The 144,179-nt window shown below is 39.7% G+C and overlaps 2 protein-coding genes and 2 long non-coding RNA genes across 6 annotated transcripts in view; 2 read left to right on the top strand and 2 right to left on the bottom strand.

Annotated features, from left to right (window-relative positions):
* The window catches only part of RO60 (Ro60, Y RNA binding protein), a 26,851-nt gene extending 5,467 nt beyond the window's left edge, over nt 1–21,384 (bottom strand). The window contains exons 1-9 of the mRNA XM_032466784.1: nt 21,229–21,384; nt 11,536–12,135; nt 7,709–7,929; nt 7,103–7,249; nt 6,716–6,853; nt 3,581–3,697; nt 2,770–2,883; nt 2,341–2,487; nt 1–909 (exon numbers count right to left, since the gene is read on the bottom strand). The exon at nt 1–909 is cut by the window's left edge and continues 5,467 nt beyond it. Of these exons, the coding sequence (XP_032322675.1) occupies nt 757–909; nt 2,341–2,487; nt 2,770–2,883; nt 3,581–3,697; nt 6,716–6,853; nt 7,103–7,249; nt 7,709–7,929; nt 11,536–12,115 (1,617 nt within the window). The 5' untranslated portion in view covers nt 12,116–12,135; nt 21,229–21,384 and the 3' untranslated portion in view covers nt 1–756. The remainder of the gene's footprint in view (nt 910–2,340; nt 2,488–2,769; nt 2,884–3,580; nt 3,698–6,715; nt 6,854–7,102; nt 7,250–7,708; nt 7,930–11,535; nt 12,136–21,228) is intronic.
* A 26-nt stretch (nt 21,385–21,410) lies between these two features.
* On the top strand, nt 21,411–46,940 carry UCHL5 (ubiquitin C-terminal hydrolase L5). 2 transcript variants are annotated; one of them, XM_006186115.3, is made up of 11 exons: nt 21,411–21,843; nt 29,057–29,120; nt 30,480–30,585; nt 35,048–35,173; nt 35,256–35,317; nt 35,397–35,527; nt 37,072–37,135; nt 39,028–39,130; nt 40,064–40,174; nt 41,139–41,237; nt 46,074–46,940. In XM_006186115.3, exons 1-11 carry the CDS (start codon nt 21,768–21,770, stop codon nt 46,116–46,118), a joined length of 987 nt encoding a protein of 328 aa, XP_006186177.3. In that variant the 5' UTR covers nt 21,411–21,767; the 3' UTR covers nt 46,119–46,940. The 2 variants fall into 2 exon arrangements, with proteins under 2 accessions (XP_006186177.3, XP_006186176.3); XM_006186114.3 differs by having other exon boundaries at nt 40,061–40,174.
* Nucleotides 46,941–82,645: 35,705 nt separating this feature from the next.
* LOC116659335 lies at nt 82,646–139,757 on the top strand. Of its 2 annotated transcripts, none has more exons than XR_004314682.1 (3): nt 82,646–84,590; nt 133,743–134,305; nt 134,586–139,757. It is a non-coding gene; the product is annotated as an uncharacterized LOC116659335 (long non-coding RNA). The 2 variants fall into 2 exon arrangements; XR_004314681.1 differs by lacking the exon at nt 82,646–84,590 and adding an exon at nt 112,669–112,899.
* On the bottom strand, nt 85,092–88,903 carry LOC116659336. The gene is made up of 2 exons (XR_004314683.1): nt 88,785–88,903; nt 85,092–85,285 (listed from the first exon to the last, which is right to left on the bottom strand). It is a non-coding gene; the product is annotated as an uncharacterized LOC116659336 (long non-coding RNA).
* Nucleotides 139,758–144,179: the final 4,422 nt, after the last annotated feature.

The following is a 144,179-nucleotide window of genomic DNA, read 5'->3' as shown; positions in this document are numbered from 1 at the left end:
ATGACCCTCAGCAATAAACAAACAAAAGCAAACCAAACAGACTCCCTTAGCTGACATACTTTAGAATCTCTTCTCAGGGGTTTCCATTATGTTTCTGGTTAATGGTAACAATTCTACAAGTGTAAGTAAAACAAAATATATTTTTCACTGGCTAAGAAAGCTGCTATTTATGTGATTGTAGAAAACTGTTCAAGGAATTTGTAAAAGTCATTCATAATTTAATCAAGTGTGCGGTTTTTCCACCCCCTTGGTATAAAAGTTTACAGACGGGTTTCATATTCTATCACAGTCACACGGTCCAGTGCATTTCAGTATTTGGACATTACCAAAGCTGTCCTTTCCCGATGAAAACACTTACGAAACCTTTAAGCATTTCTCACACGAGTGACATGATAGGGGACTACCTACATTTTGGGCTCTCACTTCTTTTAAGTACAAACATGATTATTCACCAAAGCAAAACTGTCTTGACTGTTTTACAGTGTCCATCAACAAGAAGTTCTCTGTTGGACAGCGGGGGCTACAGTGGATTCTGAAGCTACTTCCCAAGAGCTAGTTTAGCAGACAGAAAGAACTTTGGGCTCATCTTATTTTTCTTTCTTTTTTTTTTTTTTTTGGTGAGATAAACTTTCCATGATACACATACTATACTGTTAACTGTCTTTCATTGGATTAAGATTAGCTAGGAAGTAGCTTCGGATTTTTATCGTGATCACTGATGGCATGGACCTCTTAAGATTGTGCTGGTGCTTACGGTTAAATCACATCTAATGTGAAATTTCGAATTACATCCAGAGCGCCAGTATCAAAGCCACACATATCCAACATGCCTCTGTCATCTGGGTCTGCAATGGTAAAACCATTTGATGTCATTCCACAAACAATCAATTTAGCTGGAATATCCATTTTCTGTAGGAAAAGATCAAAATACATATGTAAAAAATAGCATATAAGCAAAAGCAAATAACCTCAAAAATTAAGACACTTTAAATTCTATCACAGCTTTTCCTTATAAAGTCAATTTTTTTTCCTCTCCATAAAATATGTCAATCTTTTGGGGCCAGACTATATGATCTTCAGAAGAACAGAAAATTAAATGTGTCAACAACCTGCCTGAAATTCCTCCTTCTCTGGCACAGAACACATTCCTGAGCAGCACAGGGACTCTGAACTTATGAAACCTGTCAGGAGATTCAGACATTTTTACAACGCATCAAACACGGGGGGCAATATATGTGGGTATATTATAAATATAAAGAAATACTTCCCTGGAATTTTCAATTTTTGGTCTATGATTTTGCTATGTATAATATCTATAAATGTCACATGTAATAATTTGCTCTCTACAGCTACGATTTAAGGTTATAATAACAGTTTTTAAGAAAAACCAACAATCACTGGGTGTGCACTATATCAAACACCATAATGAGATTTTTAAGCAATTTATCTAAGTTTATCTAAAAGGTAAGGAGTATTTTTAACCACTATGACACATATTATAGCAGTGATATACTATTATGAAATATATCAGTTAGATAATTCGCTCAGGTCCACAGTTAGTAAAAGAGAAAGACCCAGGACTCAGAGCCCAGGCTCTCTTGACTCTGAATTCCGTTCTCTGACTTGTTCGCAAACTTAAGCATATGGAAGGCTCCCCAGAAGGGCTCGTTAAAACACAGACCCACCCCTGGAGCTCCTGATTCAGCAAGTCTCTCCTGGGGCCAGGCATACCCATTTCTAACAAGGTTCCGGGTGGTGCTTTGGCTGCTAGCAGGGGAACCACACTTTGAGAACCACTGCTCTTCATCAAGTTCTATTGCTACTTCCAGTCACAGTTGCCACAGTTCAAGTGCTCAAGAGCCTTACGGGACTAGTAGATGCCACACTGCATAGTGTGGATATAGAATATTTCTGTCATTTCAGAAAACTCAACTGGAGAGCACAGATTAGAACACAGAAATACTCGTAAAACTTAAAACATAGATTACAGTTTGTGTTAATTTTGCTTTAATCACTCAGAAATGATACTTCAGTTTTTCAAGGAGTACACTGAATCATTAAAAAAGTTGTACTACAGTAAAAAAAATGTTTGATCAATCAAAAAAATGCTGCTTGCAAAGGATAATCTTAAAAATGCACAGAATTGGATCTGGTTGAAAATAAATTCTACATGTGCAGTCAATACTTTCTTGTTTCAAGTACTGCTGAGTCCAGAACTGGTGATAAATTCCTATACAAAGGCACAGAACGACCTTCAGTGTCATTTCTTGAAAAATATAGTGACTATCTGAGAATCAAATCTTATTTGGGGTGAGGAAGAATTTTAGAATTTGTTTTTACCTTCCGATACTCCCTCAGAGCAACAGCAGGATGCACGCTTCCAGCATAGGTCTCGTTATCAGTGAACACGATGAAGACATCAGCAGCTGTTCTCGTCCTCTGAGCCCAAATCATTGGAAGAGAGCAGTCGGTTCCACCTGCTGGGATCTAACTCAGAACAAAAACAGGGAAGAGAATGAAAGAAAATGCCCTAGTTCCCATACTGAGTTGTCCGAAATAATTAAATACTTAAAAATATTATTTTACATGTTATCATTTTGTTCAGAGACAATGCGTACACTTCCCCAAAATTTTTATATATTTTTGATTTTGTGCTCATGAGAAAGTTGAGGTGAAACAATCTGTTCACACAAATTTATTAATATCAGACATGACACCAATATAAAATTATTACACACGTTAAGTAAACTTAACAAAATAGTTTCTTACCCGATTCATAGCCATTAAAACCTGTTGTAGGGTCATATCCATAGTCACTGGACAAGGTACCATTTCATCTGAAAAAGCAACTATAGAACAATCTTTTTCTGTTCGTGTGACAACCTGAAAAATTCAATGGCAGCAATTTTCAGTAGATTTGAGGGAAATAAATACAGTATCTTGAATTCATGAAACTTCATCTTTAAAAGAAAATCATACCCTATGATGCTTACTTCTAAACTTACTGTGTTTTGGACCGCACAGTGACAAAGCAGCACAGCTTGCAAAGTACTTTCACAAATGCTTACGAAGAAACTGGTCTTCACAACAGTTTTGTGAAGCAAATAGAATATACATTATTATTCTCATTTCATTACATAAGGAATAAAGCCACAGAAGAGAAGCAAAGAAGCTCCCCTTATGGTTCATTTACTTGCTATTCAGTGACAGAGTCAGGCTAGAACCAAAGTCTCCTGAATCTTGTTATTGGTTCCTGATCTTTTAACGTCCAGTTTCATTAATAATTTCTCTAAGCATTATCTATTTCCTTAAAAATACTGGTAATATTTAATCTGTTGTTGTAAAATCAGAATATCTATTCTGACTTTTCTTTAGACATGCTTTTTTCAGTAGACCTACAGTATTGCGTACACCTAAGTGTAAAAGTACATGTAAGTATCCCCAAGTTTCTATACAATACTGAACACTTTGCATAAAATAAGTGAAAATGTAATTCTCGAGCATATCTAACTTTACAGTTTTGCCCCATAGTGAACATTTTTAGGCTGGCAAAATTCTAAATTGTCTTAGGCATCCTCACCATGCTCATCGCCGCAGCAACGGTGCTGGCGTTGAGGACACTACCCAAAACTCTTTGGTCCATAGAAGCACTGACATCGACAGCCAGCAAGAAACGCTTTCCAATTGGCTCCACTGTCTAAAGAGAAAACAAAACAAAACAATCATTAAAACCAATCAAAGAAATTATAAGTAGATTAAACTTCTAACAAATCGTATTCACTTACCTTTCATCCAAAAGACTCTCTAAGATAAAAGGCCTGATTTCTGACTTACCGATTGACAAGTATTTACAAATGCTTAGCTTTTACTAGAGGTAAAACAAAGGAAATAAGCTGGCCTATTTAACAATTTAAAGAAGTTACCATCTTTTTTTTTTTTTTCAATCTTTCCTCATGAAGTAAACTGGGAATTTCTAGCAAGAATTTTTTTTGTGGTAAAATATAAGTAACGTAAGATTTACTTTTTAATCATTTTAAAGTGTACAATTCAGTGGCATTAAGTACATCCACAATGTTATGTAACCACCATTACTGTTTATTTCCAGAACTTTTTCATGATCCTAAACAGAAACTCTGTACCATCAACAACTCCTCATTCTCACCTCCCTCTGGCCCCAAGCAAGTTCTATTTTACTTTCTGTACCTATTTAATTTGCCTCTTCTAGACACTCGTATGAGTGGAATCATGTAATACTCGTCTGAGTCTGGCTCATCTGACCCAGCATAATGTTTTCAAGGTTCATCCAAACTGTAGCATGTTTCAAATTCTACTTCTTTGTAAAGCTGAATACTCCACTATACGTAGCTACCATATTTTGTTTATCCGTTCATCTGTTGATGAACACTTGGGTTGATTCCACCTTTTGGCTAATAATGGTTCTATGAACATTTGTGTACAGGTATCTGTTTGTGCTCCTGTTTTCAATCCTCTTGGGTGCAGACATAGGTGGTAGAATTGCTGGCTGTTATGGTAATTCTGTTTTAACTTTTTGAGGAACAATCACACTGTTTTTCCACAGAGGCTACACCATTTTACACTCCCACCAGGGACCGATACCCTAGGGTTTCAACTTCCCCATATCCTTCCAAATGCTAGTTGTTTTTCCTTTTTTGGTAAGAGCCATCCAACCAGGTGTGGAAGCGGCATCTCACAGCGGTTCTGATTTACATTTGCCTGATGATTGATGATGTTGAGCATCTTCCCAAGTGCTTAACTGGCCACTTGTATATTTTCCTTGGAGAAACATCTATTCAAACACTTGGCCCATTTTTGAATCGGGTTGTTTGTATTTTTACTGCTGACTTGTATTATACATGTACATATTCTGGACGTTAAACCTCCGTCAGGTAGAAGAGCTGAGAGTATTTTCTCCTATTCTGCAGGTTATCTTTTCACTCTCTTGATAGTGTTCTTTGATGTACCAAAGATTAAACTTTTGATGAAGTCCAATTTACCTACTTTTTCTTTTGTTGCCTGTGTTTCATATTTAAGAATCTATTGTCCAACCCAGTATCATGAAGCTTTTACGCTATGTCTTCTTCCAAGAGTTTCATGGTTTTAGCTCTTATATATCGGTCACTGATCCACTTTAAGCTAATTTTTGTATGTAGTGTAAAGTAACGGTTCAACTTCATTCTTTTACATGTGGATATCCAGCTTTCCAGCACTATTTGTTAACGACCATCTTTCCCCCAATGAACTGTCTTGACATTCTGATCACAAATCAACTGACCATACATGTGAGAGTTTATTACTAGGCTCTCTATCCTATTCCACTGGTCTGTATGTCTATATTTATGCCAGTACTACACTGTTTTGATTACTGTAGCTTTGTAGTAATTTTTAAAATCCTAAGTTTAGAAGTGTGGGTCTTCCAACTTTGTTCTTTTTCAAGATTGATTTCGCTATTTGGGGGCCGCTTAAAAGTCCATATACATTTTAGGATGCGTTTTCTGTTTCTGTAAAACATTCCAAGGGATTGCACTCAATCCATAAACTGCTTTGGGTAGTATTGTCATCTTAACATTATTAAGTCTTCCAAACTATGAACACTGGATGTCTTCCCATTTATTTCTTCTTGAATTTCTTTTCAGCAATGTTTTGTAGTTTTCAGCATATAAGTCTTATACTCCATAGTTAAATTTATTCCCAAGTCTTTCATTCTTTTTGATGCTATATTGTAAATGGAAATGTTTTCTTAACTTTGCTTTTGGATTGTTCACTAGTAGTGTATAGAAATACTGATTTTTGCTTGTTGAATTTATACCCTGCAACTTTGCTGAATCTACTTGTCAGCACTAATGTTATTTTGTGGATTCTTTAGGGTTTCCTACATGTAAGATCGTGTCATCTGAGAACAGAGATAATTTTTCTTCCTTTACAATCTGGATGCCTTTTATTTCTTTTTCTTTCCTAACTGCTCTGGAATCCAATACATGTGGAATCAAAGTGGAGAAGTGGGCATGTTTGTCTTGATCCTAATCCGGGGAAACAATTTCAAACTTTACCACTGAATATGATGATAGCTGTGGTTTTTTATACATGGCCTTTATCACCTTGAGGAAGTTCACTTCTATTCCTAGTTCTCTAAGTGGTTTTCTTTTAATCAGAACGGGTACTGAATTTTGTCAATTGCTTTTTCTGCATCAGTTGAGACGCCATGTAGCTGTCTTTTAATGTGATGTATTACACTGATTGCTTTTTGTATATTGAATGATCCTTACATGTTGAAGAAAAGTCTCACGTGTATAACCTCTTTAATTTGCTGCTGAATTTTGGTTGCTAGTATTTTGCTGAATAGCCATGACACTTTTAAAACCAAAAATTTTAACTTATGGCTCTGATGCAGAATTTCCATTCCTAAAAAAGTTACTTTTAATCAAGACAAAGGAGATCCACTACTGATTATGGGAAAAACAGAGGTCAGAGCACCAGATAAAGGACTCCATAGGACCGCAAATTTTAAATCTTGTAATTTAAAATTTATCAAAATGATCTTAGGATGATTGGTTGCTGCCCAAAAGTAGAGAGAAATACTTTATTCATAAATTTACAATGTTAATTATATACTCATTTTAACAGAAACTAATGAAAAACAAACAGAAATCAAGTTCTAACTGGGTCTTTTGTTTTAAAACAAAATTCAAACCATTACCTTAAATGTTTTGTAAAAAGCGGCATCCAAAGCTTTCAAAACTTCTTCAACAGGGCGCCACTTTAGTTTGCCTCTGAGACCATGACCTGTTTTATAAGTTTCTAATGCAATTAAAATGTGAAATGGATGTATACGAGCCTAGAAACATAACAAAGACAGAAAGTAAATGCAAAATTCAAGTGAAAAATAGTGATTATGTCTTAGATTTCTGTTATTGTAGCTAATACATACATTTCATTAAAAAAAGAGAAAAATGAGGACATACTAATCTTAGATTTAAGAGTCAAAATGGAATGTGGTGTGGCACCTAAAAAATGCACCAACTGCATTTCCAAAATTTAGGAGCCAACGTTTTCAGTTAGTAGTAGCTAACAAAATTAATCTTACCTTTTTTAACAGTTTTTCATTACACAGTTTTTCACATACTAAAGATACTTCTGAATTTCCTGGTTCAAGCACTGAATTAGCAGTCATCTTTCCTAGATTCCTTAGTAATGCAGAAAGAGGCATTTCTTGTAACAAAGCCTTCCATACCTATTGCAATAACATGGGTAGAAATATAAGGAATTGAGGGGAAATGGATCAGTATAACATAGCTACATCAATTAGTAACATAGTCTTTAAGGCTTTTGGGGGGGTTCAGAGCACTTTCTAAATAAAAATTCGTGTGAATTGGTCAAAGGCTCATCAAATAAAATAATCTGCTCTTTATTGGAGTAACAAGTGAAGTATATTTTATGAAGGAACTGCATAGAAGAATTTTATTTATTTATTTAGGCAAACAAACCAACACATTTTCTGCAGTGAATACTTATTGAATGCCAACTACATTTGGGCATCGGACAGATGTTTTAAATAGGCGTTAATTTTAAGACATATTTAAGTCATTTTTTAAAAAACAGTAATGAATATATAGCTACCCTAAATGTGTCCCTTTACTACCTAAGTCCCTCGCACTGACTTGCCTGCTGTAACACAGGACGGTTCACTCACCTCTCCGGACTTCAGGTGACTTGTGAGCAGATGCTCCCTAACCAGTCTGTGCTCTTCTATCAGATGAATGACCTCCAGCTCATCCTTCGTGCGCTTCACTTTCTCTACAGCCTCCAGATACTGTAATAATTTTTCAGTCTCCACAGAAAGTGCTTTTTCTTTATACAATTCATGGACCTCTTTCCAGCCCTTTGTAATATATTTGGTGACAATAGCAAGTCCTTTAACAAATACAAAATTGAAAAGGCAGGTAGGATTGATTACCAGGTAAAAAACAGAACATGTTACTGAGAACACATTATGTGAAAGGCACAACCAGACAACCAGGAGTTTAAACCGAGATGCTACTGTCCATTATACTACAAACACATTTAAGCAAATGGAGTCGACTAGGTTTGCCTATTCCATCATAACTGTTCCAATATGGGACTTTGGAGAAAAACTCCTGCATCTTACAGAGCTGCTGCTGCTGCCTTTTTTTTTTTTTTTTTTTTTTGAGATACTAGCACTAGAACCTTTGGCAGTGCCTACCTCAGGGCCATGATCTCAGAACAACTCACAGAAGTGCAGATCTACCTCAATTAACCTCATAGTCACTTGTCCCTTTTAGCTAGTAAATAAATATGCATTTATAAATTATAGAGATAAGTGGAAATGGACAAGTAGGTAGGCAATTTGTAATTTTTTAATAGCTGAGAAAGTATCATGGGGTGAGCTTTTTTAAAAGGGATTTTTAAATGTGTTCATTTCTTCTATGATTCCTTTCAACAGGTGTAAGAACTTTGGGTTGTGGGGGGTTGAGGAAATTCGGGTTCTAGCCCACACATTGCTATTAAATGGCTGTGTGATTGCTCTAGACCTTAGTTTCTAATTCTGTGAAAGGGGAGGGGGAAACTGAAGTATCAAATTCCAAGGTCTATGGGGGAAAGGTAGGTAAAAATAAATAAAAGAAACAGGCCATGTGATACAATGGAGAGTTGTTAGGACTGTGGTGAACTAAGGAGTAGGCCCTGACAAATGTTTACTGAAGTATTAGCTTAGTGCTGACAAAAAAAAAAAACAAAAACAAAAAAAACAAAAAACCAATGTATTTTCGAAAGAAGGTACAATATGGATTTTTATGTGATACTGGCAAAGGGTTCATTTTTTCCTAAAATATTGTGCAGGTCAAATACATCTGTAAGGCAGATTGAGCCTATGTTCTATTTCTGAACTCTAAATAATATGATCAAAAGTTAATACTAATACAAAGGAACTTAAGTATTGAGACACTTGCTATATTCCAGATTTTAAGACAAAATCTTACACTGCCTTAAATTATTTAATGTTTCATTGGAGTATGTCTTCTATTTTCTCTTTCCAACCAAAATATAACTTTCATAAAGGATGCCTTATTATCTTACTCAAGTTCTAGAACTGTGCTGGCCACACAATAACAGGTACACAATAAAAATTAACTGAATCGCATTTTGACTTGTTTTATCTGTTTACACACATATTTCAGTTACTTATTCCATAGCTTGGAGATTGTTTCCAAATTCTTTTCACTCTGAGAAACGAGGGATCTTTTATGCCTAACATATTGTTATTATTACAAGGTTTCAAAGTATGGGTTCTGCCCTCAAAAATTTAGTACTAAAGAATCCTATGTGTGGAAGTAAGTTTAGGGAATATCTACTAATTTCTCATTTTATAGACCAAGAATTCAAAACCTAGAATAACTTTTTGCACAAATTCACAAATTAATTTTTCCAGTTAGAACTAGCACTTAGGCCCACGTCACCACACAAAGTCTTACCAGACAAATAAAGCTGGATCCCTACATTCTCCTCAAACTGGATCAAAAGTTTGAGAGCAAAAGTAAGCCATGAATATGTTAGGGAAAAAAACACAGGTAAATATGACTTTAGATTGTTATGACTTTAGATTGGACTTTCTAAACCTAACATAAAACAGAAAACTGTAAGAAAGACACAGATACATTTGATTACATTAAGATTTCAAACTTCATTGTGCTAGAAACTCCCTCCATCAAAAAACTTGAAAGCTAAGGGAAAAAAAATGGGGAGAAAAAGCACGTAATGTATATAATCATAAATTATTAATTCCTATACTTGGTATTTCAAGTTCTGAGAACAGTGCCTGTCTACAGTAGGTACTCAATAAATAGCTGTGAAATCAGTGAGTGGCTATAATCAATATTAAAAACAGCAACTCAACAGACAAAAACACAAAAATACAATATAATCCACAAAAAATATAAATATCAATAAGCACATGAAAAGATGAGCTTTTGCCCAAATATACAAATTCAAATAACAGGATGTAATGTTTCATCTCTCATTGGCAAAGATTAAAAGACACTGTTAAGAGTCAGTGTTCAAATGTGTGCTAAGTGGCCATTTTCATATATTTTTTGTGGATTTAACCACTGTAGAAATCATAGAAACATTTATACTAACCAAGTTTTTTCACTGTAGTATTTTTGTAATTGTATAAAAAACCAGAAGCTACTTAAGTGTCATCAGTAAAGAGACTAGCTAAATAAATTATAATATATTCATATAATGGTATATATGCAATTATTTCTACTGACTTGAATATGCTTTTAACTGAAACAAAGAAGGTATATAAAATTTAAAAAAACATTATATATTAAGAAAAATTAAGATTAATATATAACATTTATATACTGATTTCTTTTGAAGGGCAAGACTCCTACTTTCTGCATTACATTTTTCTGTATTATCCAGCTATTTTAAAACAAGTATGCCATTTCTAATAAAAAAGTTAAAATATTAGTGTGTGTATATATATATATTTGCAATAATTTATTGCTTAAATTTCATTTGAAAAAATCCATTTAAAGTAAAGAAAAAAGGCGATACATTAGGAATTACTGAGGAGATGCTATGTAAGAAGACACCATTACACCAGATATGCGGAAGGGAAGGGGAGGGAACCAACACTGCCCTTTACTCTGTCAGGAACTGTGTTGGTAAGTGTTTTAATATATGTTATCACATTCAGTCACAATAATTTTAAGGGTTATTCCCTTTTTACCTTTTTTAATAGATGAAGGTACTGAAACTAAGAAAGGGTAAGTTACTTGGTATAAGAACACAAAGTAACAAGCAGAATTGAAATTTGAACCCATCTGAGGGACTGTCTTTTTAAGTTTCAGTTCTGGTGCAAAAAAACGCCAAAATTTGGACATGTACATTTTGCAAAAGTTCACACTTAAAATTATTCCTGTGCAAAAGTTTTCATCTCCCTTTAAGAAGGACTAAGTAGTCATTGCAGATCCAACTAACCTCTCAAAAGTCTCTTCCCAGACACAGAAAAACTGCTCCAAGTTCCTACATCTCCTGGCTGGCTGACTGGAGACAGTTAACATCCTGAACTGTTAAGCTCAGCACCATCTCAGGCAGCCTATAGGTTCCATGGAACATACGTCCTGGGAAGGCAGGGAGGGAAATAATAGTAAGCGGCTAGAGCAGGAAGCCTGACCACCGCCACCTACTGGCCAGGAGCTGCTCTGCTCCCTACAGCTAAACACGTCTGTGCAGCTTTCATACTCCATGATCCAGGGCGACATTTTAAGATTTAGAATACTAACCTGTAAATCTGTTATTTAATTCTTGATTATTAATGTCTAGATGTTTAATTCCAGGTGAGCATTAAACATAGGAATTAGTCAATCAATGTGTTTTGAGAATGAAAGACTATTTCTAGAAAGCATTACGCAGCTGTCTTACGGCAAATAAAACTTGGCTATTTATCAGACGTCTGCGTCCTGCTCCCGCCGAGGAAGAGCTTATGCTTACCTTCACTGGAAGGTTTAAGATGCGACAATCTTAACAAATCTTTGTGAGACCAGCCATTTCTTTGTTTATACTTTGTCACTGCCAGGGCCAGGGCCATGCCACCTTTCTCATTGTACCAGTCTGCTATAGACTTCCGGAGCGCACGGCCCCACATGCCACATTTCATGCTTTCCTTGAGATCTTTCTTGAACTGGATAAAAGTGAAGAGGTGTGTAGGAATGCGACAAACTTCAGAAACAGCTCTGAAAGCGGCTTGCTTGGTGCTCCTGTCGGGACACTGGGAACAAATGGCGAGGGCGAAGAGCAGAGGCTCCTGCTTTGCGGTTCTGCCTTCTTGACTGAATGACTTTATTTCCTGGACCACTTCACATCCTCTGCCATCTTCAATCAACCTAATTAAAGCTTCAGCATTCTCAAGGCCCAGCTTCTGTTCTTTGATATAGTAAGTCCCACCTTCAGACCCAAAACATAAGAACCGGTGCAGGCGATTCATGTCGGTGACTTGCCACACATACCCGCCCTCAGAGTTGGCCACCTGCTTCTCGTGCAGCGGCTGCATCTGGCTTAGCGATTCCTCCATTTTTCTGTCTTTTAGGAAACCTATCAAAAAGCAAAATGTTATTGTAGCTAGATAGAAACAATAAAATTATAAAAAGGAAAACTATTTATTAATCTATGCATATTGAAATCTGCCATGAAACCTTTTAATTTAAAAATATTTTTTAAGCTTGGTAAGTGGTGGAATGACAATCAGAAGCAACAAGGAAGGAGTCACATTTCTGAGGTATAGTTTGTTGCTTCAGGGACTGAGCAGGCAGCCTAGCACTGGGTCTGGAGGAGCAGCTGGAGGAGAATAAAAGGGGCAGGGAGGGCAGCAACCTCCGCCAACACAAAGACTGGGAGCTGACACTCCCTTTCCTCCCTGAATAACTGTGTGGATGCTTTTGGTTGTGTATCCAACATCCATTCCTTCCTTCCCCCTTCGCTTGTTTCCTCTCCTTGGTAGGAATATCCTTCAGGGGAGGCTAGGCCTTTCTCTAGCCCCAAGGGATGAAGCTTGGCTGCTCTAAGCCAGTGGTTCTCAAACGCCGTGCACATCAAAATTACTTGAAGTGCTAGTTTAAACACAAAATGATGGGTTCAGGTACCACCCTCAAAGTTTCTTTCTTAATTCAGCATGCCAGGGGTGAGGCCTAAGCACCTGTACTTATCACAAGTTCCCAGGGATGCTCAATCCTCTTGCCACATGGCTGGTATCAGCACTGGGCAAGTATCACAACCCCTGCCAGTGAGATGTGGTAAGCTGGCGGGTAATACTTCTGAAGTTTTCTGCACTCTTAAAAATGGCTTGGGCTCTTAAAAAGGAATGTTCCCTTTCTGCCTTGAGATATTCATTTGCACATGATGCCTGGAGTGGGGTCAGCTATCTTGAGCCATTTGGGGAGCGTTTAAGAAGACACACTAATCTGAAAGGATGGCAGGGCCAAAACAAAAAACAAAAAAACCTGGGTCGTTGATACCATCAAGTTACCTAGAACTGCCCTACTTACAAATTTTCTAATTTCTCGTAAGTGTATCCTTATTGTTTAAGCTATATATAAGCGTTCTGGTACCTGTAGATGAGCGTATCCTAACTGATGAACACCCTGTATCAACAGTGCTCATTTCTAGTTTATGTCATGTGTAACCACCCACATTTTCCTCCTTCCATTATCTCTGAAGCTACTAGAATTAGCTGTCTGACAACAAGATTCCCTTTTCTCTTCCTAGGGGAGTAACCACAAACATCTACCACTTTCCCAGTCCACGGCGAATCTTACGACAGTGGAGTTGCCTGCCCTCAGGTCTCCTGCCTGTACCACTGCCATGCACTGGGCTTCTCCGCATGGCAAACAACAAAACCCAACCAACAAAAAAATCCTCAACCAGCACTGAGTGCAAACTATGTGTAAGACATGATTTCTGTTCCATTAAAAAGACTAAAAAAGTTTTTTTTCCTGCCCTCAGGGAAACTACATTCTATTTGGTGAGGTAGAAACTTACACACAGTACAAAGCAAACTATAATCAAGTGCTTTAGCAGAGAAGTACTTTTAAAAAAATTATTTATGTTTTTTTTTTCTAGCAGAAAAGTACCTTGAATGAACCGAGGAGGACAAAATAATGCTGTCTCAATAATCCAGGAAGACTTGTGCAGAGAAGGCACACTGAAAAACTGGTAAATAAAGTTTGTGGAAGGCACTCCAGGAAGGGGTTTCCGAAATCTTGCTCTATGTATTTACATTTAAGAAAAGGAACTAGGTATACCGCAAAGAAATGTTGACAGGTAAGGTGGTAGCTTCAAAAGAACACCGGTAAAAAAAACCTTTATTTTGAAGCTGATACAAGCTTGAGCATGTTTATATACCACGGGGAAGGCTGAAGAAAGAATCCTGGTGAATATTAACAATTAAAAGCTAAGAAGAAAAGGGCCCTTGAAAGGAGAAAGAGAAGGGGCACACAGACAAAGAAAATCAGGAGTGTGTGGTGTCACTGATGACAGGGAAGAGAATTTCCACGAGTGAATGGCTGGTAATGTCAAATGCGCAACAGTCAAGTAAAATAAGGCCACAGGAACGCTGAGGAAAGGCAGTCGCAGTCGGGCACTGCAAGACACAGCTTGAGCACAGCCAGGTTAGGAGGGAAGCGGTGAGGAAGAGACTTCGCAGGTAGACTACTCCTCTGCAGAAACAGTTACAAAGGGAGGGTAAGAGAGGAAGCAGGCGCTAAAGGGAACATCTTTTTACCTTTTCAGATGAGGATGCCGAGGCTGAGGTTCAGAGTTCAATCTGGAGAGCTGAAGACAGAAAAGGGTTGTAACTCGAGAGGATGAGATCCCTGGAAGAAGCTTTAGCGCATCCAAGTTGAGCACGGCCCACTGACAGCAAGAGAGGTAGCTCCTTCACTAAGGGCAAAGGTTATGGGTAAAGATATGTTCGAGGGAGAAAGAAGAGCAAGGAAATTGAGGGAGTTTCCCCCGTGGGGAAGTCTGGTGAGTAAGGAAGCAATGAAACACTGGGTCTCAGAGAGGGGAACACACAATGGTGCAGAGACAAATGCCTGGGAGAAAGCCTCACATCTTCAATGTGACTGAGGGGGACAGTAATTTGAATTGTGTTGGAAATTACAGTGTCAATGTTCCAAATAAAGCTCCGATACAAAGCAGTTTACCTTAGTGCCGGCCTAGGCCTCAGGTGGTGTCAGAGATGTAATGATCGCACTTTATTAGTCATTAGGGACTGATTTATAGTTACTGGGCACAGCACAGGTGGAAACTCCTGGTGCACAGGATGACACATTTTCTATTTATTCTCACCCCCCTTTTTAATATGACATTTACCTTTGCCTTTCAATCCAAAAAGATTCACAGGCTTCTCAAAGATTGATAACATCAACTGTAATTCCAGTAGAAAGTGTTATGCTATTCTGATCTTCACACTGCATTTGACACTGCTAGCCTCTCCTTTACAAAGATTTTAGAAAAACACACTCTTTCTCTGGTGTTATGTCAACCTGGCTATTAATTACTACTGCTCATTAGTTATATTTGTTAGATAAATAATTTTGAAATGACATTCAACTGTCAGATCATACTAATCACATCAGTTTTCCTGCACCAAGGCCCAAGTGGTGAGATTTCGAGGTCCCCAGTACAAACCCCCAAATCCCTTGCTCTTCAAGTTCTTTCCCTTGTATTATTCTTCGTGAGCATGTCCAGCTAACATCATTGGTTCCTTGGGAGCAGGGACCAGGTCTTATTTGTGTATCCCTCCTCTGCCCTGACAGCACCATTTTAAAGTAATTAGTAACACATACTTGAGAATACCTAAGCAGCATTCAAGTTGATTTCCTGAATCATTTGTCTAAGAATTATGCATGACTGACTTTTCTTTCCTATAACATATTTATTTTGAAAATAAGTCTCAATGCATCCAATTAAAAATATAATTCAAGCCTTTAAGACAAATTCTGTAATCAGAATAAAACAGTAAATGTACTATATGCAGGTAATAGAAATACAATCAAGAAAAATAAAACATGAAAAAGTTATAAAGAAAAAGTAATGAGTACTGAGTAAAACATAATTTAAGAACAGTATTTCCTCTGTAAGGTCTTCTAATATGTTTAATATTAGCTATTCAAGTATCTTTTGTTGATACAAAAGGAGCAAAATTAATTTTTAAATCTAGGAAGGAAGCCTAAAAGAGAAATCTCTAAATGTAATCCTTATAATTCTTATTGTAAGAAATGAAATTACTTATTCATAGCTGTACCAATGGAATCTTCCCTTTGCATATTATATTAATGATAACCCTGACCTCAGACCCTCTCAAGACTTCTGCAGGACAAACTGCCCACCTTTTCATATGCTTCTGTGAATATACTTCCCAGGGTACAACATAAAACCGTAGAACGGATCACATCGTTAACAGCTACAGCACCTCGCTACTTGCTCAGAATCAAATTTTTAAAGTTAAAATATAAAAAACAGAATGGCAGCATGTCCCAAGCTACTCCCTCTGTCACTGAATGTTGATATACAAATTAACTTTAAAACTGGCTAGGTGAGAAGACATGATGGTATAACAAAGAATATCTGGTTTTTGTGGGAAGCACAGACTATTGGGTATAAGACAGGTTACAAGGACACACTGTACAACCCAGGGAATATAGCCAATACTTTGTAGTAACTATAAATGGAGTGTAACCTTTACAAATTATATTAAAAGAAAAAAAAGGAAAAAAAAAGAATATCTGGTTTTGCCCATAGTTCTCAGGCAGAGCTTAAAAAAATCACTCCTGGGTTTATATCTGAGAAAAACAAAACCACTAATTCAAAAAGATACATGCACCCCAATATTCATAGCAGTGTTATTTACAACTGCCAAGATATGGAAGCAACTTAAGTGTCCATCGACAGATGAATAAAGAAGATATGATGTGTTTATGCATGCTCGTGCATGCACACGCACACACGTGTATACACACACACACATAGTGTTAGAGCAGGCAGGTAGCTAGATATGAGCAGAGAAGGGGGAACACAGACCAAACGGCAGGAATTGGGCAGAAAGGAAGGGCACAAGCCAAATGCAGGAAACCACACATCATGTAAGCAGCAGGGGTCCTTGGGCAGAGAAAGAAAAGCAGGAACCTTGGGGCTGATAAGGAATCATGCTTTTTAGGGTGACAAGTGGCTTGGAGAAGAACAAAGAAAGGTGAGAAAAGGCAGGAATTTCTAGTGTCTGAATGTAACCTTCTGCTCATTATGCCCTCATTTCAATAAAATTAGCCTTGCAGATCAGAAGTACCCATCATGCACCAACGCAATGATACTTCCGATCCAGACAAAATAAGGACAAAACTCCCTCCTCCCTTTGGGAAGGTGGAGTTGGGATGATAATCAGGGAATACAACCACAAACCCTTCCCTCCCCAATGAATATTCCGCCCACTCATTTTTACACCCTATGTAGCTAACTTGCCAAAGAAACTAAGGGCAGCCGCTCATCTGAGCCTGCCCGCTCTCCCCCTGAGTGTACTATCCATCCTTTAATAAATCCTCACTTTACCTTTTTTAACCACTACATCTTGTCTGTGAATTCTTTCTGGGATGGGACAAGAACCTGGAACACCGGTTGCATCTATCAGCAACAATAGGAATACCACTCAGCCATAAAAAAGAAAGAAATTTTGTCATATGTAGCTACATGGATGGACTTGGAAGACATTATGCTAAGTAAAGTAAGTCAGAGAAAAACAAATACTGTATGATATCACTTATCTGTGGGATCTAAAAAATTCAACAAGCTAGTGAATAAAACAAAAAAGAAGCAGACTGCAAGGTCAATAGAGGGGTGCTAGAGGGGTGCGGGATTTTAAAAACAGGGTTATTATATGGAATTATGTGTGGGAAACTTTTTAAAATTGTTAAGTACTCTAGAATTTAAATAATCTTTCATTCAATAAAAAAAAGTTAATTAAAAAAACCCTTGAAATTTCCTGATTGACTGAAGTCTTTGTTATGCTAATGATGTGGCTCATTCTGGGCCTTCAGACAGCGTTACCCTAAAGACTGATCATTTGATTAGGTTAGAACTCTGGCCGAGATCAACTTCCCAAAAGGGAAAGAAGGCAGGAGACCGACCTCAACCACACGGCTAATGATTTAATCAACCATGCCTACTTATGAAACCCCATACATGTACAGCCAAGCTCAATGGAGATTCCTGGTTGGTGAACACTAACATGCTGGGATTCTACAACAGAAGAAATCCCTCTGCTGCTTCCAGACTTTGGCCTGTGTGTGTCTTCCACTTGCTGTTCCTGAGTTGTATCCTCTATAATAAAACTAAGTGTAAGGATAGTGCTTTTAGTGAGTTACGAGTCATTCTAGCAAATTATTGACTCTGAAGGGGTTATGGGAATCCCTAAATTTGTAGCTGACTAGGTAGAAGTGTGGGTGGACTAGATCCTACTTGAAGCTGTTATCTGAAGTAAGGGCAGTATTGTTGGTGGTCATGTCCTTTAACTTGTGGGATCTGATGCTAATTTTGGAAGTAAACTGAGTTGAACTGAATTATAGGACACTGAGTTGATGTCAGAGAATTGGTCTCAAAATACAAACACCATAGGCAAAAGTGACAAAAGAAAAAAAGACTAGACTTCATCAAAATTTAAAACTGTGTTTCAAACAATACCACCAAAAAAGTAAAAAGACATCCCACAGAATGGGAGAAAACATTTACAAATCATATATATGATAAAGAACTTGTGACTACAATATACAAAGAACTCATAACTAAATAATAAAATGATAACCCAATTAAAGAATAGACAAAGAATCTAAACAGGCATTTCTTCAAAGAAGATATACAAATGGCAAATAAACACATAAAAGGATGCTGAGTATCACTGGTCATCAGGGAAATGCAAATCAAAACTGCAATGAGATTCCACTTCACACTCACTGGGATGGCTATACTCAACATGAAAGTGTTGGTGAGGATTTGGAGAAATTAGTAGCTTCATGCATTGACACTACAATGTAAAATGATGGATCATATGACAGCTCTATATTTAACCTTTTGAGGAGCTGCCAGAATGCTCTCCACAGTGGTAACGGGTTTCTTTTTGGGGTGATGAAAACTGTTCTTAAATTAGATAGTAGTAATGGCTAACACAACTGTGAATATACTAAAACCCACTGAATTAGATACTTTAAAAACTAAAAATTGGCTGGGTGAAATATCTTTGGGAAGTTATTTAAATAGTCATTTTTTGTATTTGTCTTTAGAAAGCAATCTGAGATACACACAGACATATATATTTATAGGACCTTAATTTCTTCCTGCCTCACCTGCCATCATCTCCCTCCTCAAAGCTTAAGCTCCACTGTGGGTGGTTAAGCAGACAGTCGGGCAGTGAGTGAGGTCAGAGCCTGGTTGTCAGCTAATCCATTCCTAAATAATCAAGTGTTGTAAATCCAGATTAACAACAACAACAAAAGATAGATAATTCTTCTCCCAGTTGGCCTGCCTTATCCAGTGCTGCTCTTAAAGCACACTCCTCCAAAGAAATTTAGTACAGCTAAAGTTGTATTCAACTTCTATAAATTGAACTTTAAGGAAGAAATTAAACAGATCACAATATTATTCAAAGCACGGCCACTCTTTGAAATTAGTTGTGGAATATTTCATACATTGCTCACTTCTCTTTTTCCTTACTTTGAATGCAAAATCAGTGATGGTTAGTAATAGCCCTTCTTTCTGCTTCTTATTCACTGGAACTAGAATATTTATAGTATCTTCACAGCGCTAATAATGTATCACTTCTAAGGATTCCTACATTGAATCCTTACAAGTGATATATTATCAGCACTGTGAAGATATTATATGTCCTACATCTTGGATGTGCACATCTAAATATCATTCCAAAGTCTCTTTATCATTTGTTATTGGAAAAGGCTACCTTTCATCCCAAGAGGCCAGCAAGTTTGCAGCTTACTCCTTTTTAAATGAAGTCAAAGCTGACTGCCTTCTATGAGAGGGCAAGACAGTTTAAAAGAAACAATACTGCAAAAATTAGGGCCACAGATTCAGATAACTGTATCCCTCAGACCGGTCATGGACATGAGTGGACCAAGTCAAGTGCGATGCAATAAAAAGTGGTGAGGAACTGCAGCAAACACGACTGCATGACATCCTGAAGGCACGTTACCTTCAGCTAACCGGCTGCCGTGTACTATGGGCCCCGTATTGCCAGAACTTCTCATTTTTCTCAAGAACCCAGAAATCTGGATTTTTAGGTGAACTCTTAGGATTAAAAGTTAACAACATAATTCAAGAAATTTGACTACCCCTTCTCTTTTCTGATTACTTACAGCTTGTGTCAAGGGCTCAGTTTTTAGTTTTCTCTTTCTACGATAGGCACCATGGTAAGTGGGGTACAGATGTTAGTTCTGACGCATTTATTTAGCACTGAAAACACTTTCAAGTTCACAGCAATGTTACAGATAAAAAAATACCACAAACTGCTGCAAACAGTTCTGAGCTCTTGATGACATTTATTCTAGGTATGGTTCATAAGGAAATATGGCTAGACTCCCATGCCTCACAAAATGTCCCATTAAAATATACTTAACAGAAGCCCCCTAGCTTGAGGACACAGTCTACAGCGCACACAAACTTAAAAAAAGTTTCAAAATTAAAAAAAAAATCTAACACTTGATATAAACTTTGACTTTTACTCCATAATACAACCATGCTTGTTTTAATATAGTTGTGTTCCTTCCCTCAGTAAAAATTATGTTTACTTTGTGGCTTTACATAGTCCTGTAGCACAAGGCTCCCTTTTTTCAGGGCACAGGTCGCCTGTTCGAAAAGTACAGAATCAGAGTTTTATCCACTAAAGCAATTTTTTTTTCTGGAAGCCCAGGGCCCTTCTTGCAACTCAGAACTTTAAGGAGTGATGCGTTAAGTATCTCACTCTTCAAGACTTGAATCCAGCCTTAGCATACTGCAAGAGCCAGAAGAACGGGGCGATTTCGGGATTTAGTGAAGACAGCCATTTTTGGTTTAACTCAGCCTTTAGTCTCAGGACCACTGCAAATGTTTTCGGATTAACATTACATTTTTAAGCCTCCTTTTTCGTCTGAGGCATTGCGTCCGCTTTTACTAGTCTATCAGGCCCAGGGATTCCAGGGCAGATTTCTCTCCTCTCCCTCGTCACTCCCTCCAGGACAAATTCGTCTTCCGTCTTCTCCCGAAGATCCTTCTTCCCCAAGCCCAGATCCCGGCAACGCCTCTCCGCGCAGGAGCCGCGGGAGGAGGAGGAGGAGGAGCGGGAGGAAGAGGAGGAGTAAGCGGCCCCGGCGCCGGCCCGCGGGAAGCTCTCGAGCACGAGCAAGACCAGCGGCCCCGTCTCCGGGAGGCCCGGCGGAGCGAGAAGCCCGTACAGAGATGCCGGTTCCGCCACCAGCCCGGCAGGGCGCGGAGGCGGGCCGGACACGGCGCCGGTTCGGCGAAGCATCCGCTCCGGCCTCGGCCGCGGGGATGCGCGCTGAGGGACAAGGGAGGACCGGCCGATCCCTGCGCGTCCCCGGGGCCGCTCAGACCGCACAAAGGGCCCCAGCCCGCCGCCCGCCGTTTCCTCACCTCTGCCTGGCGGCCGACCCTCCGAACCCGACGCACCACCGGAGAAGCCGTGCGCCGCGCCGCGGAACAACGACGGGCGGCGGCCTGAGGGGCGGCGAATACTCGGCCTCCGCCGCCACCGCCGCCGCCGCAGACACCGCCGCCGCCGCCCCCGGGGCCTCCGGGTTCGGCTTCCGAGAGCGAGCCCCGCCCCTTTCTCCGTGCCCCGCCCCCGTCCCAGGCTGGCGAGGGTCCCGGATGCTCCCTCCTCCGGCGCCCGGATCCCGCCCCTTACCCGTGGCCCAGGCCCCGCCCCTTTCCGAATCCGCTCCGGGTCCTTCTCGGCCCAGGAAGAGTTTCGCCGGCTCTTGGGCGGCTAGAGCGTCCTCCCGCGCTCTGTCGCGCTGCAGGTGACGGCGCCCGGAGGCTGTCGGGAAGTAGGCGGGGTGACGTGGGCTTGACGAGCCAGCGGCGGGTTTGCCGAGCTTAGCGGCAGGCAGCAGCTGGAGTTGGGGGCGGCCGGAGCCGGAGGTGGAGCGGGGCGGTGTGTGGCCGGGGCCATGACGGGCAATGCCGGCGAGTGGTGCCTCATGGAAAGCGACCCCGGGGTCTTCACGGAGCTCATTAAAGGATTCGGTGAGAGCCAAGGGAACCGTCCTGGGCTGGGGGTCACGGGAGGAGGCCCGAGCGGGGCATGGAGTGCTTCCCTGCGGACACCGCCGCCCGGCGTCTGAAGGGAGGCGACTCCCGAACCCGCGGGTCGGGGAGGGGGAAAGGCAGGGCTCCGACCCCTCCTCAGCCGCGGGCAGAAGCGTTTTCGTGGTGATCCTGGGAGCTCACCACGAGGGCAGGGTGGTGTCTGTCCTGTGCACCGCCGTGTCCCCGGGATTCGGCGCTCAAGCACTAGCTTAATTGACCTCAGCCCCTTTCCCACCCTCCGTGCAAAAATCTTTCCCTTTCCAGCGCGGGGCTCCCCTCATCCCGGGCAGGTGTGCCCAGGTGCGTGTCTCAGGCCACCCGTCCTGCAGGAGAAGTCGGGTGTGCCTTCTGGAGGGTGGGGTGTCCAAGGACCAGGCCGCCCAGGAATCCGACTTTCTAGTTAAGAGAAGCAGGACACCTGGAGTGTGTGACCAGCCCGCGGACGGCCGCACACGCTGGCTGCATGGGACGCACGGGCCAGCTCGTTACTTCTGCTCGTTTGTGGCTTCCGGTGAAGTGTGCTTTCTCCAGCTGGTGCTCTAGACTGGAGCCACACGCTTGCCTCAGAATTTCTTTCTGACTCTATTCCTAGTGTCTCGTCCTAAGTAATCAGCATATTTAACTTTTTAGCCTTCCCCGTCCCTCTTGTTCCCAGCCTCTTATTTGGCAGTAAGTTTGTTTACTTTTTTTTAATTGAAGAATAGTCAATTTACAATGTTGTGTCGGTTTCTGGTGTAGAGCACAGTGCCCCAGTCATATACGAATATACATATATTCGTTTTTATATTCTTTTTCAACTTATAACTACAAGATATTGAATATAGTTCCCTGTGCTATACAGTATAAACTTGTTTATGTGGCAGTAAGTTTATTTTTATCTGTTACATTTCCTCAACTATTATTCATTTTAGCTCTTATGTTAAAACTTGTACTGGGAATGAAAATTCAACTTTGACATAGATACTGTCGTACATAGCTGACTATTTGGCATATCATTTATCAGGTATGTATTGTTCATCTACAGTATTTCAGACACACTGGTAGGGTTTGGTAATTTTTGATGGGAATAAAGCATGACTGCTGTTATAAAGAACTGACGAGCAAATTATAATATGGTGTATCTAGTGCTGTATTACTGTACACACAGGTCGTGGAAGAGCACAGGCAGAAGGAGAAGCATAAGCACTAGTTGTGTTATAGCTTAGGGAACAGCTACGGAAATGACTCAAACATAGTGTAACAGACAGAGGAGTATTTGAATTTGAAGCTGAAAAGATAAACTGAGGCCAGATTGTGTGCCATGTTGTGGAATTTGGATTGCCCTGTGGTAGTCACCGGGGATTTAACTGTCAAAGATGTTTCAGTGCTGAAATGACATTTTTATAATCAAAACGAATTGACTACGTGTAGTGTACAGGGTAGGTTGGAATGAAGTGAAAGAAGCTAGAAGTCTCTTAAAATTGTCAGAGTCTGAGATGATTGGCTTGATATAAAATAGTTAGAGAAGTGGACGTAGATTCAATAATTTTTGCTCTGTTTAAATCCACAGGACTGCTGACTGACTGGTTGTAGGGAAAAAAGAGAAAAATGACTCCATAGCGTCTAGCTTGGGTGACTGGTGAAGTAGGAGTACAAGAGAAGAGTATGCTTGATGGACGCAAGAAAATGGGTTCAGCTTTGGACATACACTGAGTTTGAGATGTCTGTAGGTTTAGCCATAAACCTTACCTTCAAAACCTTAACTATTATGACATATTAAAGTTAACCTTAAGAAATGTTGTACCAGGCAAATTTATTTTAAAATTAGTCAATTCCATTAACAACGATTGCTTCAATTTCATGTGTGCAGAAAACTTGGAATTGAAAATGATTTAAATGAAGGCATGCATAAGAAACTCATATGGAACTGCACCTTCTGCACCTGCACCTGAAGGTGAAACAGTAGTTATTCATGGATTGGCTCAATTAGCAGAAGAACTTTGCAAAAAGTTAAGTGATGTAGTTGTATATCATCATCAGATGCTTCAAAGAGAAAATAAATTATTCCAGTCATTTCCTTTTTTTTTTTTTTTCCTTATCCAGTTCATGGATTTAAAGCTTTTGGAAGTTCATTCTTTCAAAAGTGAAACATCTTATTGTGTTATGAATGCTATTGTAAATTTATTTTAAGTTTCTTCATTGGAGGGGAAATTATTTGTGAATTCAGTGAATATCTAAATAAAATTTTTGGTGGAATATAACATGATGGTTAAAAAAAGTTCTTATTAAACTGATGGAGCAGAACTATACATTTAATCGATATGGTACATACTTAATTCATAAATTCAGCAAAACAAACTATGATAAGCCACCAATTAAAAATAGAAGCTGTAAACTGCTCTCAGCTGAGATGGAGTAACAGGGACTGGATTTACGACAACAAATCAGTGACTCCAGCTTTCACTTCAAGAAACTAGAAAAAGAAGAGCAAATTAAAGCAAAGTAAGCAGATAAAGGAAATAATAGAGATTAGAGTTGGAATTAGTGACACAGGAAAGAGAAAAATCGTGGAGAAAGTCAATGAAACCATATGCTAATTTCTCAAAAATCAATAAAATGGATAAAACTCTTTTCAGATCATTAAAAGGAGAGGAGACAAATGACCAATATCAAAAAAGAGAGAGATGACATCACTACAGATTCTACAGATATTAAAGGGATAAGTGAATATTCTACTAAGTGTTTATGCAAATAATTTTGGCAACTTAGATGAAATGTACAAACTCCCTTAAAGGCACAAATTACCAAAGCTCACTCAAGAAATAATAGATAAACAGTATAGCCTTAGGTGTATTAAAGAAATTGAAATTGTAATTCTAAATTTTCCTGCAAAGAAAATTCTAGCCAAATTGGCTTCACTGGTAAATTCTGTCAAATATTTAAGGAACAAGTAATGTTTCTACACAAAATTTTCAAAAAACATTAGCAGAGAAGGAATACCTCCCAACTCATTTTATAAGGGTCAGCATTATCCTAACACCCAAGCCAAAGACATTATAAGAAAGGGAAATTGCAGACTCATCATATCCCTCATCAACAAATATGCAAAAAATTCTAAACAAAACTTTAACAAATCAAGTCCCATAATTATTAAATAGACAATACTTTATGACTGAGAGGCACTTACCCCAGGAATTCAGGGTTGGTTTAACATTTGAGAGTCAGTATAATTTACTGTATTAGCAAACTAAACAAAAACCACATGATTTTCTTAGTAAATTTTCTTTATCAAAAAGCATTTGATAAAATCCAACACGCTAAGAATTATGAAGTGTTAGATTTTACCCTGCTTGCCAGCTGACAAGTGGACCTGCCACTGTTTTATAGATGTTGACAGACAACTTCAGCTTTAGAGGTAAAGGATTGTATTACTCACGGCATGGTAGGCAACAGGAGATTCACATTTGCGTTGGTTCCCTTGTCCTCCAAGGCTCCGGGAGTCGGGGTGAACACGGGTGGATGCTGCATGCACAAGTCTTTTGTCATAGTTGAGGAACTCCAAGCTTAGGAAACTCTGAATCTTACAAAGAGGCTGCTAGCAAACTTGCTCAGCCTTTGGCTATAGGGAGATATTACTACTATAGACAGCAAATAAGTCTTTCCTCTGCCCCAGAGAGAGACACTATCTTTCAAGTCTGTTTACTATTCTGACATCCTTGAAAAGATAATCCTGAACAAATCTGATACTTCCTCTCAGAAGACAAGAAGTGAGAGTAGAAACGCACTGAGAATTGTCTCCCAACAAAATCCATCCTTCCTTTCTATACCAAATATGCCATTTCCTCAGCTACTTTGGTTAGTCTGACCTGACCCTCAGGGCTGGTTCCAAATCTGTTTAATTTGTCTCTTGTAGTGTTTATGTTACGAAGCCAGATGGCTTTCTCATTTTTGTATTGACCTTTCCTCTTGGTTTAAGGCATTAACTCATGTATAACAGGGTGTATTAATGATTGCGAAGACTGCCTGGAGCTGTAGGGAGGAAGGCTGGCAGAGTTCCATCATCCACAGCATTGGGCCTATGGGGTGCTTCCTTTACGTGAAGGTCTGTTTCACTCGCTCCTAATGTGCATGTCACCTTGTTTTGGGGGAGAGAGGCGTGTTACTACCTGGCTTCCACACAAGAAATAAAAGTATAGTTATGAGGGTGCCCATTGGGAGCAAGTGTTGATTATAGTTGTTGGGGCCTACAGAATAGAATCTTCTTATTAGGGGTACAAGTTAATGGTGCCTCCAATTAAGGGCCCCTTGTTTATTTAAAAAAACTGAGTCTACTCCTTAATTTTGGAGAGATTGCCTAAGAGCTGATGATCTGGTTTTTCCTACTTGGTCACATCACCAGCTAAGTGGCGTTTGTCCATGCCATGGAGTAGCAGGGTGGGGTTGGGAGAGATATCTTGGACTATTTTTTGTGGGAAGTACAGAAGCTGAGGCCATGCCTATTGCTTCTGGTAGACTTATTGGTAAGGTTAGGGGAATGACAATCAAATTGTTGTCAAAACTGTTGGAAGATGGCATTTCTAGCAGTCAATCAAACTTAAGTCACTGGTAGCAGTTTGAGAGAGCTTCACCACGGTATTTTTGTGGGGAGGAAAAAGATCCAGGTATTTCTTTAAGAAAATTATTTTTGAAGTTAGTTTTTGAATAGAGCTATTTAATAGAGCCATTAGTATTATAATACAAATCTATTAATTAATATATAGATATTTCACATTTTAATTTTAATATTTCCTTTCATTTTGAAACAGTGTTCTGGTTTGAGTGACAAATTATTTGGTCAGCCTATTTAAACCCTCGTTCAGCTATTCATCAGTTTTTCCTGATCAGCAAGGATTTTGGTCTCCTACCTCTTAACTTGCAGAAATCACTCTGTGTACCTTTCATATACAGATTATACGCACCATGCTATCTTTGAGTTATTTGTGCTTGTTTCTACTAGATTGAAGTTCTTAAGTATTGTTACAGAAGCTTATCATTTTCTGTCCTTCCCAAGGCCTACTACCATGCTTGGCACATATTTTCCATCTGTGGTTTGTTGAATCTGTGGCTACAGAACCTGCTGATACAGAACTCTCAGGTACAGAGGTATCTGTATCTGCCTGAGAACCCGAGCGTATTTGAATACCTGAATATCAGCAGTCTGTTAACTACTAGCCTTATTTTATACACGAGGACAATGAAGCTCCTCTTTGTTCTTGCTCGTGGTAAAAAGTTTGAAGGCAGTGCTGAGGTTAAAACCCAGATCTCATGAATCATTGCTTATTTCTCCTTCCGTTATACTATGCATTACTTGAAATTGAAGGTACAAAAAGATTATTAGATATTGAATGTATATTAGGAGACAGCTGCTAACAGTTGAGTGCTATGTTTTCCTTCCATGAAGAGATGTGTATGTGCCTAACAAAGTTATTTAAAGTGTCACCACTTGAAATTTTACTTGTGCAAAAGATTTGGGGGGGCTTTTTTTAATTCAGTGGCCTTTTATGTTGTTGTTTTTGTTTGATATGTTATAGTGCTTGGCCTTTTTACAGTTGATTTCCAGTAGCACAACCAGTGTTAATTGCATTAGTGTCCTTCCATTGCCCTTGTCGACATGCATATAAATCTAGGTTCACATTTATAAGGTTTTTTCCACCAACCTAATATATGTGAATGTCTGGTGACCTGTTCTGGACATTCAGGTTGTTTCCAGTTCTTCTCTACTACAGACGATGTAATATATTTTTATTACATGTACATATATCTTTAATACCTGAGTGACATTAGTAGACATTTGCTGAATAGAGCAGATTGAGGTACTGAATAGTATTAATACCTAAAGTTACATGGTTGGTCCAAGTGTTTTTTTTTTTTAAAGCACTGGGTTTTGTAGGTAATCTAAAAACTTCCCCAGCTCTCACTTGAAAATAATCTGGAATATTAGAAAGTTCTCAGACTTAGGAACCAGACATGGGTTTTAATTCATTTTTGGCATATATTAGGTGTAGTGAATTTAGGTAAGCCACCTAACATCCTTTAGCCTCTTGCATATAATACTTGCCTTGCAGCAATTAGAGAAAATGCATTTAAAGTACTTCACACATATAAGATACTAGTAAATATGGCTGTTTTTTCCCATTGTGATAATAATACTAGCTGACATTTAGTGAACCCTTGAGTGTGCCAGGCACTGTATAAAAGGTATCTCATGCATAATGAATTATCTTATAAGGTAATAAGTTACCTCATTTATTCCTCACAACAGCTCTAGGAGTATGGGGAACAGAGAGGTTCAGTGGTCCTATAGCTTACGTAAATGAAGCCAAGCTCTTACCCAGACACCATTACTACGATACGAACTACCGGGGCAGGGTTCACAACCTTGGTACTCTTGCCTTCCCACGCAGGGATTAGACACTTGGGCCAGGTAATTAATTTTGACCCTTTGTTGTTGGCTATCCTGTGCAATGTAGGGTGTTTAATATCTCTGTCCTCTACTTTTGAGATGCTACCCACCCCCCAAGTGACCATAGAGACAGTAAAAATGTCTTCAGACGTTTCAAAATGTTCACTGAGGGACAAAAAAGTCATCCTGGTTGAAAACCACTGTCCTAGAAGAAGAGCATGTTTGGGGGGGTTCTGATGTAGTTTAAATTTTATTTAATTTAATTTAAAATGTGTAAAATTAGAATTTAGGAAAAGGATCAGAACTATATATGTGATTTGAACGTCACTGTTAAGTGGTAGTTATTTATTACCACTTAAAAAGTGTAGAGTGAGAAAGAAAGAGGACCAAGGGCAGGGTGGAAGAAACTTATGAGCTGAGTTGAAAAGAGTGGATGAAAAAGAGCCAGAAGTGGAGAGGCTGAGAAGGAACTGTCATGGGGCGGTATTTCCGTGAAAATAAATCTTGTAACCGTTTAGAATTATAGAAGTAATATATTCCCATTGTAAATAATTAGGAAATAGTACAGGTCGGAGTAAGATTTGACTGTGAGCCTTATCAGTTTTACCATTTTAATTTGTCATGTCTTATTGCCCCCAAATGTGCATTTCTTTCAGTTAGTATTTTCTTTAATGGCAAAGGGAAACAATGAGCTATTTTGTTTTCTGAAGACATAATTTCTTATTTCAGGTTGCCGAGGAGCCCAAGTGGAAGAAATATGGAGTTTAGAGCCTGAGAATTTTGAAAAATTAAAGTAAGTATAATTTTAATTATGTTAAAAATAATATGTCTATACTAAAGCAAACCTCTGTTTATTTTACTTAGGTTACCTTAGGCTGAACACATTATTTGCTTTAAGATTTTTTTCAACTGTATAAGAAAGGTATTATTATTCCCATTTTATAACCAAAAACCTGAGGTTCATGGATAAGTAATTTGCAAAGGATTGAAAACTAAGTCTCTGTAATTCATATCAGCAAAGTACTGATTGGTTGATTTTTTTTTCTCCTCATTCATTGTAGATCAATAGTGTTAAAACATGGAACACATTTTAACAAAAACACATGAGTAATAGGTCAGTCTATAACACTATATTTAATAGATAATGTATATTAATAGTAATTCAGAACTTTCTAATACATTATTACATTGCTTCTCAGGGAGATTACTGTTCAGATTCCAAGTGCTGATGCCAGGAAGCACCTTCCTCTTACCCCATCCTTGTAACTAGAATCGCTTCTCTGACCCTCTGCTTAACCCCGTCGCCTCCATGCCCCCAACCATTGACCTTGTATTGCAAATGGAGGACCAGAGGGGTTTTCCTCGGTGGAAGTGTCTTAATTAAAGTCCTGGAATTGGGATGTTTTTAATAGTAAGGAGATAGTTTGCCCTTCCCCTATTTTCTTCTTCCCCACAAAAAGACCAGTCATTTTAGATGGAATAAGAGATAAATTCTGGCTGAATGATCAGGGAAGGTTAATTAAAGATGCATCATTTGACCTGTCTTTAAGGGAAAGGAAAGATTTTTGTTGCATGGAAGGCAGTGGTGAAACGTAGACTGGAGAGAATCCAAAGGTGCTGGTTTAATGGTTCATGGGCAACAACGGTTGCTTTAGGAAGGTGGAGGACTTCATTGTGTTTGAGGTGGAGCATCTGTTCTTATTGTAGTTGGACAGTTGCTCATGAATCTGATAGTTATGTGAGGTGACTTCCTATATTTTGTAGTATTTGTTGTCAGTTATTTATCTGTAAACATCCTATGTGAACTTTTTTATGTATATTGGAATTCAGTCTAGGGATAACAGCTGCTTGTAGTTTTGCTATGTTCTTTCTATTTTTAAGTTAAGTGATACAAGGTAGAATTGAATAATCCACAGATTTGAGAATAAACTGCTCATTATAATTCCATTTTAATTGATGTAATGTAAAGTTTTGTTAGCCTTGTCTTGGGCAACATTCTAGTGACTATGAGTGGCAATAGAAATCTTTTAAAAAATTTCTCAAATTTACTTCATTCGCATTATATTTGTTAAGTAAATCATTAAAATTTAATGTATTGACAGTGTTATAAGAAGCAAGACTTGGTGTCACTAATTTGTATTTCGTTTTGTAGGCCAGTTCACGGATTAATTTTTCTTTTCAAGTGGCAGCCAGGAGAAGAACCAGCAGGCTCTGTGGTGCAGGACTCCAGACTCGACACGATATTTTTTGCCAAGCAGGTACGGCCCTTTGATACTCTGAAGTCTCAAGAGCAACCCTTTTATAAAAAGGACTCTTTTCCGCCTGTGTGTCTCTGCTGTAGCAGTTCTCAAACTTTTTGGTCTTAGGACGCTGTTACATTCTTAAAAATTATTGAAATCCCCAAATAGCTTCTGTTTATGTGGATTCTATTTATTAATATTTATCATTTAAGCATTAAAACTGAGCATTTAAAATATTTATTAATTGATTTTTAAATAGCAATAAATTCATTCCATGTTCATGATAACATATTCTTTAATGGAACATAAGTATATTTACCAAAGCAGAAGAGCAGTGAAGAGAATGCATTGTTTTACATTTTTATAAATTTCTTTATCTGGCTTAATAGCACACAGCTGGATTCTCCTGTCTGCTTCTTTATTCAGTCTGTTGCAGTGGTTTGGTTTGGTTTTGTCTTTGTTTGAAGTATGTGGAGAAGATTCAGTCTCACACTATATGTGTAGTTGTAAAGGGAGGAGTATGTTAATTTCTTTTTTAGGAAATTGTGGCTATTCTTTGGTGTTTTATCAAAACTCCAGAAATGTTCCTCTCCTAAAGATTAGCTGTAATGTGAAATCTGATATCGTATCAGTGAACTTTGTACTTTCTTATATTAAAGTCCTTTGGTTTATCTTGCTCTTCAAAAGGATCTTTTATGGATGCAGGATCTGGTAATACTGTACATGAGTCATTTTGAAAATTTACCGGTTATGCAGATCTTCTAAATGTTGACACATTTGATTATATACATTATCAACAAGTTCCGTTTGGTAGTAACACTGTTTGTATCATCAGAAAAGTCCTTAAGTATCCTAAAACTTTTAAACTCACAGTGGTGAATTTAACTCTTACAAAATGCTTATTTTCACTTGAAAGTTCATATTTTATCAGGGACAACAAATACTATCAGATATTTTCCTTGAAGTGACAGAGTCATTTCACTCATTTTCAAGAAGATATTTGCCAGATACCCCATCTGAACAACAGTATTTGTCCTCCATATGTCCTTTCAAGTAAAAATGATGTTCCAAGAAAAAAGCATCCAACTTAGCTGACAATTCAGACAGTTGTGCTAATGTCTTTCCTAGAAGTGGCTGGCATATGTGGGTTTGCAGCAGGACTGCTTTATTTGTATTACCTGTTCCATTCAACATAATATTAAAGACTTGTACTCAGAGGTCAAAATTTAATAAAAATAATTTTCACTGCTTTATCAGAGACATTCTTCAGTAAAACTGGGTTTTGTTTTTGTTTTTGTTTTTAACTGCGTGTGTGTCAATGAAATGGTTTAATGCCGCTGCCTCGCTCTGTGCTAAAATACCAGCAGTTTTATCCATTCTTGCTATTTATTGTGCTGCAGTGCAAAGGTGAAAACAGGAAAAAGGGCAAAGCCTGTCTTGGAATTATTATGGAAGCAATTTTGAGTTCACAAACCCCTTCAAAAGTATCTTTGGAATTCCCAGGGGGTACATGGACCCCACTTTAAGAACTGTTCTAGGGTATACAGTGAAAAGTGTAACTGACATGATTAGATGTCTCCATGTATCTGGCCCCTTGTTTGGAAAAGCTGAAAAAGAGAATCATGAAAGAGGTTTGATTAATGTATAAAATCTAAGCTAAGTATGGTTGCAGTTGTTTGAAATTGCATTTCAAAAAGATTGCTTAAGATAACCAGTGTAACCTTTAGAAAGGTAGAAAAAATAAAACTGCTAATTCTCATTACTGCCCTTTGGATCAAGCCTTTACTATTCCACTTATAACTTTTTTTCCTTTTTTCTTATTGTATTAATTCTTTCCACTCCCCCCACAACTTTTTAAAATTGGATGTTTTTGGAGTAATTAGAACTGCAATAAACTTTGTGAAGTAAGGTATAAAGTTAAAGTTCTCCCAAATAGATGTGTATAAAGTGATTTTTATGTGGGTTTCATGAGGACAAGGACCACATCGCTCTTGTTGTTGCATTTTCACAACGTCTTGTACTCAGTGGGTGCTCAGTAAATATTTGAACAAATAAATAGCGGTATACTTTTTAGGGTCTTTTTTGGGGTAATTCTGTACAGTATTCCTCCCTTATCTGTGGTTTCACTTTCCATGGTTTCAGTCAACTGTGGCTGAATATATTAAATGAAAATTCCAGAAATAAACCATTCATAAGTTTTAAATTGTGTGCCGTTCTGAATAGTGTGATGGAATCTCACGCTGTCCTGCTCTGTCCCATGTGGGACATGAATCATCCCTTTGTCCCTTGTGTGTGCTGCTGGCCCCTTATTATAGGAAAAAATGTCTTGTATGTAGGGGTTGGTACTATCCATGTTTGAGGCATCACTGGGGATCTTGAAAAGTATCCACCAAGGATAAGGGGCCTACTATGCTTTATGTAGCATAACTACTTAGTGGCGCTAAACTCACTTTAAAACCTGAAGAGGTATTTTTAAACCCATGCACACCATAGTGACTGTTCACACACACAAAATGAGTTGTAATAAGTCATGGACAGTGTAACTCCTTACTCACTTTGTGGTTATTCAGTAACCACAAGAATTTTTTTCCTTTTTCTCCTTTAAAAAAAAAAACCCACACCTTCATTAAAATATAATTGATATACAAAAAACTGCACATATTTAATGTGTACAGTTTGATGAGTTTGGAAGGAGGTTCTTCCCCCCATTTCTTTAAGAATAATTCCTGAAATGATGGATTACAGATTTGAAATCCTCAAGTTGTAGGAATGTTTGACAGCATCTCTGCTGTAGCCTCAGCGTCTAGCCGAGCACTGGGGCGTATTGCATATTATGTCTTTAATGTGTCATCATTTGGAAAGAATGTGTGAAAGAGTATTAACTTTAAATTCTGCTAACTTCACTCCTACCAACCCATCCTCGGATAAGTTTAGCCCAAAACAAGGGAGCACTAAGTCTTGTTTTTAGTTTATGATCTTTTTGAAGTCTCCTTTATTAAAGATATATGATTCAGATCAGAATACATATTAAAAGAAATCAGCAGTGATGTTAATTGGATTCTGGCTCTCCTGTTACTTTTCCCTACTTGTCAATCATAAGATAGTTTTGAGTACACAGTACTCAATAAGGAACTATAGGAGTGTGTGGTATCATTATGTTTGAGAATTGAAAGTAAGAGAGTGAAAAGGCAGTCTTATCAAGGAATTTCTCAAACATCCTACAGTCAAAATGTAGAAACTAGTGGATATTCACAAGACCTCAAAAGCCTCTGGCAACAGAAAAGTAGAGGGGTGTAAGAATTAATGAGGGAAAATAATGGAAAATTTTTCTTTTGAAATCAGACAAGATATAAATAATTTACCAAATTATAAAACAATAAGCAAATTAGCATTTTTGGAAAGAATTTAAGTAGAAAATGGTATTTAATTACAATATAATAACAATATATAGCAATAGGACTTAGCTGTATTTTTAAAAAGCATTTATCAAATTTAATTCAGCTCTGCAGTTAACCTTGCTGGTGTTCACGCTGATCACATGAGGCTCTTTCCGGCTCTGTAAGCTCAAAGCTGTGCAGGTGCTGTAGGGAGTCTGGCACAAGTGCTTGTCCCTAAGCAGGTGACCACCTTGTTGGAGAGACCACATACGTGTACAGAGTCTGCTTCACGTGGCGGCCAGGTGCACGAAACCCTAGAACCAGATCACCTGCCTCTTGCTTAGCTCTGTGCCCTTTGGGCAAGTACTTAACCTCTTTGTGCCTCAGCTTCCACAAATGTAAAATGAAGATCATGATACTGCTCCTTCTTCATAGGTTGTTGAGAGGATTAAGAGAATTAATACATGCGAAGTGCCTAGAAAAGTGCCTGGCACCTAGTAAGCGCTATCTAAATGTTTTCTCCTGTGACTAGAATGTAAGGTCCTCATAATTTGTTAAATAAACAGTTAAGAGCTAGATGACGGCACTATAAAGATGGAGTTGAAAAATATGTGGATGGTGTATATACTTTCTAGGAATTCAAATGAGCATAGAAACTAATATGAGTTGTTGGATAATTTCTCTAAAAGCCACATAAGTGAGTTGGAGCGTGGGCTGGATCCTGACATAGGGGCTGAATGTTTATAGATAGAAATGAGCGTAGGGGGAGGTGGAGAGGAGGGAAGGACAAGTTCTTCTGGCTTAGGCAGATATGTTTTAGACCAGGAAAAATCAGTTTTATTACTGTAACTGGATTGGTTTTCACTGATGCTATGACTTCCTTTAATTTATTTAATTTCTTGGAATCTTCAGCTCCAGAACTGAAGCAAATTCCTGAAAATAGATTAGAATGGAAATTAATCATGTTTGTTATGTTTATGTTAAGACTATATGAAATAAAATCTGAAACTATTAATTTTCTTCTTATTTTGGGGTCACTGTCACGAGTTAAAAGCTCTGTTCTTTTAACAAATTGATAATATTTTTGCTTTTTTATTTTTTAGGTAATTAATAATGCTTGTGCTACTCAAGCCATAGTAAGTGTGTTACTGAACTGTACACATCAGGATGTCCACTTAGGAGAGACATTATCAGAGTTTAAAGAATTTTCACAAAGTTTTGATGCAGCTGTAAGTACAGTCTTATTCCTAAAATGCCCTATTTGTGGTGGTTCTTATTTTAATAAAAGGCTACTTTTAAAACTTATTTCAGATGAAAGGTTTGGCACTGAGTAATTCAGACGTGATCCGCCAAGTACACAACAGTTTTGCCAGGTAAAGGCACTTTACGTTAAATAAATCCTGTTTCTTTGTTTGCTTGCTTGTCTCTCACTGTGTTTTTTCTTCACCGTAGACAGCAAATGTTTGAATTTGATGCAAAGACGTCAGCAAAAGAAGAAGATGCTTTTCACTTTGTCAGTTATGTTCCTGTTAATGGAAGACTGTATGAATTAGATGGATTAAGAGAAGGACCGATTGATTTAGGTAACTGGTTCCTAATCCTGGTTATTTCACCTTTGACAAAAAGAGAAAGAGATTGAGTGTCCATCTTCGTTTTAGCCACATTGCTGCTTAAGTTTTGAAAGGGAGGCTGACTGTGAGGTCTGATATTAGGAAGGCCTTAAGCTCCTCAGTACTTATGGTAAAAGGTCGAAGGGGCACGGTGACTACTATAATTCAGTTGGGACCTTTAATTTTTTCCTAACAGAAAAGCTTTTTTTAACCCATAGATTATATAATTTGTTTTTAATTTTTCAGTTAACTTTTTAAAACTATCTCTTTTAGTGAACTTAAGTTATTGTCATTTTTAACCTTTTGATAAGAAATACCCTCCCTATCATCATCTTCATTAAAATATTTTCTCTTGGAGTTAGATCATTCAGAATCACTGTAATTCAGTGTTTAACAATCTATAAAAATATTTTTCTTCAGTTTGTATTTAAATAATGTCCTCTTGTCCTTTGTGCCAAAGAGTAGATTTGTCCTGATCCCACCCCATCTCTAACCTTGAGATAAATGATAAATTATCAAGGTTGAGGGTACAGTTGGTGGTTCTGATATAGTAATGAATTAATAGGCCCACAGAAGAATTTTTATTTTCTTAATAAAATAAGAATTCTTATTTTTACGTCATTAAGTTTTTTTTCTTTTTTTAATTAGGTTTGTTTTTAAGTCCAGCAAAACCTATTCTAGTGGAATCTAATGTTATCTGCTGTTCATAAAAGCTTTATACATTTAGATTTGAAAAATTAACATAGTTTCATTTTGTTTGTACTTACTGACCATGCCTTTATCTAAACCAGTTTATCTAATGCAGATTTATATGTTACCTCTACATTTAATAATAGTTATTTTTCCATGTCTCTTACAGAAAATTAATAGAATGTTCTTTTAATTCTGTAGAGGTTGATTTTCTCTAGTTTGATGGTAGACCTAATCTCTGCATTTTTTTTTTCTTGTCTTCTATCTAGTCAACCATTCTCTATTCATTAGATCCATCACATATAAAGGAAATAAAATACAAAACAGAATAGCCAGTTTTGCTGTACAGTTGGTGGCTATGCTAAAATTTATGGTAAAAAGATTAAAACAACTGGGTAAAATTAGTTTTGTGTTATGTGTGGATTTCAATTTTTTTTTTTTATGGTAAGAATGGTGGGGAGTCAGAAAAGGATTGAATCCTTATTTTGCCACTAACATGTGAGCTAGTTTTTCTTACCCCTCAGTTTCATCTGTAAAATGAAGGTAGTTATCCTTAGCTCAGAGTTGTGTGAATGGGATAATTCCCCAATTCATTACTTTCTCAAACATCTGTTTAACACCACTAAGTGACACAATAATGTGACAATGCAAATTGTGATGATGGTCTTTCCTCTTACCATTACTGAACTTAATGTTGTTATGCTAAACGATTTTTTACTGGCCTGGATTTGCCAGGATATTAATAAAAAGGTATTTTGGCCCAAACTTTTGAACTAATATTAATGTTGATCTTATTTGACATAAATGCTTTTTAAATTTCTTTCTAGGTGCATGCAATCAGGATGACTGGATCAGCGCAGTGAGGCCAGTCATAGAAAAAAGGATACAAAAGTAAATGCTCAGCTAATCTCGTTGGCATAACTGATGTTCTGTTTCTTTGCTGAGACTTTCAGTTTTTAAAATTTGTTTCTAGTGTGTTCGTGATTGCTCACTGATTCATTTTTATGATGGCTGTTTTAAAATCTGTCAGTTAATTCTAATATCTGTCATCTCCCTGTCTATTGAATGTCTTTCATTCACATTGAGATTTTTATGATTTTTAACATGGCAAGTGATTATTGATTAAATCCTGGGCATTTTCAGCATTATATAATGAGACTGGATCTTACTTAAAACTTCCTCTTTTAGCTGGTTTTTATGGGCACTGCTCTGGCAGGGTAAATCAGGGATGCCACCTCATTGCTGCCAGGTGGGAGTAGAAGTCCAGGTTCCCCACTCTGCCTCCACTGACACCTGAGGTGGGAAGGGGTTCCTTGTTACTGCTGGGTTGGGGGTGGAAGTTCTGGTCCGCGGCAGGGCTTCCCCGGTACTGCCCTGGCCGGCAGGGGTAGGAGTGCCTATTGTGCTCTCTGCATGGCTCTACTGACACTGAAGTAGGGGAGTCTTCTTTTCTGCTGGCCTGTAGTGACTTCCCACTTCCATCGGTGTCTTGTAGTTTCCAGAGCACAGGTCTTTCACCAGCTTGGTTAACTTTATTCCTAGGTAGTTTATTCTTTTTGATGCAATTGTAAATGGAATTATTTTCTTGATTTCTCTTACTGATAGTTCATAATTAATGTATAGAAATGCGGCATATTTCTGTATCTTAATTTTGTATGCTGCAATTTTAGTGAATACATTTATTAGTTCTAGTGTTTTGACAGAGCTTTTAGGGTTTTTTATATTTAATATCATGTCATCTGCAAATAGTAAGCTTTACTTCTCTTCCAAATTGGATGCCTTTTATTTCTTTTTATTGTATGATTGCTATGGCTGTGACTTCTAATACTGTGTTGAATAGAAGTAGTGAGAATGGGCATCCTTGTCATGTTCCTGACCTTAGAGGAAAAGCTTTTAGCTTTTCACCACTAAGTATGTTAGCTGTGAGTTTGTCATGAATGGCCCTTACTATGTTGAAATATCTTTCTTCTATACCAAGTTTGTTGAGAATTTTTATCATGAGTGGATGTTGTATTTTGTCAAATACTTTTTCTGCCTCTACTAAGATGCTCATGTGATTTCTGTCCTTTGTTTTGTTGATGCAGTTATCACGTTGATTGATTTGTGCATATTGAACCATCTTTGCATCCCTGGAATAAATACCACTTGATCATGGTGTATGATCCTTCTAATGTACTGTTGAATTCAGTTAGCTAATATTTTATTGAGGACTTTTGCATTGATTTTTTTCATCAGGGATATTGTCCTGTAATTTTCCTTCGTGTATTTATCTGGTTTTTGTATCAGGGTAATGCTGGCTTTGTAGAATAAGTTTGGAAGTATTCCCTCCTCTTCAATATTTTGATATAGTTTGAGAAATATAGGTATTAACTCTTCTTTAAATGTTTGGTAGAATTCCTCTGTGAAGTCATCTGGACCTGGACTTCGGTTTGTTTGGATTTTTTAACTTACTGATTTAATTATATTACTACTAATCAGTTTGTTCAGATTTTCTGTTTCTTCCTGATTCAGTCTTGGAAGATTGTTTCTAGGAATTTATCTATTTCTTCTAGGTTGCCCAATTTGTTGCTGAATAATTTTTTATAGTATTCTTTTAACAATGGTCTTTCTGTGATACTGGTTGTAACTTCTCTTTAGGAAAGCTTTTTTTAAAATACCAGTTTTTATTACTAGCTAATTGGTAGATTTGTGTTTACTCCAGAGAATAGGGGGTGATCACAATAGATTATCTTAATTGTAATAGTGTTATAATTCTTTATTATATTTTAAACTTTCTTTTTTAGGTATAGTGAAGGTGAAATTCGATTTAACTTAATGGCCATTGTATCTGACAGAAAAATGATATATGAACAGAAGATAGCAGAGTTACAGAGACAACTTGCTGAGGTTTGTGGCTGTGTTTTTGTGTTCAAAGCCCTAGCTTAGTTATTCTCTCAGGGGAACTATTTTCTTTTCTTCTTTACTTTTTTCCTTCTCCCTTTCTTTTTTTTCCCCCCTAAAATATAGATTTAATCAAGCATCCTGAGTGGTAGGTAAGAGAATACACTCTGGAGTCAGACTGCTTAGGTTCAGCTCCTGCCTTTGCCACTCAGAGGAGGCATGAATTTGAGTCTATTTCTTTGTGCCTCAGTTTCTTCATGTAAATGAGGATAATAGTATTTACTTTATAAGATTGTTGTGGAGATTAACTGAGATTTTATTTCTATATCTATATCTATATATTGATATATCTATATATTGAGATATCTATATATATATACCACTTTAAAAAAGTGACTAACAAATAGTATGTGCTCAATAGATGTTAGCAGTTAATTATTTACTGTAATTTCATTATATAATTAAGCAAGTTAGAATATATTTCTCACAGAATTAATTGGGCACATTTGGATTCACATGTAATCTCCATTATTCTTTATGATTGATTATCTTCCTAGGAAATAGGGTTGGAGAAGAGAATTAGTAATAGATAAAGACTTTTTTTTTTTTTTAACATTTCTTTGGTCACATTTTCTTGCGTATATTTAAGCAGGTTTATTTGATAGCTGAACAGGAGATGATATAGATAGCATTTCAGGATGGTACAGTAGAGACTTTTTAGGTGACAATTCATGTGAACACAGAAGTTTGGAAGGCAGTCCTTAGAACTCTTATACTTCAATGTTGCAGTTATTAAAATAGTATTCTGTCACCAGTATTAATAAAATTTGAAATTTTGAAATTTGAAAATTGATTGTACTATGTTTACCATTTTAAAATATTTTAGCCTTAAGCCTCAATCATTAGGGTGCGCTATTTCTTTTTCTTTCCCCTAAGGAGGAACCCATGGATACAGATCAGGGTGGTAATATGTTAAGTGCTATTCAGTCAGAGGTTGCCAAAAATCAGATGCTTATTGAAGAAGAAGTACAGAAATTAAAAAGATATAAGGTATGCGTTTTTTATTTGTTCCTTTAATGTTTTAATACAGAGTGGTGTATTTTGACATGAAGGTACGTACATTCAGTACTTGATTGTTTTTTCCTGATCATGTACACATTTTCAGAATAGTGAGTTGATTCCCTGGCACTCTACAAAGATAACTAGCAAGGTTTCTTTCCATTTTTTTCCAAGTATTATTACGAACTGATTTTTAACACATTTGATGCTTCAGTTCACTGCATTTATTATTGATGCTCATATTATCCCATCTTTGGCCATTTAGTTCATTAATTGAGCAAACCTGTAAGATGTCACAGCTAATTCAAAGGAAAAGTCAAAGAAGCTCAAATTTATATGACTTCTAGGAATGTTGAAATGAATTTACAAAAGATAGAGACTACTTTTTTTATGGGAAGGGAAGTAAGTTGAACCTCTAGCAGACAGAGTGTTTAACAGCTTAATAGCAGTGAAAGGCAACAGGCACGTAACTTGGGAGAGTGGAGAGTGTGCTTTGGACAATGCACAGTTTTCCACTGAAGTACAGATTCTTCCCTACAGTCTATTCGCTTTTGGTCAAAAATAATTCAAAGAAAGATTGTTCTTTAATCACATAATAAAGCTAGTCTCATTAGGCATAGCCTAATTATTTGCATACATATAGTGGCAGGACTTAATTTATCATGTGGGCCTTCTTAAGTTTGCCTTCTTTCATAAATTAAGTTTTCATCAATTACCAGATTAGAGTTTTAAAAGACTCTTACTTGGTAAGCCAAGAGTAGGAAGCCAACCCCAAGGAGCTCTGCCCACATGTTTTATTGTATTAGTCTTTATTAGTGGGAATCTCAGTATCTAATATTTTTTCTTAGGAGAATGGAGGACTTTCTTCCATTTCTGTTTTGAGTTGGATGCAAAATTAAAATATCAGAAACAGTGAAAATGTAAAGTTAACGTGGTTTGATTGTTTTACTTTCAGATTGAAAATATCAGAAGGAAGCATAATTATCTGCCTTTCATTATGGAATTGTTAAAGACTTTAGCAGAACACCAGCAGTTAATACCACTAGTAGAAAAGGTAAGTATTTTACTGGTGAATACTTAATGAATTAGATTCACATTCTCCAAAAAAATATTATTTGGCTTGAGTAGAGATAACATTTATTGACACTTTTTAAATTTTTTATTTTTATTGTTTTGCTTTCACTAGTTGTTTTACATTCTAGATGAGCATTAGTTCAACGTCACACTGTGAAATAAAAATAAGGGATTGCGCTGCTGCTTCAGCCTTGCAGAGTCCTTAGTGCCAAGAATTCAGGTTGTGCTATGTTAGAATGAAATTTAAAACATTTTTTTTTCTTTAACTGGAAATAAATTATTAATGTTAATTATTGAAAAAATAGATTTTTATTAATTTAGCAGAAATTTGAATTATCATAGAATTTAGAACTAGACTGGACATTTGAAGGGGGAAAAACATAGCCTGGCCTAAAAAATGTTTTTTATTCCTAAGCTAATATTCTTCCCACTGAGGGAAAACTAACAGGTTGGTGAAAAATTGTGGTTACTAAGATTTTTTTTATATATATAATATAAGGCACTTTAATAAAAATTTTGGATAAATGAAGTGCAATTAAATTGTTTTTAAGTATATTTTATAAAGCAGTGTTTCTGAAAATGACCATCACTGGATACTCTTTAAAATATACATTACCTGGCCCCTCCCCAGATATTCTGGTATAGGGGTGGGAGTCTTTGATAAGTTCCCCCCAAGTGATTCTAATGCAGCTGGTCTTGTTTACCACATTTTGAGAAGACACTCCTAGGCAAATAAAATTTTGGACCATTAACTTTAAGACCAGAATACATGGTAGATGTATTTTTCTTGCTAATTTTAAACTTCATGAGGCAAAGATACATTTTAATCCAGCTATTTGATATCATAAATTCTAAATGATACAAAATGTGAGTTGAGGTTTTTGTGTACACTTTATTATCTAGATCCTGAACATGTGCTTCAACTTTAGCATTAAATGTAAAAATTATTGCAAGAAGACTGTTAAATCTTCTCTTTCCCATATAGGTTTTTCTATTCATTGTGTCTCAAGGTGTTAGGGTCATAAAAGTCCAAGAAGGGAAACTGATTTTTAAAGCTTTAGATTAACAATTAAGAGTCCTGTGATCATCAAAATTGCCTGGTTAATAGAGTACCTGGATACTGTGTTCTTTGTATGAAGCACTATGAAATATTTCTCTATGGAAAATACAAACCAAGTAAAAGATAGACTGTTGTGCTCAATTGTGTATGTCAGATTTTAAGTATAGATAAATATTATTAGGGACTGTAAATGTTATTAATGTTATTAATAATTAGGGACTGTATAATTAATTATTAGGGACTGTAAATGTTATTCTCTAAATGTTATTAGAGAAATTTTAAATTCATATATTCTGCCTTAAAATTGGTCTGCGAATAAACTTTTTTGTGCAAATTAAGAGAAGGACCATTCTTATTTGATTTTAATGACAGTTTATTTCTGTAACTTTTTAAATGCATAGTTAGAGTATGGCAGCTTTTCAGTTTTTGCATTAGAGCCGTAATTCCTTAGTTCATATTGTTTTGGACACAAGGTGGCAGTGTACGAATGCCTGGTGTCAGTGGAATACCAACTCAGTCTGTTCCTGTGTTTGCATTTATTTGTTCTATTGAAAGGGTAGTTACTGACTTTCTTGTTCTTTGATTAATAATATTGCACAAGCAATATTGAGGTACATTTATTTCTTTTGTGTGTGCAATATCTGTTATGTGCCTAGATTTTGAAGGGAATTCAGATTCCTTATTTGATAAAAATTTTTGAAATGTTTTTATTATTTATTCAACATTTATCTAGCTGAAACTATTTTTCAGACAGCCTGTTAAAGTCAATGGATGTACAGATAATTAAGACATTTTCTCTCTTAAGCAACTTAGTTGGGGAAAGGAATAAGTAATTAGAGTGCTATGCTGAATAGTATTATTCTGTTAAGTGTCAGAATAAAGTCATGCTAAAGATTCTGAGGGAGCACAGGGTAGCTCCTAAATAGGTTTATATCACTTAAAATTCCCATTCCACAATTTTTTAAATTTGTGGTTAGAAATAAATGCTTAATTTTTACCAATAAATCAGCCTCCTTAGCACACATTTTTGTTCCTCTTACTTAAAAGAAAAAAAATCATATATCATATTGAAATATCACTTTGTGCTGATAAATGCAAATGTTAAAAATTAAAAAACAGAATAGATTAAGGTTAGATTTTATATTATATGCAATATAAATACTTTAGTAGTGATAATTACTTAACACGTAATACTTCTAAGCAAAAATGACATGTAGAATTCAGAAATGGATTAGTAAGTTGAATGCTCCTCTCTCCACCGCAATGCCAAGGGAAAGCAGAATTGGAGAACAAAGTGTGAAATGGGTAGAAGGAACCAAACAGGAGAGACGTGGCTACTCTAGGCAGTGTTGCTAAGTGCTAAGCCCGTTCAGGATCAGATTTCTGAGTAACGGAGGCTGTTACTTACTGCCTGTGATGGCATGAAAGTATCTGAGCTGTGGAAATCTTTTCACTTTACAGAATAATAAAGAAGGAATGAAGACTGTGATTCTCTTAAGGGCATATGACTTTAATGAATTAGGTTAAGATCTTACCTTAAGTTTTCTTGTTGTATGAGGCTTCTACACTTATCTGATGCACTCATTTAATGTACATTACATAAAATCTGCTTAGGAGGTAACCTAAAAATATAGCTATAGAACATACTATGCCGTATACTAAATCTGTGCCTTAAAATACAAAATAAAATCAGCTAGATTATTTCATTTGTGGAACTTTTACTTATTCAGATACCCTTGTAAGTCTTTTAAATATTCTATCTCAACTTTTATATGTAATTTTGAATCACTGTCTTTTTCAAGTTTTTAACAACTACTAATACCTACCATAATGTAAAATCATAGATTTCGTTTCTATGGGGGATTCAGAGCAACTTGACAGTATTGAATTTTGTCCCTGTTTTACTAAGACATAATTCAATTAGTAATAAATAATCTACAGAACTCACTCACTTTTTCTCTTAACAGAAATAAAGTAGAATAATTATTCACAATAATATCTACATTAATACCTATGATTACAGAATTATCTGACTTGAGTCAGCAATTTTTAATATCTCATTGGCATACTAAGTAGAAGGAACATATTTCTGTGTATGTTTTTTCCATGCTATTTAGAAACGTAATACTTTTTATTTTTCAACAAAGGAAGGGCAGAATACAGTCTTTTGGTTTAAATCTCAGATGTTACTTATTATTAGCTGGTGCTTTTAGGAAAGTTACTTGCTTTTTTATAGTATCTGTTTCCTCATCTAAACAGGGAATCGTACTTCACATTCTTGAGGATTAAATGAGATCCTTTTGGTAAAGTACATAATATATGCTCATTTAAGTGGTGATAATTTTTTTAACTTATTTAATTTAGCCTTAATTTTATCTGAATTATGTAGTTTAATAAGTGTATGGATTCTTTGCATTATATGTCTTTGCCTATTTAATTATGTTATAAAATTTGTCATAAATCAGTGAGTTCATTCATTTTAGTCCTAGTAAATATTCTGTATTTTCAGGGTATGTTCAGAGATCATTTAGAAAAGAAGTACAAATTTTTATTTCCAAATTACATCTAAAATTGTATTGTATTTTTATTATTTGGAAATAAAACTTCTTTGCATGAAAAATTATAAATATCAAATTATGCTTGTTAACTAAAAATGTTTATGCAAGCATTTATTATTTTTGTTTATTTTTATATGGTACATATAACATTTAATGTATTCTAAGGCATAGCACTCAATTTTATCATACAGTTGCATAATAGTTCTATTATATAATGCATCATAAAAAAGGTCATAATTGTTCTAATTACTGTTTTTTAATTAAGGAATTTTTTTTCTTAATTGTACAATAGCAAAAGTCTAATTTATTTGTTCCTTTCTGATTCAAGTGCCATAGTGGAAAGAACATTATATTCTAGTCTCCTAAAATCTTGCTTCTCATAGTGTTGCATGAGGACCAAAAGAATTGGCATCACCTGAGAGTTTGTTAGAAAGTTAGAACCTCAGGCATTTAACTGACTCAGTCTGCATTTTAACATGGTCCCCAGGTCACTGATCTGTACATGGAGAAGCACTGCCCTAGGGTGGATATGTGTCTTCTGACCTCTGAGGCTTTATTATGTATTAGCTGTGTGACTTTGGTCAAGTCTGATAACATCTGTAAGCTCTGGCTTCTTCATCTGCTAAAAAGTGAAGTAGAATTACTGTGTTCAAGCTATATACTTATGAGGAGCAAACGAAACAACTCATGAAAACATTTTTCAGGTTGTATAAGTAAGGTTCACAATACTATGGGTATGTAATCCTTTAATAATATGTTAAATTTATTTAAACTACTATGTTCAAGTCATTTATTCAGATATTCAGAAATTCATATAGGATTTTTCTTATAGTCAATTTGTATGAGAAATGAGCACATATGTAAATGTATTATTTTCAAGTAATTATGAATGAGTATAACTTTATGGAATGAGTAATTATGTATTTTTAAATTATTAAAATTATAACAATGTATTTCAATTTCAGATAAGAAAGAACTGCAAACCAGTTTTTTATGGAGGGCAAAGCATAACTGTTTAATTGTCCACAAGTAGTTTGTTGCAAGTCTCAAGTTATAAAAAAGATAATGCTCTAGAAATCTTATAAACAATGCATTTCAAGCCTTCTAGCTTAAGAATGCCGTCTTAGACACATTTTCTTTGAATATGATCTAAAACAGACTTTTTAAGATTTTATAGCCTACTATCTTTCATTTCTAGGCAAAAGAAAAACAGAATGCAAAGAAAGCACAGGAAACCAAATGAAGAAGATGCTTTGGGATGAGTATACATTTCTGCTTCTGCACTTATTTTCATGGAAACCATTAAGTATAAAGAACTTTGAGCAACATTCTAATTGACTCAGTGCACGTTTGGCAATAGTACCAGTCTGTCTTGTCTTTAATGCATGGATCCGTAAACTTCTTCCGTACCTGCATCATGTGCATGTAGTGCATATTAAATAAAAGTGATGTTAAGAGTGCTTGCCCAAATTCCATTATTTGACATTGAATCTGAGAACTCCTATTTGTTCTCTGGATATACAACTATCATAAGGAACCCAGAAAGTACACAAATGATCTTCTCTTCCTGTAATTGTTATAATTAATCTTTCAATCTTTTAGCTCAATTAAATGCTTAAAATTTATAAATGTCAGATCTTGATTAAACTGAATCTCTTGCTCTCATTATTAATGAAAAAAATCAGTATTTCTGTCTTTGATAGCTAAATATTTTGAGGATTTAAAAACCAAATTTTGTTTCCTATGCCAGTTATTTGAAAAAGCTTGATGTTAATGCAGATCATTTGAAAAGAACAGAAGTACAGTTTCTAATGATTTTCATTGCTGTCAGTAGAAAAAGTAATAAACATCCCAATTTTATTTTAGCAAACTTTCTTCAATTGTTTGGGGTTATTTACTTATGTATTGTAGAATTGTTTCAGGAAGGTCTATTATGTGTCAGAACAAAATTTTAGGTTAAGAACAAATTGTAAATTTTAAAAGATTTTTTGTGTTACTCTCAGTTTGGCAACATTTTTTCGAGCTGTTAAGCTGTATGTTTATTAAAAAAAAATTGGAACTTTGACAGTTCAGGCTATCTGCTTTTTTAAAAAAAGGATGGTGGTGGTGGAGGACCCTTCTATGCCAATTTAAGCAAAATCAATCAGTCCAGTAGTTTCCAGGAGCCATCTATAGTTTGCCTGCAATGGAACTTTTTATTGCTTTTGGGAGTTGCTTTGGTTTTTATTTTATAAAATGATATATTCTTGCTCTTATTCTTCTTTTCCAAGTTAAATTTTAAAGAAAATTTTATAAAGCTCTTTATAAAGGGAGTAATCTACTTTTCTCTTTACTAGGTACATTTCTGAAATTGATTCATGACTTTTTAACATTTTATTATGGAGAAGTTTGAATATATATAGGGAGACTATGCATCCTTTAGTTGAAATACATGAATTTCTTAAGGGTTGTTTCTAAGCTTACTACATCGTGGTATTATTAAATAACTTATGTGAGAAAACCCGGTGGGAAATTGAATAGTGAAATTAATGAAATATTTTTCAAATATAATTTCAGTTGAAGGTCATAAAGAAGAACTTGGTAGTTTTTCATTTGTTTGTGGGTAAATACATTTTTGCTTTGATATGAGAGTGGTTATGGAGCATTTTCAAAGCCATGATACAGTTTTTAAAAATGATTTCATAAGGATTGTTTTAAGCTCATCTGGGTCCATTCATTTATTTCAACTTAACTTATATACCCTTTTTTGTAGAATCTTAGATTTTGTAAAGCAATACGAGGGTGTGGTAAGTAGTATCCAGTAATCAAAGACAGGGTGATACTGGCATAAGGATCTACAAATAACTCAAATAGAAGAGTGAGCCTAAAAACAAATCTTTGGTGACTTGATTTTTGAGAAAAAGAGCAAATGTAGTCCAACAAAGAAAGATCTTTTCAACAAGTAGAGCCAGAGCATCTGAATATCCCCATGGGAAAAAAAAATGAACCATGATGCCCCTACCTTACAAAAATGAATTTGAGATAGATCATAGACCTAAATGTAATAGCTAAAATATAAAGCTTTTCAAAGGAAAACAGAGGTGAATATCTGTGTGACTTGGGGGTAGCCAAGTTTCCTTAGACAGAAAGCAATAACCATAAAAGATCTAAAGTTAGTGTTTATGAAAATTAACAACTTGCCATTGAAAAATGCTTTTAACAAAAGTAACTAGTATCAATTGATATTTAAAAATTAGCTTTATAAAAACCACTGAGTTAATAGATATAAAGATATTTTCTTATTAATCTAATTCTAATAAAATTCCTTGATAGGAATTTCCATAGCTTAAGAACGGTTTGTTTAATCTGCTTCTTTGATGATTGCAAATATACTGTAACTCTTCATGATAAGTTCTGCTAGAGAATAAAGAAAAATGACTTATCCTTTTCTGTGTTCGAAGTCCTGAAAGTAGGGGGTAGAGAAAATGGAGGAATAAAGAACAATTCAGGAATATATAAATGTTAGCTATGTTGAAAAATATTTTGAAAAAGAAGTATTTAACAGAAAGTCTCCTTTGTTCATTTCACTTTTGCCCTTTCTTTTCTAAAATCTCATTTAGTGATTGGGTAGGCACAGATACTTCCATTTTGTTTTATGCCTTTTAAAACAGCTAGCCAATTCTAAGGGATATACTTCTGCTGTTATAAACAAAGAAAGCTCGCCAGCAGCTGCAGTGCTGGCTAGTCTCACTTCATATGTTTAGTTCCCAAGATAGCTGCCCTTTTTCTAGCAGAGAGCAGTCAGCTTGCCTGTGTCACTAGAACAGACAAATATTTGTTCTGAGATCATGAACCACGGGGACTGGATCCCCGATTTAGACCAAGATACGTACTTCAGTGTGTGTTACGGTGTTGCATGTAGACTACTACTTTTAGTTATTAATCCTGGCTACTTACAACATTTCAAGATGCATTGAGAAATTACTCTTCTCCTGCAAAAGGATTTTGTTTCTTTTATTTGAGGGGGAAAAATGGCTTTTAAGGTGTTCCCTTTAAAAAAAAAAAGAAAATTGAAAGAAAGAAGCAAAAATAAAATTTAAGTTACCCATAATTCTACCACCAGGGATGACTACATTAACATTTTAGCGTACACAGTGATCCTTTTCCCCATGTTTCTGTGTGCTAGTCTTGCATACCCTCGCCACATTCTGAAATAGATTTGAGTAGTATACATTATTTTTAAAATTGATAATATACAAATTTTTTTGTATCATAACGAGTTACTTGCAGAAAACAAACCACGCTAGCTATTTTAAGAGGAATAGGAATAGGAATTAATACTGGGAATTTTGAAACCACTTAGTTCCTTACAAAGTCATTGGAAAGGTATGGAGCAGTGGACTCAAATTTGGGTCCCCAGAAACAACTTCCAGCAAAACAAACATTACTGGCCCACCAGGGGGACTGCACCGCTGTGGCGGTCAAGGGCTTCACCCCTGAGGGTTCTGATGTTAGAACATGCTGCCCTGGTCGTGCCCTGGGAGTGGGAACCTGCTGCAGCTCTGTTGGCACAGAGAGACTGTACACAGCAAAGCAGAAAAACGCAGCCTCTCCGTGGCTGGGCATGCCACTCGGAAGAGCTAAAGCAACAGGCACATGACTTCTGCCTTCCTTTTCACTCTCAGATCTTACATTAGGTTTTCTACAAAGGGGTCTGGAAATCAGTTTTTAACTCTTCAGTCAACAGAATAGGGAGGCATCCCAGGGATGGAGGAGGAGGTTGGTGTGGGTGCTGAGTCCAAACCTACTTAATCACATACCACCACGTGTTTCTACAGTAAAAACGATTTCTCCTTTTTACATAAGTAATACATGTTTATTTTAGAGAAATGAGAAAATACAGGGAAGAAAAAGGATACATAGAATCAAATCTAATTCCATTATCCAGGGATAGTCAGCATCAGTATTCTGATGTAGATATCTCCAGAGGCTGTGGTTACACTTACACGTGCAGTAGATGTTTTCCTTTCATGAAAATGGGATTATGTTGCATGGTGTGTTGCCCCAAACTTCATTTCATATTAATAATTATGCTTATGAAACATCTTTTTTTAATGGTTGTTCAGAATTCTGTTATATAAATATGCTCTAATGTATTTCACAAGCCCCCTATTGGGGCTTGTAAGGAATACAGCATAGAAATAAAATGGGCATACTGAACAGTTCAGTTTTAAGGGAGGAATTTCAGTTTTTAAGGTAAAGTAAATTCCTAGATCAGTCATGCATGCATGTTCTTTAATTTGTTATTTTCCTTAACACATAGTTACTGGCCTAAATCCAGTGACTGACAGACTAAAGAACCATATTACAGATGCAGTCACGTAACTATACACAGATGTGTATAAGAAAGCTCATCGTAGCATTATTTGTAATAGCAAATAATCGAAGATATCCTAGGAGCACAGCAATAGGGAGGGCGTGAGTTAGTTACAGTGTGTTGGAATACTGTGCAGTCACTGCAAAGAATGAGATGAAAGTGTTAACATGGTGGGATATTTATCATAGTTTTGAGGGAAAAGCAAGTGTAGTAAGAGTCCATTTTCTTTTATATGTATATACAAGAATAAAAAAATATTTAAAAGTATCACACCAAATTCTTAATAGTTATTATTCTAGGAGCTTAGAACTTGAAGGTTGAGGTGGAGAATTTTCTGTTTTAAATGTATAGGTTTCTGAGATGATTGAATTTTTTCCTACCATAATATATTACTTTTGTATTCTAAGCAATAAGTAAATAAACCATATCAGTAAATTAGCTAATTATTCTCCAAACAGAAGTATTGGCAGGAATTTTTTTAAAAATGAGATGCTCCCTAAATGCAGTTAATTATGAACGAAATGTAAGGTGTAGTTTACATACATATAAACATACATACATATATGTATAACATGTGAGTATATTTATTATGCAATCTAAGGCATGCCGAGAAGGCCTGTCTAGCAATAATAATACAGCTGATTATGGAGTATTCCCCACTGGTGGCAATTTCTCTAGCAGTTTAAATATATTATTTTATTTTACTTTCTTCCTCCTAGTAATTTTTTTTCCCTTTGAATCAAAACATTTATAGCCTGGCTACTCAAAGTGTGGCCCACAGACCAGTGGCATCAGCATCACTGGGGAACTTGTAAGAAATGCAGAATCTCCTTGCCCCAAACCAGTGGAATCAGGATCTGCATTTTAACAAGATGCCCAGTTGATCCCTTTGCACATTAAAAGGTAACAAGCACAGCCTCATTTGATATTTTTGTATTTGTAGAAAGATTGTTTTCATAATCAGTGGGCATTGTGCTTTATTTGCTGCACTTAAGAATTGGTTTTAGGGTTTCTATAGTTTCCGTAGGAAATGCAAAAAGTGCAGCTGATTAGAAAATGTATTAGGGATAAAATGCAAAACTATTCCCAGTGTGCCAGGCAGTCTTGAGTATTTTTATCTGTTAACTCATCCTCACAAGACATGAAGTAGATTCTCTTACCCGTTTTTCAGATGAGGACACTAAAGCACAAGTAACTTGCTCAAGTTCACACAGCCAGTAAGGAGTAGACCTAGGATTCAAACTCTAGCTAAGGCTCCTGAATTCAAACTTCTTTCCTTTGCTTCTTTCCTTCTCCCTCCTTCTCTCCCTCTTCCTTTTCCTTCTCTTCCTTTCCCCCTTCCCTTTCCCTCTCTTCCTCTCTTTCCTCCCTCCACCCATCCTCCCAACCATTCCCTCTTCTCTCCTTCCCTGCTTCCTTCCTCCCCACGCCCTCATTCTTAGACGTGAGAGTTGCTTTATGGACAGAATCATACAGTGGTAGCCCTCACATGAGAAACCGATCTCTGGTTTTATTAGAAGCTATGTAGGAGACATTGATGACTTCGCTGGGTTATTAAGGAATGCATACATCAAGTGGTAACCATGAGCGCTAGGATCCAGTGGCTCTCTGTGACCTAGTAGTTACAATGATTTTGATTAGAGACTAACAAGCTATTCAGGTCGGGCCTCCCAGGCTGTGTCTCCTAGGGAGGTTACTAAAGTCCGAGATCTGCCCTTTCAGCTGATGATTTGAGGCAGGAGAGTATACTCATTGTAGGCGATAAGGACGTTGGCTGGTTGAGACAACTTAATAAACCTTGCAGGAGACTAATATACGCCTGAAAGACAATTCATTAATTTACTTTACAATTACAGCTGCCAGGCGGACCAGACATTCCTATTGGCCGATCAATACATTTTCTCTCTGGTAGATAAACTTACTAAGGAAACCAAATTAAGACCAGAAGGTTGGTGGACTATAGAACTGGTCCAAAGGAAATTGTTTTTCAGAGGTACTGGCTGTGATAGCCTGTGACATGTTTTGTCATACGTGACATCTACCGAATCTGCCTGGTTCACTACACACCTCCTTGGTCAAAATGTTAGTGCATCTTTTTCCTACACATTGCTAGGGACACAATGACAAAATTTTAAACTCATTAATTATCACTTTTCTGGTTGATATTTTCCTACTTCCCTGCTCATATTGCAAATGTTTTCAAGTATGTTATACTTCAAGTTTATTTTATTTCCATTTCATTCTAATCTGTCTTCTTAATGATATCTGGAGGGGCTTGTTAATTTAATTTTTTAAAATGTCTCTAAACAAAGGGACTATTTCCTATAGCATATGTAACACCTGCATATGAGGAATCGGTGTTTCTATTCTAATATTGCCAACATAACCTTTCTTAATATCACATTCTTGAAATAGCCTGTATCTAATTTATACATTTGGAATGCCTTGCACACTTATCATGATGTGGAAAGTTTTTGTCTTAGACCATATAGGATTGTTATTGGAGTAACTGTTCTGTTAATACAGTGATCATCATCTTGGGTGATGCAGTTACTTTTTCAGATTTTAGGGCAAAATTTATTTGAATTAACATTTGCAATCAAAAACACTTGGTGTGTCTACTTAAGTAGCCTCTTTAAATCTTCTGTGATTCACTGAGTCACTCTAGCCCTACTGCCATTCTAAGTTTGGTGCATTCTTGCTAACTTTCATGAAACTAGTAAACACAACTTCACAGTTAAAACACTGACCTTTCTGCATACACTTTTATTCTCAGATTGTAACTCCATGGTGCAAAGTGTTGGAGCACAGGCTGTCGGACTTGAGTTTGGGAGACCTAGGATTCTAGTCCTGCTATACTATTAACTTCTGTGTGATCGTGACGTGTATTCTTCTGTATGATAAAATGCACCTTGTCCTTTGTTATAAATTTCAAGTAGCACTTAACAGAGCAACAGATGGCTTTCACATCTGTTTCTATGACTAACCCTTAAGACAAATATTGCTCTATTAAAGCTTCGTTGTATTAAACACACACTGCTGGCCCTCTCTTGCTCTTTCTCCTGTTTGAGTCTCAACATAAGAAATCAGGCCTATGAATATAAGCTATATAACCATATATTCTGACACAGCACCTCTAATTTGACATCTAGTCAGTTGTATATACCATCTTTATCGCTTCTTTCCAAATGTATTCACCGAAAGGAAAACCAACTGCTTTCTGGATATGTCTTTAAATAAATGCAGACAATTCTGGGGCCTTGGGATAGAATTACCATTTAAATTTTTTTGGCTTATGTATTTTAGCATCAGTAAATGTCAGGACAGAAGTGCTATTTTAAGTACCACGTGATGCAGTTATACTAGAAGAGGCACGATCAGAGATAGGCTTGTTTCTGCTTGCTCACTCACTGATTGATTCAGTCTGAGCCAGGCTCACTCCTTTGTTGAGAAGACCTGGGTGAAGAGGCATGGTCTTGCTCTGTAGGCGTGGGCTGGGTTTTAACCTTGTGAGATTGTAAGTCACTGGTGATAACTTCCCCAAAGAGTAGGGACAGCATTATAATAAGTATTACCCTTACATTAGACCAGTCTTAAAATAAGTTGTTTGCCTCACATGCAGTAATAATAAAATATTTATGTTGTTTGAACAAATGTTTATGAGAATTGGCTTCCACTTGAGATACCAACTTACTATTAGATGTTATGGTCACAGTGTAAACATTGCTGCCAACATTCTTCTTTTTTCAGATTCAGTACTAGCCTTTTTTTTTTTTTTGGCAGGGTGAGGATAGGAAACAAGGGAAGAAAAAGAACAGAGGTGTTAGCTGGTTTTCAGTTTAGGTTCAAGAATAATAATAAGTAATAATGGTGACTTTTTTAAGTTCTAGCAGTATTTGTGTCTGAGGAACTTGGAAATTAGGAAAATAAGATTGCATTCTGAAAGTTAAAATTGTAAGATCAACTCATAATGGTATAAAAAGAGACAGTACCTAGAATGGGACAGACTGCTCCCAGGACATTTGTACGTGACTGTAACCCAGGGATCACAAACCTAATGCCTGAGGAGCCAGGCAGGTCATATAAAGGAGTAAAGCTGACCAGGTGTTAACATGCTAAACATGAAGTGATGCTCTTCACTTCCACAAAAAATATGTGCTTTCCTCCACTTTTTTTTGACATATGGACCCCTCTTTGTCCAATTTCCTATTTTCTCTCATCTGTGAGATAGAACAACAAATGTTGTATGTTTCTCTCAAGTTTAAGAGGTGAAAAAAAGAACACATATGAATTAACAGCAACTGACATTTGGCCAGAGTGGCCAGAGACTCTAGCAAACTGGAGAACACACATCTTATCTAAAATGAGCAGCCATCCCTAAGCTGTAGCTGGTTATTGCCAGGTAAAAACGGGGCTGTTCTTGCCAGATATTCCTGTTTTATGAAAGCAGCCAAAAATCAGGATTTATTGAAATTTCTCAATTTATAAATGTTGGCTTCAGTTTCTTTAAAACACCACAGGCCAAACAAAAACAATCTGTTGGGCTGAATTTGACACAAAGTCTCCACTTTACAACCTCTGCTATGACATTATTGAATATATTAATATTTTATGAACATAGCTGAAGTCAGAAGGAGTTAGTTAAAAAGGAACGGTCAAGTATAGATCTGCGGATAGGACAGAGTGATAATATCTACTGAAGAACGTCCAGAGGAAGAATCTTACTCATTAAATGCCTGGGTATTTCTGAACTCAGCACTTACATATTTCCAATGTTAAACCAACCTTGCATTCCTTGGATAAACCTAGCGTGGTCCTGCTAGAGTATGTGTTTTTATGTATTATTAGATTCTGTTTGCTAATATTTTGTTTGGAATTTTTGCCTCATGTTTTTAAGGAATATTGGCCTTGATTTTACCTTTTACATACTTCTTTGCTTGGATTTTGGTAATAAGGTTATGTTGCCACATAATGACTGATAATTCCAAGGCCTGATGTCATAGTGGATCTGTTTTTGATTTTGTGGTTTCTGTTAGTTCTTGCTCAAGTTGTCGTGTGTGTGTGTGTGTGTGTGTGTGTGTGTGTTGCACGTACACGTATGTTCCTTATCTCATGGTTCTTGAAAAGTTATTTGTAGGAATATTTTGATACCTGGTCTGAAGGTTTCCTCCAGAGGAGGTTTTTATTGCTTATACGTAAGACTCAGCAAATTTGGAATAACCTTCATTTGTGTTAAAGACTGGAGGTTTCTTAATGGTGCAAACCTAGGCTATGAGATGGTGCAGGGGCTGATTTAAGAATGGTTCTCCCTGATCGTGGGCTGCAATCCTTTGGAGTCCCAGTGTTTTTTGTGGGGAGGGTTTCTAGTTGAATTCTTATTTTGTGGAAGATGGGGCTTTGATTTCTATTCCTGTTGACCTGAGAGGCTGTGAAAATGAAAGTTAAAAATTCCAGAGTTTGGCAGATATCTACAGAGCAAAAGCATCTTTCACAGGCTCTTTTCTCTCTTGAGTTGTTCTTTTCTCTTTTCTTTGGCCTTATAATTCTGTATTACTTTGGTGGTACTTTGATCATTTCATCCATTGTTTTTTTGTTTAAAGTTGTTGTAAGCAGGAGATTTAGTCCACTACCAGGACAGCATTATTAGACAATGGTGTTCCTTCTCTGTTAACGTCTAGATGTAAAAACTGTCAAGGTTTACTAGTAGGGTTATTTTTTTTAATTGAAATATAATTGACATACATTATATTAGTTTCAAGTGTGCAACATAGTGATTCAACATTTCTGTACATTATGAGATGATCACCGTAAGACTAGTTACCTGTCACCACTTAAAGTTATTGTAAGATTACTGACTATATTACCTATTTTGTATATTACATCCCTGTGACTTACTTGTTTTATAATGAAGTTTGTGCCTCTTAGTCTCCTTCACCTGTTTTTTCCACCCCTCCCCCATCCCCTGTGACAACCACCAATTTGTTCTCTGTCTCCATGAGTTTGTCTCTGTTTTGTTTTGTTTGTGTTTTTTAGATTTCAACTAGTAGTTCCTACTTGTTTTTAAAAATTGTAAATAATTTCAATAAAAAGATAAAACTACATGTAGTTCTTATCTCTGCAACAGTGACATACTTTGTATTTCTGTGTTCTTTGATTACTAGTGGAGTTCATCTTTTGTGTGTTTAATGGCCATTTGTACTTCTTTGCTGGTGAAGTACCTCTTATGTATTTAGCCCATTTTTTCTATTGATGTGTTAATACTTTAAAAATTAATGTTATTAATTTGTGATAGCTTTTTACATATTAAGAAGTGTTGGTTTCTAAGGAAAACTAGAATCTTATTTCTAGAGCTTCTTCACCATCAGGTTACACCATCAATAGGAAGACTATTGATATGGATGGCTTAAAGCTAATGATATTTGTCTTGTTGTAGTGCTGGAGACAGTGTCTTCTGGATCAAGTAATTTATTAAGTATTTATTGACTATACTAAGCGTCAGGTACTTACTGAGGCTCTGGGCCTGTAATGGGAAAAACAACAGACATGACCTTTGTCTTCATGAAGTTTACTCTCTAGTAAAGTGTGAAACATGAACCAGATAGTCACAAATATATAATTATGAACCATTGTAAGTATTATGAAAGTACAGATTTCTGTGAGATCATAATAGATTATAGGAGACCTGACCTATGGGTGGGGGGATGTTTGAGCTGAAATCTGAAGGACAAGTGGGAGTTAAGTGGACAAAAACCTGAGGTTGTGTGGGGAGGGAGGTGTCCTAGGCTGAAGGAAGTACGAAGGCTGTGAGATGGGACAGGATTGAGAGCGTGTTAGAAATGTGCAAGCGTGTCTAGGGTGCGCAGATCAGGTGTATGTGCTGAATCTGGAGAGCTAGCAGTGGGCGACTTGCAGATTTTTGTGAGTTACACCAAGGGGTTTGGTCTTTAAACTAAGATTAATAGAAGCCATGAAAGGGGTCTATGATTGGGGAAAATGTGGTTGTCATGTTGGGTTCTTCCGCACTAGAGGTGACTCTGGTCCACTTATGTCTCCATCTGCATCATTTTGGTGACGCCTCCCAACCATGGTTGAAATATGACTTAGGTGTCTTCTGACTCACGACTTTCAGCTTCCCCATTCTTCCCGCAGTGTCCTCAGGACCTCAGTTATCCCACAACATTGTGCCCCCACACAAGGGTGAGCCATCCTCCATGAAGTCTGAAAGCACACTTCCTATCTGCAACAGGAGCCTGTGATTCTATCCAGGAAGGATGCAGGTTCCTGCACAAGCCACGGGGTGAGTGATAGAGGAAACATTCTACTACACCTGCAGTCTGCCCTCCCGGCTCCTGTTCACCCCTGCCTCACGGCCTTATCGTCTACGTTCAGCTCCCTCCCACCCACATCAGAAGCAGGTAGCAAGACTTTAATTTGGTTAGAATGACGTCGGGAAAAAAGATTCTATGACTTTTAAGGAAAATAACATTGCTTCTTCTGTCACACTGTTCTGTTTTCTTTGTTAGACTCCATTCTCACAGGTTCAGTGTAGATATCTATCTATGTATCTATCTCTATGACTCCCCAGGTCTAGTTTCTCTGCCAAGTTCCGGTCCAACCACCTACTGAACTTCTCCATCTAGATGTTTGTCTGTAATCTCAAAGCCATCATAGCTGAAAATACACTCACTTCTTCTCTTTACCTCTTCCCTTACTGGTTACGAGACACCAAAAATGAAATGTGGTAGTCATCTCTGGGTTCCCTTTACCTTCCTACACACTGTGGCTGTGGCTGTGTTGTGGAGTGAGTTCACCTTGCAGTGACTCACCGCCCCCTCTCAGCATCTCCATGCCACTGCCCTAAAGGTTGGCAGGGCCGCCTTTAAAGCTTCAGGGTTCCCTCCTCCCCCATACCTGACTCAAATTTAAAACTGTACCAAATCTTAATACATGAAGCTTAACTTGCATGGTGAAATTCTTAAAATAATTTACTTGAGTTTATGAATACAAAAATCTGTGTATCTCCACTGAAAGAGAACTTTCAGGGGTTTGTTTTGCTAGCACAGCTTTACTCTTGCCCTAAGTTTATTGTTAGTGAGAAAAGCTCAGCTCCTCTAGCCTTACCCAGACTGATACAAATATTGGGCTTTTTAATTCTGTTACTGCATATATTTCCCTTTGATTGGCTTTATTCTCTTCTTGAAGTTAGTCTTCCCTAGTCGTAACTCTTTTCTTTTCAGGAAAACTGAAATGCTCTCTCTCACCTACCAAATAAATAAACTCCCCAGACTGTTCACATGGTCTGTGGCATCTCAGTGCTTTGGCCAGAGCCCACCTTTTAAACCATTTCTCCATCTACTTCTTGTATCTCACATTCCAGGCTATTTGGACTTCTTATTTCCAAATGCACCCCTTACTACTCTTCTTTTAAGCTTTCCCACTGACTAGAATCCCTTCTTCACTTCCCCCCATATTTCTTACAGAAATTCTAGTTATTTTGCAGAGTTCATTGCAAGTATTTCCTTCTTCATCAGTCCCTTCCCTTCAAGAACCAGCAGGCAGAGAAAGTCGGAGTGGCTAGCACTCTGCTCAGGCCCCACGCGGTGCTTCAGGGCTCTCCTTTGGCAGTGGGTACATTTTACACTGTATTAGAGTTTACACATGACTCTTTTTAAAAAACGTGTAGGCCAGATTCTCAGCTCATTTTGCTTTGCTGTACTGATGGACACACTTAGGATTTTCTTAGATGCAGTGCTGTTTGTGTGAAGACAGCCCCTGGCCGTCCTCTGCGTGGGCAGTCTTCCTAGGGTGTATTTCTAGGTCAGTCATTTGGACTCAGAATGCAGCTTCCTTTTGAAGCAATCTTCTAAACAGAAGTTAGGCTTTCAAAAGCCTACTGGATCCTTAAAATGATGAAGACAGACGAAACTCAGCCAAGGTGCATAATAATGATTCTATAGGGAAATGAATTCAGCTTCATGGGGTTTTCTCAGCCCCCAGCCTTGATACAGGAGGAGTGGAGACACTCCCTGGTCCCATAAACTAGTGCTGGTGCCTGTGCCCTGGGGCAGAGCTCTGAAGAGTGAAGGGACAGGGGGGCCCTGGGGGGCGGAGGAAATCTGAGGTTGTGGTAAGAAAGGCATTTGAAGGGAAGGAGGAGGTAAAGCCACAAGCAGGGCCCCTCCTTTCCTTCCCTCTGCCTCTTATTCTCATTCCATGACCGCCTGTAGCTGCACCCTTAGGTTCATGGCTGTTTATAGCTAACTACGAGAGATCCCAATGAATCACCTTGTCACCCCACCCCTAATTTGAAAAGGGAACTGAAAGTGCACAGGTTCAGCAGCCTTGGGAGCAACCAGCACAAACGTCGTAGCCCAGATCTTCCATTCATCTTTGATCTCTCATCAGACTTCCCGCTTCTGTTGGGAGTAGATAGCATTCCGTTTCCTTGAGTTCAGAAGGCCTGATAACCCTCCCTGACGGTGGGCAAACTGCCAGGTCTTACCAATTACTGGAGTATCCACTAGGCAACCCCAAAAAAAGCATCATAAAATGAGAAAAACATTAAGAAATAATGTGTGAAAATCAGCATGGTGGGACTTCTTTACGTGCTGTATGATATGCTATTCCCTGAGGAATTCAGTAGATTTTCCAAAATTATCTCATTTCTTATCATTTTATTTATTTTTGTTTGTTTATACTTTATTTTTTATTGACGTATAGTTGATTTACAATGTTGTTAGTTTCAGGTGTAGGCAAAGGGATTCAGTTACACGTGTATATATACATTCTTTTTCAGACCCTTTTCCATTATAGGTTATTATAAGATATTGAATATAGTTCCCTGTGCTCTACAGTAGTTCTTGTTGTCTATCTATTTTATATATAGTAGTACACACTATATCTGTTAATGCCAAACTCTCAATTTATCCCTCTCCCCTCCTTTCCCCTTTGGTAACCATTAGTTTGTTTTCCATGTCTGTGAGTCTATTTCTGTTTTGTAGCTAAATTCCTTGGCATCATTTTTAGATTCCATGTATAAATAATATCATGTGACATTTCTTTCAGTATGTACATTTAATTTTTTCCAACAGTATATGAGGTCAGTGTTACACTTTTCATTGTACACATGAGGACAGGAAGCTAAATTTGGTTAAGCGGATTATCCTAAATCATATAGCTAGAAAGTGGCAAAGTTAGAATTTTACCCAGGCCAGTCTAACTCCAAAACTTCTATCATTGTTAGTACTGGTGTAAGATCAATGAATTGTCTGTATGTAAGACATGAGTTCCTGAAATTCCACAAACATATGCATGAGTATTAGGGCAGTGAGTGTAACCAGCAAGGTGTTAACCGTCTATGTCCACTGAAGTGTTTTGTCCCAACAAAGAGGCTTTTAAATTTGACAAAGGAGCCTAATGGTGAAATAAACCTCAGTGATATAAACTAAAAAATAATATATCCAGGCCAGCACCAAGTATTTTGGTTTTCTTACAATTTTTCAAAAAGTGTAAATAAATTTGGAATCCTTGCTACTTTGGGAAAATAATCAGTGATGTTAAGGTGCATCCTTGGAATGGGGGGAAATTTTCTGACTATGGAATCACTACCATGGATTTAAATAAAAGCAGGTTTCCGCTTATTATAAAAGTAATATTTGCCCATTAGAAGAAGTTCAGAAATGAAGAAAATATTAAAAGTGTCTTTCCATTGTCCCAGCTCCTAAAGACTACTGTTAATATTTTGGTTATTCTGTATATTTAAAAATTAAAGGGTTTTTTTTGGAAATTAATTGGATAATTTATAAGATGAGACAACTGAGGATTGAGAAAGCTTACACGCCTTATCTATGAGACTAATAAGTGAAAACAAGTATTCATTTTGATCAAGATGAGGCACTTTTTCTTCCATTACTTCCATCTGAACAACCCCAGTCACTTACTTCATCTGCGGTCCACATGTGCAAATTGTTAACTATCCCTGTGCTTAACTCTTGTAACAGTTTGGTTTACACTACGTGAATTCATAGTTTGAAAATTCTTAGGTAGGTCTCCAATTGTCACATGATTTATAAAAACAGAGGCACATTTCAAACAAGTTTGAAAATTCTTAGGTAGGTCTCCAATTGTCACATGATTTATAAAAACGTTTCTACTCTCTTTGTACGACAAAATGGGTCCCTTTCTTCAGTGACCAGAACAGTTAGGTGTGGCCTAAGGAGGATCAGGTTTTGGGGTGGAGGTAAGCTTATCAAGGGATGGAGTGTTGATGCCTGAATACCAGGGCAACATGGCTTTGTTAGACGTGGATGCTGTGGTAGCACCTTCCACTGATGCCCACGAATCTTCTGGACAAGACAATGGAGCAGAATCTGAGCAAACAGGAGCTTATCTTCCTTGCTTCTCTTTCCCTGTTCCCTTTCTCTTTCTCAATTCACTTAATTTCTTTTCTTTCTTTCTTTCTTTCTTCTTTCTTTTTTTTTTTTTTTTTTTTACTGAAATATCATTGATTTACAACATTACATTAGTTTCAGGTGTACAACATAATGATCTGATATTTGTGTAGACTGCAAAATCATTACCACAGTGAGTCTAGTTAACATCCGTCACCACACATGGTTACACAACTTTTTTCTTGCGATGTGAACTTTTAAGATCTACTCTCTTAGCAACTTAGAAATATGCAATATCGTATTACTCAATTCTCTTTTCTTGAAATGTTCATCCGTTAGAACACAGTTTTCCCAGATTGACGCCAGTGAGGGAAATAACCACTGCAGTGCTCCAAGCTGGAGCATGCTCCCCGCTGGCTGGTGGCCCCTCCCACTGGACACAGTTGTGTAGCTTCTTTTTGCCCATGGACTTAATGTTAGCTGTATCTCCCTGGTCTTGCTTTTGACGGTTTTTTTTTTTTTTTCTTTTTTGGAAACAAAGCTTGGAAAGAGATATTGTTGTTTGCTTTCCATTCTATTTCATAGCTGGCTCTCTTTACTCACAATGGTTGGAGTTCCTCTCCACATGGATAGTAGTTTCTCCAGCTCTACCCAAAGACTTGTGCCATTGTGAGGGTTTTGTTACTAATTATATAGAAAAGCAGAGAGGGATGAATAAGAATAAGAATTTAATATAAATTATGCAACCTTGGGCAAGTTACTTAACCTTGAGTCAAGAGGAGTCAACTTTCTTGTCTGAAACACAGAAGTAATAATAGCACCTGACTCACTGGTTTGTTGTTGTGTACTTCATGAAATGAAGTATATTGTGTAAAGCAATTAGCACTGTGCCTGGACATAGTAAGTGCTCAGTAGAAGGTAGCTATTATTATAATTGCTTTGGGTTAGATTCTGCTTCGGTAGGTCGGGCTGGAGGCTGAGAACTAGTATGTACTGCTTGTGGTTCTGAAACAACCCATTTCTGAGAGACAGTGGTTCTCTATTTAATCAAGTGAAAAAAAAAAGCTCAGTCTCATATAATAGTGATCATACTTTTAATATACAATGATTAAGGAAATGCATAATTGACAGAATTGCTCTGAATTTATTTATGCTTTGAAATAAATTTGTATCTTTTAATTCAGCACAATATATACATTTGAAAATAGCATTAAGTATATGTGACATGTTATATATTTAGTCCAAAGACAATGCCCCTTTGGTATTCCAAATCCATTTAATAGTGAATTGAGAGACTTCCTTCTGGGCCTGGTGATTGCTAGGTCAGAAGTCAGGGCGCTAGACTAGCTCAGTCCCGAAGACTTCTGTGGAACATGGTGGATCCTATGCAAAACAAAACAAAAAACAAAAAGCAAAACACTGCTATGGTGGAATAAGTTTGGGAATTATTGCACATTAATCTTCTTCTTAGAGTTCATAAAGCAAAATAAGTATTAACATTTCTGAGAAGTTATGACATAATGACAGCTATTTAATTTTGTTTACCGTCGACTCTAGGTCCTAGAGTTTCCCAATCTTATTTGACTACAAAATCCTTCCTTCCCAGCACGCCTGTTAGCATTCCTGAAACCACCGTTCTGAGGAATACAAGTTGAGAGATGCTGTCAGCCAAATGAGAACAAGGACTCTGCCTGTTTCTCTCTGTATTTCCAATGCAGAGTACAAGGCCTGGCACATAGTAATTTTAACAGAGAAGTAATTCGGATTTAAAAAAGAAATATTTTACATGTAGAAAAGTATAGAGAAGGATGTGAGAAATACCTATGGATCTGCTCCCACCTTTAATAAGTATTAATGTTGTACAGTATTTGTTTCAAATCCTTTCTTTTTTAAACGAATGGGTTGCTCCAGATACCATCAGAGCCTTCTCATCTTTAACTCCATATCCATCTCCAAGAGTAACCACTGTCCTCCAAGTTGGTCTGTATCCAGTTCAATCCATGCATGCACATTTTAGATTTTTACTACATCCATATGTATTCAAAATAATAGATAATGTTTTGTATGTTTAAAATTTGTACCTGAACTCTTATAACTTAGTTATAAGAAGATGAACAACTCATTCAAAAATTGAGCAGAAGACTGGATTTTTAAACAAAGATTGAGAGATAAGGATGGCAAATTAAGTACATAAAAAGATGCACAACACTGTTAGCAGAGAAACAGATAATAATAGATACTACTGCACACCTACTAGAAAGGCAAAAACTAAAAAGGCTGACCACACCATGTGCTGGCAAAGATGAAGGCCAACTGAAACTCACACATTGTTGATAAGAATTTAAAATTGTATGGTCACCTTGGAAAATTGTTGAGCATAAAGTTAATAGGTATTTACCCAAGAGAAATGAAAACAGATGTCAACACAAAAAGCTGTCCCTGAGTGTTTACAGCAGTTTTATTTATGATGGCCCCACACTGGAAACAACCCAAGTGTTCATTAACTGGTGAACAGATAAACAGGTGGTGCTACATACATTTAATGGACTATTACGCAGCAATAAAAAGAAATGAATTACTGAGATCTCAACAATATAAATGGATCTCAAAGGCATTACTAAGTGAAAGAAGTAGACACAAAAGCCTATACATGATATAATTCTATTTATATAACATTCTGGAGGAAAAAAAAGTTATAGAGAAATAATCAGATTAGTGGTGCCAGGGGCTGGGGTTGGGTGAGGAGATCTACTACACAGAGGCATGAAGAAAACTTTTGGAATGAAGGAAATAATCCATATTTTGATTTTGATGATAGTTCCATGACTACACATTTGTCAAACCTCATTGAACGGCATACATAGAGGATGAATTTACTGTGTATAAACTATATCTCAGTAAACATGACTGAAAAAGAAAAACAAACTAAAAATCCTGCCTGAAACAAATTTTTTTAAAATGTTTGCTGTAGTTTTGTTAACAAGGAAAATTTAGAAATCTGTCTCTAAGGAAGCAAGTATATAAATTGTATATTAAATACTATGCATTATGTATTATCATGTTACTACAATCTAATACCAAATACCAATAAAAAAAGAATGAATTTTATTTACATTATATCAACACAGATGAGATATTGAAATCTTAGAGGGAAGAAATCAAGCTGCAAAAGGGATATACTATATATTCTATATGCATATAATATATGAATGATGCCAGTCAGATGTGTGTGTGTACAATCAGATACATCTCTATCTTTTGCAGCCTGATTTTATTACAAAAGTAAGTAATCATGTGCTAATTTACATGACTTCATTGCAAAGATTGGGATGCACTTTATTACCATTAATAAATATATTGCCCTGTTTTCATACTCAGATGATGTGTGAACTTAGAAAGACAACCCCCAAGGCTTTTCCTTTCTTAAGTAACAAAGGCAAATAACACTTGGGGCCTTCCAAGAATGCTCAAAAGTGAGAACTTCGAAGTGAAATCAGCAATAACAGAAACAATGGTATTAGGGACTATTTTGTTGGTCGATGGCATTGTTTCCCACTCCTTCCCTCAATGTTTGAAAAGGCATTTTTGTTCCAGAATGAAAATAAATAATTTGTTAGACACAGTAGGACCTTTTTGCACCTCGATTCAGGGAAACAAACTGCTCTGAGAAACTCTTCTGGGAACTACACAGTTCTGTTCTAATAAATTTGCAAAATAATTTATTTCTTTAAGTGTGGTAACCTGATGTTTAAAAAAAAAGACCTCGTGAATCTAGGGTGAGTCAGGACACTTTATTTTGACTGAGTGCTTTGTGCAAAAGCAATTTTTTGTTCTAATTAATTTATCTTCTGTTTCTTTTTCTTTCTTTTCTTTTTTTTTTTTTTTTTTTTGGTGGGAATAAAATAAGGTATAGGATGGAGTATGGACTTTGTTCATGAGAACTGTGTTCAAATTCAAATCCTGTTATTTACACACTGGGTGGTGCCAAGCCACTTGCTCTCTGACTAGGTCTCAACGTCCTTAAGCTAGTGATGACGTTGCCCACCTTGTGGAGTTACAGTGAAGATTATAGTCTCTGTTTAAATGAGAAATATAAGCTCTTGACAGATGTTTGTTCCCGCGTCCCCTTTCCCTTCCGAATGGATCTAACGACATGCATTTTGTTGTGTTGTCTCTCTTGGCTATGGGAAGCAATGCTAAATTACCTTTTGTCCATATTTCCATTCATTTCCATACTGAGGACTGTGCTGTCACTAATGGTTAGGTTACTGCCAGTAATGGTTAGATTAGGCAGAAAGTAACAAAACACGAAGAGTAATCGCTTAAAAAGGAAAACGGCTGTAGAGGTAGATGGGCCGGAACAGGTATGGTGGATCCATGGAATCAGGGACTGAGGTTCTTTCTATCTGGTTGTTCAGACGAACATGGCTCCACTTCCCAAGGTCACCTTGGGAGTTCCACCTGGGCTGCTGAAGCTCCACTCATCACAACCACAGTCCCCCACAGAAAGAGGGAAAGAGAGTGAGGATAGGACGACGGTGCTCCCTCCTTTTCAGGGCACTTCCCAGGAACTGCCACACAATTTGTTCACTTGGGTTACTCCAAAATCTGCTTAAAGGCGGGGGTGGGGGGGGATCCTGTCAAAGTACAGTGGCAGGTAGGTAGGACCCTGCTCCACCAAGTAATTCAGGGTACCCCGGCCAGCAAGGTGGCTCTGACACTCTCAACACGAGGGCTACAAAGCTGCGGGTGGCCATTTTTCAGCCAGCGAGAAGAGGAGAGGCATGAGGCCAGGGCAGTCATCTTCAGGAGGCTGCCCTGTCACTCCAATGGTCCACTCTGTTACCCAGATGGTCATACAGGGTAATGTTGTCTGAGGCTGGGTGTCCATGACTACAGCCTCAACTCGGTGAGAAGTTTATGTTACCCAAAGGAAAAAGTGGAGAACGGATACTGGGGTACAGCTGGCAGTCTCCCCTCCACAGGTCAGGGGCCAGAGCTTAGTCATCAGCCCTTCCTAGCTGCGATGGGGGCTGGGAAAATCCCTAAAGAGCACGAGTACTTTTATTCAGAAAAGGAGAATAAATAGGGAGAGGAAACTGGCCATCTTTAGTACATTATGTGATTAAATGGCTGGATTATGAGCATTTTCTTTACAAGTATCTCAAAAAATTAAGGACTGGGTTTTTCAAATGGTGAATCAGTATTATCAGCTATTTATATTAAAGATAAAAATGACTCGTGTGATAAAGTAAAACCCATGTCTTTAAGACATGGCTAGTTTCTCAATGATACCTGAAAATAAGTTGATTTCCATATTAGTTTTGATAGAAACTAAAGCTATTCTTACTGAGTTAGTTGACCTTTGATCTGCCATGTCCTTAATTACTTGTCGTTTCTTATCTTACTTCCCCTTGCTGCTGAATTTGTCATTGGTGACCATTTTCTCCTCGGGAAACATCCTCCTTTTGTTTCTGCTCTTCTACAGCCTCTGAGGTTGCTCTTCAGCAACTGCTCCTTTTAAAAGATGCCCACTCTTTTTAAGTGCCTGTGTTCCCTAAGCCTCTGTCTGGAGACCTCCGCTCAGTATGTTCTCTGCAGAATCTCACTCTCACGGCTCCGGCTGCTGCCTTCAGCAGAATGCCTCCCACATCCACTTCCCCATCTCAGGCTTCGCGCGGAAGCTCTTATACTCATATTAAATACTTAGGGGACCATTCCCAGTCTTTTTAAATGTCTTTTTTTTTAATTAAAAACATTTGGAATAGAATATGCCAGAAAAGTCCACAAATCATAAATGGGCAATGTAATGAACAATTAAAAAGCATACATCTCTAGAAACATATACAGCCAAAAGTAAGAGTTTTACCAGCCCTGCTGAAGGCTCCTTGATACTCCTTACCATCTAGTACCTACCCTTTCCCTCTCCTGAAAGTAACCAGTAGTGTGATCTTTGTGGCGATGCCTTTCTTGCTTCCTACACAGTTTTACAAACTGTGTACACATGTCTCTAAAGAACATAATGCAATTTGCCTGTTTTAACTCTTATGTAAATAGAATAGGACTGTACCCTTTTGAAGCGTGTTATTAAACACATAAATTTAGAATTGTTCATCTTCAGTGTTTTAAGCCTTTATCATAATGAGGAAACCCTCTTTATCTTCAGTTAATGTAGTACTTGCTTTTAATATAATTATTACAACATTATTTTAGTTAGTATTTTAATGAGATGTTTTGGAAGGCTCTTATCAACGACACCCAGCAAAAGTTAAACCTAGGCTCTCAATATTTGACTTCTACTTGGCACATTTAGTACATTGACATTTAATATTATTGCTGATATGTTTGATTTTAAATCTGCCATTTTACTTTGTATTTTCCACTTGTCCCATCTGTTTGTTATTTCGTTGTCTGTCTTTTCTTGCCTTCTTTTGATTTAAGTTGGTTTTTAATTTTTTTTTAATAGTCCTATTTTTTTTCTCCCTCTGTTGGTTTTCGAAGTTATAAACTCCTACCTTTATTTGCTTGGCAGGTGCCTTCTAATCATTCAACGCACAGTTCAAGTCTGTCTTCCAAGGAAGTCTGTCTTGAATCCTGTCCCTTCCCCGCCATGAACTAAGCAGAGCTGATTCTAGCTCCCTTGTCCCACACTGTGCAGAAGCCACACGTACTGCACTTACCACCCTGCAAGCCAACCATTGTGTATTTATCTTTCTCTCTCAGTAGATCGTGACATATTTAATAACAGAAATATCCAATTTATCCTTGTTAGTCTTCTAGCACAGTCCTTTTGGGATCAGGTATCCAGTAAATAAATTTCAGTTGGGATCAGCAACTCAAAGTACTTAGATCAAAACATCAGTCATCTAAAATTATAATATATAATATATATAATGCAAACCTCAGAAGTTTTTAGTATTTGGCCATCGGGCAATAATGAGCTCCATCCTTTTAATGACCTTTTCCCATCAAATTAGACATAGTAATTTATTACAGTGGTATATTTGCCAACTGTCTAAATGAATGGTTCTCAGATTCAAGTGTGCACTAGAATGACTGGGGAGAGTTTATTTAAAAGTTTATGTTCCTGGAATCCATCTCCAATTCCCTTTCTTCCCATATTCACTTACTGCAATTATCCTAATCCTCAGGGTTAGTGCACAGGCAGACTCTCTGTAAATCCCATTTCACAGAGGATTTAATCCCTACCCCTTCCCCCTGACTCTCAGAGTCCCAGCCTGGGTTCTGGAGGTTGGCGTGAACTCTGCCCCAAACTCTCCCTCCTTTCCCACCTAGGTTCCCGGCCTGAGCTGGCAGCTGCGGCTCCTTCTGCTTGTTTCCCACGGGAGATTTGCCAGCTGGGATTTCCAGTTAACATTCTCTCCTCTGGGCCTAACTACATTCTTCCTTCTCTTCAGTCTCCAGAGCTGACTGTGTCTCACATTCTCCCTTGAAGGTCAGTGTGGTGTTGTAAAGAGTAACTCAACTTGGAAAAAGGAAAATGGGTTTCAAGTCTCAGCCCCACTGGTGCTGCCTCTGTGACCCTGGGCAGCCACGTGCATCTCTCTGGCTTTCATTTTACTTCCTCTGTCAAATGTGTTGAAGGAATATTACAAAGTTATATGCGTGAAAAGTATACAGAAGATGCTAGATAAATGTTATTTTATTTTAAATAATATTTGACTTCCTGATTAAAAACATGAGGGTGGAGCCCATGTCTTACTCATATCTGTGACCCCCCCCCCCCAGTTTTGCACAGGGCTTGTAAAAATGAACCGAATGTAATGAACCCAATTGACTATAAGTAATTCAAAATCATCTGGAACCTTGTTTACAAGTCTGAGATTTGTAAACCATAAACTTAATTTCCTGGGTAACTTGAAACATTTTGAAATGGAAGATTAATTACGGCACTTGCATTTATTTTTTTATTTTTTAAAAAATATATTGCACTTTTATTTACTTTTTGTAGGGGGTGATTAGGTTTACTTACTTATTTTTTGGAGGAGATACTGGGGATTGAACCCAGGGCCTTGTGTATGCTAGCATGCAATCTACCACTTGAACTATACCCTCCCCATTGCCTTGGCACCATGCTTGCATTTAGAGAAGTCTTGAAAATAATGTTTTATCTCCAGTTGACATTTTCTTTGTAATATTTAGGGGAAAAACTTCATTTTTCTATTAATTTGATAGTCTTTTTTTTCTGAACTAAGGCTAAATAATCTATCTTGATTTTTACCCCCGTTTATTTGATTAATGTAATATAAACAAGCCTTAAGATATTTAAATCACTGGGGTTGAGCAGAACAAACATCACATCACAGGCCAGGTTCAGATTTCTCCTGACCAAGAGCATGTCCTCAACCTTTGGTTCAGCTTTGCTACCCCCAGGGAGATGCAATTTCTTGATAACATAATTCAGAATCAAACTGAGGATAATTTGTAACAATAAGGCTCACTATTATTTTAATCCATTATTCAGTAAATCTGGAAGAGTCAGTAACTGCTATCATCAGAATTTAATTATTTAACTAACTACTCAAGTACCAATTAACTAGTCTGAGGGTGATCTATACCTCTGATGGAATTATATATCCATAGAATTGTTCTCTAATTATTTAAGGACCGGGCATTTTATCTGGTCTGCCTACAAGACATTCTCCGTCAGGACAGGGATTTTATTGTCTAGTGTCGTTCGATGGAAAGAGCCAAAAAGTGAAACTTACATAACTGCGTGTCTTGACTCAGCCACCCAGAGGCCGTGTGGAATTGGCCAACTGCCGTCATTCTCCTGGGACTCAGATTCCCCACCTGCACAATAAAAGTGTTAACCAGATGATCCCTAAATTCATTTAGTTTTCCTTTTTTTCCTACTTTAAAAAAACAGAGATATAATTGATGTATAACATTGTGCTGGTTTTAAGTGTACTACTTAACGATTTGATATGTGTATATATTGTGGAATGATCACCACAGTAAATTTACTTAACATAGATAACAAATTTTATTTTCTTGTGATGAGAACTTTTAAGATCTACTCTTGTAGCAACTTTCAAGTATAAAATACAGTAATTTAACTACAGTCACCATGCTGTACATTACATCCTCGTGACTATTTATCGTGTAATTTGTCCTTTTGATCACCATCCACCGTTTTGCCATCCCCCACTCCCCATCTCTGGCAATCACCAATCTGTTCTCTGTAAGTTCAGTTTTTTTTAGATTCCACATATAAGTGAAATCATATGGTTTTTGTCTTTCTCTGTCTAATTTATTTCATTTAGTAGAATGTCCTCAAAGTCCATGAATATGGCAATTGGCCAGATTTCCTTCTTTTTTTTATAACTGAGTAAGACTCCAGTGCATGTGTTCCTCATCTTCATCCATTCATTCGTCTGTGGACACTTGGGTTGTTTCCATGTCTTCACTATTGTAAATAATGCTGCAATGAACATGGAGGTGCAAAAATACTTTTGAGATAGTGATTTCATCAGAAGTGTAATTGCTGGATCATATGGTATTTCTATTTTTAATTTTTTGAGGAACCGCCAGACTGTTTTCTGTAGTGGCTGCACCAATCTTCTATAGTGGCTGCACCAACAGTGCAGAAGGGTTTTCTTTCCTCTACATTTTCCCCAACATTTGTTATTTCTTGTCTTTTGAATGTTAGCCATTCTGACAGGTGTGAGGTAACATCTCATTGTAGTTTTGATTTGCATATCCCTGTGGTTAGTGATGTCGAGTAAGTTTTCACATACCTGTTGGTCATCTGTAAGGTCTTCTTAGGAAAAATGTCTCTTCAATTCGTCTGCCCATTTTTAAAATCAGATTGTTTGTTTTTCTTTTTATTGTTGAGTTGTATGAGGTCTTGAATATTTTGGATATTAACCTCTTATCAGATATATCATTTGAAAATATTTTCTCTAATTCAATAGGCAGCTTTTTCATTTTGTTGATAGTTCTTTACTGTGCAGGAGCTTTTTAGTTTGATATAGTTCCAACTGTTTATTTTTGCTGTTGTTGCCTTTGCTTTTGGTGTCAAACCCAAAAAAATCATCTCCAAGACTGTTGTTAAGGAACTTATTGCTGTATGTTTTCTTCCAGGAGTTTTATGGTTCCAGGTCTTGCATTCAAGTCTTTAATCCATTTTGAGTTCATTTTAAGGTATGGTGTGAGATAGTGCTCCAGTTTCATCCTTTTGCATGTGTATGTCCAGTTTTCCCAACACTGTTTAGTGAAGAGACTGTCCTTTCACCACTGTGCGTTCTTGGTTCCTTTGTCATAAACTAATTAACTATTTATATGTAGGTTTATTTCTAGGCTCTCTATTCTGTTCTACTGATCTGTGCGTCCATTTTTATGCCAATACCATACTGTTTTGGTTACTGTAACTTTGTAAATATAGTTTGAAATCAGGGAGGTTGATACCTCCAGCTTCATTCTTCTTTCTCAAGATCTTTGGCCATGTCAGATCTTTTGTGTTTCCATACAAAGTTTTTTTATTGTTCTATATCTGTGAAAAATGCCGTTGAAATTTTGATGGGGATTACATTCAATCTGTAGATTGCTTTGGGTACTATGGATATTTTAATAATACTAATTCTTTCAATCCATGAGCATAGAATATCTTTCCATTTGTTTGTGTCTTCAGTTTCTTTTACGAATGTGTCATGGTACAGTGTACAGGTCTTTCATCTCCTTGGTTAACTTTATTTTTAGGTATTTTATTATTTTAGATGCAGTTGTAAATGGGATTTTTTAAAAATTTCTCTCTATGATAGTTCATTATTAGTATACAGAAATGCAACAGATTTCTGAATATTGATTTTGTATCCTGCAATTTTACTAAATTCTTTTATTCTATTTTTTTTTTTTTTTTGGTGGAGTCATTAGGGTTTTCTGTATATAATATCATGTAGTCTGCAAGTAATGACAGTTTTCTTTCTTCCTTTCCAATTGAGATGTCTTTTTTTCCCCCTTGCTTTAATGCTCTGGCAAGAATTTCAATACCATGCTGAATAAAAATGATGAGATTGGGCATCTTTGTCTTGTTCCTATTCTTAGAGGAAAAGCTTTTGGCTTTTTGCCATTAAGTATGATGTTAGCTCTGGGCTTATCATATATGGCCTTTATTATGTTGAAGTGCAGTCCCTCAATACCCACTTTGCTGAGTTTTTTAAATCATAAATGGAAGTTGAATTTTAATAAATGCCTGCATCTGTTGAGATGACCATATGATTTTTATTCTTCATTTTGCTATAATGGTGTATCACATTTATTGATTTGTGAATGTTGAACCATCCTGGCATCCAGGGAATAAATCCCAGCTGATTATGGTGTGTGATCCTTTTAATGTATTGTTGAATTTGGTTTGCTAATATTTGATTGAGGATTTTTGCATCTATGTTTGCCAGGGATATTGGTCTATAATTTTCTTTTCTTGTGGTGTCCTTGTCTTGTTTTGGTAATGTTGAGCTTATAAAATGAGTTTGGAAGTGTTCCCTCCTAGATTATAGAAAAGTTTGACAAGGATTAATATTAATTCCTCTTCGAATGTTTGGTAGAATTCACCAGTGAAGCTCTCTGGCTCTGAACTTTTGTTTGTTGGGATGTTTTTGATTACTGATTTAATTTCCTTGCTAATAATTGATCTGTTCAGATTTTATATTTCTTCATGGAAAGTTGTATGTTTCTGGGAACTTATCCATTTCTTCCAGTTGTCCAATTTGTTGACATGTAATTGTTCCTGATCTTTTGTATTTCTGTGATATCAATTGTAACATTTATTTGATTTCTGATTTTTTGAGTCCTTTCTCTTTTTTTCTTGGTCAAGTCTAGGTAAAGGTTTGTCAGTTTTGTTTATTTTGTTAAGGAACCATTCTTGGTTTCATTAATCATTTCTATTGCCTTTAGTCTCCATTTCATTTATTTCTGCTCTGCTCTTTGTTATTCTCCTCTTTCTGCTTACCTGAGGCTTACTTTATTATTCTCTTCTTAGTTCCTTGAGGGGTAAATTTAAGTTGTTTACTTGAGATATTTCTTATTTTATAGTGTAGGCATTTATCACCCTGAATTGCCCTCTTAAAACTGCTTTTGCTGCATTTCATAACTTTTGGTATGTTATATTTCCATATTCACTTGTCTCAGGATATTTTTTGATTTATCTTATGATTTCTTCTTTGAGCCATTGGTTGTTCAGGAGTATGTTGTTTAATCTCCACTTTTTTTTAATTAAAATTTTTTTTCTAAGATATTTTACTAACTGAGGATTCAAATAACAGAAATAAAGCCAGGTTTAGAATACACAATTGTTGGGGGACTAACATAGACTTGTATGTAGAACCCCCAAAACCTCAAAAGATCATCTTGCCTAATCCCTTTGTATTACATTAGAAAACAGGTTCAAAGACATTGAGAAACTTCCTCAAAACAACATAAAGAGGTCGAGTTGTTGCTGGGCTTAGAATTTCAGCCTCCTGAGTAAGATGGTCCAGGACACTGTGTGTTACCACCTTTCCTCCTTTAAAAACCTTTCGTAGATCTTCATTACAAATAGGGAAAAGTTCAAGATTTTAAGAAGCATCACATTATGAGGCTTTTATGATCTGCCCTATGTCCCTTGACAGCACTATAGACCCATCAGATCCTCTTGTTATTTACATTCTAGCAATACTGAGCCACTGCTGTCTCCCCATATAATGCCATACTGATCGATGCCTGTTATCTTTGGCATCAACTTTCCTGTTTTCTCTTATTTTCTCTTCCTCAGTGTTCTTCATGGTGTCCTCTTTTTCTTGTGTGTTTTTTTCACACTTTCTCCAGAGTTCTGTCCTGGGCTTCACTATTCCCACTTTTCATGAGCGCTCTATCTCATCCTAAGGGTTCGATTGCCATCTATGTATTCATCTCTTCAAACTCCTGATCCCCAAATGGATGTTGCACAGACATTCCAAGCTCAGTGTGTCAGGCACTACAGTTTGGTCCATTTAACACTCATCCCTGTTTCTTCCATAGTGACTGTAAGGGATGTAAAACTCAGTTTTTGAGCCTCCTTTAAAGTTAAGAGTGGCCATGTTAAAGGTTTTACAGAGTCACATATTTGGGAGGCTCCTGGTGCCACTTTTTCTCCTGACTTTTTTCTCCTGCCTAGAACTCCTGAGGCACAGCAGTCACTTGGGGTCACAGGAAATGAAAGCCAGGCAGTAAGGGTGGAGAACAGGAGGACCAAAGGAGCTGGGTACTGATGGCAGTGTTGAGACCCAGAATCCAGTCTGTACTGTCTGCACCCAGGTTTTTGTTGTGTGACTAAACAAGAATTAGGCACAGCATTGGAGTTTCTTGTACTCGGTTGAATGCTGTCCTAATCGTGACACTCAGCAGCGTATCTTGAACTTAGATCATCTCGTCCCTCTCCTCTTTCCCCTTCCTTCCCACCTCTTCTCATACAGGTGAATGGAACTACCATTAACTCAGGATCCCAAACCAAAATTAGGGAGTAAACTCAATTCTTCCATTTCCCTTATGACCCTGTCCTTCTGAGTAACATGTCTTTAATATCATATGAGTCTATCTACTTCTTTTCATCCCCACCGCCATAGGTTCTGCTGGACATGAAGTTTTGGGGGTCATTATTCAACCCATCACCTAGAGGTGGGAGTCTCATAAGGAGTTCCTAGTCAAAGCCATGTAGAAGAGATTACATACACATTTTTTAATTTTAATTTTAATTTTTATTATTTTTGGAGGGGTAAATAGGTTTGTTTATTTATTTATTTATTTAGTTAGTTAGTTAGTTAGTTAGACATTTTAATGGCGGTACTGGGAATTGAACTCAGGATCTTGTGCATGCTAAGCATGCACTTTGCCACTGAGTTATACCCTCTCCCGAGTATATATTTTTGTAGTGTATCCCTTCTGCAGATGTCTCTCAGAAATTAACAGTGTCAGGAAATGGTGGGTCTAGAACTCAGAAACCCTTTTTTTTCCTTAGTACTCTTATCATAATAAATATGTCTAACTTTGATGGTCACTGCCACCTAATTTGTTTCACGTATCTAGTGTTCCATTAAAATATTTTCAGCTGACCAAAGTGAATGATTACCTAGCAAAATCCCATCCAAACATGAGATTGGAGCAGGCTTATTGAGAGCTCAATAAATGTCAGCGATGTTAAGTATGGAGTCCAGAGAATCAGCCAGATAACAGGAGAGGAGGCCACTGCTTTATCTTCTAAACTCAAAACCCACATTTCTCCTTGTTGCCATGTAGACATTTCATCAACCCAACCCAAACTCTTTTTCTCTCTAGACCATAATCAAAGAACTAGTAAACACTTACAGGGGTGTTCTTTTTAAAGTGGTGATTTAAAAAAAAACAAAACAACAAACAACTCAGGAAATCAGAATTGCTGGTTTTGTGATAGTATTTCTTAAAGGGAGCTGAACAAAGAAGCTGTTGCAACCAGAGTTCTAGCAGGAAGCCTTACTGTGAGCTGCATCCCGGTGTCGTCTGCCGTGCTTTGAAACCATAGAAACAAATCAAAGCTACTGCTGATGTTTGCATTGAGCTGAGATTGCATGCGCGTGACTGTTCACATGGCCAAAAATGGTAAGAGTGTTCACCAGCCCAAAATAGATTCAGGTACGTTTGTCCTGTCTCAGTGCCTTTATGGACACTGACTTATTTTGACATTTATGCAGTCATCGCTCTCGTCTCCTGACATGGTTGAGAAAGTGACTTTAATTGTCTTTTATGGTAATTCGAGTTGGGGTGAGATGGAGGAAGATTGCAGAATGACCATTAGCACTACGGCTGTAAAACAAAACACTCCATAAAGTGGCCGAGGAAATCACTCACACCTCTTTGTTTGAATATAGTTGGTACGTAGAGTTCAGAGCACTTAAAGCGGCGATGGGAAAGCAGTCATCTTTGCTTCATTGGATAGAAGGAAAAAAGCACATTAAATTTCTGCTGGATCCAATACCATCTGAGTAGAAATAAAGAATAGGATTGAATTTCCGGGCATGCAAGACTTATCACGGAGGAACATGGGCTGTTTTCTTTATGTTGAGAATCAGTCTTGAAAACATTAAACCTTTTTGGGATACCTATTTAGGGAAGCTTTTTATATCTGATATTACATGTGAAATGATTCATACAAATGAAATAGAAACAAATAGAATTCTTTTAAAATATATAGAAATTTTATTGTTTTCTTTTTTAAAATAAAGGATAAATATGTTTTAGAAAAAAATGATTAAACTTTAATTTAGTCTTCTGCAAATGGCTCTACATTTGACTACTAGAAATTAGATATCCTTGGATGATTCCCCTCGACTGCTCTGTTAATCGTCACAGACCGGCAGCCCAAGGGCCCAGTCTGACTCTCGTGTGTTTCTTCAAACTCGTTTTGAATGTGAACATATTTCATTGTCCTGTTGCACTGTCCTGCCAGCCTGGCTCTTTGAGTTCCCTTTTTTTTTTTTTTTTTTGCTTGACCTCCCTTGTGTGTTCAGTCCATTTCCTGGGTGATTCTGGGATCCATCTGACGCCACTTTCTCTATCTCAGATAATTATGCTCCTCAATCTTCCAAACCGATGCTGCTTTTCTTTCTAGGTTCTTGAAATCTGTTTTCTCCATTAAACTTATAATTATTTACCCTTGGCTCTTCTGTTCCCAGCATGGCTTCTCACTCTAACAGCAGCGGGTGATCAGCTGCAGAGCAACAGAATGCTGACCAAACTCAAACGGGTTTCTCCCTGCTGTGCTGGAATTGCCAGCTGGAGGAGACTGTGTCCCCTCTCCCTCGACCAGGGCCATCACCTTTATGATTATTGCTGTCCCCGAGGGGGAGGGGCAGACTAGCAACAAAGACACAGAACAGTGCGAAGGGTGTGGCATCAGAATTCTGAATCTCTCCTTCCTGATTTTGCCCCACCCCTCCCCCAAACAGCAGAGATCTGGTTCCATCCCTAACTCAGCAAAATTATTCTGATTGGTTTAATGTGTGTGTGGTTTTGTTTTGTTTTGTTTTTTTAATTTATCTTTTTTTTTTTTTGCAGGAGTAGGTAATTAGGTTTATTCGTTTATTTATTTATTTTTAGAGGAGGTACTGAATTGAACCCAGGACTTTGCGCATGCTAATCACGTGCTTTAGCGTTTGAACTATATCCTCCCCTCGTATTGCGATTGTTTTAAGCCATTCGTGGTAGTTCCGTGGTACGCGTTTCCAGCCACAGAGATATGCGGAGAGGTCGGCTGGGGGCTTCTGGCAAGGTTTCTTCAGTTTTAAGTAGGCAACACTGAAGAAGCAGGGCTTTTTAACCTCTGAACTTGACCCTGTTGGGATGTGATACCTGGAAGCACTGCAGCCCTTTGAGGAAGAAGCCAGCACACCGAGAAGGGCCGAGCCAAGAGCACTGCAGAGAAACCGAGCTGGCACCCTGACAAACGAGAGCTGGAGATGCCCGGCCTGCATTGGTTCGGATGCTGTGAGTCAGCCTTTTTGGTACTCACCGTCCAAGGCATCCTACACAACACAGTCTCCCCAGTTCACCGCATCCTTGTTTAATTGGCAAGATCCTCTGACTAACGACGTAACCTCCAAAATCTATTTGTTCTTTTGTTGTCCTTTGGAATGTAAAGCACTCGCAGACATGGATTCTCCCTCTAGGAAAAATCCCTGTAGACAAATTAACTCAATGCTCTACCGAGAAAGGTACCGAATAGTTACCGATGGTCACCATGATCTTTTTGTTTCTTTTTTTAATTTTTTTTTCCTCTTTTAAAAACAAAAAAGATCTCATAATTTCTTTTTTTTTAATCCTCCACTTGTGCTGTTTGGGGGGTGGGGGGAGGAAATTAGGTTTTTTAATTTATTTAATGGAGGTGTTAGGGATTGAACCTAGAATTTCGTGCATGCTAAGCACGCACTCTACCATTGAGCTAGACCCCCCCCCGTTTTTTTTTAACCACCATTACAATTTGGTTATAATTATTATACTTCGCATCTACAAAATGATTTATAGTTTACAAAGTGCTTTATGTGTCACTTTATTTGTTTCTAGTAACGGCTCAGTGAGATAGAAGAAAAGATGAAGATGCCAAAAAATGGAGCCCAGAAAGGTTACGTGATTTGACCAAGATCACATATCTAGAAAGTGTCAAGGCCAGGACTTAAATCTGGGTCCTCTAACCCTAGAGCAAGTGCTTTTGCCACCAAACCCCAGCTAGATGTTGGAACTAACCGATGGGCTGTGGTGAAGGAAAAGTTTACAGAAGGGAAGTACCGCGGTGGCTCCAGACTGATTTCAAGGGAACTGGATTCTGCTCCCGGCTGTGTCAGTCACTAGCTGTGAAATCTTAGGTGAATCACTTTATCTCCCGCAGCCTCAATTTCAAGGAATTACCTAGATGATCTGTTATGGGTTTCCTGACTCTAACATCCTGTGATGCTGTAACCGAGAACTGCTCATACACACAGGTAAAAATCATGCTTTATATAAGACGTAAAGCTCCCCTAGTGACCACCGATGAGGCACCGACTGTGTGTGCTGCTCATGGTTCTCCCTCAGCCTCCACATTCACGCCTCGTGAGCACCTGCAAAAATGTCAGCAGCTTACAGATGGGTTGAACATCAACTTGAACGAGCTTTATAACCCAAGCCACGGGCTTTTCACTGGCAGAACAGTGTTACCCTAGAGCTGCAAAAATCACTTGTTGATGAGCTAATCTTGTCACCGTGATTCTTGGAACATATTTAAGAGGACATAAAAAGCCAGTCCTGCTGGATCTTTGGGGCACTTGACTGCAGGTTTCCACAATTAATTGTCCCATGACTGACTTGACGATTTTAATGAAGCTAGTGATATTTGCTGCCTCGACAGATTTAGGTTTGCCAATTTAGCACTCCAGGGGCTATTTTCTCCTAAGCAGTATGTCAGCAATTTGAGAATATCGCCATCAGGGAAGCCAGGATGCCTTGGCTGCAGTTTCACGATCCTAACAGTTGTCTTCACGCAAAGAAAACGTAGCATGCCAGGACTTCTGTCTCTCGAGTAGAAACTGGTCTGTTTCAGCAAATTTCAGGAAATATTTGCTGCAAAGTTATAAAGTAGTGCTTCATGAACAAAGATGAGCACTGGCTGACTAAAAAGATCAGGTGTTATGGCCACATCAGGAACGTAGCTAGAGGAGGATGGGGAAATGACTGTGGGAATCCTAGCTGGGTGTGGAATACAGTGGCCTTTGAAAAAAGACACTGGACATTGAGTCCCCAGAGGAATGACTTAGGTTTTTTACAATAATTTTGTTTTTAATTGAAGTGTAGTTGATTTACACTGTTAGCTTCAGGTGTACAGCAAAGCCATTCAATTATACCTATACATACATATATACATATATTTTCAGATTCTTTTCCGTTACAGCTTATTACAAGAAATTGAATATATTCCCTGTGCTATACAGTAGGTCCTTGTTGTTTAGACATGATTTAGTTTTTAATTGGGAAAAAAAAACCCTTTTCTTCTGGTTTTATTGAGATATAATTGATACATAGCATTGTATAAGTTTAAGGCGTACAGCATAATGATCTTTCTGCATGCAACATGAAATGATTACCCCAAGTTTAGTGACCATCCATCATCTTGTATACATACAAAATTAAGGAAAAAGGAAGTGTTTTTCCTGGTAGTGAGAACTCTTAGGATTTACTCTCTTATCAATGTGCATGTATCACATTCAGCAGTGTTAATACCATGTTGTACATTATATCCCTAGTACTTCTTTGTCTTGTAACTGGAAGTTTGTACCTTTTAACCACCTTCATCCAACTCCCCTCCCTACACACACACACACACACACACACACACACACACACACACACACACCCCGCGCCTCTGGTAACTACAAATCTGATCTCTTTTTCTATGAGTTTGTTTGTTTTTGAAGTAAAATTGACTTACAATACTATATTAGTTCCTGCGCCACAGCATAGTGATTCGATATTTCTGTACATTTCAAACGGATCCCCATGGTAAGCCTAGTTACCATCTGTCACAAAGATGTTACATAATCACTGACTCCACTCCCCACACTGTACATTTCATACCCGTGACTCACTTATTTTGCAACTGAAAGTTTGTACCTCAGTCTCCTCTGAGGGATGATTTTGAGTGGAAGGATGGTGATGTAAAACTTTGTGTTAGGTGTCTTTCTAAGTGACAGAAACCTGACTCACACAGTTAAGTAAAATAGGATTTATTGGCTTATCTAAGTGGAAAGTCCAAGGCAGGCAGGCTGGACCCCCTGACTGTGACCAGGGACTCAGATGATATCGCCTTTCAGCTTTGCTCCTTTCTTAGTGTTGGCTTCATTCTGTTCATTGAATCTGGACGCACAGAGGAAAAGGGGGCTACAGGAATCCCCAGGGCTGTATCCTTTTTCTCCCCAGGCATGCATATATAAACCCCAGGGAAGAGTCTTGTCAGCTTTATTCAGGCCAGTCGCTGTGCCCAGGAGACGAGCACTCTCACTGCCCAGTCTGGCCCACCGCTCACATCTGGGCCTAGGGCAACATCGTGACTGACAGACCCTCAGGACCACAAGTCGTAGGGATGCAGAGTAGCCCCAAAGGAAGGAAAGCCAGACAGACAAAACCGTAGGTGTACTTGAAGCTTTTCTTGAGATTTTTTTTAAAGTCTTCACGTTGAACACTAAACATAGAGTTTTGAAACTAAAGACAAAGGCAAGTTATGGACAAGTTTTTTCCAATTATCTAGAAATGCTTTGTCCTAACATTGGAACAAATGAAATAATTAGACCTGAATAAAACTTGAATCAGGTAGCTACTTTTTTCGTTTAATTCATATCTTCCCTACCAACTCATTATTAAAGAGCTATGCATCAATAAATACAAATTACTAAGTGGGAAATGGCCAATAATTTGGAGGAAGACTTGAATAATTGTGAATTAGACAATTCCCCCTTAATGGCAGAATCCATTCTCAGTGATTAATTTCTGTTTCCTCACTTGATCTAAGGTAACTCCTAAGAAAATGGAAATGAAGTGATCAAGATTTAATGATAAGTGTCATTAGATTGGATTCCCTGGAGCAGACCCCGCGATGGATGGTTGCTCACAGAGGGTTTATAAGAAAGGGAGGAAGGTGGAAGGGATTAGGCACAGGGAGAAGCTGACCCACCATGCGACTCTAACTGAAACCCCAGTGCATCCTACAGGAGTTCCGGAGCTGGGGGGCCTTCAAAGTTCTCCCAAATTAAGGCAAAGAGGCCACGTCTTTGTGTGGCTGTGTTGACTAGTCATTGGATGCAGGCTGATGAGGAGGGAGAGGGGGCATCAACTTGGTTAAGGCTGCTTCTTTAGCTGGGGGTCACTCCCATCTGGGAGCCACGAGCAGACAACACTGCCTGGAGTCAGGGGAGTGAGCGCCTCAGCCCTGCGGGAGTCAGCGCCTACGTGGTGATCCCAGCACCCACCCCTGCAGGACGTTTAAGGGCCCGCACAAGGGCCGGGTATATTTTCATTTTGGAGACCAGGTTAGAAGAGCAGAAGTTTCCTCTCTAAATGGACTGAACCGCGTTCCCCCCACAAATGACCTCCAATGCTGTCCCTTAGGGATGCCTGCAGAATGGCTGGTTCACTGAGTTATGACCCTAAAGCTAATTGGGCCCGTTGAAAAACGTCCCCCATTTTAACAAAGTCTCCAACTGGCCTTTGTTTTTGTTTTTTGTTTTTCCTTTTCTTCTTTCCTTTTCTGTTACTGAACTGTAGTCAGTTTACAGTGTTGTGTCAGTTTCTGGTGTGCAGCTCCAGCTGGCTTATTCGTGCCTTATATTCATATTTGAACAAAGAATGAGGGGTCACCACGCATTTGAGGTAATACTCCAGCACCAGTGGAAAAGAAATAAGATGTCCCTGAGGAAATGCGTATGTTACCAGGAAAAGGGAAATAAGAATTACCTCAGTTCTTAGTCACCTGAAAAAAAGATTTTTGACGAGAGACAGAAAGTGATATAACTCAGATTTTTATTAGTGAAGTAAAAAAAAAAGTAAAAGATAGTACCCTCCCGAGAATTGGGAGTTGGGCAATCCAACAGAGGAAAAATGGCGTCGTTCCTTTGTTTTTCCTGTTTTTATATCCTGGTTTCGTGATTGATTGATTGATTGATTGACAGCTCAGGTTCCCTGCGCTCTGGTTGATTGACAGCTGAGGTTCCTTCTGCTCTGGACTGTTCCTTTCCCTTCCCTCTCCCCCTGCCCAGTGCTCATTTCTATCTAAACTACCTAACAGATATAGTGTAAGAAACAAAAGAGAAACACAAAGAAGCACCCTCACAGGAGGGGTTAAGGATGCCATGGGAAAGGAAATTCATAAAACAAAAGAGAGCTTTTGGAAATTAAAAATGTTTATTCAGTTTTAAAAAAAATGCTATATAAGAAATAGGAGATAAAGTTGAGGAATCTCTCAGAAAGTAGAACAAAAGGGCTAAGTGTTGGGTAGAGTTTTCATGCAGAGTAATAAAGATACAAAATTGCTGACATACAAAAAGGCAGAAAGAACTGACTGGAGAGACCCAAAGTTGGTTGGTGGGCAGAACGGAGGTTCTGGAAAAGGTAGAAGAACAGGTAATAATAGAAGAAGCTTGTGGTTCAATTCACATTTGTGTGAATTTGCACAAATAATCGAAACTCTGCAATTCTCTCATCAGCCAAATGAAGACAGTAAGGTCATTACAAAGGCTAAGTTATGCCAAACAAGAAGCCACCTGCCCTGTAGTAAGTGTTCTCTAGATGTTAACAATTAATCTGACCCCAGTCCTTTTCTCTTTGGAAAACCAAGCTCTTGGAATTAAAAAATACTAACAGCAGAATTCAATGTCAAGAAGCCCAGACTGGTATATGGGCCCATACTTGGCTTTCAGACCGTCGCTTAGGCTGTGAGTTAAAAAAAATCTATTTAGACATTCATTTCACTTCTTTGTTCTCTGTATTGTTTCTCCCTCTTCTCCTAAGGCACTGAGGAACTCTGGAATGATGAAGACCTTGATGTGAAACTCCTGAGTTAATCCCATCACACAAACAGATGTGAAATTTCAATGATGGTAGGGTAATCTGTTCTCAAAGTTTAAAACAGTGAGAACCAAGACACAGACAGCAGCCCCATAGTCACGCCTCTCTCCAGGCAGCCAGGCCTGAAGCCATGGAATTCTCTCCGGGGCTTGGGGAACCGCGCGTGGTGTTTCTTTCCCCTGGAGCCTGACTGGGAACACCAGCGGTCCTCAGCGGAAGGGGAACAGAGGCTGCTCCGGAAGCAGGGGAGTTCTTTTCTGCTTCCTTCCTCAGGGACTGTCCACTTTCCCTGCCTTCATTTGGCCTGGCATGATTTTCTGATGAGGACAGGATTTTCTGCGTCTACAAACTGTGTGTAAGCTCCCGGAAGCCTGGCCAAACCAACCACCTGTAAGTGACCTGTACATCTTGGTACTGGTCTCCTCCAGGCCTCAGGCTTTCAAATACTAGAAATGTTAGTTGGGAAGATGTATGAATCAGGGGGCGAGGCTGCAAGTGAAAGAAGGGTCTTCTCAAATCAAAAAGAAATGTTTGCTCACCTATTTGGGAAGTCCGGGAGACAGCTGGCTTTGGGTATAGCTGGGAACCCTGGCTTACGTGATCCTGGAGGTTTCTCGCTCTCAGTCTCTCCTCTCTGTTTATTTCTGTTCATGTTAGCACCTCAGCCTCTTTCTCTTCTCATCTAGAGAGGTTACCTCCACGTGACTTGGGAAGATGGCCAGTTAAACAGCCTTAAATTCAAATCTTCCCACAACCGGTGAAGGCAAAGAAGAAACGCACCTCATCTGCACTAGCACAGCAGTCACGTGGAAGGCTCTGATCGCGGCCCGTGGGGGGCTTGTGCTCATCTCAGAATGAATCACTGTTGCTCGAGGTAGGGGAGACCCTGCTTGGCCTGACAGGGTCCTTTGCTCACACTGTGCCAGCGTCTCGTGATAGCAGGGAGCTCTTTGTCTCAAAGAAGAGGGGTGGGCTATCAGCGCAAGTTGAGCGGATACAACCGCAGTTACCGTGTTTCCCCTTGTGGGGAGGAAAAGCGGAGGTGGGTCTGCTTTGTTTTCCTTACACGCTTGACTTGATAACCATATTCAATCTTAGCTCCTCAAAACGACGGTGGGGACTCTTTCAATGTGTACTGATTTTTAAGTTAGTGCTTGGCAGAGTGTTTGGCAATTGGCAGTCACACACACGTACAATATTATGAGAATGCATTGTGAATAATGCTTCTGGTTGAGTTTTTCATTCATTCATTCTTACCCTCAGTAATCTCTATCTAGTACCTAGTATAGACCATATATAGAAAAAAAAGTCACTCTGCTCTCATCAGATTTATACGGTAATGCAAGAGAAAGACAATCAGAGCTCCACACACTAGCACAGACAATTAGAAATTGTTTTAAATGTTGCTGGGTTGTTTGACAGGAGTGGACCTCTGGGTTATACTGGCATAGCAGAGAGGCGCTCTCCCAAGCTGCATCTGGGTGGAGGCTTCAGTGACGAATAGGAACTAACCAGTTAAGAGTCATAGGGATGATCTTCCAGAGAGAAGCAGCAGCTTGTGTGAAGGGCCTGAATTGGGGGAAGAAAAATACTGAATCAAATCTATTACATCGGCTGGAAGAGAGTGAGAGGCATAAAATTTGAGGCAAAAGATGAAGTGGGAGATCATGCAAGGCCTTACGGCCTGGACGGAGGTTAATGTTTTAATCCTACATACGGTGGGGCGCCCTGAAGGGTTTAAATCCAGGCAATGATACAATTTTATTTTTGTCAACAAAAATCATTATGGTTAGTTCATCCATCTATTTATTTAGGCTGCAGATTATGGAGCTAGGGAGCAAGACTGCCTGGGCTCAACGTCTACTTCTGCCACCTCCTACTTGTGTGACCCAGGACAGGTTTCCTAACCCCTGTGCCTCAGTCTCCTTATCTATAAAATGGGGATAGCAATAGTAGTTACCTCATAGATTTGTCATGTGAATTAAATGAGTTAAACATCTATATAAAGGTCAGAAAGGTACTTGGAGTGTGGTAATTGTTATCTAAGTGCTTGCTGTTATTATTGTTGTTGTTATTAAATATACATTTATAAGCGGCTCCTGTGTGCCAGGCCTTGAGGAGGTATAAAATGGACTTTACAAAGAGTGGGAGTGCTTTCTCATGAGAGCACTGATCGCAAGGTTGTCAGACATATTGGGCGTTATTTTGAGGCGAGTGATCATGATTTACAGGGCTCCCAGCCTGCTTACACATTTACGATTATCTAGGCTACTGTCAAAGGATTTCAGAGTTGGACAGACCTGGGTTTCACCTCTGGCTTTGCCTCTTACTAACCAAGGGTCTCCATTCAGTACGTCTCAGTATGTCCTTGTCTGTCATATGGGACATTAAAAGCACCGATCTCATGCATCATGCTACGTGAAGTAAGTCAGACAGAGGAAGACAAATACTGTACAACAGCACTTATATGTGGAGTCTAAAAAAGACAGTCTAGTGACTATAATAGAAAAGAAGCAGATTCACAGACAGAGAGGACAAACCAGTGGTTACAAGTGAGGAGGGACAATTTAGGGGTAGGGAATGAAAAAGGGGGTTATTATAGATTATATGAAATTATGTATGTGAAACTTTTAAAAAATGTAAAGTACTATAGGATTTAAAGAATTTTTCATTCAAGAAAAAAGCACCTACCTCATAGTGTCATTATAAAGAATAAACAAAATTACATATGTCTGTATTTATGTATGTATCTATGTGAAGTTTTTGGCTGCATGGTAATTACTCTGTAAATGATATTATTCGTCCTAAGTTAAGAAGTGGTGATAGTGATATAAATTTTTCTCTCTCTTTTTTTAAGTTTGTTTTTATATTTTTACTTAAAAATTTTTTTAATTTTATTTTTATTGAAGTGTAGTTGATTTACAATGTTACTCTCAGGTGCAGAGCAAGCAATTCAGTTATACATATATATGCATAGTGGCATATAGTGGGGTTTGTGTTTTTTTTTTCTGATGCAAGCTTCTATGCTTAATTTATGTCTTTCTGGCACAGGCTCTGAGTTATTGAAAAATTGGATTCAATGTTAGCTGCTTAAAATAGACCCCAAAGAGGAAGAATATACACAATTCTTATTGTAGTTATTTTTAGATAAGGGAGTAGAAAAAGCAGAATAAGATTAAGGAGATATTTATATGTTTTACTAAAAATACTTACGGAAATTTTAAATCACTGATGGTGAAAACATGTTTACAAGTTATTCCTATGTTAAAAATAATTGTGGAGAAGAAGAAAATAAAATAGTGACATACCGTCAAAATATTTTCTTACCTGGCCAAAAATGAACATTTCTAAAACTTGCATGTGTGGCTTTAAATGTTATCCCCCTCTTTTGTTATTTATAAGGAAACATACATTTGGTGGATTTTATAAAACACAAATGTTTGTTCCTTAAAAGGCGAAGTCTGATTTGAATATCTCTGTCTGCCACTTTCAAGCCTGTCTTCAAATCTGCCCTTCGAATTTCTTTTCCTCTTGTCTCTAACCAGACATACTCTGCATTTGCTAGAGACAGATGGATTTAATTTTTATTATGATCTAACACAAATGGAAAGTGAAATATGAAAAGGATATTTCCATTTATGAAGCCATAAGTTAACATTAACTCTAGCTTTATGATGTTTAACTTTGAGATATCCTGCCAAAACACAATTGATTGATAGGGTTGAAATTAAAACCACTAATGGGATGCCTCAGTCTATAAATCAGGATTATGGAGCTAAGGTCGTTCTTTTTATTGCTCTTTGTGGGAAGGAAAAGTAGGTAAACAAACTGAAAGGAGTCTGTGGGCCTGGGTGCCCTGCGGGGACACACACAGGAAGACAATGACCCGAGGAGTCTGTAAGCCTGTGGTAGAGGGAAAGCAACCACTCAAGAGACAGACTAGGGGGCAAGTGCCTGCACATAAACTGACTATCGGACGGAGACAAGAACAACACTGACAAAAAGGAGATCATGCAAAGGGAAAGTGAATTACAAGGTGAAACTCCCAGCAATAATCCTGCAATTTCTCTGCAGTCCACAAGCCAGAGCACGATCCTCATTCTTTCCTTGCAAAAACTGTCAACATGATCTACTAAGGGTTTTTTTTCTCAGTATCAAAAAATGGGAGAATAAGGTTTCACTTGGTAAAAATTTTCCCTAGAGCCAGCTCTGTGAAGACATATATCCCATCAAGAAAAGAGATTTATTTGTGTGCACCTTGCATTTCAGGCTCCAAATGATTCTCCTAAAAATACAAACGTGAAAACTAGATCTTTGGCATAAAACTTTTAGAAGAAGGATATACTGTGTCTCTCTTAAAATAAAAGATTTATTCCAATCTGGCAGAGAACAAATGCTTTGTTATTAAATTTAGTTCCTTTTCCACCTCCGTACTTTCTCCTAGACCAGTGGAATTTCCTCTAACTCTCTGATTTCTCTATTGTTTTTTTTTTTTCCTGTGTTTTTGCTCTGCTGATTTTTCCTTTTTCTATTTTCAGTGTCCAGTGAAACTGGACAACTCTAGTCCAGTGGGTCCCTGAACTTAAACTTTCTTTCATGAATGAGAAACTAAAACAACAACAACAACAACAACAACAACAACAACAAAAAAACCTAGGGGCCACCAACATGAGATTATTTTTTGTTTTGCTAATAACAGACATCAAAAAACAATTTAAAAAATTGAATAGATTTAGTTTTATACAAAATTCACTACATCATGCTTATTTCTCTTATTGCTCCTTAGACCAGTGAAAAATTTATTACTGACTGACCCCAATCTGGGGACTCACTTTGGATGTACTGCTCTAATCCACAGGACTGAGTCCAAAGGACCTGAAGCCTCAGGTTAGGAACAGAGTTGGTGCTCTGTCTCCTTGGTTCTATGATGACAAAAAATTAACATTAAAAATCTTTTAAGATTGTATGTAACTGTATGACTGAAACATGACGCTGCACACCAGAAACTGACACACTTTGACTATACTTAATTAAAACAAACCAACCAACTTTTTAAGGTTGTGCTTACCTCTTTGTTGAAGGAAAACGTGGTCTTCAATGACTCTTCATCATGTTAGGATGAAGGCTCCACTTTTGAAGATGACTTGTGTTTTCCTTATCTGGTTCCCGTCTAATGTTACAGCCTCTCTTCCTATCACTTAATAACCCCCTCCCTGGGTGAGTCTCCACACCCATCCATCCAAGATCCAGTCCAACTGGGTTGTCAGATAGTTTGTGCTTTAACATGTGGTTTTCTCTCTGAGAGACTTTGGGTTAAAACCCAATTCAAAGCCAAATCCGGGGGAGAACCTTTCTAGATACCCCCAGGTGGAGCTAGGGACTTCCTCCTCTGTACCCTCATGAATGTATGCTGTGTGTGTGTATATATATACACACACACACACACACACACACACATATATATATATATATACAGAGAGAGATGTATATTATTAATAGAGAGATTGATATATTAACGGGGAGATTGATATATATACACTGTCACAGGGGGTATTATACAAGTGATTTTAGCCACAATAGGGTATGGCAGTGTTTTATTTATATGTTCTCTTCTATAAGAGTTTCTTGAAAATGGGAACTATATCCGATTTTTCTTATGCAAATAATGTACGTTGCAGGAAAAGTTAAAAAACATCAGGCAAAAGTAATCTACTCTAGGTTCTGAAATTATAATCGTTCTTTTAACATAATTAAAATCTTAGGTAGGACCGGTTCGCCCTGGTTGGTGTAGGCAGAAGGAAGCAGCATACAGATTTACTCTCACACTGAATTCTGCTGTTCTGATCACCGTCGACACTCCTCCTCCCACCCTTACCAGCCCTTAGAAGACAAAAGACTACCGGCAAGTGTTTTTGTTTGTTTAAAATAACTCCCCACCCCTGCGTATATCTGTGTATATATTTGAATAGCAAATAAAAAGTATCTGGATGGATACACACACACCCCCAAAGTAAACAATGCGTATAGGTATATATTTTCACTTATTGTGGATATCTTTCCATGCCAATAAATGGGCTTGTATTCTATCACTTTTAATAGCTGCTGTGTTGGACCACATGGCTGTATCTCATTTGGATTTTTTATTCTCTGGCACAGTGCCTGGAATGAATATTTGCTGAATGAAGGACAAAACATCTCAGCACTTTTATCTAAGCCTGATTTGAGATGCTAATGGGCCCAGCAGTGACCTTATATGCAGCCTCCAATGAGAAAACAGGAAGGAAAATGAAAGGGAAGTGGTGGCAATGAGTGACTCATTCTGTTTTTGTGTCTAATTCCCTCTTATCATAAAGAAACAGTGGCTGAAAAAAAAAAAAGCTATGTGGTTTCACAAAACATCGTCATCATTTCCTTACTAAAATGACAACGTGGCAACATATGATTATGGAAATTGATTTGGGTACCCAGATGGTACGCCCTTGACGCAGGATGCAAGTTACCTTCGCCAAAACATTACCTTTCCTGAGGTAGTAAGAATTCTGACATCATGTTGTGGAATAAAGTAATTGAGAAAAAGTAATAAATTGATTCAAAAAGTTCTCTAAATATACGTATTGAGCATGATGTGACTAGTAAGAGGTGTGCAATTAGGAAGGACCTACTCTCTCAGAGCCCAAGATTGGTTAATGAGGTGATGGAGACCCGCCAACTTCATCTTCAAACATTGCCTCGAAAGATTTTTTTAACCTGTGCTTTCACCATGAACTCCCTCCTCCCTCTGCTCCTCCCACCTCGTGCACCTGACAGCCTGGTGGTTTGAGTAGGATGTAGAGGGACTAAGGTCCCAGTCCCAAACCTTAGTCTAATAAAGCAGACCTGTTGCTGCCTAGAGGGACTCCCAGCCTTCGTCTTCTTCAGCCTTTGTGGATTGGCCATAGTTCTGAAGACAGAGAAGGGGCCTTGACTTTACTGTCTCCCGGAACAGGACTTCGGGAATAGCTCTGATCCCTTAACAGCAGTGAGTTGTCTGCCTCGCAGCCAGTCTCCTGTTTTCCTTGCTGGCAAAGCCCTAACTTTGTTTGGCTGTTCACGTATCTGCCCGTGGCTCAAGGGCACTATCCTGATTAGCTTTGGTGATCCTATTTGCTCGTCAGAGATTGATTTGGGGATGGTATGGAATCTAGTTCTAGCTAATGAGGAGTCTTCTGGAGAACTTCTGGGAAGAATGTCTTGATTCTGAAAAGGAAACCCAGGGAATAAACAGCCTCTCTTCTTATTTGGATGCTGTGGTTCCTGGAGTGAGGCCACGAATGGCAGAGACTACCTTGTGACATGAGGGAGATTTAACCCAACATGCTGAGGATGGCAGAACAGAGAAAAGAGGGGGAAAACAGGCTCCCTGATGAATTCGATAAGCCACTGAACTAACATACCCTGGGAGTATCTACCTCTGGGCTTCTTTTTCACCTGAGATATTTGTGGAAGTTGAGGTTGTCCACATGCAGTCAGGAGCATCCTTACTGTGAAACTCTCAGCACTAGGAGGCCCTCCTCCCGAGTCAGTATTGTATTCAATGTCTTCATATACACGATCTCTCTTCTCTTTGCTTTCTCCAATCAAAATTCCACTTAATATAAAACACTGTGGGGGAAAAAACAGTGAAAAAAATATTAAGACTTCTCCACCTGGTCGGATTCTGTGCCTTCCCAACCTCAGACACTTCTTCCACTGCTTCTACCAAATCAAGTCTCAGAGCTCCTGAAACATACATACTCTTTACTATGGATAAACCTTTACCAACACTCTTCTGTCTCTGGAGAATAATGTATTTTCTAGTGAAAATACATCCATTCTTCATCTACTCCAAATGCCTGCAACATGCCACCAATTAAAATAACGTCCTTCATTGATGCATTGCGTTTGATTTGAGTCAGTCTTCCTGCAGTTACCCTTCTCTGCTTTACTCTTTTAAGGATACGGGATCGGTCTCCTCAAGTAAATGTAGAACTCCTTTAAGGCAGAAATGAAATTATTTTTGTTAAATAATTGATGGAATCACATATTTTTCATGTTGTTATTTCTCCTGCAGCTCTGGTACCTTGCCTCTTAGGGAGCAGATGCTCCATATAATTTGCCGGATTGGTCACATGTGAAATGAAAGAGTTGGATGAAATGGTGCTTAAGAGCCTTCCTGACTCTAGGGGACAGTGCTGAAGGCTAAAGTGAAGTGAAACTGTGGTTCTTCGCGACATATGGAAGTTGGGCACTGGGAAGGAAAGGAAGGGAAGCTCTCAGTGTGGGCGGTAGTGAAATACAAATATCTTAAAATTTTTTTAGATTAATGTTTTAAAGCTATACTTCTATTTTGGGTCTCTTTTACTCATGACATTTACTTTCTGATGACTATCCAGGATAGCTCTTTGCAAAGGCAGAAATTCCCCTCGTTTGGGAAGAATGTGCTGAAAACAGAATCTCATAACACGTAGCCAAACATAAATCTCCACAGCCTGCCAATGTTGGGGTTTTATTGTGGAGTTATCCGCCCTTGTTTTCAACTTGTGCACGCTCCTGACGTGTTGGACTTGGAGGGGGATTTGCTTTGCTGGAGGGAAGCACTCCAGTGGGCTATTTTTGCACTTGATTTGACATTTAGACTCGGAAATACTGGATTTCCAAGATAGTTCTCCCTGGATAAGCTTGCAATGCAGATGTAAAAGTACATCCAGTCGAAATTTTCATCATCTGCTCACATGATCTTTCACAGAGGATCTCCCTACTTCAGACTTCTCTTTGCCTAGATTGAGTGATGGGTCCAAAGTAAATACAAGATGGGGGGAAAGTATACGAGGTTCAGGCACTCAAGCTTATCTCTTAGTTATTTACCTCACACCCTCGTCTCTAAGATGTACGAACATGGGAAAGACACACACACACAAAACTCCCAGAGGTTGTGCTTTGTTTTAGCTTAACGACGCATCAAATCTCTGCTTGTTTTTCCACCACCACCTCAGTTAATTCTCCTGGCTCACGTGAGAGATGGCAGCTAGGTACACATTAGCTACTCAGAAGTTTCCACCGAAGAGACGAAACGGAGGTGGGATGTGGAGTAAAGTGGAGGGAGAAAATCCAGGCTGCTGTAGTGGGGGAAAGCAGTGTTTGTAAAATCCAGTGGTTCAGTATCTCTGTGCCTCCACTCATGTCATCCCTTCTCTCTGGAAACGTCCCTCTTCCTCCACCTATCTTTTTTATTTTTTAATCAAGCTTTTAATGAAAGGATCCTAAAATAGCAGTTTCTCATCACTGTACTGAAGACTGCACACCTTTGAATGGAGAGATGGGTGACCTGCTCCAGGATGACACATGGAGGCTGCATCCTGGCAGCTCTGGCTGGAATGTCTCCAAACTCTCGAAGGAAGTGAGTTCCAGGTGATGACTGACGGCAGCGATGGCCAGGACGGGGGGGGGGGGGGGGGGTCACGGTTCCTTCCCCTCTTCTGGGAAGGGCGTATAGGACACTATCCCTCGTCCACTTCCCACCACACAAAACAGCTGTAACCCCGCCCCTCCCCCTGGAGGTAACTTGTGAGCAAAGCAATGCCCAGCCTCCTCCACCTCACTTTTACCCGTTCCTCCAAAATTGGGAGCGTCCAAGTAGTCTTTAAAAGCGCCCTTTCTCTGCAGGCTTTCCTGGTCCCACTGCTGCGTCTCATTAGGTAGAATCTACTATTGTTTCTGAGCGGCTCCTCACTCTGCAGGGCAAGTGTGCGTAGCTCCTCTAAGACCATAGTGCCCCTACATCTTCCTCTTCCTACTGTTTCTGCTCCCTCTCAGGCAAGGACTGACTGCTAGCCTTCTTTATACCCCCAGAATTCAGAGCAGAGCCTGCCTCTTTGTAGGGGTCAGTGTGTGTCAGCTCAATGCACACACCGATGGATGAAGGGTGGTGGGGGGAGAGGTTCAGAGGATCAGTTGGTAACAGTTAAAGGATTGCGAAGCTTTACCTGGTAGATCTGTGCATTGGTGGTTACCGCCCTATAACTAATTCCTTAAAAATCGTCATTCCCATGGGGCGTGGAGCCGGGCAGTGACGAACGTCCCTTCCCTGCTCTGTTTAGGAATCCTGCTATTAGTGTACCACCTGGGTTACCTTCTCTTCCCCCAACTAAATCCCGTGTGATCTCAGAGAAGAAATGAACAATAGCTCATCCTCTGAAAGGGTTGCAAATTTGCATCTAAATTGATTCACTAACCTTCACCAAATACTAGGTATTTATATAATGTTCTGGGCACTATGCTAACCAACAAGACTGCTAAAAGATTCTGTAATTTGCAAAATCTACACAGGCCACTTTAAGTTCCCAAGAAAAATTTCCCGAAAGCAGTTCACTAGTGCACAGCATTTCAGTTTTTTCCCCCTCTAGTTACTGGTCATGAGTCAAGAAGAGTTCAGCAGGAAATCTCTCCTGTGCCCTGGTTGGTATTTGGGTTAACAGGAGGGAGTGTGGGCTTTGGAGGCAGGCTGATCAGAGCTGCAGCCTTTCCCTTCACTTAGAGCTCTATGGTAATTCACTCAATATGTACAAATATCAATTTCTTTACCAACCAAAGTGATAATACCCATTATTTGTAGTTGTAGCAAGAATTAAGTGAGATAATGAACATGTGAATGTGTCTAGAGAATAAGATCGTTCAGAGAATGGTAGGTATCGCCAGTATCATTATTCTTTCATTTAGTTTAGTGTCCTAAGTAATGTCCTTCAGCAACCTTTGTGATAGCTTTACCAGTGAGTATCCATTGGCCACCTAGGGCAGACTATACATTAAGCTCTGCTGGAGAGGTGGGGATTGCTTGAACATATTTTAAAATATCTTGATGGAGAAGCAAACCTGGTAAGAAAACACCACGACTTCCATCATTGGTACAATACTAGGATTTCTTCCCTGCAGTCTTGGGACCACTCCAGACCCAGAGTCCTCCTATGTGACTTCACGAGGACTGGGCAGGTGGTGGTGTGTGCTGGCTTCAAACACAGCACAAAAGGTAGAGTTTTCACAAAAAACCCAAGTTTAAACCCCACCTTTGCCACTTACTAGCTAACTGATCTTGCGAAAGTCGAGCGTCCTGGGGTGGACGGAATAAGCCCCTCCCCCCTTTCCCGATGCAGCTGCCCAGTTACTTTTTCCTTCTGGCAGCTTTCCTGTTTCGTTCTTGCTGGTTCCCTTGTAATCGTAGGCCCGATAGGTAGTGGAGACCAGTCAAAGGCAGAAAACCAGCGCTAAATGAACTCTTCTCTATACTTGTGTGAGCCACGAGCTATGGAAAGACAACAGTAAGAGTTCAACAAAAGGCGATACTCCAGTAGAGCTAAGGAAGTGCTGTTTACTGAAGGACCCTGCTTGCTCTGCGTCATTTTCATTATAAGAAATGCCAATAAAATCCCACATATCAGCACACAAACAATTGTGGGGACACAGGAAACTTCATTATGTATTTATTAACTAAAGGTTTGTGCAAACGATTTCCAACTTTTTGGTGTTAAGACAGCCTCTCCCCCCCCCCCCCCCAATCTGTCACTCCCTCCTTCTTCTCCTTCTTCTCCTGAGGTCTGTAATGGGATAGTTTTACTCTTTGGATTAAATAGAATTTTGTTTTGAAGATTCTGTTCCCCGTTAAGATGATTGGAGATGGTTGCTGTTGTAAAACTGCTCAGGGGAATAGCTGGGCTCACAGGAAAGTCAAGTGCACCGTGGAGCTGGTGATTCTCTTCAACCTGAGTGCGTTTCTTAGGGTTTGGTGTCATGTAAAAATCACTTCAAAGCCTCATCTCTTACTTAAGGGTTTCAGAGCTCTCTTTCCACTCTGCTATCCTATGATGTAGGGGAACCTACTTTGCCCTCTCGGAATAAATAGATTCTCTTTCCAGCTCTGTCTGATGCCCCTTTTCCCCTAGGTCTCTGCATTCCTGCTCTCCCATCTCCTTCCTCGTGGTCTTCAAACTTCTCCCAGTTTAAGGCACTGGGGCCGTAATTTTGTGCGCCTGTGCTGACCAGTCATTGGCTGCAGGCTGATCGGGAAGGCGAGGGGCATCAACTTGGTCAAGGCCACCTCCTCAGCTGGGGGTCATTCCTGGGAAGGGTCCCAGCTGTGGGCCACAAGCAGACTACATGGGAGTCAGTGCCTGCATGGTGATCCCAGGATCCACCCCTGGAGGACGGTTAAGGGCCCCGGACAAGGGTCGGGGATGCTTCTGTTTCCGGGAGCTCACACAAACCGGTCCTGGGGGGGGGGGAGCGTCAGCTCGGCAGTCGTGCTTTCCTGTGGCTCCGGGACCCGCGCTGAGCGACCCTCAGGGAAGCCCAGCGACCCGCTAACATTCCGGCCACGGCCAGGGCACAGGACCTGCGTTTCTAGGGAAACCTCCACACCCTCATCTTTTGTGGCTCCAAATAGGAGACGCTAAAGGACATCCCCACAGTCGCACGGAGCCTGTCGTTCAAGCCAGTAAGAACCGCCGCATACACTGTTCAACCAGCTCTTCTTCCGCCCAGGAGAGCCCCCCCTCTCCCCCGGGCGCCCTCTCCTGGCGTGGGACTCAGCGCGCTCCAGACGCCCGAGTGACGTTCAAGGTAAAGGCAGGGGTGATCCTGGTCTCCCAGGCAGCCTCTCCTGCCTCATATCCCACGTTCCCCCGGCTTGGCTTCACTTCCCCTAATCCTCTGTCATAATCTCCCTACACCCTTCATCCCGCTGCCTCTTTCCCCTCGGTATGAGGTCTCCCCCGCTGCAATGACAAATCATCACAGACTCAGCGGCTCACGAAAACCCCTGTTTGGTATCGCACAGTTTTCAAGAGCCGGGAGTCCAGTCACCCCTCAGCCGAGTCCTTTCCTGGGGTCTCACAACCCTGCCACCCACTGAGATGTCCACCGAGGCTGCCCTCCCATATGAATCCTCTTCCAAACTCACACAGAATTCATCTTTTGCAGCTGCAGAACTCAACTCCTGGCGGTTTGCTTCTTGAAAGCCAGTGGGAGAGCCTCTCTGAGTTCAGGCAAGTTTGGTGGTGAAGCTGTCTCACAGAGCTGTCTACACCCGCTGTCCTCCCCCTCTCTGGAACCCACTTCAATCAGGTATTGCCCCCCACCATGGTCTGGCAACAGCTCTTGCCAAAGTCGTACCTGGCCTCCTTTGGGCCACACCCAGGGGTCCATTCTCCATCCTCGTCTGACTGAAGCATCTTGCGCAGCTGAGCACACACTCCTTGAAACTCTTTACGTGGTTTCCAGGATACCACCCTCTGTTGCTTTTCCTCTTTCATGATATAGTATGATATCCAGTAGTTAAATGGATGAAGGCAAGGTGCAGGAGAGTGTGTACACAATGCTAATATTTGTGGAAAAACTATGAATTGCTTGTACAGGCGTAAGATATGTCTGTGAGGACACATATGCACATGGGTTGCTTCTAAGACAGGAAATTGCAGAGGCTGGGGACAAGATTTAGGTCTTTTTGTGTCTTTTGACTTTTTTTGTTTTTGCTACAAGAAAAGATTATCTATTTAAAATAAATTAGAAGCACACAAACCGACACCATTGGAACTGGTTGGTTGGGTTAGGTCAGAAGTGGTGGCCAGCTTGCAATTGCCAAGTGTCTGGGGCTGTTGCCCTCTTTGCTGGAGTCACCAGGTGGCTCCTGTCTCTGTCCCTGAATGATGGCATTGAGATTTCTGGTGTGAAACACACTTCTGGCAGCAGGGCCAACTAAACAATTTGTTAGTAAAACAATGTCAAAGGGAAACTCTTCACAAATTCCTTTTTTTTGCCCATGGGGGAAAAAACACAATGAGGCAGAGTTGCATGATGTAACAGGTGGTCATGAACTTGACGTAGTCCTCAAATTGTTGTAATAGCAGAGAAATGGGAAGAGGAGGGAAAAAGAATCCACCTTAGAAGGGCAAGGAAGATGGTTAGATTCAGATACAATCAAAAGGAACCTCTAGGGTACACTAATTTTTAATTAAAATATCTTTTTCAAGGAGACAGAATTCATATTGCCAAAAGGTTTATCTCAGAGTTTTACAAAGGCACAATGTTGTTATTATTTGCTGCCTCTAAACTGTGTCAATCTTTTGTTCTTTATTTCCAAGCTAAAACATTCTGTTTTAATTCACAAAGATGGGTACCGAATTGTGTTCTATTGTGGTGGTGGTAAGTGTGTATGTGTGTGTGGGGGGGAAGTGGCAACATGGCTACGGGTCAAAATTCCTTTCAGAACATTACTAAATGTCTAAATGAGTCATGGAAAGTTTTCTCTCATTGGTCCTGTGGGAATCCTCACTTCCCCTTTTCCAGACGGAATCAGACTGTCCATGGTGCCTGTCTATCTATTCCATTTTTTGACTTGAGGAATGTGAGAATAAAGTAGCTATTTCCTTAATTATCTAGAACCCTCTTTGCTGACCCTAAATCCTCAGTTTGTGTTCATTCATTCATTCACTTACACAGGTATCCAGGCAGTGAGGAGTCTGGAGGGTAATGTCAGGTGTTAATGCCTAGAATGCTAGAATACCAGTTTCATAGCCATAGAGGTGTTACAGCAAATTAAACTCTAGGCGATATTAAAACAAGTAAGGAGGAATCAAGACAGCATGGTATCGGTACAAAAACAGACATATAGACCAATGGAACAGAATAGAGAGCCCAGAATGAACCCACAAACTTTTGGTCAACTAATCTTCGACAAAGGAGGCAAGAATATACATTGGAATAAAGACAGTCTCTTCAGCAAATGGTGTTGGGAAAACTGGACAGCAGCATGTAAAGCAATGAAGCTAGAACACTCCCTTACACCATACACAAAAATAAACTCAAAATGGGTCAAACATGAGACAAGATACAGTAAACCTCCTAGAAGAAAATATAGGCGAAACATTATCTGACATACATCTCAAAAATGTTCTCCTAGAACAGTCTTCCCAAGCAATAGAAATAAAAGCAAGAATAAAAAAATGGGACCTAATGAAACTTACAAGCTTCTGCACAGCAAAGGAAACCATAAGTAAAACAAAAAGACAACCTACGGAATGGGAGAAAATTTTTGCAAATGAAACAAAGGCTTGATCTCCAGAATATATAAGCAGCTCATACAACTTAATAAGAAAAAAGCAAACAACCCAATCCAAAAATGGGCAGAAGACCTAAACAAGCAATTCTCCAAGGAAGACATACAAATGATCAATAGGCACATGAAAAAATGCTCAATATCACTAATTATCAGAGAAATGCAAATCAAAACTACAGTGAGGTATCACCTCACACCAGTCATAATGGCCATCATTCAAAAATCCACAAATGACAAATGCTGAAGAGGCTGTGGAGAAAAGGGAGCCCTCCTACACTGCTGGTGGGAATGCAGTTTGGTGCAGCCGCTGTGGAAAACAGTATGGAGATTCCTCAAAAGACTAGGAATAGATTTGTCATATGACCCAGGAATCCTGCTCCTGGGCATATATCCAGAAGGAACCCTACTTCAGGATGACACCTGCACCCCAATGTTCATAGCAGCACTATTTACAATAGCCAAGACATGGAAACAGCCTAAATGTCCATCAACAGATGATTGGATAAAGAACAGGTGGTATATTTATACAATGGAATACTATTCAGCCATAAAAGTGACAACATAATGCCATTTGCAGCAACATGGATGTTCCTGGAGAATGTCATTTTAAGTGAAGTAAGCCAGAAAAAGAAAATTACCATATGAGATCGTCATATGTGGAATCTGAAAAAAAAAACCCAAAACATAAATGCAAAACAGAAACACACTCATAGACATGGAATACAAACTTGTGGTTGCCAATGGGGCAGGGGGTGAGAAGGGACAGACTGGGATTTCAAAATGTAGAACAGATAAACAAGATTATACTGTATAGTACAGGGAAATATATACAAGATCTTGTGGTAGCTCACAGCAAAAAAAAAGTGACAATGAATATATGTATGTTCATGTATAATTGAAAAATTGTGCTCTACACTGGAATTTGACACAACATTGTAAAATGACTATAACTCAATAAAAAATGTAAAAAAAAAACCCCAATAAGCTGGGCAATGCTAGTCCTCTACTGTAATGTAGACTAGGTAACACACAGGGTATACTGTACACTTATGGGTCTCTCTTTTGAGAAAGAGGAATTGGGGTGAGGGAGAACATGATACCTGCCTTCAAACATTGGAAGGATGACAGTGAGGACAGGAGTTGAACCTTGCTGTAAACACCAAGTGGTAAAATTTGGACCAATTGTTGTAGGTGTCGGAATTCAGACTAAGGGTGGCACACAGTCGCAGGAGAATGATTTCTTTCCAAATAATCTGAATCGGGGGGAGGGGGAGGGTATAGCTCAGTGGCAGAGCGCATGCTTAGCACACACAAGGTCCTGAGTTCAGTCCCTAGTACAGCCATCAAATAATAAATAAACCTAACCACTCCCCCCACTGAAACAAACAAGCAAACAAAACAAAACAAAACAAAAAACAAGCCAGATAATCTGAATCCCCAGAGACAGAATTGGAGGCCTCGGAGAGGGGGCACACGTTATTTCTGAAAGTTCCAGCACAGAAGGGGCAGGTTTAATAATCATTAGTGGGATGATTAGAGAAGATGACATTCCATAGTTTTTCTTTTCTATTTATGTTCTAGAATAGTGGCTCTCGACCTTTTCTGAGTCTTGAATTTTTCCTCGAATCTAATAAAAGCTATCACCTCTCTCCTCAGAAACAGAAGCACATAGGATACTGTTTCCTCCTGTGCTAAATATTAAAAAAATAGATTTAAAGAGAACAGCTCTAGGGGAAGAATCCCTCGGTCCCCAAAGATAAACTATTGAAAAACTACTGCTCTGGATGGTTTCTTGTTTCCAGAGGGTTTGAATAATGAAAGATTTCATCAGAAACTAAAGATGCTTTGTAATCATGCTTCAAGAAATACAGCATTTTCCTCCAAATCCATTTAAACAAAGCACATAGGTCTTTGAAATTAATTTGTTTTTAATGGACTTTCTAACAAATAGGTTGGAAACAATAACAGATTAAATAGTTATTAATTGGGAAGGCTTTTAAAAAATAGAATTCTAAATTTAGTTGAATTTCAGTGCTAACTATTTATAGATTGGTTTAGAAGGCACCCCTTCACCTATTTTCTTTTATGGTTCTTATGAGAATCCTATGGTGCAGGCAGAGTATTTATAATCAATCACCTCACTGGACAAAGACCAAACTGAGCTTCGGAGACCTTAATTGGGTGGCCTGAGATGGCCTCTGATGAGGAGTCATTCATAACTGGATTCAATTCCTGGTTCCGACGTGTGACCTTATGGAAATCAACACGGCTTTACCTTAAGTTTCCTCACTTGTAGAGTCGGGGTAATGGTAACACTAACCTGCTTCTAGGGGGGTTGTCAACTGAGGCTTATGGCCTTCATACATATCAGCGAGGTGTAACTGGGACGTGTGTCCCGAGCTGATCTTTGTGAAGGGCTTAGCACAGAGGCTAGCTCAGAGCAAGCAAGGGATTGTTAGAAAGATAGTTAATGATACAATGAAAACAGAAGCTATTCTTTAGGCCTTGTATTCAGCAATGCCTTTCAAGACTTAACTAATAGTTTTAATTTATGAATCTAATTGTCTGTATTACCCAGAAAGATGCCATGGTTAAGAACAGAAAACGTACATTTGATTTGATTATTAAAATTGGTATTTATTATCAGTGTCATGTAACTGTCCGTTTTGGTTATCTAATTCTACATAGCAAAATACCCCCTAAAGTTAGCAGCATTAAACAACCCTGTATTATGCTTCCCATTTCTGTGGGTCAGCGTTTCGGGCAGGACACCTAGGAGGAGGCTCATCTCTGCTCTGCTTACCTTCAACTGCTGCATCTCAAAGACTGAGGGCTGGAACCTCCACTCATCTCTGGTGGGTGATGTTAGGAAAACTCCAACAGCTGGGGCCTGGGGAGTGGGGCTCCTGGGGTATCTCTACGTGGTCTGTGTATGTCGTCTTTCCAGCATGGTGGCTGCAGGTGGCCAGACAAAGACTCTCCTAAGGCACGTGTCCTGAGAGACAGACAGACAGAGAGCCGCGCAGAAGCTGTGTCCCCTTTTCTAACCTGGCCACAGAAGGCACACAGCACTGCTTCTGCTGTGTCACAGTCATTAGAAGCCAGTCACTAGGCCCTTGTGTCTTCAAGGAGAGAATTAGACTTCACCTTTTCATGGAAGGTTTAAAGCCAACATGCTCCCCAGGCTTCCCAATAAACTCTTTCTTAGTTAAGAGCATGGGCAAATTATTGTAAATGTGTTGGGGCGGGTAGCTATACAAAGAGAGAAGACTTTACCTCTGCCCTCAAGGAGACTGCAGTCTAGTTGGGGAAGATAATACTTTCCTAAGAAAAGATTACCAAGAGTATCTTTGGAGTGATAAGTTCCAAATGAGATGCAACCACTATGGAAAACATTATGGAGGTTCCTTAAAAAACTAAAAATAGAGTTACCATAGGATCCAACAATCCCACTTCTGGGCATGTATTTATAAAAGATGAAAACTCAAATTTAAAAAGATATGTGCACCCCAATGTTCACAGCAGCACTACTTACAATAGCCAAGATGTGGAAACAACTTAAATGTCCATCAACAGATGGCTGGATAAAGAAGATGTGGTATATACACAATGGAATATTACACAACCATAAAAAGAATGAAATAATGCCATTTGCAGCAACATTGATGGACCTATAGATGATCACACTAAGTGAAGTAAGTCAAACAGAGAAAGACAAATATCATGTGATATCACTTCTATGTGGAATCTAAAAAATAGTACAAATGAACTTATTTATGAAATAGAAACAGATTCACAGACAGAGAAAACTAACATTGTTACCAAAGGGGAAGTGGGAGAGAGGGATAAATTAGGAGTTTGGGATTAACAGATGCACACTACCATATATAAAACAGACAAACAGCAAGGACCTACTGTATAGCACAGGGAACTACAACCAATATCTTATAATAAGCTATCATGGAAAAGAATCAAAAAAGGAATATATAGATATATAAATGTATAACTGAATCACTTTGCTGTCCATGTGAAATTAACACAACATTGTAAATCAACTATACTTCAAAAAAAAAGTTCCAAATGATAAATTGTGCTAGAAGTGAAGAGGCCTGTGTTCCAGCTCCAGGCCCATTAATATGCCGGGTGACAAGGGCCATGCCATGCAGGGTCCCTGGATTTCCATCTCTTTGTCAGAGCAGCTGGAGGTGGGGTGCAGCCTGTGTGGACAGGGAGATCCCCTGCCACCTCTTTGGCACTCCTTTAAGCAGTAAATCTGTGAAAGAGGATTAACTCCAGTTTACCAATTTCTTAAACTTCTGAAGTGTGTCATATGTCATGGGTGCTCTACCCAGGGCTATAGGGAGTACAGAAGTCAGTTAATTCACATGCACTTCGTGAATGGACACATCTGTCTTATTACCTGTATGTTACGTACGTATACACATATATAGTCTTACAACACGGGCATAGAGATGTTTATGTCTTTGCAATTGATATATGTGATGTAAAACAAATAGGAAAGGAAACACAGGAAGACTGTGTGTATATAATGTTTAACACAGTCACAAGTCTAAGAGATACACATGAAATTTATGTGTCAGTTCAGCCATTCTATGCCAAATAATTGTCCACATGGATTAACCTCTTTGGGTTAACGGACAAGCACTGCCTGTGAGGCCGCAGACTTGGTTATAGTTGCTTCTGTCATCACCTAGGTTGGGCAAGTCACCTGTCCTCACTCACCCTAAATTAGTGCCACATCCATGGAGCAATGGCCTTGAGGTATTTTATGAGGCTCCTTTACAAGGCTCCTTTATACTCATAAAAAAAGCATTGATTTACTGACTTTTATTTTTTTGTTCATACCTATCTGTGACTCCAAACACGTGTTAAAATGCCCTGTATTCTAACACTGACTGTCTATAGTGTACATGCTTGACTACATTAAGAGTGTCCTTTGAGCAAAATTTTCTATGGAATACTCTAACAAGCAAAAAGAGAAAAGCCTTCTTGTGAGCACAACTCTGTGCTGCACTCAGACTTTTATATTACATGCATCTTTCTGCAAGGTAATAGTGCCTTGTCTCCCTGGACATTATTAAAGCGTTTCATGGGTTCCAGTTCTCATTTTATCTATCTCCTGGGCTTCTCCATTCTTGCCCTTTTAAGGTCCTTCTCTGGCCAGTTCCAGCACTTCTGGGCCCCAGCCCAAAGTCTCCGTGATGGGTAAACACTATATTCCCGTATAAGAGGGATGAGACCAAATCTCTGTAGGCAGCACTGCTGGAGAAACCATCTGTTAGGTCCAGGCAATCTGCACTTGAGGAAAATTCCTGAACAATACTAAACTGTAGAACGACCCGTCGCTTACCTCCTGGCAGAGGGGAGTCCGGCCTGCTGAGATGAGGAGGAGGGTGCCGTTCAGTTTATACGCACTGCCTTATTTAGGGCTCAGATAACTGTACGATGAGGAACACGAGCCAAGAGAGAGCTAAGTAAGCTGCCTGAGGTGAAAAGTCTAGTAAGGGGAGGGGCAGGAGTGAGCTCCCCGCTAAGGCCCAGGTCCAAGGGCAGCGGCGCGTGGGCTGGCTCAGCGGTGGTCAGGTACCTGGTGGCCTGTTTGAAGCTGGTCTCATCCAGCATGTGCAATGGGACACGGTGGTTTGTGGGGAGCAAGGCACAAAGAACTACGGAGATAGATCAAAAGAAAACAGCAGAGCTTGGCAGCAAAGTGGAAAAGGCGATGAGGGAAGAAAGAATCCGATTCCTGCCCGTTCGAATCTGCTGCGGGGCAACCTACGAGTTACTGGTTTGACTGAGGAGTCCCACCAGCCCGCCCCAAACTGCTACCCGCAGTGCCCTCTTCAGCCAGCATTTCCTGCTAGATGACAGGTTCTGTCAACAGCATCTCAGGCCCAGTCAGTGCCTTTTCCATCAGTTTTGGTACCAACACAGTCTCCTTTCAGAGGCTCTCCAGGCTGCACCCCGGGCCGTGGGCAGGCCCAGTGCAGCCGCAGGGGCTCCACTCTCAGCAGGGCGAGCCCCGGACTTGCAGTGCAGCGGGCTGCACTTGAAATTCCTAGGAATCTTGAAATTCCTAGGAATGCCGTCATCTTTGATTTGTGCTTGTAAGTCTGATGGGGCAATGCACCCAGGGGCGTGGGGCTTCAGTCCAACGAAGAAAGCCTTCTGCCACCTCCTCTACCGACCGAAGCCCCAGGCCCCACATAAAAGTACAGCCCTCTTGGGGGAGCTGCGGGAGTCACACAGCCCAGGGCCTCCCCGTGGGGCACGGTTGCCGGAGGCCCTGTGGTGGGCCCTTGGCAGCCTGTCACCCCTTCAGAGTCAGACACCAGGTGAGCCCAGCACTGAGGCTGCAGGACCCTCGGGGTCCAGCGAGCCTGGGAAGGAGAGCTTGGGAGCCGTTAGGTCTAAGTGCAGCCTGCACCCCGTTCTGGCCCCTGGGGCCTGTGGGAGGGAGGGTCCCTGTTCTTGAGGAAGAATGACATTAAATAGGAATAAAAAAACTCCATGATAAGTTGAGAGACCATGGATGAAAGGGAGCTTTAGATTTTAGTGCCTTTAAGGGTGATTTTTCCCGCTTTTTGAACAAGGAGCCTCATGTTTTCATTTTGCACTGGACTCTGAAATCTATGCAGCCAGTCAGGTTATTATGTTTTAATCACCCTTTTACCAGCTCTAATCTAATATTCTACCGAGCGCGCCGCACCGCCGGCCCCTGCCCTCCGCACGCCTGCTCCTCGGGCATCGGGAGCGGCAGGACGGTGCTGGTGGACGTGGCGGGACAGCCCGCGTCCCGGGCGGGGAGGACGCTGCTTGCTTTCTGTTGTTCGTCATCACTGCTGTAACAGCTTGTCTGCAGACTTGGGGGTGGCGGATGGGGGGCCCCGCAGTCCAGCTGATCAGGGGCTCAGTCCCAAGGAGCCTTTCTAGGTAACGGGCGTCTCTCCCGGGACCTGGCCTTGAGTCAGTAGTTCCGTGCAGCCTTCATCTGAAGCAGGCAGGCCCCTGTGAACCCACCCTGGCCCCAGGCTGTCCTCTGTGGCCCTGGCTCCGGAGGCCAAGGGCACAGGCAGGCATCATCTCGAGTATCCGGGGGGTCCCGAGGGAGTCCTCTGTGCTGTACTCATGTCCCCCGAGCTCTCCTGGCACTGGGGGCAGCTGGCCATTCTGGTAGCTCAGAGAACATCCAGCTGGGGAACGAAGTACCACTGTCATCATCTCTCGGGTACACAAAACTTAAAAACACATCCCTCTTCTTGAACTTAGACCACAGGTTTGAGACAGATGCCAGTCCAAAAGACGCTGTGAATGGAAGAGGATGGTCTCTCCTTACAAACATGCGTTTCTATCTTCTCCCAGCCCCCAACCCCAAACAGCCCTGTTTTGGGGGCACAAATTTCCCTCTTATATCTCTTGTGGGTAAAGGCTGTCAAACCAGATTATTCTCTCTTGCACCCAAAGGCAGGGCAGGGGACTGCTTGTTGAGAACTGAGCCCTCTTTGGACTTAAATTTAATATCTCTGCTGCCAACAGAACACGAACTCCTCTTTAGTCCCTGCAATCATGGGGTAACCTCCCAGGGCAGGAAAAGATCTTAATAAGCAGACCTCCCAGACCCCTGTCATCCACACGAAGACGTACCATTTTGCCAGCTCAGCAATGAATATAGAGTCAACATCATTAATAAATATTCACTTAGCATCTGTAATGTGCTTATCATTTAGGGAGTGTAGGTCCAGGCCACCCAAGGTGGCTGTGCTCTTGCCCTCTGCACATCCCCTGCTGGACCAGTGCCTGCTTCCCTTGCACCTACTCACCTGCCTGGCCTTCCTACACACGTGCCCCTCAGGTCCCAGCTGGTGCTTGTTCTCATCAAAGGGGCGGTGAGGGGTGTGTCCCTCTGCTGGTTTCCCTGGTAACCAGTGAGCCATCCTGACATCATTTCCCCCTATAACTGCTAACCGCCCCCTGCCTCCGGGGAGCAGAGCCTGCCCTGAGGTCCTCCGCAGGCAGTGGGGAGTCGCTCCGGGACCTCGCTTGACAGGTAAGCTCCCCACCCACTAAACCGCTCTGTCTCAGTCTCTGTCGCTGACTTGGGGCTCTCCTGTGTTGAAGCTGGGTGAGTACAGGCCTTGTAGCCTCCGAAGCGCAGGCCAACAGGGAGATTCTGTACAAGGTCTAGCCCTTAGCCTCTGACTTTCCTCTGAGCTGGGGCTTTTCAAATAAGTTGGAGGGAAGGGACATACACGTAAAGATATGAAGGACAGTGCATGATCGTACCTGCGGGGCGCTGAAAGAACAGTCTAGTTGTGTATACATATGGGAGGGAGGACGGTCTGCTGGCCGGGACTGTTGGGGTGACATAGAGCTCGGAGGACATGGGTAGTGTAGCAGGAAAATGGGGCGCAAGAGGATGGTCATGTTCCAGGCCTCGGGCGAGCCCCTGGGACGCATCCCACTAAGTGAGGGTCTTTGGCTTCAGGCAGGAAGGAACTCAACAGCGAGCCATCGCAGTGCGAAAGCGAGTTTAGAGAGGTACACACTCCTAGACAGAACGCCGTCAGCCTCCGAAGTGAGAGGGACCCCGGGAGCGGGGTGGGTGGTTTTGGGCTGGGTAATTTCATATGCTAACAAGTGGGAGGATTATTCCAACTATTTTGGGGGAGGGGTGGAGATTTCCAGGAATTGGGCTCCACTCACTTTTTGTCCATCTGTGGTCCACCTGGGAACTGTCCTGGCGCCTGTGGGTGTGTCACTTAGCAGCTAACGTATTACAGTGAGCATGTAATGAGGCTCAAGGTCTCCTGGAAGTTGAATCTTCCACTATCTTGGTCCTAACCACTATTTGTCCTGTCCTCAACGGCTGTGCCATTCTTCTAACAGCTGTGTGCCCTGCCCACTTCCCTCCTGTCTCAGTAGGGCCTTGGAGGGGGCGTAGGCTTTAGAGAAGCTGTGAGAAGGAGGAAGTGCCTTTTAGGAGGAATACATAAAGAAATGAGTGGAATTCAGATTGTCCATGGTGTTGGAGGCATAGTCCACAATATGCAGGATCTTTATCCACCTTTCCCATAAGAACTCCTGGTCCTTTCTCAGGGGTACTTCTGCCCTAGGAGCCAGTCCTGCTGTAGGAATCGGCGGAGACACAGCAATCGGAGTTGCTCATTTAAGACTGGTAACATGATGGGGGGCTTTGGCCTTTGGCCTTCCAACACAGGTGCTTCCACGTCTGCAAGACAGAAGGGTGATTTGTCTTCACCATCAGCAGGTAATTAGTGAGCCATGCGCAGCTCTCCTGAGACACAGGGATGCTCAGACACACAGATACAAAGATACACATTAGTTCTCAGATACAGTGCAATCCAGATACAATGCCCGCCAGCCTGCAGAGTCAGGCAGAAGCCCCCATCATGGTAGGGCTGTGTCCCTGCTGATCATCTACAACATGAATCCAGAAATGTGTTGCAGAAATAAAATAATTTCTCCTCAAGCCAAAGTATCTGTCTTAGGACAGGCTCCCCAGAAGCAGAACTTGGGGAGACTGGGGTTTCTGTGATCTGCTGAGGGTCAACTCTGCCAGGAAGCTCTCAGAGACTGAGGGAAGTAGGGAGGGGAGGGATGGAGCTTGGAAGGATGTGACCCATGGCAAAGTCTGGCCCGGCCCCATCCACAGCGTGCAGTAGGGTGGGGGCTGGGCTCTGGAGCCTAGAATCCCACTGCAGAGTGGTCCTTCCTTGAGGTCAGGGGCTATATTTTTGTAGCCCATGTCAGACAGGGGCCACTGGCCCTGGTGGGAGAGAAGAAGAGACTCAACTCCTGGACTTGGCTCTGGTCAGCAGAGGGCTTGGAGAAGGCGGGTCAGTGTGAGCCGTTGGCAGCCACCACTCCCAGCAGCCAGGTTATTGGAGGAGGTTCCCAGGAGAGGAGAGCTGGACAGAGACAGGCCAGCACTCCTCTGTGTCTGCCACAGTATCAGGACAGGGACTTACTATGATGCAGTTCAGTGTCACGCTTCACCCTACCCGCCTCCCTGGACCCAGATTGGATTGGACACAAGAAATCTGGGCCTGTCCCAAAGCATCTGTTGGCAGCAACACAAAGAAGAGGCCACCTCTTGGACTTTTTATTTCTTTTCCTTGCCATAGGCTGATGGCTGGCTTTCCTAGGTAGGACGGGATATCCCAGCAGCGTCATTCTCTGTAAACCAAGCAAGCAATTATGGTCCTTCAGTAAAAAACAGCCCCGGGGGCCAGGGATTGGGAAATGGCGTGTGTAGGTTTCCTCTTTTCCGGTTATACAAAGAAGTAACTTTGGCTTTGAAGTTGCAATATCTGTGATTTACGGCATTTGGAGAATTGATTCATATTGAATCATTTTTATAGTATCAGAACAGCGTACTTCCTCATTAAGTGGAAAAACAAACCAGAGGCGAATCTGTTTCAGTCTCCCAGATTTTCTTGCTGTAATTGAACCATGAAACTTTTAAGTGAAATGGAATGGTACCATTTTAAATTCGTATCAGCTCTGATGAGGAAACTGGTGGCTTTTGCAGAGGCGGTGGTCGTGAAATGGGGAAGGGGTGTGATGGGAATGAATTTTTCCAGATAAAGAAAAAAAAAACCCCAGCCTCATGTTAAAACAATTTTTCAACAAAGCATTTGGCTCAGAATTGACTTGAAATGTCTACGTAATTCATTTTTAGGATTTTATACACACAGATTTACGAATGGGGATCACAGGGTGCAAATAGCTTGTAACCTGTTTTTTTAAATTAGTAATGAATATTTTAAATTATACTATATATATATATTTCTAAAACACATCTTTAAATAGATAGCCTTCCAGTTTTGAATGTGTTGTTATGTGTTTACTTAATCTTTTATTGAAAATTGAATTTATTTCCAGGGCAGTGACATTTTGATTTTGATTATGACAGCGCCAAACACAGTATCATGAACAAATAGGCTGGGTTCACATTGTTTGGTCACAGGATTTCCTTTGTCATTGAATAAAATCTGTAAAAGCATACTTCCATTTCAAAACAACAAATTCACTAGTGGTTATGTTCTTGACGAAAGGCCTCCTGTGATGGAGATCAGTGCTACTTAGAAGTACAATTTTATTTTAAAGTTATCCAAAAAATATGTACTTCCACAAGCAGAATTTTCCATCTCAAGACTTCTGAGGTAAAGGAAATTGGTATAATCCTTATTTCTACAGTAAAATTAAAATAATGCCACAATAAAGTCCTATGTGAAGCAGTTAGTGACTCCTAGGAAATGATTTTTAATTAGGAAAAAAACAACAAACAACAATTAATCGCTAGTTTTTTTTTTTTTTTTTCTAAGTCCTTCATTGCTAAGAAAGTTTGAGAAATACCACTGGGTTTGAAAATCAAAACAAACCACACCATTGTTGAAGCCCCTCAGATGTCCTAGGGCCTGAGACATGCCCCCAGCTCTGGTGCTCCAGTGGGGGAGTCTCGTAAGTTCTTGCTGACAAACTGAGTAGGGAATCACTGCACAATCTTTATGGTCCCTTTTGTTAAGAACAGAAATTCTAAAAACAGAAAGATGTAGAAGTTCACATGGAGTTAGGCCCAGGGCTGGGGGTATTGCATTCTTCTGATTCTGAGCTCTTCAGAACACACGCCCACCTCGCCCCACCTCCCCACCACAGAGTTAATTTAAAACAACATATGAAAGACTCTGATTCCAAACTCAGCTGTACCACTAAGTAGCTGTCTTAGAGTTTCCCTTTGTGTGCGTCAGTTTTTGCATCTATAAAGTAAGGCGTTGAACTAGAGCGGATAGAGATTCACAAACGTTTAGTGCTGAAAGGTACTGTAAGCCTTTAAAACAAAAAGGCACGTGGTTTTGCCAGCAATGTTGGGGTTATTTGGTGATAGCAGAGGAATTGAAATTTGGGACACGCAAACTCTGCTGAACTATGGGCAAGTCCAGAGAACAAAGCAGAGGAGCAAATTTTTCTTTCTTTTCCTTTCTTTCTTTAAATTGAAGTATAGTTGGTTTGCAATGTTGTGTTAGTTTCTGTTAAGCAGCATAGTGATTCAGTTATACATACATATTATTTTTAATTATAGGTTATTACAAGCTATTGAATATAGTTCCCTGTGCTATACAGTAGGATCTTGTTGTTTATGTATTTTGTATATAGTAATTTATATCTGCTAATCCCAAACTCCTAATTTCTTACCCCCTCCTTTTCCCCTTTGGTAACCATAAGTCTGTTTTCTATGCCTGTAAGTCTGTTTTTGCTTTGTAAGTAAGTTCATTTGTGTCATTTTTTAAGATTCCACATACAAGTGATACCATGTAATATTTATTTTTCTCTGACTTAATTCTCTTAGTATGATAACATCTAGGTCTGTCCATGTTGCTTTATTTCATTCTTTTATGGATGAGTGGTATTCCATTGTGTACACACACACACACACACACACACACACGTACACACACAACCACATCTTCTTTATTCAGTCATCTGTCAAGGGACATTTAGGTTGCTTCCATGCCTTGGCTATTATACATAGTGCTGCTATGAACATTGGAGTGCATGTATCATTTTGAATTAGAGTTTTCGTCTTTTCTGGATATATGCCTAGGAGTGGGGTTGCTGGATTGTAAGGTAAATCTATTTTTAGTTTTTTTAAGAAATCTCCATACTGTTCTCCATAGTGGTTGCACCAAATTACATTCCCATCAACAGTGTAGGAGGAGGGTTCCCTTTTCTCTACAGCCTCTTCAGCATTTATCATTTGTGCACTTTTTAATGATGTTCATTCTGACTGGTGTGAGATGATTACTCATTGTGGTTTTCATTTGCATTTCTTTGAAGATTAGCAATATTGAGCATCTTTTCATGTGCCTGTTGGCCGTCTGTATGTCTGGAGAAATGTCTTTTTAGGTTGTCTGCCCATTGTTTGATTAGATTCTTCAGGGTTTTTTTGTTGTTGTTGTTACTGAGTTGGGAGCAATTTTTTCTTATTAGCACAACTACCCTTTTGTTTTCACTTATTTTTTCATACTTTATTTACAGAGGAAAGGAGGAAGTTGGGAGTGGAGTCTTGAATAAAATTCATTGGAAGAGAGAGTTCAGGGTGGTGATGGCTTCTCATTGGCTATATTGCAGTGATTTCTCATTGGCTGGGCTGTTGCCGAGTGAGAAAATCTTTTTTCTTCCTGCTGTTGTAAGCCAAGTCAGCTGGGATGAGTGGGACCTCCCTGAGCCCACCCCATCAGGGCTTCCTGACTCCATCTTAAATGAAATTTTCCTTTATTCATTTTCGTAGTACTTCGTGGAATCAGGACAATCCTTTCTTTTTCCACATAGGAAACAACATGCTAGACTTGTCCAGGGGGGACAGAGAGTAAGGACCACAGCTCACAGTCACACTCAGATCATTTAATACCCAAATCCAGTGAGCTGTCACATGATCACCAATCTCACAGCTGCTTGGCTCTAAAATGTACAAATTTACCATCATCCCAAGGAGAGTTTACATTAACAGGGAACATGATGACTAGGATCCTGTAAATCTGTCGTGTTTTGGGGAATTGCTCAAAATTGGCAGTCAGCTAACCAGCTTTGAGTGCTCTTTGAGCAGAAGGTTGTTTTGCTTTTAATCCTGGGAGAATAAATTTAAACCCTCATCTATCTTTCTTGAGTCCATTTTTGCCTGTTCTCAGACTCAATCCTGTGGCTAAAGGCATGGCCAAAAATAGTAACACAGAAAGACAGATACAAACAAGTGGTAACACGAAGAGGGGGTAAAGCAAATGATGGTGGATCAGCCTGTGCTGTTTATTAGATTCAAATCCTAAAATAGGGATGGGGATAATCTTGTGGACACAGTCTTATTTTGAAATGAAGTACTGTGTATTATTTCACATATCAGCTGGCCTTGGGGTTAATGTGAATTCAGCTCTGCAACCAGTTACTTTGTAGATGACACAGCATATCAAGAGATTTGCCTGCAACTGTGACCCTTGTGAGGATAACAGTGGCTCCTTCTCTGGAGGTAAGGCTCTAAGCGAGTCTTAACTTGCAGACAGTGGTACAGCCTTCCTCAGAGGCCGCCAGGTGGGAGGCAGGGGAGGATTCTCTGATCCCGATCATTTTCTCTGATGTAGATGTTTTCTGGTGGATTAGGTGTTATTAGCAGCTAGAGTCAACAGGACAGCATAGAAAGCAGGGGTGGGGGTGTGAGAAATATGCAGCAAGCAGAGAACCCAAAGTTGCTGGGTCATGCACAAATTCTCTCCAAGTTCGGCCCAAGGCCAGGGGGTGGAGCTTTCTTTTCTGCTTGTTTCTTCACCTCTGACTTAGGCATTTCTACAACTGTTCCTGGACATGTTTATTCAAGGGGCAAGAAAGTATGATCACCCCAGACGCCATGTACTGATTAAATTTGCATGTGAATTTTCCTCCAACCCACTCAAGGATAGGAAGGGTTAGTTGGGCAGATAATCACTCTAGCTGTGAAAAAAATTCCTAGAGGAAATGGACCACCCACCCCTGCCCCTCCGCCGGGTCCTCAGTTCCCTATACCATGATGCTATGTCAACAGCCGGGGGAAGGGATCAGTAAACTTTTTCTGTAAAGAGCTATAAACATTTTCAGTTTTGCAAGCTACAAAATCTCTGTTGAAATTATACAACCCTGCTCTTGTAGGCTGAGCTCTGACACAGACAGTAGGTAAATGAACGAGTGGGTCTTCATTTCAACATTTAGTTTACAAAAAGAGGGGTAGGATGAATTTGCCATTTTCCAACCCCTGCCAGAGTATATGATCTATTTTGTATCTGCTGGACGTGGTTCTGCTTTCCCCTAGTGAGTCAGGTAGAAATCTTGCGATTGTCTTCCATTCCTCTTTCTCCTTGATTTTCTGCATTTAATCACTAATCCATATTATGGATTCTAGCTTCTCACTAGCCTTTCTGTCATCTCCTCCAAGGACTTGATGCTCATCTAACGCAGGTTCAGCCCACCTGTTCTCCATCTCAGCACCCGGTGCACTTCCTCAGTAGCTCAGGTTACAGCCTGAAACTCTCTCATGTGTTTGTTTACTTGCTTATTGTTTGTCTCCCACACTGGGATGTTCTTGAGGGCAGGTTCTTGGTCTCTCTTCTTTACTACCTGGCACAAGACAGGTGCTCAGAAAATACCTGTTAAAAGAGAAAGGACCTTGAAGCAGAAACCCCTGCCTCGAATTTCTCACTTTCTCTACTTCGTCTTTTGCATGGGCTCTAGAGCTGTTACGATCATTGGTCAAGACCCAACGGGAGAAAGGTGGCATGCTTCAAACAGAATAAGTAAAGCGAGGGTGAGTAGAAGGGCTGGGAATACAAGTGTGTGCAGGTGAGAGAGATGAGAAGGACCAGTGGGGCTGTTGACCACCCAGAGTCTGAAGTGGCAGGTCAGGGAGTTCTTACAAAAGCCTGACACCAGAGGGGTCTAGGGAGAGCCCGCTGCCTTGGTCGGCTCCGGCTGCCGTAACAAATCACTGCAGACCGGGTGACTGAAACAAGAGAAACTTATTTTCTCACGTTCTGGAGGCTGGAAAGCCTGAGATCAAGGTGCCAGGTGATCTGGTTTCTGGTATAAAGGCTTTCTTCCTGCTTGCAGGTGGCAGCCTTGCTGTGTTCTCACGTGACAGAGAGAGAGCCAACTCTCTTGTCTCTTCCTTAAGAATGGAAATCCTACCCGCATTGAACCTTAATTTCTTCCTTATTCCAAATACAGTTGCACTGGGAGTCAGGGCTTCCACATATGAATTTGCAGGGGGACACAGTTCAGTCCATAACACCTGCCATGACAGGACCCATGTCCTTTGGTCATGGGAGGCAGCCAGCCAGAGCCAACCTCCAGGATGAAGCAGAGGAGAAAATGCCCTCCCCTCACTCTTGTCCCTTCATCAGACTGGCTCAGATTGTGCCAGAATCCAGCCACAGCCCAGGAAGTGAAGGAGACAACCGATACAATTCATGGTAAAAAGCCTGCTGGGTCTAGGGTGGTAGACAAGACAAGACATTCCTTGGGCCCCTTACTATCCACTTGTGTCTGTGAAAGAAGTTGGTGTCTCCCTCCCATAGGATACACGGAGTCCCATCAGGTGGTGTTAATTCAGTCATACCCGTGTCTGGAACTAAAACATTAGTGATTACTGGGGTTTTCATATAAAGCAGCAGAGGAAAAAAAGGAAAAAAAGATAATCAAGGGACACAAATGGTAGCTGAACCTGTCCCCACACCTGTAACTGGCCATAGCGTCGTTTGGTCATCAGCATTTCCTTCCTCAATCACACATTCTATGGACAGTTCTTTCCTGGTGGGATATCCAAGCTCCAATCGTCTAAGATCCTCCAACAGATAAGCAAATCAATCCCAGAGTCTTATTTTGAGGCTCTATTTCTTGGAGTAATTTTTTTTTGCACTGTAGGTTTCTCCTGCTATCTGAAAAGAGAGCGTTCCCATGAAAACGTTCATAGACTAAAACAGCATAGAGCAAAGAAGCAGCAATTATCGTAGGGCACATTTTGTACCAGATGCACAAAGTGGAGACAAAGCGCAGATGCTCACAGACACAGCTCAGCGCTGTGGCCGCTGGGTGCTGAGATGCTGAGTGTGGTTCTCAGGGAAAGAGCTTGGTGGTGCCACTCTCTCTCGCTCACTGCAAAAAAAAAAAAAAAAAAAAAAAAGCTGAACGCTAATTTTGTCTTTTGCTTTTTTTTTTTTGTAAAAGTGAAAATCCTTTCTGGATTGCTTTCAGTTAGAAAGCAGGCACTAATGTAGGCCTTTCATGAAAGTAAAGTGGGGGAAGGGAAGCTTTTGAAAATCGGGGAGTACCTGTATTAATATATGCAGCAGGAAACAAGGCAACTCAAATAAGAGGGTCCAAGGAGAGCTTAACAAATGGACTGTGCACAAGGGGGTGGGCAGGGTGTGGGGAGGGCCCAAACTGTGGCACTGGAGTTCCCTGTGCTACTGCCTGGAGCCGTTCTTTTATCCTGAGCCTGAAAGGGAGGGATCTTTCCTGTAATCTGGAATGAGGGGGCGTGTAGAGAGCACACCTGCAGAGGAGCCGTTTCCCTGGGTGGAAAAGCCATCAGGAGGGACCCTGAACCTGCTACTGCTGGGGATCCTCGCTGGTCCAAATCACATAGAAGCCAGAGACCAGGGAAGTGGAAAGTGTGTTGATGTGGTCCTTCCAGAGTGGCCTCGGGTCGGCGGTGGGGACGAGGGGCAGAGAACTAGGTAGAGGAAGGGGAGGGTGGGTCTAGAAGGGTGAACAAAAGATCCCGGGTATCATTATACTCTTGAAACACAAGTCAAATGATTCTGAAAACAAAACGTCACCTTCGATGGCTTCCTATTATCCACAAAATAAAACCCAAAGTACTAAACGGACCCCTAAATCCTCCCACAGCCTCTCCCCATCACAGCTTTCCTGCTTTGACTTTTATCTTTTCCCCAGTCCCTGCGATTTGTACCGGGTACTTTGTGTGTTTGTTCTCCTTTGTAACTCACACCGGGAGGCCCTTCTCCCTCGTCTGTTCTGAAGACTCGGTTTGAAATCATATCCTTCAGTGAAGCTGTCAGGCATGCTTTCAGGGTTGTTCTTTCTCATCTCCTCCCGCTGTACTGGTTCCAGATGCGTCATACGTCTCCTTCATGGAGCCCCGGCTGTATTTATGCATTGTGTTAGGGGTGTTCACTGTAGCATTTAATTCTCATAGGAATCCAGCAACAGAGCTGTGTGGATTCCTTATTACAAATAATCTTAGCATCAGAGCCATCTCACTGTAAACCACCTTCCCCACTGATGAGCTCAGCCTAGCTAATGATGGGACAAGCCTGTGGGGTGAGTCTCCTGATGGGATGCCTTGGGAGGTACAGGTCACCTCCTATGAGGGATTCTCGCCAAAATGTTTTGCTTCAATCTAATCATGTCTTTAGGTCTAACAACTAGTTTGCAGAGAATACGGAGAACAGAGGACCGTGGCCAAATGCTACTCGAAGAGACAGTCGGACAAAAGCATGAAATGGTGTTACCGATCTGGGTTCTTGGACTCTTTAATCAATAGACATTGATAAGAGGCCAGGTGAGGAATTCAAGTGAGGCTTCACTGGGATTCGTGCTGCAGCACAGGGAGTGAAAACAAGTAACAGGTTTCCTCGCCCACTCCCTAGGGGAGAAGGACATGCCGGTCCCTTAAATGAGGTGAGAGGAGTAGGGCCAGGTCCATGGGTCTGGCTAGAGGGGTGGTTTAGGTGGTCTGCTGCCCCCTTCGTGGTGCTGTGTGCAGAGTTCACACACAGTTCCCTGCTTTGGCTCCCAGCACCTCAGAAGTGGCAGCTGGCTTTTGGCTTTGGTGTCTTACGGTTCATGATTCGCCCCAACTGTGCAAGGCATGCAGTTATTTTTAGTCCCTGATAGTTTCTTTGTGTTCCGTTACTTGAGGAGATGTTTGTCCCAGTGCAAGCGCAGCAGTAAAGGGTCCCAGGTCCCAGGTCCCAGCCTGTCTCAGTGGGGCCTCCTGTAAGGCAACTGGTCTGATTCCAGCCAACAGTCAATTCTATGGAAAAAAAGGGAGATGGAGGACCATTCTAGACGGAGACATAGCAGATATATATCAACCAGATACAGTGTGTCAACTTTGATGGGATCCTCATTTGCCCAAAGTCATAAAGCACGTGGCAGCGGAGGTGTAACTCGAGCTTCTCTTTGCCTGAGGTTGTAGAGCTGCTGTCCGTGCCCTGCCCAGATGCTCCTGGGACTCACTCTTCCCATCTCTGCTGGCCCTTCTGCGTCAAAGGCTTCTGACTTCAAGCACCTGCGGCTCTCTGCCTGGGGGCTTGTTCTGGGGGTGCTGTGGCTGGGGCGGTCCAGAAAGGGCTGTGGAGTTAATGGTCCTGGGAGTAGCCCTCAGCGAATAAAGGAGAAAATGTGGAGAATAACTATCTCAGCTTGCTCTTTTGGGTGAAGAACTTTGAGGAGTGGTCTCCACCATTTCTCAGGGGTCCCCAGTGGAATTTATTCCCACTTACAGAATTAATCTTCTCATTAACTTCCCCTCATGGACTTCCTTCCCGCCCCGTCCCACTTCACCCCTGCACTGGTGGCGCTTACTATAATCACTTTCCAAATAAACCACTAACACTCAACATCCTTTCCTCAAGGGCTGCCTCTGGGGGAACCCAGCTCAAAACAGGTACCAAGCCTCCCGCTCTTCCCCTCAGACAGCAGTGCTGTCTTCACCCACCCCGGCCTGTGATACGGTTGGTAGGAGGCTGCATGGCTTGGTTCATGGAATGGGACTGGGTTTTGCCACATAAACCCAGGGCTCCCCCCAGCTTCTCCACTAGCATATTGCCTGACCTGAGGCAACTGCATCTCTTTGAGCCTCCACATTCTCATTGGCAACATAGGTTAATAGTAGAGAAGTTCCTCTATTTACATGCCTTCAACTTATGACCTTTCATAGGTGCAGTGATCTTGTTCCACTTGGTGACTTTTCTGGCACTAGGTTTATTTACAAGCACTTAAGAAAGTTTAGGTAATAATCAAAGTAACTCACCATAAGATGCTAGTGATGCTTGAATAAAGCCATTTGTACTTTTGCATAAGTGGACTTAGAACAGCCTCCAGGAACGTGACGTGCTGGCAAGTCTAGGAGTTTCTGAGCCTGTCGGGGAGAATGTGAGGATGACATATTGGTGTGATGGACACAGCCTTGTGCCCAACAAAAGAGGTGCCCAGCACATAAGAGCCTTTGTGGTTACATGTCTTTCTCTAACATGGTGGAAGCAGTGTTTCCTTCATCTCAGATATTTCTTTACAGGAGTTAAAAATGAAGAAGACAAATTTTACACTCTGCAACTCTCTTTTCAAAATATATTTGCAGTATTCACGATACATCACACAGACCCCTAACCTGCAGCACCCCATGCTGGAAGCCCACTTATCAAATGTAATCTCATTCATTTTCATAGCTTCCTGGTGGCAGATTTTCTCCCTTCACTTCTCAGTCTCATTATCACATCATTGGGATTGTTTTAGCCAGTCAAGTTCTTTCATACCATCACTGACGAGAGTATTCAGATTCAGATTCAGCCTGTGGAGCTCATCTTTTAACAATCAGTGTGGTCTTCTCTGTCTCCTTAACTCACTGGTGTAACTTGAGAAGTTTGAAAATGTTCTATTCTGTTTATATGACTGATTTCATCTAGTTTTCAACTCTAGTAAGTGTCATGGATGTAACAATGAATAATATATTCACAACTACGAATTAGTTTTCTCTTGATAGCAATTTAATAATGTTCCTTAGTGGCTCTGCTGTCTCTTTAGCATTTCTTGTTCTTTTTAGAAGTATTTTGTTTTGTTTGTTTATTATTGTAGTATTTAATTATTTTATTTTGGCCGGGGGTGGGGTGGGGTGGGGGAAGGTAATGAAGTTTATTTATTTTTAGAGGAGATACTGGGGATTGAACCTAGGACCTTATACGTGCTAAGCATGCACTCTACCACTTGAGCTGTACCCTCCCCCCTCATTTCTTGTCCTTTTCTTCAACAAATACAGATTGTTAAGTCACTCTTCTTATTCTTAAATTGTCTCCTTTTACTATTTCTCTCCTTTCATAATGTTAATTATCAGTGTAAACATAACAGTCTGTTACTCTGTGGATTTACATCTAGACCAGGGCTGTCCAATAACATTTCTATGGTGATGGAGGTGTTCTATATCTGGGCCGTCCAGTAAGACAGCCACCAGTCACATATGGCTGGTAAGCGCTGAAAATGTAGCTAATGTGAGTGAGGAACTGAAATTTTCATTTGATTTACATTTATTTATTTATTTAAATATAGTCAGCTTACACAGTTGTGCCAATTTCTGGTGTATAGCATCATGTTTCAGTCATACATATACATACATATATTCGTTTTCATATTCTAAATGTAAATAATCACACATGACTATCCCTTTGGACAGACTAGATCTAGATTTTGTTTTAGCTTATGCAACAGAACTGTTTTCTACCTTTGTCTATATTTTATTTGTGTCTTCAGAAATCTATATAATCTAGCCTAGACAGTTGTGACCAAAAATGTTACTGGTGTCTGCAAAAAAAAAACCTCTCTCTCTCAACTTCAGTATTGGGGGAAAAAAAAGTAAGATTCATGGGAAATTGACCCTCAACCTAACAGACCCTCAACAAACACACACACACTTTTATAAAAATTCAGTCTAGGAACTTATAGTCAGAACAGTGTACTAGACTTTGTAGTGATCAAAGCTTTGCTGTCATTGTTTAGTGTTTGTAGGGCTATAGTTTTCTCAGAGAAAGAGAGAAAGGAGAATAAAAAAAAAAAAAAGAAAGAAAAACTGTCTTTCTTCAAAGCCAGAAATCATTGTATATTTTTCCCACTTCCACGTGTACTTTAGTGGTAAAGAATTCATAATTTCCTTTAAAGAATTGACATTCGTAATTAGAAATGCTTTGCAATTAGTGGATATAAATAGATGAATTAGTTTAATAAACATGCTACAGCTCATTATTTTTCCTCTTACAGCTCCAAGACTCAATACAACAACAAAAAATAAGGAAGTTGATTATTTTTATGAGATGCTGAAATTAAGAGAGTCATACATTATTGATTTGCATACATTTGCAAAATGTACATGATGTGCCCCTGGTGGAGTCCTGTGAAACGTGACCTCTGCACATTGCTACACTGCGCAAAACTTCTAAATAAAACATTAGTATCTCTAATATGTTTGCCAAAATAATGAGTCACAGTAGGCTGCTGTCAGTAAGTTAGCAGCTGGTGACGTGTGTTCTTCTTTCTGCTTTCCTTTAAACGTTAGAGCAAGTGGTTGGAGTCTTTATCACCAAAACCAAACTACTGGGAGCACTTTGATCCCCAAGACAGTCCATGCCTCACACGCTGTCTCCAAAGGGCTGCGGTGGCACTTGCTACTGACTCAGTTACAATTTGTCAGAATCATGAATAAAACAGATATCCTCCCCCACTTCTCTCTTTCCACCTTTTTAATAACGTCATTTCCTTTGTATGGCATGTCAGGGTGGAGCAGGTGGGTGGATTCCTTGAAAAGTTGGCAGCTGTAATACATAAAGAATATTCAAATGTTGAGGCAAGTTGCTACCCCTGCAACCCGGGCAATTTTTCATTTCTACAATGTGGATATTCAGACTTACAGACCATGTGAACCCTTACGGAAACATATGAAGGCATTTTAAGATAGTTTTTTTAAATTGTAGAATAGTACATATTCATTGGAGAACATTTTTTAACGACAAAAACGTATAAAGAACAAAATAAAACAATACATTATTCTACAACCTAGAGATTACCACTAACAATTTTTAAATAAAAAATACATATACCATTTTGTATTTTTTTTTTATTATTTCATCTTATACTGAGTCACTTATCCTAAGTCACAAATGAAGCTTTATTTATTTGAAGCTGTGAAACACCACAAATACACAAGTTTCATGTGCCCTTGCTAGTCTTCAATCCTCAGACTGAGAAAAACGGATGCATTACAAAGCAAACTTGGGGAAGCAACGTCTTTGGCAGTTTTCAGGACTGTGTGATTTCTCCACACCTGACCTGACCATCTAGCTTGTTGAACCAAGACAGACTTTCTGTTTTCAAGTTAACATCAGGTGGAGAAACATCTTCAAATTTTACTTTAAATTTCCTAAGCATTTCACCAAGCAGTGTGGGCGGGTTTTGTCAACAGTGGCTCCGTTAGAGAAGCTGGAGCTATTTTGTGGAAGTTTTCTAAACAGATGAAAGAACTTTTCTTTTGTGAGCTATTAGCGAGATGAGGAAATCAGAAGATTAGTAAAAAGGCCATAGATAAGTTATGGGGACTCAGGGCTGAAATAAGACATTGGGGGTATTTATTTTAAAGCCAGCAGGGGCAGAGGAATAGAGTAACTTTACCCAATTTCTTTGCCTCTTACTATTAGCAAAGAAGCAGAAGTGATGTTCCGAGAAAGAGAAACCCCTTTGGTTATGCCTTGGTGGCATAAACATAGATGTCACTGAAGAGACACTTGGCCCAGTGTCGCTTGGGGTCTATGGCTACGCAGTTGTCTGGGAGCCCGCCCTTGCAGCACCTGCTGGGGAATGCCCTTGGAACCAGTGGTGCAGCTGTTCACTTCCACAACCTGCTGTGTTCCTAGGAGGCTGTGGCCAGACGGGGAAGGAAGAGTGCCATTCGGGTAAAAGAAACATCAGAACACGGGGAACGGCTAGAGCACGCCAGAGAGATCAGGAGGGCCAGGCTGGCTGGACCGGGTCGTGGCACACCTGACTTCTTCAGTTTGGGCCTGCAAGCACGACTGTGGGGAAACAGCGTGAAATGAAACATTCATCACCTGTTGAAAGTCTGTCAGTTACGTTCCCACTACATGGCAGAGACTTTCCATTTTCTGGGGATGTAGCTGGTGAATGACAGGGAGGATGTCCTTGCTCTCTTAATTTAATATAATCAACCTCCTATTTTTTTTTGTGGGTGTGTGGCATATTAAATCTGGAAGCTGTAAGTGGGAAAATATGAATGTTGAAGGTTCACAGAGCGTACTCTAGCAGAGGAGAAAGATGGGAAACATACTAGAAAATGAAGGAGAACAACCTTGGGGCATGCTAAGGACCAGACAGAAAAGTTAAAACAGGGACGTAAGTAACAGGACTCACTGGGTGGCTGTCTTATACCAGGTGGTCACGGAAGGCCTTTCTAAGGAGCTGGCATTTAAACTGAGACCCAGATGACTGGAAGGACAGAGCCATGCAAAAGTGATGGGAGGGCATGAGGTAATAAAGGCAGGAGCAGCACCTCATGACAAGAGTGCAGCTTTTTAAGTGAAAAAGAGGTTTTAAAATCATCAATGTAATTATATTAAAAGTGCCTTCAATTAACAACATGCTGTTATATTTTTTTTCTTAAACTAACTGCTTTGAGAGAGTTCTTAGAGTGACTTCTTGGGGACAGGGTCTATATAGAGGTTGGGAGATCAGAAAAAGGCTGGAGGGCTGTAGTTTCTACCGGTTTGACCAGGAGAAGGGGATGCTGTTAAACAAAGGAAGATAAAAACAAGGTCCTAGTGTATAGCACAGGGAACTATATTCAGTATCTTGTGATAACCTATAATGGAAAAGAATCAGAAAATATATATATAAAAATACAATAAAATTTTATAAATAGTTTCATCAAGATAAGGGTGAGTCAAGGCCCCCACAATAAGAATTTTCAAAATAACGATTCCTAAATCAGTTGAAAATTTACAACATTCTCACACCTACATAATTCTTGTACCTAAATAATACATGGTGTGGTTTATGCCATAAAACTGTTCCTTTGATTTTCAAGAGAATTTTTTTTTAATTGAAGTATAGTTGATTTACAATGTTGTGTTAGTTTCTGGTGGACGGCATAGTGATTCAGTCACACATGTAAGTATTCATATTCTTTTTCATAATCTTTCTCTTTATAGGTTATTACAAGCTATTGAATATAGTTCCCTGTGCTATAAAGTATAAACTTGGTGTATATTGGTTTTTGTGCGGAATCCTCCTGTGCTTTGAAGCTAGAGACAGGCTTCAGTAGGTGTTCTGTGCGATTCAGGGGGTCTGTAGATGTGATTCTTGGTGTGTTCATGGGAGGGGGCGAGCTTGAGTCCCTCTACTCCACCATCTTGGCGTCTCCCAAGTCAGACCCACTCGCTATTCACAGCAAAACCCTCTTCCACATCCTGGGTCGCAGAGACCAAGAGTTTGCCTGCACGGGTAGTAGTCCATAGTGACCGAGTTCCCAGCCCCGTGAATCAGCAAACCTGGGAGCAGAATTTTCTCGGCTTCAGAATGATATCTATCGGCCTGAGGGCTACCTGTGACTAATATTCTTCTTGTTAGCAGATATTCATGACTATTATATTTTAGCTTTGGGAAAAGTTTTCTTCTTATTGTCCCATTGACTCCTCCTTCCTTAGATGCCTCTAATTTTTCAAATTCCAAATCACCTAGGCTTATCAAGCAGAACTGTCTTTGGCCAAGATATAATTATTGAAAATTTACTATACTCTATGAGCTATACAAAGAAGCAAAAAGTTTCCGCCTTCAATGAGCTTACAGTCTAGTTTGTGAGATGAAGCGTTGGTCCCCCGTTCACAGGATGCCCAATCCTTCAGCTGTCCCCTCTTCCGGAACATCAAACCCAGGGAGACAGTCCCTCTCTTGGCCAACACTTTTATCACTGAAAAGGATCCTCAGTTTCGTAACTAGTTACATGTCAGTTTCCATGACTAGCGTGTGAGGTCCTTGAAACCAGGTCTTTTGTTTTAATTCATCTAATTCCTGATATACGGTAGGTGCTCAAAAAAATGTTGCGTTTTAGATGGAGGAATTAAAGCCTGAATTATATGCAAAAACAATTCTCAAAAATATGAAAATGTATCAGAACTTCTTGACTTGTTACATATCCTCAAGCAAATCAGAAGTCATAAGCATTCTTTTAATTCTTAGCACTCAGTTTCATAGCCCTTATTCCAGATTCCTTTTATCAGTGTTTCTATCAGGCCCAATCGGTCTTTCATTTATGTAGGTTTTCAAGTGGTTGTTGATAAACCAGCCCTTTTTGAAGCTGTTTGTTCTGCTCTTATATTGAAATTGAGTACTTTTTGTTCACAGGATGTTGAGGATACCACGAGGAGGTTTTGCTAAAGTAAAGTTTATACAGTTAATGGACCCTTTACTTCTGCTCAAGATTATAAAGTAGTTTGTGTTCTTTTTCAGACTGATAACAACTTGTTTTAAAAATCTAATTTTAGATCAGCTGTGTTTCAAAATGCTACAGAAAATAATGTTAAGTGGCCAAATAGTTTTGTTTGGGACATGTTTTTGTTTTATAATGGATTCTTCTGGACCTAGCAGAGCTATGGCAGATTTCCACTTATTAGACATAATACTACCAACTTTTTAACCCCTGGAAAAGAGAATGAACGGAACGCCTGATTAATGGTTGGTGTAGTGATCCTTTGGCCACGCTTTCTGACCGATTTACACTGGTGTCTTGTTAGACTCGGCCGAACAAAGCCTCGCTTGCTGTGGGTGTTCAGTAAAAACAGTTATGTGGTCAGGAACTTGCATTCTCAAAGAAAATACAGTACAATCTGAATGAATGAAATTTCTAATTTAATGTCTTCTAGATTTCTCTGCCCAAATCATCATTTCTTTTGACTCCTTGGATCACATTTATTCTCTTTTGGAAAAATGGTTTATCTGTGTTTGTGTGTCAGACTCAAATTTTCCCTTTTCGTATTCAGCATCCTTTGCTGGTTTATCCTTGTCCACATAATTCTTCTCTGTTTCTCATTTTCCAGTGTTTTCATTTCCCATAAACCCTCTTCCCTGTCTTCACAGAGATTCAACTTAGGGAGATAATTCAGAAGATGCTCTGTTCTGCTCTGTTCTACTCTGTTCTCCTAGGAATGGTCCACAGGGATGTTTTCAAAAATAGATCATGTTTCTTGAGAGAAATTTACATTTAGAATTTTTTGTTCTTGCCTTCTTTGGCCAGTCTAGACACGGCCCCTTTAAGTAGATCTTTAATTAACAATTGCAGCTCAAGCTGAAGAGGAGCAGAACACTGGAGGTTGCTGTTTTGTACATTAATAAACGTGAATGTTTGAGTATTGAGAAGTCAGTTCTGAATAACTGGGCACACTTGGGTTTTTTTTTATGAGTAGTCATCTGCCATATACATTTAGGTGCTGGAGGTAGAAAAGCAGAATGAAACAGTCCCTGTGCTCGAGGACTAACAGTCCGATGGAAAAGGCAGACAAGGGAATCAGCGTCCACTGTATGGTGCAGTGTTCCTCCAGCGGTGCCCCAGTTCAGCTTGTGCGACATGTCCCAACAGAGTTTTCCCCAAAGATGATGCCTGAACTGAGCCTTGAAAGACAAGTAGCATTAGTAAAGACTTGCATATGAAAAGAGCATTCCAGACCAGGGAACAGCATGAGTGAGAATAGGGAACTTTAAAACATGGTGACGTGTCCATGAATTCTATGGCTCTCAATATTATTGAGTGACAAGAGTGAAATGGAGTGATAACAAGTGATGTTGAAGAAAGAGGCAAGAGCCAGGTCAGGGACACGTTGGGATCACAGTGAGGATGCTTGGGGTGAGTGCGATGCCAGTTTTAGGATTGTGGTAAATGGTGCTATTTGTTACTAAACAGGAGACCTTGCTTCTTCTCTTTCTCTGCCTGGTGAGGACACAGTAAGAAGACAGCTCCTGGCAAGCCAGAAAAAGGACTCTCATGGGAACTGAGTGGCTGATACCTAAATCTTGGACATCCCAGCCTCCTGATCTGTGAGAATTAAATGTCTGTGGTTGAAGCCACCCAATTTATGGTGTTTTATTATAGCAGCCTGAGCAGACTGGACAGTTCCTCTTTTCTTTCAATGACAGCATATTCCCAGGCAGGCAGGCTAGGTGTTAGGAAACTGTCTTCCCCAACTCCTGTTTCTGCCCCACAATCCATTTCTTAATTCTGTTGGTTCTCTTTTCTGGTATTCCAGCATTGTTCTGTTCCATGGTTCCTTGTCATTTGTTGTCTGGACTATTTCAATAATCTCTTAAATGGTTTAATTTTTGTCTGTAAGCTTTGGAAGGGCTTACAGAAGAGGAATTTAAGGCACAGTGAAGCATCCTTTTTCAACAGTCTTTGGTGGCTCTCCATTGCCTGAAAAGCAACGCTCCAACTCAGCACAGAATTTAGAGTGTGCGCCCCTGCCCTGATATGGTATGGCATCACCCACCAGTATAATCTCCTAAAACACCCAGCCATGTGCCTTTAGTTGCAGCCACATGGCTTCACTAAACAGGTTTTTAAGCTTCTGGGCCCTCTTGTCACTTTACTCAGCTGGGAAATTTCTTGCTTCTCCATCTTGTAATGAAATCCTACTCAGTCTTCAAGACCCTTTTAAAGTGCTGCCTCCTCCTAGCCACCTCCAAGATTTCTCTCACTAAATGCTCAAGCCTCAAACACTCCCCAAGTCCTCTGTTTCTACCTTTTTCATATTGCTTAATTTTTAACATAATTGTCACCTGCTTCAGACAGGTTTGTGAGGACAGGGATCTAGTTATAACCATGCTTTGTACATTGAAGGTGCTGAATAAATTTTATTGGAATTAATACTTTGGGAGAAATAGTCAACAGAGAACTACAAGCAAGCCTGACACTGAGGCAAATGGAGGGCATTGAAATAAAAAGTGAGTGTATTGAAAAAAAATGTTTGTCTTCGTCTGTTGCCCAAGCCAACCGTCCTTGGAATAGGATTGCTGGTTTCTTACTCTAGTATATGTTCACATCACAAAAACCTTGTGTGATTTACACTAGACTAGTCATTCTCATCCTTCAGATGTGTGCTATAAATCAGAAACATAGAATTTTCTTTCTTTCTTTTTTAAAATTGAGGTATAGTTGATTCACAATGTGCTAATCTTGGATGTACAGCAAATATATAGGTATACTTTTCATATTCTTTTCCGTTATAGTTTATTACAAGATATTGAATAGAGTTCCCTGTGTTCTACAGTAGGACCTTGTTGTTTATCTATTTTATATACAGTAGTTTGATTCTGCTAATCCCAAATGCCTAAGTTAGCCTTTTTCCCTTTGGTAACCATAAGTTGATTTTCTATGTCTGTGAAGATAGAGTTTTCTATTTATCTTGCAAATATCTGTTGTTTTCATGTCATTTTGCAGTTCTTGGTTTAATATATCTGTTGTATAAAAAGAATTTGTTTGGTCTTTGTCTTCAGTTCCTGGCATGAAGCTTCTAAAAGCCTTGGAATTTCCTAAATGGTGACAGAGGGGTTTTTGTTAGTCACAAGCCCCCCGGATCACACCTGAGTTTATGCTGAGGAGGTGACTCCTGGTCACTCCCTAGATGGCTTCAGGATGGGGTGGTCACCAGAATGACCAGCCACATGATAGGAGAGGTGGACTTTGAGCCAGCCTCGCCTCCAGGGAGGGCTAAGGGCCTGGAGATTGAGTTCAGTCACGTGGCCAGTGCTTTAACTAACCATGCTTATATCCTGAAAACTCTGGACCCCAAGTTTAGTGGAGCTTCCAGGTTGGTGAACACATTGTTAGGCCAGGATGGTGATGCAGCTCAATCCAATGGGGACACGACACCTTCAGAAGCCCCCTAGACCTCGTCCTATGAGTCTCTTCATTTGGCTGGTCCTGGTCTATATGTAATAAAATGATAACAGTAAGCATTGCATTTTCCTGAGTTCTGTGAGCTATTCTAGTCAACTATCAGACCTGAGGGGGTCATGGAAACCCTCAAATTTGTAGCCAGTCAGGAGTACATACAAGTGGCCTGGGGACCCCAAAAGTGTGGCTGACATCTGAAGTGGGGTCAGGCTTGTGGAGGATGAGATCCTTAACTCGTGGGGTGGTTAGTCCCAGAAGTGAACTGCAATATAGCGGTTGCGATGGAAACAAAATAATGTCACGGAATGAAAACCATGTTGGTAAGAGCAACAGCTCAGTCATTGGCAGAACTCCGAGATCACGCAGTCCTGCTTAAACTAAGCGTATCTAGGAACCATCTAGATGTTCTCATGAGGACATGTGACTTCTCTCTTCCCCATTTCTCTTCAGATATTACTGTTTGTCATTTGTCATTAATGTTGGCCTTTTATCTCCTCGCAGAAGTTGGGTGGCATCTGTTTTTACACTGCCTCTTGGACGGTTGTGCTTCACTCTAATTCTCCTTTCACTTTATCATCCTGCTTTTTGTTTTGCAACTCTGCTTGTGTAGCCCCTGTGCACTGTCCTGACTTTCAGACGCTCTTACTTTCAACACTGCAAGGACCTCACCCCATTGCCACACATGTAACAGTTTGCTTTCTTAGCTCACTTCCCCACCAGGGATTTTATTTTCGAGAGGTCAAAAGCAAACATCTCAGAAATGTAAGACCAACCCAACCAACTTAATTTGTTTTCCCCCTACGGGTTCTTAACCCAATGTCCCTTCTTTTATTCTTATTCTATTACCCAAGAAAAGAAGTTTTACTTAGCTCTATTTCTTTAACCAAATGTTTTGCTCATCAGTTAATATTTATTGAGTTTCTTCCCACTGGAGGAATAGTTTTATTCTTTGGAAATAATAAGCTGTCAAATCTCTGTACCCAGAGACAAAAAAAAAAAAAACCAAAACGCAAATCCTAGTGAAATACATCTTACCAGATCTGCGTGGAAGATCACATTTCTTTTTAGAAGTCAATTTATTCTTTCAGTTAATGTCCTTTTCTCTGGTAAATATGATTAGCTAACAGCAAAGGGTCAAATTTCACAGGACAGAATTGCTCATCCAATTGACGTGACGGAGTTTTGGTTTGCGGGCATCGTAGTACCCTGTATTTTCAGTTGACTAGATTTCCCCAGTTACCGAAGAGCATTCATATACCAGCAAGTGTAGCAAGACAAAGCGCAGACCCCGTTCATCACATCGTTTATGCCACAGTTCTGTTTTATTGGGTGCCATGGACTTGTCCACATCAAAACAATTTTACAAGTTCAAACTCAAAGCACCTGTTGGTTCATCAGTACACATTTTCAAAGTTAGTGCTATTGTGCCCTTCTGTCCATGGTTCTGTTCTTGTCTCCTTGACTGTATTACCTAGTCCACACTTCATGATTTTTCCCTTTCTTCATCCTCCTGTGAAGGTGGCATAACCATGAACAAAGATGGGAGCCACCCTAAAGACTTGCTACGTTAAAGAACTCTGTCCAGTCAAATGAATGCTGCATAAAACACTTTCTAATAAACATGTTTTTTTCTTGATTATAAAAGTAATACATGCCATCATGGAAAATTTAGAAAGACAGCAAATCACATGGAACTGTACCATTCTGTGATTGCACACGGTCCCCTCCTGGTGTATTTTCTTCTTGTTCTCCGTGTGGCTTTCCTTACTATGCACGTAGACATATAATCGTTTTCCCAATGGAGTTGAGATCATATTTATACCTACTGCTTGATTGTTTGTGCTTTAATTTCACTTTGTTCTCAGCAGACAGTAGGAAGATCAAGACAAATTTACCCTAGCCATCTATGTCCCTCTCTACATACAATAACTGCAGTGAAAGAGAGGGAACTGTGTGTAGGTTACTGTTTACTTCGCTGTTGCTCAGTGATCTTCTTACGTTTGCTTTCTGCTTTTGATATCCCCTTCAATGACCAGATATTACCCAAAGCATTATCTAATCAGAATACAATCTTCAGAAATAAAGTTCATGTCTGCCTTCACCATGGCGGTGAGTCAAAACTGATCAAATTGCTAGAAGAGCTAAATTAAATAGAATAAAACATCTCCTGGTACAGTTATCTTCTGTAGCCCCATCAGCCTGAATAACCCATTTGGGATTTTTCCTGTGTCTGAAAACATTTTCTGCAAGCATTGCTTTCCCTATGTCTAAGTAATACTCAAGCATTTATTAAAGTGGCCATTGGATCAGTGTCAAATGCTTGATGTGCACAATGTGTAAGATGCCTTTCACATGCTGGTTACTAAATAAATGTGGAAGGAAGACCAACATTTTTGGTTTCTGATCTGAGTATTCTTACTCCTCACCAGGGACAGGACATTATAAACCAGTATTTGTGGCCTGCCTCTATTTTGGATAGTGGCAGATACTCTACATACGGAATCATCACAACCCTACAAAGGAAGTGTCCATCCTATGTCTGCTAAATTCTGTTGATTCTGTCCCCTGACAGATGCATTGTATTGAATGAATATGGATAAGAAATAGACTTATTTTGGTTACTAACAAATGATATGCAAGAAGATGGTCCAGGACTGATACAGTTCTAGAAAAATTGACAAGGCTCCACAAAGGAATGTGGGCAGGTGTCTTACGGGACATGATGCCACACTACAGGAAGGGGGGTGATGTTAGTAATGACAAAGGGGAGAATGGATACCCCTAGAATCTCTCCATTCCTCCCCACCCCTTCCTCATCTAGGCCAGTGTCCTCTCTTGTCTGGATTCCCGTGATTTCCTTTTAATTGGTCACTTCATTGGTCTTGAACAACTCCCATCCACTCTGCACACTTCAGCGTGTGTCACTCACTTGCTGAAAGCACCTCAGTGGCTCTTTGTTGCTTTTATAATAACATTCAAACTCCTTAAAATGGCATTCGAAGGCCTTCAAGATTTGGACATTATTACATCTTCCCTCTCCAGGTTACACATCACATTTCAGCCACAGCACATTTTTCAATGCCTTAAGTGTACTCTCGTCTCTTCCAGCTATCAGCCTTTATATGGGCTGCTTTTGAGTTTTTGAAGAGGAACTGTCATTACAGGTATTTATGTAAATTCTAACTTTTAAACCTGAGCCAGCTCTGTGGGCAAATGAAACACCTCTGTTGATGAAATCCAGCTAGTGTACTGCCAGTCTGCAATCTTTGCATCGTTCCTTTGACCTGAAATAATCTTTTTTTTTTCTTTTTACTGAATTCATTTCATCCCAACCTTGTTTTTTGCTTCTTGGTTGCCCAACTTCTCATTGTTCAGGTCACACTCAATACACCATTTCCTGCCAGGACCCTGCTCTGCCTTCCCAGATCTGGGTTAACTGCCTGCCTGGGGCACTTCTGCCGACCTGCTCCGCTGGCACCAGCACGTGACAGAGTTCCCGCTGGAATGCGGAGCTCAGACGATCGGGGTCATTTCTGTCTCAATCATTTATTCATCGACTCAACAAATATTTAATGGGCACCTACTATGTGCTGGTGCTCCCTTAGGCATCGTGTGGGGGCGTGTCAAGGTTTATTTGGGAAAATGAAGTAAATTTGGGGGTAAATCCTTAGACTTACTGAACTGATTGCTGGAAGTTCGTGTGCTACTCACCAAGTCCTCAGAGCTACGTACATGTGCTTCTGCATACACACGTGTGTGTATACACGAATATACGTGCATGCTCTCTATGTGTGCACGTGTGCACACACACACACACATGCACACAGGTTTTCAGGAATCTGAGCAACAATCTGGCCTAACCCTATGTTTGGACAGATGGGAAGACAGGGCTCTGTGTTCCACAGTGGGCCGGGGCAGAGAAAATCCCAGGGTCTTTACCTGCCAGAATATGCCCTTCTCCCACTCGTCTTTCTCGCTCCGGGAGGGTCTGCTGAGCGACCCTCTGATCGCGTGACGGGTCCCCTCTGTTTCCCTGCTCAGTTCCCCTTCTCTTAAGTTCCCTTTCTCCTTTCTTCTACTCACAAGAGAACTGTGTTGTGGTTTCTGGAGGAGGATCCAGGTCTCAGGTTTTCCAAACTTGGCAAGAGCTCCTGGCCAGGTTCCGTCTGGGCTGTCTGGTTTGGTTCCACGAGATGCTCGGGGACATCCGCAGCTGGAGAACAACCCGTCTCTCCTCTCTCCCGAGGGCTGAGAAATGCCACAGGACTCCTCCTGGCCTCGTGGCCCAGGCCCACCAGGGGTGTCAGCAGCAAAACTCCCCTGGGTCCTGCAGGGTCACGGTACCCAGACAACTTGTCTTTGAGGCTTCTGCATGCACCCTGGGAATGCTGAGCCTCCTTTCCTGGCTGCTGGGGTTCTCCCCAACTTGCCCAGGCTGGTCCACTTGATTCTATCCCTTGTGTGCCCCGTGCCTGGCACAGCCTGTGGCATTTCATAACACCTACTGAATGGAATTGTACCACACAGCGCAGCGGATGGGACAGTGGGAGCAATGAGAGTTCAAGCACCCCGTCCAAGTCCACAGCTCACAGCTCACCAAGAGTGGCTGAATTCAGAGGGCGAATCCTGCCTCTCTGACGTCACTGAATTATAGGAATCCCACATTCCAAGCTAAGTTTGTGAAATGAAGTTAACATAAAGAGTGTGGCACAGTTATACTATAGTTTTTTTTAAATTGAAGTGTAGTCAGTTTATAATGTTGCATCAGTTTCTGGTGTACAGCATAGTGTTTCAGTCATACATATACATACATATATTCATTTTCATTATAAGTTAACTACAGTATATTGAATATCATCCCCTGTGCTATACAGAAGAAACCTGTTGTATATCTATTTTATTTATAGTAGTTAGTATCTGCAAATCTCAAATTCCCAATTTATCCCTTCCCACCCCCTTCCCCCGGTAACCATAAGTTTGTTTTCTATGTCTGTGAGTCTGTTTCTATTTTGTAAATAAATTCATTTGCGTCTTTTTTTTTTTTTTAAGATTCCATTTATGAGCAATATCATATGGCATTTTTCTTTCTCTTTCTGGTTTATTTCACTTAGAATGACGATCTCCAGGTCCATTTGTGTTGCTGCAAATGGCATTATTTTATTCTTTTTTTATGGCTGAGTATATACTACAGATTGTTGACCAGGGACAGGACGAGGTGATGGGGAAAGCTCCGGTCTCATCCACGCTTGGGGACTGTTGAGGATATTAAGGAAGGCACTGGGATTTGCCTGAAGGCTCCTGTCGTAGCTCCGGTGTTTTACAGAACTCTTGTCATCAGGTGGTGAGAAGGGCCAGATACAGGAGAAAATGGGGCTCAGTCACCTCTGTGGACGCAGCCAAGTAACCGTGTGTCCTGGTGATTTTCCCAGTCTGCTTTGCGGTCAGCCACTAGTGCCCTTTTCTCACACTTGCTCAGTCTGTTTCAGCCCAAAGCTTGACCAATGGCTGAACTCACAAGAGCTTCCCCAAGCACCGGTTCTAAACAAGAATTAAAACAACAGAAAAAGAATGTACACTTGTTTCATTCTTGTTTTCTTCAGGGATTTGGGTGAATCGGGAAACACTGCTGTGGCCTGTTGGCCTGTGACTTACAGCCCGTATCTGCTGGCTGAGGTTCGGTGCGCCTGGCAGGGCCGCACCGGCGGCTCCGGGCCGGGCCGTAGCTCTGCGCCCCGGTTCCGAAAGCCCGCGGCTGGGCGTGGACTCCCTGAAAAGATCCCCAGGGCTGGGGGTGACCTGAGGAGCGGCGTGGAGGCCCGACGTGCTTGCTGCCAGGCACACACTTTTTCCTCTCCGTAAAGGCACATCGCTGCCCACTTTCTCTTTTGTGGTGCGTCGGGAAAACGAAGGCGTTCATCAGACGGCATTTTTTAAAAAACGGAACTAGTATCAGCAAACTTTTTCCATTTGCCTTGTGAAAGGATTAGCTCAGTATTTCCATGAAGCCAGATCTTGCGTATTTCCCAACTTCAAGTACAAGTTCCCTCAGAAAAGAAGACGGGTTTGTGACTGTTCTGCCTGGCGGCGACCGGAAAAGGAATTCTCACAGGACAGGCCACCCTCGTGGCCCCTTGCTTTTCTAGACTGTTCTCTTCTATCACAGGTGGTACACAAAAGACCTTAACTTCCTCTCCGTCTATTTTTTTTAGGGGGGGAGATAATTAGGTTTATTATTTTTAATGTATTAATATTTAATAAAGAAATAAATATTTATAAAAATAGATAAAATAAAATAAATACAATTTTAATTTATTTGTAATAAATGAAATGAACCTCATCAATAACAAATCATTAGTAAATCAATAATAATAAATTAATAAATAAAGATAACACCTAATAAAAATGAACATAATATTTTTATTTATTTATTGTTTTTTTAACAGAGGTACTGTGGATTGAACCTGGGACCTCGTGCATACGAAGCAGCAGCTCTACCACTGAGCTCTACCCACCTCCCTGCTCCTTCCTCTGTATTTAAAGGGACACATTTAAATGTGTACATTGACTGCTGTCCACCAAGACCCTGACCAGGGTGTTGGTTCTTTCTGTTGTAACCACTTAATCAGAATGGAATTAGGTCCTGTGTAGCAGTGAAGTGACCAATCATGTAGCTAAAGAAGACCTAGGTGGAAGAGGGATGAGAAACGGCACCTCCCACATTTATTGGATCTGAGGCCTGTGGAAACCACTGGCGCAGCAGGGAGTCTGGAATGTACTGGTCCCCATATCAAAAAGGGCAACAACCAGAGGGCAGGTTTTTGCAGGGATTCTAGGAGCCAAAGACACAAGAAGCAACAAACACAGCTCTCAGTTTGGATTCCTGGTTGGAGTGCAGTTTCTCAGGCTTGAGAGGGATGGTTACGATGGAGCCTCTCACACCAGCTAGATCTGACCACTGAACCCACTGAGCCACGTCCAGGAACAGTTCAGTAAGCACTGCAATAAAGTGTTCCCAGAGATCATTTTTTTCTTTTCATATATTTTATTTTTTTTTTAACCTAAAGGGATTCCAGTTGGAATTCTAACACTGCTCCATTATAGTCTGGGTCTGCAGAGCCAAGACTTGGAAACAAAGGACCCCCAAGATACAGCTCCCACTCCTTTTTTGAGCAACGAACGAACTGGGCAACTTTTCTTTTCCAAAGTCCTTTATTTGGAAAGCAGTTTCCCTGCTGCTGCTCCTCCCTCTTCTCTGTCCCTAAGAGGAAGATCAAAGGCACATTTCAGGTCACTTGTCCTCACTCAGCCGAGGTCCTATTCTGATAAGAGCGCAAATATTCATGAGCCGTCATCATGAGATGGCTCCTTAATTGTATTACCCTGAGGACTCATGTCACCTTGTAAACTTCATATTAATTCAGACTCTTACATTCTGTTCATCGCATCTCCTCAGGTAAACAGAATCTCTCCAAATGAACTCATCACCTCGGTCCTCAAATGCAGCTGACATTCAGCATTAAATTGAAGGAGAAGGAGCAGAGGGCCCGTCTCAGGAGTGCCGAACTCCCTGCAGCGCTCTGCACGGTCTGTGCGCCATGGATGCTCTCTAAGTGCCCATCAAAGAAATGAGCGAGACGATGAGCGACAGTCAGGGGACGTAGCTTGGAGTCTACGTAGCCACTCGCTAGCTGCGTGGCCTTGGATAAGCCCCTTGACCTCCCCAACCTCCCTTTCCTCACCTGTAAATAAGTGAGGGATCAGATGTTCCCTCGTTTGCTCCCAGTAGTTAGATTAGATCTCACGCACTGAGTTTCCATACACACCCAGTATAGCGGTGACTTCATTGACCTGGGGCTTTCCAGTCTTTCCTAAATCAGCAGTAGCATCCCTAAGGAAGCTGAGTGTGTGTTCTCTCTCTAATTACTTCACATATAATCCTTCAAATAGGACAAATAAGATTTAGTGAGAGAGTGTAAAAAGACTTTCCAGCTCCAGTAAGAGAGGAACTTACCTTTTCTGAGAGGTGTTTACCAAAGCTTAACGTGTTTGGAGAAATGAAAAAAGTCCTGAAAGACAGTTAGCTTTCCACTTCCTCCCTGCAGAATATGTCTCTCCATATCGTTGTGTTGAAATGATCTTTTTTCATTTTTATGTTTCATCCATCCTTGGAAAACTGCGTTGGCACATTGACTAGGTTTTTCTCAACGATTTTTCTATCCTCCATCCCTAGAATAGTGACACATAATAGGTGCTCAATAATGTTGAACTACACTGTTAAATAGAGGTGCAGACAACTCAGCAAGTGGTACAGCAAGATTGTGAGAGTGTCTTCTGATTACAAATGCAGCGCTCTTTAAAAATTTTTTTTTTAATGGGGGTACTGGGGATTGAACCCAGGACGCAGGCACTCCACCACCGAGCTGTACCTATTGCCCTCCTGCTCTGCAGTGCTCTTTCTAATATGGTGATTGATTGCATCAAGCCATTGATAGCCTTTAACATCTTAGTAAGAATTAGTTATCAGACAATGGCACCAATTATGAAGACCCCAAATTGTGTCATTTTGGTGGGTTCAATATGTACAGGATACAGGCTGCTGGCAGGGTGGGTCTGGGTAGCCAAGAGTGAGTATGGAGATTCTCTGTCTCAAGGAGTTCATTTAAATAAAATAAAGGAGAGAGATATTTAGTACTTAACAGCACAACTCCTTCTTAAAAATAACTTTGCCTGAGTGAGGACAAGATGGCCCAAAGGATAATCTGAATTTCATCTCTAGATAGAAGCAACACTAGGTAAATCTACAGGAGAGATTTTCTATGTTGCATTTTTCCTTACTTTACTTTGAAAAGAAATGATGATTTTTTTAAAGAAAAAAAAATCAAAGGAGTGAGGGACATTGCGTAATTCCATTTAGGAAGTGGTCTGAAGTAATTTCATCTGAAGCAATAATGACTGCAAATATGCAACTAATCAAGAAAAATTGAAACCAGGAAAATAAACAGAACTACTGAGTGTAAAAGCCAGGAATTGTGCGAATCAAGATTATTTACTTAATTTTTTTTTATGTCTGTGATATGACTAAATCAAGTATTGTCTTGAATTCTAAAAGAAATAAGTACATCTGTAAATACAGTATTTTTTTCTGTATTTGAGTTAGTTAAAACTGCCCAAGAGGTTTACACTAAGATTTTAGTGAATATAGATTCAAATTCTCATTCCTCTCTCTATATGAACAAAAATTTTGTATCTGACTTGTTATGTAATTTAAAGAAGTGCTTTGACCCAAACTCCTAGTATTTATGTAAAAACTATTGATAAAGGGTTTAGGAGGCTTTCTTCTTTCTCTTGTCAAGCAAACTTTCTTTGAATTCGAAGATTTGATGAGTAGAAAGAAATCCTTGTCATGCATTTCATAAAGATACTGGTTAAAATGCTTTAGAAATAGAAACTATAAATGATTGAGTCTTGAAAGTTATTAATCTCTTTTTTAATAAAAGGCAACAACTTGCTTTCTCATGGCTAGATTAATTCAGTTAATACACGGATTCTTCTTTGCCAGAGGAGAGATTTAAAACAGTACTATTATAATACAAGGTGATTTGTGGTCTTAACTCTGGTGTTCCGCTGGGTCTGCCACCTTTAGTTGAAGTGCTGTCACTAAGCACATGGCCCCACCACAGAGCCACATGGGGAAGCTGGTAAGGGAAGGCCAGGAGTTGAACAGAAGGGACAGAAAGGGAAGGAGACTGCTGGCTCCATCTTGCAAAGGAGTCACTTCCTTTAGGACACTGGATCATTTTGCTGGAAATTCCATTATCCGCGCTGCAGAATTAAGACATAGCTCCTGAAAAAGAAGACTTTCTTTGGTTCAGGTAAATTCCAATTTCAGAAGTTCACATTCAAAAACAATCATCTCAGGGAAGTCAAACTTTGGAAGCATAGAGATATCCATTGCAGTATGATGTATGTAACAGTCTGTAACAACACAGAGAGGAAAATAATGAGAGCAGCCCATGGGAGGAGGAAGGAGAAATGGGTTATTTGTGCTCTTGATCTGTGCACACTCTGAGGACAGTGAACATTCACACCTCAGTGCTTTACGTGGGTTCTTCCGCCGGCTTGGCACGCCCTCACTGCCTCCTCTTCATCCGCTGGTGCTTCAAAGTCTAAATATGACATCCCCAGTTTGGGACCTTCTCTGCTGACCTTCAGTTCATCACCCTCTTCCGGGTTATCTTTTTCAATTGGGCGTAGTTCTGGCATTGAACTTACTACACGTCTATATAGTTGTGGGTCCATTCTTCAAAATGTTCAAATTCGTTTCTATCCCTATCCTCAGCCCCTGGGCAGAGCGCCTGGCTCCTAGCAGGTGCTCGGTTAAGTACCAGTAGAAATGAATAGTAAATATATCCATAGGAAAGACCTCACTGGCCCAACTTCCCACTGCTGGCCCCTGCATTTCTTTATCTGAAGGCTTCCTCTGGCCACCTGAGTCACCTTTGTCAGGTGGATGAGAGTGCCAAAGACTTAAGGCCCCTTCAGGAGCAGCCCTCAGGTGGTAGCTGGGGTATCCCCCTCACTCTACTTGGAGGTGTGTCCATTGGTGCCCAGTGTTCCCCAGAGAGATTCTGCTCTATTTACCCATCATGGTAAATTCTCTGATAATTCACCCTTTATTTGCTTCAACTTTCTGCACTTTCCCTTCCCCACTCCTCCACTATTTCCTGGAATCACTTCCAAAATAACTATTTGTACCTGAATCCTTTTTCAGGATCAGTTTCTGAGAGAACTCAGATTAAGACAGTCTTCAATGACATAAATTAATGATGTGGAAAAGTGCTGCTAAAATATAGTTACTTGGACGAAGGTAAAACGTCTTAATTTACTAAAGGTATGACCAAATTATTTAAAAGGAATGATTAAAAAGGCCAGTTCTCCCAAGGACTAGAACACAAAGTGAATGATTGTTGTGACAGTATATGAGCTTAGAGAAAGTTTGGAAGTTGGTGAACTGCCAATGTGGGGTGCTGTCATGAAGACCCAGAGTGGCAACGGGGCTCCTGTTGTCCTGGCATAGCCTTGACGGCTGTTGAGGTTGTACGTTGGTCGTTAACTTCTCCTTTCCTCTCCCTCTTCTGTCTATATTTTTCCATGAGTCATATGGAAGAAATGACATTCTCCTTGCATGTTTTCTTAGTTTATAATAGCTACCTGTATCTGCACTCTGATCTTTCCTGAGAATGCAAACCACTTAAGAACAGGAATTTTATCTGTCTCCTCCCCTCCCTCATGTCATATACATCATTGAGAAAGTGCTTAACAGCTGTTTATGGAAAAAAAAATGTTTGCATGATTTAATAAAGGGAGAGAATGTCCATCCTGGTTCTCTCTCTCTCTTTTTTTTTTTTTTTTTTTGCAAAATCTTAAATATGTGATTGTTTTATTTTATTTCAAAGGGTATTGTGGATCATCTTAAGCTTAACATCATTAAATGAAAAGAAATGTACACTATTGCAAAGTTTTTATCCAAAGAAACAGTAGGATACATCACATCCAAAAGATCCCTTCTCTAGATCTTTTCCAAGACAGAATTGTTCTGGGGAGAAAATCAATGTAAATACAATTCATTTCCTTTTGGATAATAATTTCTCAAATTGTTTAATAATAGATTAGTTCTCTTTATAATAGCAGAATTAGACACAAACTATTTAGTTATATTATCTGCATAGCTCAGCTCAAAAATAGAGTGTTCACAATATAGAAGATTTTTTTCTAGAAATGATTTTTGATAGTAAAACAGCTTAAAAACATGATTAAGGAAAGTGGACTTTTTAAGCAAAAATCCAGACATTTGGATTATTTGTGTAACATTAAACATATCCAGATATCTAGAAATATACGAATACATTTATATTGTCACATTCAGATACTGGGTGGTCTTTTGATAGAAACTGGATAAAGCACAGGCATTTCTCTTACAGCATGCTTGTTCATCACAGGAATTTTGGATTCAACATAATGAAGTAATTTGCAGTGTGGTTTCTTTACATTGATTCTGACTGGTTGTTGTGAGCCTATTAGGAACAACACTTCCCAAGGAGGAAAAAGAAGGCTGAGGTATACAAACCATGGGAACTAGATGCATCTGACCCAGTAACTGGTACCTCGCTAGGCTTTTATTTTTCTGTCTACTGATAGTTACGAACTGTACTGCAGCAACATGACCAGGTCAAGGCCAAAGACTCGCCATGAGCACTTGAATCAAAGGACAAATGACCAATTATTTTAGTTTATTTTTGTGGCACTGAGCATCCAATTTATTAAACACACACACACAGACACGTAGAGTTATTCTTTCACCAGCTATTACAGAAACTCCTATAGGAATCTCTGCTTATGACCAGAAGACCTTGGCAGGGAGGGCACAGCTCAGTGGTAGAGTACATGCTTAGCATGAATGAGGCCCTGGATTCAATCCCCAAGTACTGCCAGTAAAAAAACAAATAAATAAACCTAATTACCTCCCCCACAAACAAAACAAAAACCCCTAAAAGCCAAACAAAAAAGAAAGAAAGAAAGACAGGAAAAACAAAGTTTAAAAGAAAAAATACTTTAGCCCAGCGAGTATTAAAATCATCTGGGGCAGCTGATACAAACCAGGATTCCCAGGCCCCACACAGGGATTCTGACTCAGGTCTGGAATAGGGTTCCGGAATCTGCCTGTTTACTGAGCTCCTCAAGTAATTCTTATGCAGGTGGACTTCACGTCACACATGGAAAAACACTGCTTCAGCCTCTGATTGCCCTTCTCCCATTAAAAACAAAAAAGTGACTTTTTAAAACAGGGGATTCTTAAGATTACAGCTATCCAGTACTATCAGAACAGACTGTGCCGGTCTGCAGACCTGCCACAACAGTGGTAAGATTTTAACTGAATCCTTCTCACCTTTACCCGTGCAGAGATTCTGTGTAACTAACAGCTGGTTTCGAGAAGCTTGATCCCAACAGAGAAAGTGTAAGAAAAAACTTAAAAAACAAACAAATGAAAAACTCAGAGACCAGACTTATTGTGCAGTTACTTTAACTGCCTTTCAAGATAAATATTTTAATTCATTGCTCACTGGATATCTGGTTTCTTAGAGGCCTGAAAGAATAACATGAGAAATCTTTGCTGTCTTGTCTTTGAAACTCAATGTCAGACCTTAACTGTGTCTTGGAGGTTAATGGTGCTGCCTGTGCTCCATGAAAGTGTTTTATGATATAGTAGGGGCAAATCTCTGTCAAAAAATGGGAGTGGGCTTAGAGAGAAAAGGGGGTGAATGATAACCTAGCACGTTGCAAGGGCTTCCTTTGGTGTGAGGATTCTGCAGCCAAGCTCAGCCCACTGTTTTCCGTTTGGCCCTGTTGGCAATACCGCTTTTACTCATTACCCCCTCTCTCTACCCTAAAGTATTACTGTGATGAGTTTCTTAATGCAATCATGAATGTTTCACACATATGTACAGAGAAACCCTAAAACCATATAATTTTAAAGCTAAAGTAAATTTTAGTGATCAATGAATTCAACCCCCTTGTTTTACAGAATAACAACCAGAGGTCTAAGTTAATTTAATTGCCCAAGTTCATAAACCTCATCCAGCTAGTCATTCTTTTATTCTATGTCAATAAATAAAATAAAAACAGAAAACAAGATTACTTTTTTCCCTAAAAGATTATTTACTTTTTATGGTTACTCGGATCCCCAACTCAGTATCAGTAAGTGATCAACAGTACTGCAGCCAATGCTTTTAATTTGATGTCATAATTTTGGTATTTCCAACTTAAAAAGTATTTATGTTCTATGTTTTGTGGTTGTGTAAGATGAGGCTAAAACTATGAAGAGCTGGAAGAAACAGAAAACCTTAGATCAATGGTAAAAAGGAAAGCCTGTGGTATGAGGTTATGTTTCCCCTCCCTCCCTCCCTCACTCTTTCCCTTCCTTCCTTCCTTCCTAATGTGCTGGGAGTACAAAAATGATTATGATAGTCCCTCCTGTTAAAAAGCTCAAGATGTAGCCAGGGTCAGAAAGTAACAAGCACTGGTGAAAATCGTGGATGCCATGATAAGATGTAATTAAAGGAGTATCTCTGTTGCCACATGAGTCGAAGTTCTTCAGACTGACAAGAGCAGAGGGCTGGATCTCTTGGAGGGCTGTGGTCTGTGTAAAAGCACGAGGTGGACATGTTAGAGAGTGACTGAAGCACAGGGTGCACCAAGGAGATGGGGCTGGAAGCACAGGCTAAACTCAGATTAGGAAGAGCCTTTGATGTTGTTCTAGAGAAATCTGAACTTTGTCTGCACAGTCCAATCCTGGAGACACCAGCTACATGGGGATATTGACCACTTGAAATGTGGTTACTCCAAGTTGAGATGCACTGTTATGTATGAAACACACACTGGATTTTTGAAGATTTAGTATGAAAAAAAAAGAATGTTAACCATCTCACTATAATCTGTCTCAATAATTTATCATGTTGCTTGTATGTTAAAATGATAATATTTTGGATATGTTTACTTAAATAAAATACATTATTAAAGTTAATCTCACCTGTTTATTTTTACCTTTTTTAATGTAGCTATTAGAAAATTTTAATTTACTTAATGTGGCTTGCATTATATTTCTATTTTAGTAGCACTGTTTTATAGACAATGGTACAATGTACTCAAGACTGTGGGTTTTAAATACTTATTTTTTTTTAGATTTTAATAATTTTTTAACATTTTTTATTGATTTATAATCATTTTACAATGTTGTGTCAAATTCCAGTGTTCAGCACAAATTTTCAGTCATACATGGACATATACACACTCATTGTCACCTTTTTTTCTCTGTGAGCTACCATAACATTTTGTGTATATTTTCCTGTGCTCTACAGTATAATCTTGTTTATCTATTCTACAATTTTGAAATCCCAGTCTATCCTTTCCCACCCTCCGCCCCCCTGGCAACCACAAGTCTGTATTCTCTGTCTATGAGTCTATTTCTGTCCTGTATTTACGCTTTGTTTTTGTTTGTTTGTTTGTTTGTTTGTTTTTGTTTTTGTTTTTAGATTCCACATATGAGCGATCTCATATGGTATTTTTCTTTCTCTTTCTGGCTTACTTCACTTAGAATGACATTCTCCAGGAGCACCCATGTCTTAATTATTTTTAATACTGAAATGCTTTAAACTGCCAGCATCATGATTCATCCCCAAATGATTTAGTATGTATCTCAAAAAAAACTTTCCTATGTTAAAAATGACACAATCAAATCTTTAAAAATTAATAATAATTTCTTGACATTATTATTCAGGCTATGTTAAAAATTTCCAATAGTACCAAATGTCTTTACAGCTGGTTTGTCAAAACGAGGGTCCAATCCAGGACCACCATTCTATCTGTAGGTCCTTGACATTTTTTAATTTAGAATAGCGCCTTCTCTCTCTGGGTTCAGTTATCTGTGGTTCATCTTGTAGGTCTGTCTCATTTGTTGGTGGTGTTTAGCTTCTTTTCTCTGTATTTCCCATAAAGTATAAATTACACCTACAGGCTTGAGTAGATTCCAGGGAAACGTTTTTTTGCTGTGATATAACACATGTCATGCTGGGAACCTCGTATTTCATCTCATCACGATATAATACCTGTCAGATTTCATCACCTTTAGTGGTGCCGAGGTTGACCATTGGATTGCAGTGATAGCAGCCTCATTCTTCCAATACAAAGTATAGTTTTCCCTTGGCAACCAGGAGAGTTTTAATTACATGAATATTGCAATTAGATCTTCACTGTGGAATAGTGAAGATTATGGAGGAAAGACTAAAGAAGACAGAAAGCAGAGAGAGAAGAACCAAGTAGTCTAGTCTCATAGTCTAGAAAAGAGAGGTGATGATCTTACTCTGAGCTGGGGCCTAGGTGAATTCCTTAGCATGTGTTACCTTTGTAAACCCTCACTCAGCCCTATAGGACTGGTTTTCTTATCCTCATTGTCTGGTTAAAACTGATATTTGGAGAGACCA

Source organism: Camelus ferus, chromosome 23 (genome assembly GCF_009834535.1).
Source record: "Camelus ferus isolate YT-003-E chromosome 23, BCGSAC_Cfer_1.0, whole genome shotgun sequence".
NCBI lineage: Eukaryota > Metazoa > Chordata > Mammalia > Artiodactyla > Camelidae > Camelus > Camelus ferus.
Note: the sequence above shows the minus strand (reverse complement) of the source record. Positions and strands in the feature narration are given on the sequence as shown.

Excerpts from the sequence above, each read along its gene's own strand:
- UCHL5 (XM_006186114.3), top strand. The coding sequence starts at position 21,768 with ATGACGGGCAATGCCGGCGAGTGGTGCCTCATGGAAAGCGACCCCGGG. Across the intron at positions 29,121-30,479 it reads GAGAATTTTGAAAAATTAAA|GCCAGTTCACGGATTAATTT; the intron begins GTAAGTATAATT and ends TTCGTTTTGTAG. Across the intron at positions 40,175-41,138 it reads AGAAATTAAAAAGATATAAG|ATTGAAAATATCAGAAGGAA; the intron begins GTATGCGTTTTT and ends TTTTACTTTCAG.